We start from the raw sequence: 144,179 nt of genomic DNA on the forward strand, positions 1-144,179 counted from the left end.
ACCGCATTGGTATGTAAGCAGCTTTCTTCCCATTGTTCGTCCGTCAACGGAACATCTAGATCTATGTCCCAGTCCTTGCGCGCTCTAAGTATCGGGGAGGGTGAAGCGGACTGCACGTGTTTGTATAACATGGACACTACATGTGTCGGGGGCTCAGATTGGTAAAGGATGTGTAAAGGAGCCACGACATCCGGTTCAGCTGGAAAATTGGGTGTGACCGCCTTGACGTTCTGACGTAGTCGGGTATAAAGGAAAGTATCCATCACTGAAGGTGTGGAATTCCCACAGAATTGGGCCAATGTGCGAAATCGCCCTTGGAGATATAAATCTCCCCAAGTGCTGACTCCATATTTCGCAAGCAGTTTGCGGCCTATCTCCTCGCAGGGGACACTTAATCTGGGATCGTGCGGCAAGGGCATACGTGGCGAGTATAAGAATTCGACCTCCATCTGCTCAGCCATGCGTTTCCAGGCTAGCACCGTGCAGTCCACCGTGGTAGGGTCACGTTCCCCTATGCGGGTAGGGGCATATAAATATCCAGACGGGTGGGCGGGCCTCATGTACCCGTCCTCCACCGCCAAGTGAGCCATGAAGGGGGGGGGATGTAGCCAGTACACAGCGAAGTGACCCTGAGCGCAGTCAAAGTATCTCCGAAAATTCGGGACCTCAAACCCTCCTTGATGATAAGGCAACATGAGCGTCCGGAGGCCAAGCCTAGCCTGCTTGCCACCCCAGATAAGCCTAGACAGCTGGGAGTCCAGGGCTCGGAAGAAGTGGGAGCCTGGAGTGTACGGTATATTAGTAAATAAGTATAGGAGCTTGGGGAGGATCACCATCTTAATCAGGGAGTTGCGACCCGCCATCGAGAGTGGGAGGTGGATCCATCTAGTGATGGTGTCGGTCAGCTTATCCAGGACTGTGCCATAATTAGCTCGGATAAGAGCTTCCCGGTTTCTGGTCACTATAATGCCAAGGTACTTTATTTCATCGGCCTCCCACATCAAAGGATAATCCAGAGGGAAGGAGGCAGTCCTGTCCGTCAAGGGGAACAAAGCCGATTTTGACCAATTGATTTGTATCCCGGATATGGCTCCGAATTTGGTTATCTCGCGCAGCAGAGGATTCAGGTTCTCCTGCGGGTTGTCCACATACAGGGTCATGTCATCCGCGTATAAGGAAATGAGCAGTTGCCGTTCCGGGTAGATTAACGAGCGGTGATTATGGTGCTGCCTAAGTTTGGCCGCCAGGGGTTCAATGGCGATCGCAAAGAGGACCGGGGAGAGCGGGCAGCCCTGGCGGGTACCTCTGTGGATCTCAAATGGGGTTGACCGGGATCCATTTAACAAAACGGAGGCTTGCGGTTTACAATATAATAGTCGGATCCAATCTAGAAAATTGAAAGGGATCCCCATCCTTTCCAGAAGGGCCAAGAGGTAATCCCACTCGAGGGAGTCAAACGCCTTTGTTGCGTCTAGGAACACGGCAGCTGCCTCGCAGCGAGGGTTAATGTCCTGCAGGACTGCCTGTAGGGTACGCAAATTGTGCGATGTCGCCCTGTTGGGGACGAACCCAGCTTGGTCAGGCAAGACCAGACGTTCCATCAGTAAATTAAGGCGCGTCGCGAGCACTTTTGCCAAGATTTTCACATCAGTGTTGAGCAATGACAAGGGCCTATAGGAATCGCAGTGTTCTGGAGGTTTGCCAGGTTTCAGCAAAGAAGCGATAAGGGCTTCCCGCATAGTGGTTGGCAAGGTTCCTTCCTCGAGGGCAGAATAGTAAACTTGCTTCAGTATAGGAGCCAGTAGATGAATATAGGCCTTGTAAAAGTCAATTGGCAGCCCGTCTGACCCTGGTGATTTACCAGACTTCATAGACATGATGGCGTCTTATTTCATCTAATTCGAGTTCATGATGCAGAAATTTCTGCTGAGATGGGCCTAACCAAGCGACAGCAGTGTCGTCCAGGTAGGTCTGCAGGTCAATGGTCGCCAGCCTGTGGGAGGCATACAGTGCAGAGTAGTGGTCGGTAAAGATGCGAAGTTGTTCCTGGAGGTCCCTCTGCGGGACCTGGTGCTCGTCCAGAAGTGTTGCAACATAGTTATGACATTTTGGGGGTCTGACAGCAAAGGCTAGTGATCTACCGGGCCTATCACCCTCGCCATACAAGCGTGCCGTGTATGGTTTTCCCAGAAACCTGCATTCTTTTTCCGCCGCTTCTGCATATTCGTTAAGCTTCTCCCTGAGGAGTGCAGTAGATGCAGGCCCACGTGCAGTGCTCGTCATATTCCGCTCAAGGTCCCGGAGCTCAGTTTCTAATTTATGCAGCTCACCACGGAGCGACTTGAGGACACCTCCTCCCTTCGCGATGCACCACCCACGGACAGTAACCTTAAAGGCCTCCCATATCGTCGTGAAAGTGGGAACCGATCCAGCATTATGGTAAAAAAAGTCCTGAATGTCCTGTTCCAGTTCTACCCTAATGGCCGAGTCAGTGAGGTGTGCTGGGTTGAGGCGCCAACTCAAATACGGGGAGATATCTAAGGGTATCCGCAATGTGAGGAGGACAGGCGAGTGATCCGAGAACGTTCTAGCAAGGTGGAGAGCTCCTGTCAGCCAGGGAAGAAGGCCGGCCGAGAGGAACACGTAGTCAAGCCTCGCCCACGTGGAATGAAGAGCAGAGCAATGAGTACCCTGCCTGAGGGAGGGGTGTAGGTGCCTCCATGAGTCAATGTAATGGTAGTCCTCAACCAGGGAAGACAACGTGCGTTGGGTGTGCGTGTAATGTAGCGCCTGGGGGTGAGACCTGTCCCGGGCAGGTTCTAATGCCGTGTTGAAGTCACCTCCCAAGATAACATGATTTATACCCAGTGTTTGAATCTTACCCCACATCGTAAGCAGCGCAGCAGTGTCATCAGTATTGGGGCCATAATAGCAGGCAAATAGGATTGTTTACGAGTGTAGTCTCCCCCATACCATGCAATACCTTCCCTCTGAGTCAGTCTCAGTCCCAGCCGGTATGAACCTCACCCCCCTTCTAACAACTATCGCTACCCCTCTAGCATAATTCGAATAGGAGGAGAACACCTTGCAGGAGGCCCATCGAGAAGCGAACAAGGGGGACCCATCGGGCTTTATGTGTGTTTCCTGAAGCATTGCGATTGTTACTCCCTGCCTGTCAAGATAACCCAAGATTTGCCTCTTTTTCCTCGGATCATTCAACCCACGTATATTCCACGACACCAGTCGGAACTGATGTGACATTTGTGAGTTTGTTAAGTCACCCATTCAACCTGGTGAAAAGATGTGCAGCCTAGTAGTAACTCAGCATGAATCATAACAGAATCAAAATCACTGAAATAAAAAAACCCTCCCATCAGCCTCCCAGCATACCAACAACATTCCCGCATCGACATTTCTACGTACAAGCCTTCTAAAAGTCGGAGTAACAACCCACCCACATCGGCAACCCCAACTAGCCGTGCATAAATTCCCCTCCCCCCCACCCAATACCAACACAGAACTAGAACTAAAGCAGGAAAATATACTGCATAAGCCCCAACCCGCAGAGGAGGAGGGGAGTTCAGGGGTACACCCATCGGGGATCCATACTAGGGGCACCAGACCTACCAACCACCTCCCTACTTACACCCACACTCAACCAGGAGTACCCTGGTCAGTTCAGTGGGACGGAGGTGGGCGGTCGAGCACACAGCAAACTTTTAGACCAGCAAGTTCAAAGTTAGAGCAGACACCTCACCGGTATGTCCAGACAGCAGGTCCCACCATAGTGCGATCAGGGGACACCTGGCTCCAAGGGTCCACCCAGCAGTGAACCAGGTTAGTCTTGCTGCGACAATGGTGAATGTGATCTGGAGCGACGGCGGGTGGATTCTTCCCTCGGCTGTTCCTTCCGACACTGTTTGAGGTAATCTTCCACCTGATGCGGATTTAGAAAGAAATGATGTTTGCCATGGTGGGAGATTTTTAGTTTTGCCGGATACAGCATGGCGTATGGGATCTCCTGTGCTTGTAGTTTCTTCTTCACCACTGCGAACTTGCGTCTGGCGTCCTGGACCGAGGGGGTGAAGTCAGGGAAAAAGGATAGCGTTGCATTTTCATAGCGCACGTTTCCTAACTCTCTCGCACGTCTCAGCACCGCATCTCGGTCTCTGTAGTTCAAGAAACGCGCTATGATGGTCCGTGGTGGGGTTTCAGGAGGAGGGGGAGCAGCCAGGGATCTGTGAGCCCTCTCAACAATGAGGTGAGGGGAAAATGATTCCTTACCAAACAGCTCCACGACTAGGGTTTCAACAAACATCTCCATCCTCCCAGTGTTGGTGGACTCCGCAAGGCCCAAAATTCGAACGTTATTTCGGCGAGACCGCGCCTCCAAATCCTCATTCTTGTCTGCTATAATTTTTAGTAGCTTGTCCATTTGAGTGAGTTGTTTATGGGAAGAGGCGGCCCCGTCTTCTAAGCCCGAAATCCTTTCTTCAGCATCCTTTATTCGGGTGTCATGTTGTTCCAGCTTGGCCACCACGCTGTCCATGCGAGTGTTGATGGTATCAATTTTGGAGTCAATTGATGACAGGCTTTGTTTCATGCCCAGTAGGAGTGTTTTCCAGTCTTCCTCCTGAGGGGCCGAGGCTGTGGGGCTACCCCCCCCTCCAACGTCGTCTGGGAGGCTTTCTTGGATTCAAATGGAATCTTCGACTGCCTGGCATCAGTGCGGCCCATGTTTCGCCTTGGTGTCCGTGCCGCTGCAGTGGAGGAGGCAGCCAGTGCACAGTAGGATGTAGTCGGAGGGGGAGGGTGGGGGGCTGAAGGTAGGTCCACGCGATATGCCGAGGTGGCGGAGCTGATCGGGTACTGAGACCAGACTGGGGGGCAAAAGCGTCTCCCCAACACCCAATGGGCAGAAGTCTGCGTGCCACGGGGGGGGGGTAAGGGGTGTAGTACCTCAGGGGGATCCGGTGCTTGAGCGCTGCGCAAGATCGCGAGCGCTGGCCCACCTGCAGCCTCAGAAATGGCGGCGTGTCCCAGCAGTAGGTAAGTCCAGAGTGCAGTGAATGAAATGATTACCACGCTTACACCGCGTGGTGGGGAGAGCAGGCAGGCGAAAATGGAGGAGGCGCGGTGCCCCCGCCTAATCTACAGTCCAGGCGCCAAGCAGCAAGTCGAGTCCCCCGTCTAGATGGCCGTGATAACGGCCGACACTATGGCCGACACTGAGGCAGGGCGTATCACCACGCCTGACCGGGCAAGGAGCAGAGATGAGGTGCGGCGATTTCCAGAGTCGCGCCGGTGCAGGCGGGTCACACCGACCAGCGCGTCAGTCAGAGCCTGCACAGCGCCCGCTGCGAGTTCAATGCCGCTTGACGGGCTCAAACGAGTGGAGCGCCCGACACGGCTGACAGCTGGCCGAGGAAGGCAGGCAGGTGAACTAGTCAGGCCGGGGGAGGGGGAAGGCGATTCTCACTGACAGGTCAGTCCGCCCTGAGGAGCAGTGCAGCAGCGAAGGTGGTCACTCGGCAGCGCCGTCTGGGGGGAGGGGCCCACACATCTAGGCCCAGAAGCCGCGCTCTATCCCAGCCGGATCAGCCCAGGAGTATGGAACGGCTGCAAAGCAGGAGGTGCCGCCCGCGGAATGCTGGGCAGGTATCTTCTTCCACAAGAGCGCCAGGCGAGAGCCGGTAACACCGGAGCATGTCTCTCCAGCTGGCGAAGCCGATCGCGCTACTTGCAGGGCAGTTTGGCTGGTCAGGATACGCCGAAGGATGGTCTTTGGACTCGACCAGGCGAGAGCCCCACTACAGTGCGGCCATCTTGGTCTGGCGCCACCTAGCGCCCCCCGGCCCAAGAAAGCTCTGACCTGAGTCTGGGTAGTTGGAGGAGTCCAGTCCTTTCTGGTCTGAATCTTACTCTCCAGTGGTTGAACTTGGCCTCCACCCACAAGGTGGCCCAAGTACACAACCTTACTCTGCCCTATCTGGCACTTGGTTGCCTTGATAGTGAGGCCTGCCTTTTGCAGAGCCTCTAGCACTTCCTTCAGGTGGACCAGGTGATCCTCCCAGGTGGAGCTAAAGACAGCAATATCATCCAGATATGCTGCACAAAAGTCATCCAACCCAGTAAGGACTTGATTCACCAACCTTTGGAAGGTGGCAGGTGCATTTTTCAAACCAAAGGGCATCACCACAAACTGGTAATGCCCACTGGGGGTAGAAAATGCTGTCTTGGCCTTAGACTCCTCAGCTAACCTGATTTGCCAGTAGCCAGCTGTCAAGTCAAATGTGCTCAAATACTTGGCAGAAGCCAATTTGTCTATGAGCTCATCTGCTCTTGGAATTGGGTGTGCATCTGTCCTGGTGACAGCATTGAGTCCTCTGTAGTCCACACAGAACCTCATCTCTCTCTTCCCATCTTTGGTGTGAGGTTTGGGGACCAGAACCACTGGGCTAGCCCAGGGGCTCTCTGAAGGCTCAATGACACCTAACTCCAGCATCTTTTGTACCTCAGCCTTGATACAGTCTCTGACATGGTCAGGCTGCCTGTAAATGTTGTTCTTTACAGGAAGACTATCACCAGTGTTTACCACATGGGTACACCAGTTAGTCTGACTGGGTGTCAGGGAGAACATATGTCGATATGACTGCAAAACCTGTCTGCAGTCATGTTGCTGATGTTCAGTGAGGCTGCCATCTAAGGCCACACCATCAACTGAGCCATCCTCAGGGTTCTGAGTCAGCAGGTCTGGGAGAGGGTCACTCGCTTCCTCCTGCCCCTCATCTGTAGCCATGAGCAAGCCCATGTCTGCCCTGTCAACATATGCTTTCAGCCTGTTAACATGGAGCACCCTGTGGGGGCTCCTGGGAGTTCCAAGGTCCACCAAGTAGGTAACCTCTCCCTTTTTTTCCATGATTGTATGGGGTCCAGACCATCTGTCTTGGAGCGCTGCTGGGGCCACTGGCTCCAACACCCATACCTTCTGTCCAGGCTGGTACTCAGTCAGGACAGCCTTTTGGTCATGCCAGGCTTTCTGTAAGGCCTGGCTAGCCTCAAGGTTTTTGGAGGCCTTCTCCATATACTCAGCCATCCTGGAGCGGAGACCAAGTACATAGTCCACTATGTCTTGCTTGGGCTTTTTGAGAGGTAACTCCCATCCTTCCCTCACCAGACATAGGGGTCCTCTTACAGGATGTCCAAACAACAATTCAAAGGGGCTGAAGCCAACTCCTTTTTGTGGGACCTCTCTGTAAGCAAACAGAAGGCAGGGCAGAAGGATATCCCATCTTCACCTGAGCTTCTCAGGTAATCCTTTGATCATGCCCTTTAGGGTCTTGTTGAATCTCTCAACAAGCCCATTGCATTGTGGATGATAGGGAGTGGTGAACTTATAGTTAACACCACACTCCTTCCACATAGCTGTCAAGTAACCTGACATGAAGTTTGCACCTCTATCAGATACTACCTCCTTAGGAAACCCCACTCTGGAGAAAACTCCAAGTAAGGCCCTGGCCACAACAGGAGCTGTTGTGGTCCTAAGTGGAATTGCCTCTGGGTACCTGGTGGCATGGTCCACCACCACCAGTATGAATCTGTGCCCAGATGCTGTAGGGGGATCCATTGGACCAACGATGTCAATCCCCACTCTTTCAAAGGGCACCCCCACCACAGGTAGTGGTATTAGGGGGGCCTTTGTGGTACCACCTGCTTTGCCACTTGCTTGGCAGGTCACACAGGAGCGACAAAACTCCTTTGTATCTTCTGACATGTGAGGCCAGTGAAAGTGACAGACAAGTCTGTCCCATGTTTTGTTCTGGCCTAGGTGTCCTGCTAAGGGAATATCGTGTGCCAAGGTAAGAAGGAAGCCCCTAAATTGCAAGGTATGACCAACCTCCTGGTTGTACCAGGCTTGGGGTCTCTACCCTCTGAATAAAGGAGCCCATCATCCCAATAAACCTTATGGGTACCTTGAGCATTCCCAGCAGCCTAAGCAGCAGCCTGCTGTCTGAGGGGTTCAAGAGAAGGACAGGATAACTGAGCCTGCCCCAAGTCTGCCCTAGAAGGTCCCCCTGTCCCCAGAAACTCAACCTGATCAGGTTCAAGTTCTATAGGGACAGTTCCTTCACGGGTCTCAGAATCATCTTCCTGTGAAGGCTGATCCTCACTTGGAGGCATTTGGGAAGGAACAGCCTTTGCCCTCCTGTTCCTTGTCTTGGAAGGTACTTGGTCCATTGTTCCAGGATCCAAGACCTGAGGTTCAGAGAGGCACTTTTTGGCCTGTGACCTGGTCACAGCAAGGACATGTGATGATATCCCTAACATCTCTGCATGAGTCCTGTACTCAACTTCTGACCATAGAGAGCTCTCCAGGTCAATGCCCAACAAACATTCTACTGGGAGATCAGCACTAACCACAACTCTTTTTAGGCCAGTTACCCCTCCCCAGGAAAAGTTAACAATTGCCACACTATGTGTAGTAGTGACATTGCTGGCATTGGTCACCAGGTAATTATCACCTGATATGTACTGTCCAGGGTCCACAAAGCTAGGCGTCACCATAGTGACACTGGCACATGTGTCCCTGTATGCTTGAGCCACTTTTTCATTAATTAAAGGTGTCTGTCTGTACTTGCCCAAATTATTGAGACTGACAGTAGGGGAGAAATCAATCTCCCCATCACAGATCAGAACAGCCTGTGTGGGGACTCTGACTAGGTCAGAATCTCCATCAGTTCCCAAGGTGATACCCACTACCCCCTTAGTCAGTGGTCCAACACTGCCAGCTGTACTAGTGGGTGCAGGTGCCTTAGGGGCTGCAGTGTTGGTGGCTCCACCCTTTTTACAATCACTTGTCCAGTGAGTGGTGTTTTTGCAAAAGCTACACCAGGGTTTTCTTTGACCTTCTTTCTTCTTCTTCTTGGAAGTTTGGGACCCACCCTCAGTATTAGTTTGGGGCCCTGTTGAAGACTTCTGGTCTTTAGCTTTCTGCTCCCCACCCTTCTGGTCTGTTTTCTTTTGGTCACCACCCTGGTTCTGGTTCTGGTTCTTTTGCTTAACTCTGGTTCTAACCCATTTGTCTGCCCTCTTTCCCAATTCTTGGGGAGAGGTTAGATCTGAGTCAACCAAATGTTGATGCAACTGCTGGTTCTGACAGTTATTTAAAATCTGTTCCCTCATAAGCAAATTGTACAATTCTTCATAGTCTGTAACCTTACTTCCCAGCAACCAGCCCTCCAGAGCCTTAGTGGCACATTCAACAAATTCAGACCAGTCCTGAGTCTGTGTCTTCTGGGTATCTCTGAACATTAACCTGTACTGTTCAGTGGTTAAGCCTAACCCATCAATCCGAGCACTCTTCAGGACCAGGTAGTTTCTAGACTCCCCATCACTAACTGTGAGGAGTCTGTCTCGGCCTCTACCTTCAAAGGAGAGCCACAAGATTGCTGCCCACTGCTCCTGAGGAACCTGCTGTACTTTGCAAGCTCTCTCAAGTGCAGTCATCCACTTGTGGATATCATCCCCAGCTTTGTAGGGGGGCACAATCTTACTCAGGTTTCTATTGTCATAGGACCTGTCTTTATCCTTAGGGATAGTGCTGCCACCAGTGGGTTCTAACCCACTCTCTCTAGGCTGCCTTGCTCTAGCAAGTTTCTCTTTGGCCAGGGCAACTTCTAACTCTTGTCTCTGGATCCTAAGTTCAGCCTCTCTCATTTTGGCCTCATGTTCCCTTCTCTGAGGGCTAGTCAATTCCCTTCTGGAGTTGCCATGAGAACCTCTAGAAACATGGGAAGTATTGGATTCACCTGAGTGATTCCTCCTCCTCCTATGCTCCTGGTTAAGTCCATTTGGGGGTCTGAATGGGTTGGACCCACCTTCAGTCCCAAATAAGCTTAAGTTAGCCTGGTTAAGCCTGCCGACTAACACCTGGCTATCTCCATCATCAGAATCACTTTCTTCCACCTCCTCCTCTTCTTCTTCCTCAGGCTGAGTATTCCCAGTGGTCTGGTTTTCCTCATCTATCTGGACGACAGGGGCAGGGGCATCAGGGTTATCATCTTCAGTGGGAGATCCTCCATCTCCAGTCCCTGAGGGGCCTGGTTTGGAGTCCCTTAGAGCTTCAGACTGGTCTAAAAGCTCTCTGAGGTGCCCTGCTGTAGGAGAAGGACCTGTTTTGATTCCTCTCATGGAACACAGTTGCCTCAGTTCCTTAAATGGAAAGGTAGCAAATTTGGATGGTGCCCTCGGAGGGTCACTCTCAACAGAGGTGGTTCCATTGGATCCCTCTGCTCCAGACATTGCTCTAGTGTGGTGGATGTGTTGCAATCTACCTACACTGGTGTTTTCCTACAAAACCTATCTAGTAGTTGTAGTCAGGGTGTGCTACTCCCTATCCTCTACAACAACTAAGTTCAGTAGAACTTAAGTATATCTAGTCTTGTTTTAGTGTACCTCTCAGGTACCTGTATGATCTTTCAAATGATATTTTCAAAGATTGTAATGGTAAAACAACAGCAAGCTCAAATCCCACCGCTGCCACCAATGTGAGAAGTTGGCCTGATATATGATGCTCACTAGTTCTAGTGATCACCTTGTATCATGCCAAGCAACCCTTATGGTGCAGGTTGTAAAGTCAACCTTATAGACAAGCTATCCTAGGGGTAGCATGGACTAAGCAGTCTTAGGCTAAACTCTGTAAAGGCATGTGAAGCAAGCTGTTTTACCATACACAATCCCTTGAATACCAAATGAAAGGACACCACACAGATATATATTGAAAATATATATAGATTTATTACTACAAATATCCCTGATACTCTTTATGAGCACAGAAGCAAATGCGTTAAAACAAAACACAGTTTAAATACACAAAAGTTGCACAATATGGATGAGCCCTAGGGGCCACCTAAACCATATACTAAAATAGTGGTATAAGAACCACTATGGGGAAAGTGAAGAGGCCTAGGGCCTGGGGAATCGCTGGAGCTGTTCGGGACTAGCAGTGAAGAAGTCGGGAAAGGCCCGCGGGACTCGGGAGCAGTGCGGAAAGTGCACGCTTTACCAATGCAATGTCAATGGTGCGTAAAAAGTACAAAGTTAGTTAGGAAGGAACCTTCCGAGTGACCTAGAAAGCTGAAACTTGAGACACAGACACTAGAGGTGTGTACCAGTGTGGGAACACCGTCGGAGCTGAGTTACCTCACCCACAGGAAGCCGGTGCATAGGGTCGAAGTAGTGTCGGGTTTCGTCACGCAGGTCGATGGTGCTTGGAGCTGAAGATGCTGCAGGCGGCTCGATGTGAAGAGTTCCGGTGGATCCAAGGGTGGATCTGAAGAGGTGAAGACCTGAAAGCAGAGGGGACAATGTTCAAAGTCACTAGCCAGTGACTACCGTGGAACCAGATTGGAACCAGGCGATGCCGGGTGCAAACAGGCGTCAAGGTGTAGCTTCTCTCTGCAGCCACGTGGAAACGAGGGGTCGAAGACGTCCAGGAGTTGGTCACGAGCTGTCCCACGCAGGCTTCTCGCTGTTGGCGGTGTCGGCAACTTGATTGAAGCAAACAGGCCTTGGCTAATGCAAGCCATGCAGGAATCGAAAAAGGCTTGTTACTCGGACCAGCAAGGTCAGAGCAGGGGCTCCTTTTTACAGGAGCAAGGGCAAGTCTGGAGCAACCAGACCCGCAGTGAAAGTTGTAGGTTTCGTCGCCAAGATGGCCACTAGCCGCGTGGCAACTGGACGGTTAGGCGCGTCGAGTGGCACGATGCAAAAGGGCCCCACGCAGATCGTGGAGATGCTGGGGGGCTGATCTTTGGTGCAGGGGCTGCTCGAGGTTGGGGCTTCTCAAACCCCAAAGCACAGCATCGAGGGTGCCTCTGATGCTGTGCAGTCAGCGTTTCGGGGGTCTTCCAAGAGGTCCGGTCCCACGTCTCTCGGTGCCTCCACGGGTGCCTTCTTTGCAGGGACTGTGGATCAGGCTGTGAGAAGTCTGGGAGTCTGGGTCTTGTCAGGCTCTGGGCTCGGGCTCCGGCGGCGGCAAAGCAGACGTCGAGTTGCTGGTTGGTGCCTGTGTTCACAGGGTGGTCACTCCTTGGCCACAAGGGAGATTCTCTTCCGTCTTCTGTGCAGCAGAATGTCGAAGTCCAGTCTTCTTCTGTATTTCAAGTTGATTCAGGATGATCTGAAGTCTCAGGACACAGCTCCCACTCTTATTCGAATCTGGGGGGCCGGATCACCTACTAGGTCCCTCCTCTGGGTGGGACCAGGAAGGGGGGTGGTTACACCCCCTTTCCTTTGTCCAGTTTCGCGCCAGGACTGGGGCTGGAAAGCCCCAGCACCGGTTTGAACTGGCCTATGCACAGGGACACCTTGTGTGCCCCAGGCATGTCTGATTCTTTTCAGCCCTGTCCTACCCAATACACAAAATCCTGTCTGGAGTGGTGCTAGCACCTCCCCAGGCAGGAAACCCTTTGTCCAAGCTGCCCTCGCTGGAAGGACTCCCAGCAGCAGGAGGTCAGACTTGTGTCTGTGGTGGCAGCATCCATTTTGGGATACTAAGGCTCTGTTTAACTTTAACCAGGGTTCAGGCTAGGTACATGTCGTGCCCCTCTAGAAGGGTGGAATGCTACCCCCGTCGCCAGAACTGGCGAGGGGGTAGTATTCCAATTCGTATGACACCTTACTCGACATGTTTTGATAAAGCCAAACCCAAGATAGCATTTAACCGCGAGGTTCATAATGCACTTAAGAGTATATGGTATGGCAATATCATGAAACAGCTAAAGGACATGGTTCCGAAAGCTGCAGACAGGCTCAGCTCATGCTAGAGCACCATCTCACATATTTCCAAGCACTCTGCCTCCAGGATTGATGAGGCCTTCCATAGGAGTGACTGATAGGAACATATGTGTCCATTTTAGGTTAGGTATAGGCATACTACACCTAAGTAAGGGGTGGTTACACCGACTTACCCCAGCTGAGTGATCAGCCAGTTGTGTCAAATATGGAGGCCAGGCCAGGGGTGGCACAATACATGCTGCAGCCCCTGGTAGGCCTTGGAAGCACCTATGCCCTGGGTACCTGGGTACACTGTTACAGGGGCCAATAAGGTGAACCAGTTCCAATTTCGTTATGCACCTAAAGTACATGGGTAACAATTTAGAGAGAGAACAGCAGGCTGTGGGTCTGATTAGCAGGCCCACAGCCACATTAAGTCATAAACCAGTGAAGCAAAAAGCAAAAATTTGGGGTGACCATAGGATAGCAGACCCTACTCTCCTACATGGACACCCCAGGACAGGACAGGAAAACCAGATTAGGATCAGGACAGGACCACCAAGGAAGGACCAGCACCCGCAGTTCGATAGCAACGCCTGCGCTACACCCTCTCTGCAGCTATCAGTCAGAACCCCGATTGGGTTATCGAATTCCCCAGCAAAGTGCTCCGCCAGCACTTAAGCTTAAAACCCCGTTTGGGTCTGTGGAAATTTCAGACAGAGTGCTCCGCAGCTCTCTGCATCAGTCAACTATTGAGTGCATTGGGTCAGTGACAGGTCAGCTATTCGGACAAGTCGGACAATTACTCTAGCTAAACCTAGGCTAGTTATACTGTTTTCGGGTCAGTGTACCACCCCCCAAATGTTGCAAGTGTTAGAATTCCCAATTTTGATTGGTCCTCAAGTAGGACAGGTCAACACACCAACCAGATTCCACTTTCACAAGTCCTAATTTACATCTTTTGGGGACCGCCTATTGAATTTTGGGGTTCCCATGGCTTGGGTTTCAATATTACAATAGCGCATCTATGAATTATGATACATTTAGTACATGTCAGCTTCTTCTGCTAGGCGAAGGTGCATCTTCCCAGGCACATCTTGGCTGGGACCACGGGTTGGCAAGCGTTCAATGCCATAGAGTTCATCCACTGGCGGAAAACTGTCATGCGCAGAAAGGCTGCTCAATATGGAGTATTCCCATCCCTCATGCCCACGGATTTCGATACATGAAAAGTAAGCGAAAACAAATTAAAACATAGAAAATAAATGAATACACTGTATACCAGGAATCCCTATATGACTCCCCTTACGTTATACTAACTTATAGCATAAATATTAGTGCAAACGAACGGAAGTGCAGAAAGCGATAGTGCAATCTTCGGCATGTGAGAACACATAACGGCCATTTTAAGTCGAGTGCGCAAGCGCAAAGATTCCCACCAGAACTGCGAGTACGTCACGTCACGTGATTGTGACCAACGCATGCGCAGAAGAAAACCCCGCCAAGCAGCGGCCATTTTAGAGGCAAATGTATTACGGTTAATAAACACATAGGCAAGCATCACTCGGATACCAAAAATGACAGAATAAATGGGAAATTAGTAAGACAAACATGTTGGTTATATTCTATTAGAGTTATGCGAGGTTCTTGAATACAAGCAAGACGCTTTATGTGCGAATTCTTGCTCCATCAATCCCCTCTCTGATGATATTTTATATCATCACAAACCATTAGAACCAGATGCCAACTTCTTTACTTTTTTCCCAATTCAATTTCTTCAAACATTCGGTTCAATCTCTCTTTTGTTTCTTTATTAGGGTGAGAATTTTTCACCCTTTTATAAATCTGATTGTTCATTTCTTCTAATTCAAGTTCATCCACATTTCTTTTTACCCCTCTCTGGTTCACAGTATACTTTTTCAGGTGCTTTCGACATTTACAACAGACAAATATGATGAACACTACTAGACCTATTCCTGCTATTGGCATTAGTACTTTAATCAGAAAACTTTTACCTAAATTAGCAAACCAATGACCTATGGCAGAAAGACCATCAGTAAGTCTCTTCCAGGCACTGTCAACCTCCAGTGGTTTGAGTTCCTTTGCCAAATTAGTAATGTTCCTTACATACCTTTTGAGTTCTACACTTTTATCTGGTATGTTGCGCTTTCAACATTCGGCAGACTCCGCCCTCTTTTGCTAATAGGGTGTCACAAGCAAGTCTTTTTTGTAAAACCATTGATCTAACCGCAACCATTTCGGTATTGATCATCAAGAAACCTCCAGCAGTGTCAGTAGATAACCGATCCACTACTGTTGACAATTTGCAAATTCTGTGAGTGTTCAGAACCACTCCCACTGCAGGTATCAATGCGCTAAAAATATCACCCATTATTTCTCCTACACTTTCTCTTTTAACACATACTAAATCATTAGTGTTTTCATTGCTTCCAGTAACTTCATTCACGTGGTATATTTTCGGGAAGACAATTCCAAAATAACAGCTTCCATACCAGTGATCTGGCAATTTAAAATAGGCCTTGTTCCCACATATATAATATATTCCAGGAAACACAGGCTCTGACCCATTTTTGAAACCCCAACCTCCAATTACCTTGTAATTGTGTTCACATTGACTGGAACCAATGAAAATTTTATTATAATAACCAGTCTTTTCTCGGTGAAGACAGAGTTTCCCTTTCTTTTCGAAATCAAGAAGCATTGCAGCATTAGCTCCACCATTTGAGTTGCTCCCTATGTTCTCAGCCCATTTAGGGGTCTTTTGTCTTTTATCATTCGCTTTTCTTTGGAAACTTTCTCTTCTCTTCTCTGCCATATTGAGAAACATTTTCTCTTGCTCATGTAACGAACAGGTTAAGTTATTTCTATGAGCTTCTCCTAAATCTATTGTACCTATAGTTAGAAAGTATTCTCCCATATAACGTGTTACATCACTCCAAGGGCCCGATGTAGGTAGGCAAATACCGGTTGTAAACGGCCGAAAATACCGATTTTCGGCCGTTTCCGACCGGTATGTGGATATTGAGATGTAGGGGCATGTAAAATTACCGAATCGGTAATTTTACCGATTCTGTAATTTTACCGATTCGATAAAATACGGAATTGGTCAAATTACCGGTTCTGTAATTTTAGATGTAGGTAGCACTGTTTTCAGTGCTACAAGGGTTTAAGAATTCGTTATTTACCACCAACTAGAAGTTGGTGGTAAATAATGAAAACCCTTCAAAAAGCATGTTTTTTGCTTTAAAAATTGTGCCATGTTGCAGACATACATGCCCTAAGGGCATGTATGTCAGCAACATGTGCACCCATGCACAATTGAGGGGTGCAACAGGGTGTCAAAGTGACACCCTGCCACCCTTCAATGTTTCCCCCAATTACCGAATCAGTATTTACCGATTCGGTAATTGACATTGATTCCTATGGGCCTATCAATGACAATTACAGACTCGGTAAATACGATTCATTAATTACCGAATCATACCGATTCGGTAATTAATTCGGTAAATATACCTACATCCCGATTGCCAGTTCTTAAATACCGAATCGGTATGATTCGGTATTTAAGAATCGGTAATCTGGGATTACCTACATCGGGCCCCAAGTATGTACAGGGTTCAGATTTCCACGTATAGGAAGTTCAGAAAAAATCACATCTGAGTTAGAGTAATAGTACTGTAATGGTCCTCTTTTATAGAATAAACTAGCTAAAATACTACAGGAAATTCCATATGTTAAGGGCAAGTGATGATAAGTCACGCCTTCAGCTACAGAGGTAGGTAGCTTCATGCAGACATAACAGTCCTCTATTTCCATTGTTTCTACATAATGTACTAACAGGTTTGCGAAAACATTAAGGTGAGTCTTGTTCTTTATTCTGTTATAGTGTAATCCTTCCTCATCTGGTGCTTCTATGTCTACTTGTCTCCGTTTCAGGCTAAGTGGTTTGTCCAATAAGTCTACTCTTCGTGGTGTCTTTCTAGTATGTGATTCTACAGTGTCGTCAGGTAAATCATTATTTGTGTACAAACTAGGATTTTTGCTCATCATAGAAGGAAGGGTTATTGTTAGTCCTATCCAAAGGATTAGTACTATTGCTACACTACATAAACATACTTTGCAGCAAGTTTTACAACAACTTCGTCTCGGTCTCCCATTCTCAGAAGAATCAGACATTTCGGCTCAAAAGAAGCTTCAACCCCTCTCTGTAACTCTGCACAATTTTGCTTACTCGAGTAACCTTTCAGGGTGGTTCTGCTTCGTCTTCGCTCTGTTCAGCAACCAATTCTTCGTCACTTTCAGTACTTGCGTCACTTATTTCCAGGTTCTCAAATTCTTCCAGTACATAGTAAGTCCATTCAGGGCTCGAATACTTGTTATTCAGCTTTTTAATGCGAGCACTTCTTCTCCTTTGCTTTGTCACCACTGGGTCAGTTTGACTTGAAACCTCATTTATTTGGTTAGGCTCTTCGTTTATTGTCTTCAAGCGCAATCTCAGCCTTTTTACAAATCAAGGAACTGAGTCACCTTTTCTGAGTCTTTTAACTGGCACTGTGTCTTGGCCTTTTCCAAACACTCTTTTGTTTTCGTTCAGTTGTGGCACATTGGGATCAAGTTCATCTCCTGTATTGCTCCCTAACTGACTAGGTCAAAGTCTTTCATCTGTTCCTTCTGCCTGGTCCCTAAACTGGCCTTGTTCAGGTGTTTGCTGAGCTTGGCTTTTATCTTTTTCGGTCTCTTCTTCCTGAACACAATTGTCTAGCCCTACCTGTTCCTGTTCAAGCTCTTCGAACTCTTGATTTTCTTCCACCTGAACTTCCGCCCTAATGTCTATCTGTCCCTCTTCTGGTGCAGGTGTTTTAGGAGGAGTGTCTATTTCCTGCTCTTTCCCTACCTGGTCCTCCTCAGAATCAGATTTTACATGTATTTCGATGATCTGAGTACCTTCTTCTTCCCTTGTCTCGTCCTCACTATCCCAATGTCTATCTAACTGAGCTTGACTCCTAGTTCGTATAGGATCGATGGTCAGATCGATAATTGGAATCCAATCTTCTTGACTGGAGCTCGGTTGTTCTTCAGCTACTTCAGGACCGACGTCTTGGGATCCTTCAGCTGCGCAACCTTCAGCTTCAGTTAGGTCTGGTTCAGTCACTTTCTTGGTATGGCTGGCATGGATCCAGCGAGGTACTCCTGCACATTTTACAGCTGTTGTGGTTACCAGGATCACCTGTCGTGGCTTTCCCCACCTGGATTCAAGGCAACTTTTCCGAGTGTGCTTCTTTATTGCGACCCAGTCACCTGGATTCAGGTTATGTGCTGGAGTCGTTGGCCTGGCGACGTCTTCTCCCCCAACCTGGCGAGAGATAGAACGCACTTGGTCAGCCAGCTCTTTACAGTATTCCAGTACCAAATCATCAGATATGCTTATTAATTTGTATCATGGCACCCATGCTTGCCGCATTGCTCTTCCCATCAGGTTTTCATGGGGACTCAAGCCCGTGTTCCGATCTGGAATACTTATGAGTCCCATCAACACAAGAGGCAGAGCATCTGGCCATTCCAGTTGAGTGTATTCACACATCTTTCCCAATCTCGATTTGATTGTGCCATTTATCTGTTCTACCACTCCAGAAGCCTCTGGACGATATGCACAGTGCAGATGTTGCGTGATTTTGAATGCTTCACAGATTTGTTTTATTATTTCATTCTGAAAATGACTTCCTCTGTCCGATTCAATTAAGACTGGGAAACCGTAACGAGGTATTAGTTCCCTAAGTAACAATTTTGCTACCGTGATGCTGTCATTTCTTCGTGTAGGGAAAGCTTCCACCCATTTTGAAAACAGGCAGACAATGACGAGTAGGTATTTCATTCCTCTGCAAGGGGTCAACTGAATGAAGTCAAGTTGTAATCTAATAAAAGGGCCCTCTGCCTTTCCAATTTTTCCTGGCAATACTATGGTTTTCTTTCCAGGGTTAAATTGCTGGCAGGTCAAACACCTCTGGCAGAGTGCTTCTGCTACGCTTCTGAATCTCGAGTTGAACCATGTTTGGCGGAACATGCAAATCATCGCATCTCTGCCCACATGGGTGTCTCCATGAATCAACCTAGCCATAGAAGCAAGCATACAGTCTGGTAATACAGGCATATCATCAAGGTAAACAATGACACCATCTTCCTGTAAGTCTCTCACTTTTTCCCATATATTCACTCCCTCTAGCATCAAAAGTTGGCAGCTGCTTCCACTTCCCCCAACCTTTATATTGATTGCCATTTTGTATTTTGCACAATGTTTGGCTAACTGGACTGCATAACAATTACCTGCTGTCACATCGTCATTGCCAGATTTGTGAGCAGCACACTTGACCACAGCCAATTCCTTTGGTAACTGGATTGCTTCCAGTAAATCCTGCATGAATTTTCCATTTCGGATAGGGGTGCCTGAAGAAGTCAGGAACTCCCTTTGTAGCCACAATTGCCCAAAATCATGCACAACCCCATAACCGTACTGGCTATCAGTATATACGGTTATTCTCAAATTTCTCCCAAATTTACAAGCTTTTGTCAATGCAATTAATTCGGCTATTTGTGCAGACTTTACTCCAGGTAAATAGGATGCTTCCACCGGTCGCTCTAGAGTGCATACTGAGTAGGTGGCGCTCAGGCCCCCATCCTCATGTCTCATGCATGAGCCGTCTACAAACAGCTCACAATCTTCACTATACAGAGGGCTCTCTTTGATATCGGGGCGTGGCTTTGTACTGAACTCAGTCAAATCAATACAATTATGTGCAAATTCCTCCCTCACCTCCTCTGCAAATGAGCTGGGTAGTAAAGTAGCTGGATTCAGAATGTTACATCGTTCGATGGTTACATTTCCTGCACCTACAAGGATCCTCTCATACCTAGTCAGCCGACTAGGTGTGAGGTACTGGGTTTTTGTCCTTGTCAGTAAAATTACAACAGAATGTGGAACATACACAGTTACTGGATGCCCCATAACAATGGACTCACTCTGTTCAAGACTCATGCAGGTTGCAGCTACAGCTTTCAGACATCCAGGTAATCCAGCTGCTACTGGGTCCATGTGGAAGAAAAGTATGCCACTGGACGTCGAGTCAAACCATGAATTTGGGTCAGGACTGAAAGTGCACAATTATCTCGTGTGTCACAGAACAGTGCAAAGTCTTTCGAGTAATCGGGCATTCCTAAGACAGGAGCAGTACAGAGACAGTCTCGTAATTTTGTAAAAGCTGTCATGCTTTCGTCATCCCACTCTACAGTGTCACTTGCTCCTTTCTTTGTCATTTTTATTAATGGTTTTGTTAGGACTGCAAATCCCACAATCCACTGCCTGCAGTACCCTACAACTCCAAGGAACATTCTGATTTCTTTCTAGGTATTTGGTAATTCCATGTTTCGAATTATCCTGATTCTTTCTGAGGTGACTTTCCTGATACCTCTTTCTATCTGGTGCCCCAGATATTTCACTGAAGTGGTACAGAATTGCAACTTTTCGGGTGATACTTTATGCCCCCCTTCACCTAAATGGTTTAGCAAGGCAATGGTGTCAATTACACAGTCTTTTCGGCTTCTAGACGCCACCAAGAGGTCGTCTATGTATTGCAGCAAAACTGATTTTCCGGGCAAAATTAGGGTCTCAAGGCACTTTTTCAGAATCTGATTAAAGATTGAGGGGCTTTCTGTATACCCCTGAGGGACGCGATTCCAGACGTACACGTGACTGTCGAATTCAAATGAGAAAAGAAATTTGCTGTCTGGATGCAATGGAATTGAAAAGAATGCATGACATAAGTCAATGACGGTAAACCATCCTGCATTCCATGGAATTTGGTATAGAATCACTGCAGGGTTTGGTACGACAGGACAACAAGGGACCACAATTTTGTTAACTTTGCGCAGGTCCTGTACTACCCTGTACTTCCCACTAGGTTTCTTGATTCCAATTATTGGCGAATTACAGGGGCTGCTCATTACCTCTTGTATGATGTTTGCTTCTAACAATCTTTTTATTTCAAGGGCAACTCCTGCTTTTACTTCTGCACTCATTTTGTACTGCTTAACATTTGGGTATGTTGCATTTTCCTTTATGGCTATTTTGATTGGGTCAACATTTTCCATTAATCCTACGTCTTTTCCAGTGAAATCCCACACTTCTGGTTTCACTGTTCCTTGGAGCTCTTCAGGCAAGTCTTGTATTGTCAGTCTTTTAATTTCAGAGTCGGGTCTTGCTAACATTAATTTGTAAATTCCATCTTCGTCAGGGGTTTGAATTTCGACGCCATTTGGTGTGCAAAAGATGGCGCCAAGACGCCTACGGGCATTTGCTCGCGCTTTTTACGTTGTAAAAATAAATAAATAAATAAATAAATGGTGCAATTCATTTTACACAGCAAATCTCGTCCGAACAGGTTTACAGGACTGGAGTCACAGACAACAAATCTATGCATCTCTTTAAAATATCCAATTTTAATCTCCATGGGTTTTGTAACTGGGGTACTAATTAGCTGGTTAGAAACACCCACTACTGTTCTCACAGTAGAACGGGTAGCACCAGTGTCCAACAGAAAGGTGACATCATTTCCTTCAACCTTTCCTTCAATGTATGGCCCTGACTGGTCCACCGGCAAGGAGGCACCAAGCACGCACTCCTCGTCCTCCCCCCTCAGGCACCGTCAATAGGTGTCATCACAGAGAAACGTGTCAATTAACAGAAATTGGGATGTTGCTGCATTCTTATTTTCCCTTACTTCCCACACTTCGGTGTCTTCACCCTGCTGTGCTTTGCTCCTAAAATTTTGTCTAGGTGCGCGAGGCGACTGATTCTGTTTTACCTGTTGCTGGGTCTTTCGTGGTTTCTCATTCTGCGTTTGTGGATTTAAATCAGTGATTTGGACATTACCATTCTGTACATGGGGACACTCGTCTCTCCACTCCAGTGCCCTATCTATCCGCACCCGTGACAGGGGAACTTCTTTTTGGCCTCTTCTCTGCTCATTTTTACTCTGGGCTTTCCCCCACCCCCGGGGCCTTGATTCTGATTGCTGGTCAATTTATTTAGCTGTTGTTCCTGCTGTTCTGCCAATTTTACCTGTGCCCACATGACCTTTTCTTTCAATGCCTTTCGTTTGTCTGCCATCTCATCCTCACAATACTTGGCATACTTCAGGACCTCATCAATTGGTTTAGACTGCCAACAGATTTTATTGTCTTTGATCCATTGTGAAATCTCAGGTCTTAACCCTAGCACAAATCTATAAATGAAGTGGGTCATGTCCTTCATCTCTATGTTATCCAGGACACTGTACGTTTTGAACACCTGTAACAGTCGTTCATAATAGGAATGCACAGTTTCATTTTTATTCTGGGTAGTTCTATCTATTCGGGTCCAATCAGTTTCCTTTGCAAGCACTTTTCCCTTCAGGTGCAACATTACCTGGTTGTACTTTTTCATTACCTCGGGTGAAGGAGCCCCTGTGTTAGGGTCCCTCGGGAATTCCTCACTAGGCCAATCAATAGCAATTTTGCATTCTGTCCACAAGTCTACGGGGACTACAATATCGAAGAAACCATCCAAATCTTTCCAAAGGCACTTTTGTACCTTCACAAACCTTTCTACCTGTCTGTACCAATCTACAGGCTTTTCTCGTAATTTCGGGAAGTCATTGGTAAAGGACACAATATCCTGTCGGGACCATAGAACATGCACATATTTTCCACCTGGCACTTCTCGCATAGGACATAATTTTTCTGCCTTGTATGCTTCTTTTAAGACATACTCCGAAGCCATCTGTTTTGATCTAATCTCCTCCTTTTTCTTAGCCCATCTGGCTTTCCACTTTTCTAATTCTCCCCATTTTTGCAACAGGTTCAACAATTCTCGGATCTGTACCTTTTTTCCTGACACATTCATGTTTTCTAAATCTTTGTCTGAGAACTCTGCTCTGTAGGGTTTTTGCAACACTTTAGATTTACCAGTATCTATTCCCATACTAGCCACAGTGTCCATTAATTTCTCATGGAACACTCTGGTATTACGGGTGATACTCTTGCAGATAAACAGCAATTCTTCCTCGGAAAAAGTATTTAGTCTGTCTAACCCCACATTTCCAGCCATCAGTTCATCCAATTCTATTCTTAATTTGTAAATATCTAATGGTTTCGACTGAGGATTTGGTTTCTCCACTCCATCTCTCGATTTCTTCGGGAGTCACTACCGTGGCACTTCTAGTACCAGAAGCTGACTCAATCTGCACTTCTCCTGAATTGAACGGAGTGTTCTTCTTCCTTGAACCCCTTTCCGGTTCCCTTATTGGTAAATCCATCAAGGAAATCACAGATTCGCATTCACTTGCCTGGTCATCTACAATTAGGGGTTCTTTTCTCGGCTGCACTACAGCTGGGGTAATAATCGGGGTCTTTGGACACCCCTGTTTATCCCCATACAACGGTACAACTGGTCCAATAGTCACTGGGATTGTAAAGGCTTCAGGACTTGTATTAAGTTGGGAGATTTTCTGAATCAATTCTGTTCTCTGTTTAGCTATAGCCTCTCGCTCTCTCTCCTGGAGTACTCTTTCCAGGCTTGTTTCATGCACTATTTGCGGAGTTAGGGTTGGGGCATAAGTCGGGGCAGTTGGATGCGTCATACTTGGTCCCTCACCATAATTAGGTTTCAGAAATGGATTCCCTGTGCTTAAAGGTCTCGGCTCCTCCTGATAAGGAGGTATTAGACAGCCGTCTCTTGCACTTACTGATCTTGATCCCTCCTGGTAAGGGGGTCTTAGGCAAGCATCCCCTCCACTTGAGGATCTGGGTCCTTCATTATAAGGAGGTGGATTCTTCATTAACAATTCTTCCAAATAATCATCATCTGAATCCCCACTGGTCATCAAATGTTTTGTTTTTTCTGTCCTTTTCTCTCCCATTGGGGCTTCTAGGGCAATTACAGGGTACAGTCCTTCTGTTATCATGTTCTGTCTCCACTGTTTCATTTTTTTCTCTTTGGCTTCTCCATGCATTTTCGGGTACCATTTACTTATTCCCTTGTCAATTCTAGGTCTATCTCGTTCAAAAGCCTCTATCTCCCATTCTTCTAAGGCCTCATATTGCTTTAGTCTGGGTCTGGGATGCAAATCATTCATTCGGGTTCTCAAATTAAACAGAATCCGGCTATTAAAGGTACCATCTAATGGAAACGCCAAAATTCCGTCATTTGTAGTATATTCCACCCAATTTTCCAACCATACACAGGTGTGATACCCTTTGTCAAATAACATGAATGATGCAGGTGTATTAGGTGGTGGAATAACTATTCCTTCTCTAGTTTTGATGGACTTATCCTTCTTGAAATAATTTTTAACTTTGTCTACTAAAGTCATTTTTCTCTTGCTTCCGTACATATTATAAGGGCTGCCTTTTAGCATCTGTTCTTTAGCGAACCCTAAGTATTTCGGATCAGGTAAAAATTCTGGATACCACATATAATTTTCCACAAGCGACTTTGTTTACAAAATCATTTTCAATCAAAAAGCGTCTTTTAGGGAGGAGGAGCTACGCTAGCAACCTAGATGGCCGCATAAGCTCCAGGCTCCGTCGACCTCCGTCGCTGGCGGACCTATCCTGAAATTCATCCTGACCTCCCGCCCGTCTCCCGTGTGTCTGAATCGTTGCTGAGCCCAGGGGGGCAATCTCAGAGTTTTTATTGCTCTTATTGACGAAGTTACACCGTCTTTCATTTTCGGGCCTACTCCAGTGTGTGAGCCGCGGCCTCGAGTACTGACCCAGCCGGGTTTCAGTTTAACAACATCGGCCGCGGGTTCCTGGCGGAGTCCGGTCTCCTCAGAGTGAAACTTATTCTCGATCCTGATGGTGGTCTTTGGTCCCGGCGAATACTAGACAGACGGCGACGAGACCTGATTGCTGCGGTGGGTGGGGGGGCCAGGTCCCGGGACCCTGTTGAGTCTCTCGGGGTCCGCGGGTGGGGCCCCTGCTCACGGCAGCGGTGTGAAGAGCGCCAAGCCTGCAAGTCGCCCGTTGCCACCGTCCATCCCGCTACTGTCTGTCTCCCCGGAGTAGCCGGCCTCCGGGGTTAAGGATCCGCTTTGTTATCGTGCAAGCGGAGATGGATCGGACGATGTGTGGACCAACACTGGGGACCGTGATGGCCACCATCGGGGCTCTTCACCTGCAAATGGAGGCTGCTCTCCACAAATTAACTGTAAGCATCGAGACTGTGTGTTTGAGACCGGACTCCAGCCCTGTGTCAGACCTGCAACATACGGTGACCCCCGCGAAGCTTGATCTACCTCGAGAGGAGAACCCCGAACATAATCAAAACCTGGTGCCATTTGTCTATGCACGACTACAGCGGTACGTTACTGGAGCCCCTGAACAGCTAGCAAGATCGGCAGAGTCATCGCCCGCGCAGGACTCATTTCTTCCTTCGCTTCTGGAGACTTCCATTACTACTTTTTGGACTGACTTCCGTGTATCTGGTAGACTTCGAGACTTAACCTTTTTGACCCTTTCAGAATATATTGATCTCCTTTTTCTACAACGTTTTGACTCTTTTGCTACTATGCCGGTCCTACTGGATGGGGTTTGCGCGATGGATCATAAGGGCCAGGGCTGAATTTGACTGTCTAAGTTCGGTACAGTGACTTTCTTTTGGCTCTGCTGGGTTGTATCCGTGAGCGTAGGGGCCGGATGGAAGCCTGATTGTCTGGGTTTGGTACAATGGCTATGTTCGAAAAGGGATTTGCTGCCTCTGTGGTGCCGGGGGTTGGGCGGGAAGGTCTTTTCTCTTTCTGTGACTCCCCTACCTGTTTGCTTATTAGTCTGCTTTAATTCGCTTAGTACGACGGTAGGGGATGTCTGCCTTTGGCGGGGGGAGGGGAGTCCGGGAGCCGTATTGTATTATATGACATTTCCTCCTCCATCTTTTCCCTTCCTTGGGGTTTAGTTTAGTGGGCGACAGGCACGCTGCTAGTGGGGTTAGGTCGTAGCCATCTGCAGGGGTGCAGGGTGGGGGGTTGAGTTTTTTTTTAATTTTTCCTTTATTCTGTTCTATGGCCTTTCTTTTTCCCTTTTCCCTTCTTCACAAGAGATGTGGCATATTCTCCTGAGCCTTTTGTTCCTCATATTTGGGTGTCGAGTGTCCGATCTTCATATCCTGTATTCTGGGTGGACGGGTTCCGATGATGTTTGCTTAAGGTTTTCTGTACCGTATTGTTTTGCCCCAGCTCTAAGCTGGTATTGATGACTCTCAGATGCCTATAATTGTTCTGTATTTTCTCAATTCATTTGCCCGTTCACCACTACAATATGTTCCACCAAATGATACCCGATATGCACATTTCGACTCTTGTGTTATAATCAATAAATATATATATATTAAAAAAAAGCGTCTTTTATTTTTCTGCAACCAATCAAATGCGCGATTTCAAAATAATTCAACCAACGGGTGCGCGGCGTTTCTCGTAAACGAGTTTCTCACGCTCCTGTGCTCACCCCTCCCTTACAATTCCGCCTCAGATACACACCCGCTGTCTTGACCAATACCAGCGCGGCACTGAGTGATGTCAGCGCAGCTCCGCCACTGACTCCCTACTTCACAAGGTAAGAAAATGCTTTGATTTCTATCGTTTAAAGTGCAAGTGCTCTGTTTAATATACAACGAAAACACATTCGCCAATGTACTCGAGTGTCTTGAAAGAAAAGATTTGTTTCACTGCAAGTAAACTTCCCTCGTTTACTTTTCAAATACTACGAGTAGATCTCTTCTGCCTACCCTTCACACAAGCATTAGTGAACCTGTTACTCCTTCGACTCATCCACTTTGGGATATATACTAAGCCAAAAGTTTCACTAGTGAACTCCTTTGCTACCAATCAAGCTTAGCGAACCTGCTACTCCTTCCGTGTGACCCTTACTAGGTTATATCACAATAGAAGTTTTGCCAGCGAACTCTTCGCTACCATTTATTCATACATTTATACAGAAAACCCTAATTAGTGCTTCCAGTTCTGCCTAACCTGCACCAATTTTCCTCAAGCCACTGACCTCACTACGCGATGGATTCTCCTCACCACCCGCTATTGTTTCCCCGGGGATTCCAAACAAACATATAACAATCACTAACGAGTGGATTAGTACATATATCAATATAGCAGCAAGAAAAACAGTTTAAAACATTTCATAATTTCTTAAAGCGATAAAACATCAGTTGTACATTCGATTGATCTTAACAGTAAAATATTATTTTCACAATTGGCAGTAATTAACCTACCTACCTATCCTAGCTAGTCCTACCTGACTTTAACTAGTCCCTAACCATACCTCTGCTACCAGAAAATTACTGATAGAGCGCGCAGGTCCCCCGACTCACAATTTTACCATATACGTATTGGGCCCATAAATTTTCAATACACCAGGGTAACCTTGCACTCTACTATCAGTAATCCTTGTTTTCCTTCCTATTGTATTTTCCAGTGTACCCGACTTACCAATCCACCGCTACGGGTACCTATGACCACAATGGATCAGGGAGCTAGATTAAAAGAAAGGCAGACACCAAAATACAAAATACTTTTCTATATTTGCACTCATATAATAACCACAAACTCGGAAAGTTTTGAAAACCTTTATCTAAAATTCGTCAGTTTCATTGAGCATAAGGTTTACAGCAATTAAACTATCAATAACTAAAATTATAAAGAGCATGTATCCATATAGGAAATAAATCAGACCAAACATTTAGAATTCTAAAGGAAGGAAAGATCAGGGAACATGCTAATAAGAATTCTCAGGAATTTAAGCTAGACGTGGAGTGACTAAAGGACGGGAAAGATAAAGAACATGCTAAAATGTACCCCTTCAAAAGTGGGCACAGTACAAGAATTTTAGTCAGTCTAAGGAGACTTGAAAAGTAACATGTGACTATATCAGAGCAAACATTTCTTTTAGCTAAGGGAATGTAAAGAAAAAGGAACAACTATATTTCATGAACTGAAAACAGAAATGTACTTAAAGGATGGGTAAAGAATGGAACATGCTAGAATAATAACTATAATGTATGACTTTTTCATTTGTCGATGCCAAGAAAGCATGGAAAATCAATATGCAAGAGTACGTCTTTATTAAAGCAAAGAAAGAATGAAAGATGCAGAATAGATTTCCCAGCACTATATTTACCTAGAACGGTGTGAAGACCAACCCCGGCCACGGGTCAGTTATGGACAGGAGAAACCCCAAGGAAGGACAGTCGCCAGTAGGCCAGCAGGTGCAGAATGGACACCCCAGGACAGGACAGGAAAACCAGACTAGGATCAGGACAGGACCACCAAGGAAGGGCCAGCACCCGCAGTTCGGTAGCAACGCCTGCGCTACACCCTCTCTGCAGCTATCAGTCAGAACCCCGATTGGGTTATTGAATTCCCCAGCAAAGTGCTCCGCCAGCACTTATGTTTAAAACCCCGCTTGGGTCTGTGGAAATTTCGGACAGAGTGCTCCGCAGCTCTATGTATCTGTCACCTATTGAGTGCGTTGGGTCAGTGACAGGTCAGCTATTCGGACAAGTCGGACAATTACTCTAGCTAAACCTAGGCTAGTTATACTGTTTTCGGGTCAGTGTACCACACCCCAAATGTTGCAAGTGTAAGAATTCCCAATTTTGATTGGTCCTCAAGTAGGACAGGTCAACACAAAAACCAGATTCCAATTTCACAAGTCCTAATTTACATCTTTTGGGACCGCCTATTGAATTTTGGGGTTCCCATGACTTGGGTTTCAATATTACAACATCGCATCTATGAATTATGATACATGTAGTACATGTCAGCTTCTTCTGCTAAGCGAAGGTGCATCTTCCCAGGCACCTCTTGGCTGGGACCACGGGTTGGCAAGCGTTCAATGCCATAGAGTTCATCCACTGGTGGAAAACTGTCATGCGCAGAAAGGCTGCTCAATATGGAGTATTCCCATCCCTCGTGCACACGGATTTCGATACAGGAAAAGTAAGCGAAAACAAATTAAAACATAGAAAATAAATGAATGTATACCAGGAATCCCTATATGACTCCCCTTACGGTATACTAACTTATAGCATAAATATTAGTGCAAACGAACGGAAGTGCAGAAAGCGATAGTGCAAGCTTCGGCATGTGAGAACACATAGCGCCCATTTTAAGTCGAGTGCGCAAGCGCAAAGATTCCCACCAGAACTGCGAGTACGTCACGTCACGTGATTGTGACCAACGCATGCGCAGAAGAAAACCCCGCCAAGCAGCGGCCATTTTAGGGGCAAATGTATTACGGTTAATAAACGCATAGGCAAGCATCACTCGAATACCAAAAATGACAGAATAAATGGGAAATTAGTAAGACAAACATGTTGATTATATATTCTATTAGGGTTATGGGAGGTTCTTGAATACAAGCAAGACGCTTTATGTGCGAATTCTTGCTCCATCAGGGGACCACAGCATTGTGCTGCAAGGCCATGTCATTGTAGTCCCAAAGAAACTGCAAGACTGAGTTGTTGGACTGGCACACGTCGGGCACCAAGAGATGGCGAAAACAAAAGCACACTTGCACTCCAAAATGTGGTTCCCTAGCATGGACGCCAATGGTGGAGGAGAAGATCCAGAACTGCCATTCATGCACAATAACAGGCGGTGACCCTGCCCCAGCCCCAGTCATCATAGAAGAACCCAGTAAAACACCCTGGATGATAGTCAGCATTGACTTTGGCAGCTTCCCCAACAGCCGCAGCACTCGAGTACTAATGGACTCCTGCTCGAAATTTCGCATTGTGGTAGTGGTCATGTCCACAGCGTTCGCCCCGGTCCAAGCTGTTCTCGATAACATTTTTGCATTGCTGGGCCTCCTCGAGGAGATCAGGTCCAACAATGGACCCATGTTCCAGAGACAAGAGTTCCAGGAATACCTGGAGAGGAAAGCCATTCAACGCCAGAAGATTACCCTGCAGTGTCATTAAGCAAATGGAGAAGTCGAGCGCTTCATGAGGACTGTGTATTGCAGTGGAAAGGGAAGAGGATGCAGAAACATCACTACACCAGTTCCTCAATGCATATTGACAGTCCCCCTCACAGCACCACCCAATGTGCACCATTTCATCTGCTCTTCGGACAAGCCCAACGGGACAGTATTCCAACTGATCCCGCATGGGGCCCCCCGGAAAGAGATAACACAGCTGAGCAGGCCCAGAGGGAGAAGACCAACCACAAGTTTAGCATCGCCAGAGGCGCAAATACACCATCATTGTGCATATGTAACTACGTGGTAGTCAAGGACAGACACCCCGGCTGGAAGTTCCGGACCCCATATGAGCCCGAGGTGTGGAGAGTCGTCTGCATCCAGGGGACCATGTTCTCAGTGCAGAGAGGCACGCGGATGGTCACTAGAAACGTGTCCTAGTTTAAGAAAGTGCACAGATCTCGCCAGTTTCAAGATGGGAGCATTCAGGTGGAGGAAGCTGAGAACCTCCCGAGTGGCAGTCTGCCACTCGCAGCAACTCCCAGCAGAGAGCCAGCAGAGACCAGGGCTGGCACAGCCGCGCAAGCTTAAAGCACATCCAGTCAGGATACCCTGATTTTGCTGACGACATGCAGTCCGGCATAAACAAAGACCAGTTCCAGCTCCCGGAGCCAGAGGTATGGTCTCTGGCCGAACCCTGCACCCAGCCAGCGGCTCAGAGACTTTGGAGCCCATTAGGACGTAGGGCGGATCGCCACTGCCCGCCTGGTGGTGGCGATCCGCCCTACATCCTCGCCCGCCTGCCACCCATTTCCCCCCACCATATTAGTATGGCGGGGGATACCGTGGCATACGGGAAGACAGTCCGCCGCTTTTCCGCCCGGTCTAAATGGTGGCGGTGTCTGGAAGACACCACCATCCGTATCAGGATGCTGGCGGGGGCATGCGGTTTTCAAGGTTGGGGGCCTGTTGCGGGCCCCCAGGATGTTGGGGTGTGGAGGGGCACATGGGGCGTAACTATGGTACCCCCCTGCATGTGCATGCACAACATGGCAGGCACAGCGCGGTGCCAGCCATGCACCCCCAGCCGCAATGTTAAAAATGCAGGATGCGCCCGCCAGTGTGGCGGGTGCATCCTAATCTCACCCACGGGACCCCCGCACATATGGCGAGTGGTCCCTACCGTCAGGTGGTAGTGGCTAAAGAAAAGGAGGGATGTAGAGAGCCATACAGGCTCTCCACTACATTATTGCCACCACATACACTCCTCTAGACGTGCGCGTCCCGAGGTGATAAATTTATGTGTTGTCTGTACAGTCTCTTGTGAATATATGGCTATACATGTGAATATGTATTTTTCTTGTGCTTTTTTCAACAGGAATAAGATAGAATGCACTTCTTCCTTGTGAACATTGGGGCTCCAAGTTCCTGGCAGATATAAGTATTCTTATATGATTTTGGCACTTAATTTCATTTAGAATTATGCACACTCACTTAATTAGGTTTCAGTAGCTCATCATCTAGGTCCTGACGAAAGCCGGAAAAAATTTCCAACTTGGCTGAAACATGTCGACCGTCCTGCACAGCGCCATAGTGTAGTTATATATTTAGACTACCAGGCGTGATTTTAACCTTGGCACTCAGACAAATCCTATTAAAATATTTGTCTTGTCTGAGTCGTTAATTTTAAGTTTTCACCACAGCACTGCACCACACACCTTGAGCACTACCCTTTGAGCAACAGTCTGGCTAGAGTTTCTATCCCACATCCATATCCGCACCATCATTTGATGGTTTGGGCGGTTGGTTGGATGGATTAAACAAATATCCCATATGATGAGACTCCGCCAAAAGGTTGGTCTGATGGGAATATCTCAGCCAGCTGTAACTCTTTTACTGTTTGCATGAGTCCTGTTTTCCCAGTCAATAGTATAGCAACACATACCAGACCGGTCAGGGAAGTCGACATACGATGGGACAAGTGAAATCAAATTTAAAAACAAATAAAACCTCTTACCTTGCTCTCGCCGCATTGACGGGAGATGCGGCGAGTGCAAGGTAAGTGGTTTTATTTTTTTTAAATGTATTTTACCTTATCCCTATCGTATGTTGACTTCCCCATCCTTAACCCGCCCCACTGCCACAATGCGTCACCTGTCTTACCTGTGCCAGCCGTCACCTTGTGAGAAAATGTACAGTTTCAGTTGTAACAAGCAGGCACAAGGAAATTTTTGCGCTTACAGGCATATAGTGAAACCTTCGGAGGAAGTAGAAGTAGGAAAAGTGTTAAACTCTGCAAACTATTGAGAGACAAATAATCTGGAATAACGCTAGAGGAAACTTGAATAAGAAAACTTCACAAATACCTCATTGTTATAACAACAAGTTCAGAGGTACAAAGTGCAACTTGCTGATAGGCAACACTGGATGAAATTAGAAAGGCGCACTGTGCATCATTTCCAACAAACCAATCACAGCATCTTCTGCATAATAACTATGTATAAGGGTCATCCCCTCAGGGGATTCTACCTTGCTGTGTCATGTCAGTTGAGGATGACCAAAGGGATAACCCTTATACATAGTTATTATGCAGAAGCTAGTAATTCTGCTGTGATTCTGAGAATCCTCATGCATAATTAATGAGGCTAGATTTTGGGAAAAACCACACAAAATGTATGCAGTGCTTAACTAAGCAAAATGTCAATACCAAAAACTGTTATGTAGTACAACGGTACGGTAAATATAGGTGAACGGTCAGGTGACTACTCAAGCCTGTATTGGGTTACCCTACGAAACATTAGGTATACAGTCGGTGGTCAGCAATAGGCAAAATGGCGCTCTAAGGTCTATCACAAGTAACAATCAGTTATGGCAGGTAATCTGGCATGGTGCATAAGGTAGGGAAAAAGCACCAAATCCCCACGTGTGTGGCCAACAGACAACCCTACTATATATACACAAATCCTCTGCACATGTTTAAAAGTAAATACATAAAGTTTCATCAAATATCATAATGATGTTTTTCTTTGTATTTTCAGATGTCTTTAATTCAAGATCTTAAGCCTTCTTAGCCAACACATGTTTCGTCGCTGTTACAGGGGATTACCCCGCGACTTCTTCAGAGCTAAAGGAATATATAAACAAGTACTTGTTCGTGTATGCAATAGTAGTAAGGAAACTTTATCTTTCAAATTATTGACAAAGTGACTACGGTGACATGCAATCAGTCCATTTGGTTTTATAATCCTGAGTTTATTCATTCATTCTATTTCATTATATTCGTGGCGAAGTAGTGCTCCCTCATGCTGTCAATCAATAGTAAATACATGCTGTCTATATTGTGTAGTTAAACATGTGTATGGGAATGTATTTTGTTGAAATACGATACCTGAGGCCAGTTTCAAGTAGTCTCTAAATAACAGAGAAAAGGGCACATAAGCTAAAGAATGGCAATCGGTACATTCTAATATGGTGTACTTGGTAACCATGAAGGATCCCCTTACCTTAGTTCGGGTGATAATTCCAACCTGGAAGGCGTTCCTATAAGTTCTGTGCCTGGAGAGGTAGCCTATTTAGGGGCCGATTCTGATGTCGGACGAACTAAGGTCAGGAGTCGTAACCGACCGACCTGCTGTGGTTAGTTACGGCCCTGCTAGAACGATGCGATTCGTATGGTTCACAATGCAAGCATGCATTCTGACCGGAAAGCTTGCTTGCAATGTGAAATGCAGGGGTGCAGTTCAACCCTGCACCCTGTGGCCGGCACCCCAAGGTGCCTACCACCGGGTATAGGGATCAACGGAGGGGCACCATTTAGCGGCCTCACACCCATGGCGGCCCTGCTAGGGGCCCCCAGAGACAGTTTCCGACTGCCTTTTCGTTCCGGACACATCGGCACGAAAAGGCAGTGAAAAACTGCCATCGTATTCTCTCGGTCGTAAAGAGGCAACCGGGGAGTACTGGAAGATTTCCGGATGGCAGACGGGCTATCCGAGCCCGTCGTAGGCCATCCGGAAGTCTGAGTTGGATTCCATTCCAACCGAGCCCATCGGAATGGCTCGGTCCAAAAGGAATCCGTCCGACACGTACCGATTCGGTTGGAAGGGTTCCGAACATGGTTCGGAGACCTTCCGACCCGAATCAGAATCGTCCCCTAAGTCTTGTGTCCGAATATCTTAATGTGCTTCCAACTGTAAGGGAGTTTCTTTTAGAAAAACCGCCCCATCCTAAAGTGAAATTAACAATCTATTAATATTATTATCCCTTATTTGTCTGTCTAAGATTTTGACCATAATAAGTCAGTTTTTTCACTCCTTTAGGGAGGGGGCACTACTTAGCCACGAATATAATGAAATTCAATTAATGAATAAATTCAGGATTATAAAACCAAATGGGTTGATTGCAGGCCCGTAGCTTGCCTACCACAGGATTACTTATTTAATGGAGTTGCGAATACCAACTGCACTTATATGTCTTATAACGATAGCATAAACGACGGTGGGCCTTTTTTTGTTCTCTCTTTCCCCCCATTGATACATTGATACACATAGGAGTTGTACAAAAAGCACATACAACACCAGTTTCACATGGATTTCCATACAGTAATATTCACTATTTTATCATTCACACAAGTCACTGAATGTAAATGTAAATGTGAATGTAAATGTAAATGTAAACACATAACAAGCTACGGCATCACAGGTTTCAGAGCAATGACTTTAAGGTTGTAACACTGTAACATTTCCGTAAAACTGTTCTGTTGATATGTGTGGACACTTATGCATTTCCTTATTATCCCTGCCTCAGGATATGGGCTGTCAACTGTGTCACTCCAATGAGAGCAATCCATCCATACGATTCCCAGAACACATTAGGTTTTCAAATGAAAGCCCAGAACTGTAAATATGATGCCCTGACAGCAAGAGATGGCAAGCCTAAGATGTGTGTTTATTTTTGCTCATTATCAATCATACTTTATTTCAGTCATAAACAACCATAAAAGTCCACTTCAAACATAATAAAATGAAAAAAAAAACATCATGTTACATTAAGTAAAACTTTGATACAGATGATTTTTTTAAACTAATCAAATGTTCCCTATGTATAATGTCACAATTCCCCAATCTTCTTCAAATTGCAAGATACAAAGCCAGTCAGCTATAAACTGTCTAATGCGTCTGGGTCTATGTGCAGCACATACAAAGAGGTCAGCATGAGCAAAATCCAAGCATTTATAACGGGACAAATGCAACTTGTGGGGCACTGATCCCAAGGCCAGAACACATTTAACTTACACATCAAGTTCATGATTCAAAGAGGGATATTTATTAAGATTTTACGCTGTGTTTGCATCACAAAAGTGACGCAAATCGTCACAAAATCTTTTTTTCAGACTTACTTTCCAGCGCTAAACTTGTTTAGTACTGGAAATAACGTGAAAGAAACACAAAGCAGCGCAAAGCCCAGACGTGGGTCCCATGCTCTCCATGCACCTGGAGTCAAGCTATCCTGGCTGATGAGGGTGAAACCCCGAAATTTGTCCCAGGATGCTTGTTTTCAGTTCAAGGAGGACCTGGCTTGGCAGTTCGGGCTGGACTGTTCCCATTGGGCACAGGGTCAAGACTGTTTTGCATATCACTATGTTCAAAATGGAATGGCATGGTGAGCAAAAAAACTATGGATTTAGGCCCATATCTTTGTACTGGGGTGAATGTATTACATTGTTCTGCATTTTGCCCATCAATTTTTCTTTGTGTATTTGCCACCCCGAGTGGGATGGGTATCCCCAGATGTGGGTGCCATGCTCTCCATGCCACTGGAGTCAAGCTATCCTGGCTGATGAGGGGTGAAATCCCGAAACCGGTCTTAGACTGCTTGTTTCCAATTCAAGGAGGACCTGGATTGGCAGTACGGGCGGGACTGTTCCAATTGGGTACAGGGTCAAGACTGATTTGCATATGACAGGGTTCAAACTGGAATGGCATGGTGAGCATAACAATGATGGATTTAGGTCCAGATCTCTTTTCCGGGGTGAATGCATGGCATTGTTCTGCATTCTGTCCATCAATTCATCTTTTTGGATTTGCCACCCCAAGTGGAAAGGGTATGCCCAGACGTGGGTCCCGTGCTCTCCATGCCACTGGAGTCAAGCTATCCTGGCTGATGAGGGGCGAAACCCCAAAAACGGTCCTAAGATGCTTGTTTCCAGTCAAGGAGGACCTGGCTTGGCAGTTTGGGCTGGACTGTTCCCATTGGGCACGGGGTCAAGACTGATTTGCATATGGCTGGGTTCAAACTGGAATGGCATGGTGAGCAAAACAATGATGGATTTAGGCACAGATCTCTATACTGGGGTGAATATATGACATTGTTCTGCATTTTGTCCATCAATTTTACTTGGGGCATTTGCCACCCTGAGTGGGATGGGTATGCCCACAAGTGGGTCCCATGCTCTCCATGCCACTGGAGTCAAGCTATCCTGGCTGATGAGGGGTGAAACCCTGAAACCGGTCCTAGGATGCTTGTTTCCAGTTCAAGGAGGACCTGGCTTGGCATTTCGGGCTGGACTGTTCCCATTGGGCACAGGGTCAAGACTGATTTGCATATGGCTGGGTTCAAACTGGAATGGCATGGTGAACAGACATACAATGGATTTAGGCCCAGATCTTAGAAGCAGGAGTGAATGTATGGCATTGTTTTGCATTCTGTCCATCAATTCTTCTTCTTTTTGCTTTGCATTACTTAGCGCCAAGGAGGCGTACCATGGAGGGGAGCATGGGCACCCCATGCAACAATCCAAGGTTTCTGACAATAAACACAATTTACTAAACAAAGTAGACAGGGTTTAGCATCAGAAAACGGAGCCTTGCACGTGTGCTGCACTTTACAGCACACATTCAAAGTCGGAACAGTTTGGAAGTCAGTCTACGCATGGTATTTTGTACTGGAAAGGGTACTCTTCCAGTACAAAACCTGTGCTAGACTCAAGGAGACACCCTTGCACCATGCTGCAAAGGTTTCTCCTTGGCGCAAGGCAGCTGATTTCAGTGCTGGCGCTAGGGAGAGGGAAGGAGAGATCCTTATTTCAGTAAATTTAGTGCTCTCCTCCTTTCTCCTTTTCACGCAGCTCATCGCAGCATTTATGGCTGCTGTACTGTGCTGTGTGAGAACCTAGTAAATCTGGCCCAAAATAACAAAGCACAGCAATTCAAAATAGCAGCAATCAAACAAATGTCACAGTTCAAAATTCATTTGTGCTTCCGAGTGTATATATAACATACTTAGGGGAAAATACCATTCATAAAAATCCTAATACTTGACATTGTTCGTGTGGGGGTTCCAGATCCTGATTTAGCAAACGGCTTACATATATGGATAGTCAAATCATTATGAAACTACGTGTCAAAATCATGAGTACATGCTAGGATCTCTACATATAGGTAACCACAATTTATTAATGCAATGATCTATTGCGAGAAGCCATCTCTGTACTGTGCCTATATGAGCTAATTCTTAAAAACCAAGCCCACTTACAAAATCTTGACAGAGCAAAGACAATTGGTTCTGAGGTCAAGGCTGGACTGGCCGTAGCGGGCATCAGGCGTTTTACCGGCAGGCTGGAAGGATAGGGGCCAGTTTTGCAGCTATGGTGGCCGTTTTTTTGTTATTGGGGGTGGTTTTGCAATGACTCTGCAATATATACCTCCAGTAACAAAAGCAGCAGTGCTTCACACTTGCAACCGCCCCCCTCGCTGCCCCTCTTCCTTAGCGCGAGGCTGTTCCTACAAAATGGCAAGGGTTGGTCTGAGTTACCTGTCCGAGCCTGTCTGAGCTATCAGAATTTAATAAATGTAAGGCCTCCATATGCTGTCTCCCACCTAGATCACGGCATCACAGAAAAATCCACTATGACCTCGGGTATGCAATTTCTATACAGCAACAGAATAAAAAATGTGCTTCAGTTTCCAAAGTAATATGACGGAAGGGATATTCCGTCTTAACCCACTTAGCTTGGAAGGCATTAAGTGGCAATGTGCCAAGTCTAAAATGAATCAACAAGGTCGTAGCCTCAGAAGGGGTGAGTCTTGTAAAAAATAATTCGAATTGTGGGCTACATTTGTCAGTAAAAAACTTGTCAATAATACCATCAAATTTTTGACTCTTGCCATACTTCCTGAAGAATGTGGTCCCAATAGACTCTCTTAGTCCAATTAAATGAGGTTGTTGCCATTTTACTGGGCTCTTCTATTTTTAGCAAGCTACACAAGGCTTTCATGGCTTTCAGCCATGGTGTAATACAGTACGTGTCTAAAGTGATTAGCTCTTCAAGAGTAGGTCTATATGATGCCAGGGCAGGCATTATCCCAGTGTTAACCCAGTAAATCAAGTTTTTAAGTCCTGAAATATAATCAATCCTTTTTAAGTTCAAGTCCCACCTTAAGGGTATAAGAAGTGTGCTACCTGGAACTTTCAGGAGGGATCTCATAATTGTTTTTCTCCAAGTGATTCAGTTCAGTGTAACCTCCCCGATACCCACATTTCTGCTCCATACAGAGCTCCTCCGAGTTCTACAGCTCTGGATACCTCACGGGCTGGTGATACTGCCCTACTAAAAGTTGACACATTTTTCCACAATAGCTGCTGATCTATGAAGGAGAGTAGAGTTGCTTTTTGACAGCTGGACATCCCAAGCAAGCTGTAGCATTCTTGTTATCTACCATAAGTCAATGATTTCGCATGGATTCATGATGTCACCAGCCCTGTTGTTAGAATGTGTGTATGTCACCAGCCCTGTGGTTGGAATGTATGTATTTGAAAAGTCCAGGCTGTTATCTGGACTAGGCTGAGGCTTTGGATGTGTCTCTCTTTCATGGAATAAACCTGCTTACATTTTTGATCTTTAACTGAGTCCTGCCTGTTCCTTCAAGCAAGCGTGGATCTTACATTGGCGTAGTCGGCAGCTGAAAGAAAGAGGGACTCAACAATCTCAACTAGTGCTGCCTTCTTTCTCTTCTAACCTCCTTCAAGGTACTGTTATACATCTTTACTTCATAGTGTTTAGATTGCACCAGCGGCTGTGATTTTGGACATATTTTTGTCTTTACCTTTGCCCTGATTGCACCAGCGGCTGTGTTTTGTTTTAAAGGGCAAGAGATATTACAGTCTATTTTATTTTTAACAATGAGAGTTCCTTGAGCGGTGAGAGGATACACCTTGTCACTGGTGAACCTGATTGGAGTGCTGTGCCCTGATTGCACCAGCGGCTGTGTTTGTGAGTGCCTGTGCTGTGATTGCACCAGCGGCTGGAAATTGTAGTTTGGTGTGCTTCAGAGTCTCTAAACGGCACTTCCTATACTTAATCATGCCTTTGGTATGACTCGTCGGGTTTGTTATCCTGTTCAAAAACGTATTCAAGGTGTCTAACTCTGAACAGCTCTTTTCTGCAGCAGGAATCATCTGGTTTCGCTGACCCCGCGGTGAAGTTGCGCATTTGTTTCACGTTTGTTTGGCTGTCAATGTGTTGAAGCTGTTGTCTGCATTGATCTGCCTTACATTACATACTACATTGGATCTTTTGTTTCAGTCATATTCATTTATTGGGAGTGCATATCAACAGTGCCTACCGTTATCAACGTTTCTTTCTTGACTTTGGCTCGAGCGCTGTATTATTTTTGGCGTAATGTCCTACTTTATCACACCTAAAACATTTTGGAACAAAAGGTTTCTTTTTAGCCTTACTAGGGGTTGAACTTTTCAAAGGATCTTTTACATTTTCCTTAACCACTTGAACAGAAGCCAGTTTTGTCCTTTTTTAAGGTATCAACACACTTTCAATGAATGTTCAACCCTCTTTGCCATTTGAACAACCTCATCCAACGCTGGTTCATGCTTCAATCAAAGTTCTTCACAAACCTTTTCGATGTTGCATCCGACCATGAATTGATCTCTGATTCTTTCTTCAAGAGAATCAGCAAACGTACATAACAACGCTAATTTACGTAGCTGAGTAATGTACCCTTCAACAGTTTCCTCCTCATTTTGAAGTCTTTTTGCAAACTGATACCTTTCTTAGATGGTACTTACTTTCGGCAAGTAATGTTTATCCAGCTTTTTCATGCAGATTTCAAATTCATTGAGATCTCTCTCTTCTTCAGCACTAGGGGGTCGATTACGATGGCGGACGGAAGGACAACCGCCGGCCTGGAGTAGGCGGAAAATGCCTTTTTACAGTCCGCCAGCCGCGGTCAGTCCGTCCGCCATATTAGGATGGGAAGCACTGTCCAATGTCCGTACGCCGCGGAAGAACATGCACCGCCGTGTAAATACACCCGACCCCGCGGCGGACGTAACCAATCCAGAGACACCGCCGTACGGAATGACGTGTACGAACGTCCTCTAAATCACGATGGCGGAAAAGACACAGCAAATCGCAGCGGAAAAACCACCAGCCTGAACACGGCGAATTCACCACAGCGGAGAGGCAAAACATTGCAGAGATACCCACCACAGGCAGATCGCCATCATGGACCCAGCTCTACACGCATTTCCGCTTCTCTTCGTGCTCCACCACCAGCAAGTCATGGACTGTCGCTGACGACGACGCAGGTACGCAAACACACCAATTGCAGTCGGAAGGGGAGTACCTGCCGGGGCCGTGACATGGGATGGGGAGGGGCATGTTGGGTAAACAGCATTTACGATAGCACCAATATATCAACAATGCAAGGAGACAACCAGGAATGACACAGAGAAACCACTACACACAAATAACTTGCTTTATTACACATAATAGGGGTTGAATCCTAGAGTAGCCAGGAGCATGGGCACTGGATAGAACAGAACAGGTACATCAGAGGCAGCACATGAGAGGGGCAACGAACATCAACAGTTCATGGCACAGAACAGGTACATCTGAGGCAGCACATGAGAGAGGCAACAAGCATCAACAGTCCATGGCAAAGAACAGGTACATCTGAGGCAGCACATGAGAGGGGCTAAGTGCATCAACAGTCCATGGCACAGAGCAGGTACATCAGAGGCAGCATATGAGAGGGGCTAAGTGCATCAACAGTCCATGGCACAGAGCAGGTACATCTGAGGCAGCATATGAGAGGGGCTAAGTGCATCAGCAGTCCATGGCACAGAGCAGATACATCTGAGGCAGCACATGAGAGGGCACAATGCAGTATCATAACAGCAACAGGGAAGTGTTCATAACAGAACAGGTACATCTGAGGCAGCACATGAGAGGGGCTAAGTGCATCAGCAGTCCATGGCAAAGAACAGGTACATCTGCGGCAGCACATGAGAGGGGCAACGAGCATCAACAGACCATGGCAAAGAACAGGTACATCTGAGGCAGCACATGAGAGGGGCTAAGTGCATCAATAGTCCATGGCACAGAGCAGGTACATCAGAGGCAGCCCATGAGCGGGGCTAAGTGCATCAACAGTCCATGGCACAGAGCAGGTACATCTGAGGCAGAACATGAGAGGGGCAACAAGCATCCACAGTCCATGGCAAAGAACAGGTACATCTGAGGCAGCACATGAGAGTGGCAACGAGCATCAACAGTCCATGGCAAAGAACAGGTACATCTGAGGCAGCACAACAACCCAACCACCTCGCACCTCCCCATTCCTACGATACACTCAAATCCCAGTAGACCCTCTTCACTAAACAACAGAATCTCCGTCCCGAATAACCTTAGAAAAGTCCCCATCTCTCTAATACCCTCTACCTCCCTTGACACACCCCGTCTCAAATGCACTCTCCTAAACTGCAGATCGGCTTCAAGACACTCCTCCGCCATCGCCGATCTAATCCTAACATTGGACCTGGACCTAATCATCTTGACTGAAACCTGGCTAACCGAATCTTCTACACCTATAATGGACATTCTGGTTCCCCCCAACTACCACATCATTAGGCTTGACAGGTCCGGCAAGATAGGTGGAGGAATCGCATGCATACACAGGAACAACCTTTCTGTGCTGAAAGTCTCTGCATCGTCCCTACCCTCCCCAACTTCTTACGAATACATCTGCCTTGACATTATCAGTGAGGGCAAACCGATATGCTCCCTTCACGGCATTTACCACCCACCCAGAGACAACCTCCCCTTCGTCCAACAAATCATGGACATGATTTCAACCAACGCTGGACGACAGCTCACCCAAATATACCTTGGTGACTTCAACCTCCACTGGAACGATCACAATGATGCGGTGGTAAATAGTCTTAAAAACTTCCTCGACGCCCTAGACCTCACCCAAATATGCAACAGCCCGACCCACGAGAAAGGCTCTACCCTCGACCTGATCATCGCCAAAGAGGACGCCATCCAACTTGAGTCTATCCAACCATGTGACTGGTCAGACCATCATATTGTCACATTCATCATCAATGAAAAAGTCAAACTCAACACTGGGCAATCCTCCAGACCTAAAGTCTGGAAAAGAGACCTGAAAAAACTCAACCCATACTCCCTACCCCCGAACAGCCGCGATCTCCTGCTCCCTCCTACGGGCGCCACAGATGTCCAATCCTTGACTGACCACTATCTCAACGCCATGACCTCAATAATTAATGAGGCTGCTCCCCTGCAACTAAAAAGAGTCTCCGCTAAAATCTCCAATCCATGGTACGACGGGAGTCTCAATGAAGATAGACGAGCCATGCGAATGGCAGAGCGCACCTGGAGAACTGCTCCCTCTGCACTGCATCTGAAAACGCTGAAGAAAAAGAGAAACGCCTACTTCAGGAAAATAAAGCGCTCAAAAGCAAACTTCTTCAGCCTCCAGCTCGACCAAGCAAAAAACCGCCCAAGAAAACTGTGTGAGCTAATCAGAACACAAGCCAAGGAACAACCCCAACCTCTTAGCAATGCGCGCGAAGCACCCTCCTGTGAAGACTTCGCCGCTTTCTTTACCCAAAAAACTGACAACATTAAGAGTGATCCCCACACTGACGCAAGCCTCTTCGCCACGCCCAACTGCATAACACACACCGAACCAAAAAACAACGCTACATGGTCTTCCTTTGACACCTACACCGAAGAAGAAATAGGCAAACTGCTCAGTACCTTGAAACCCTCCAATCACCTCACGGATCCCCTCCCCGCTAATGCTGTCAAAGATTTCACTACATTGCTACTTCCACTCTGGACCAAAATTATCAACAGCTCGCTCCAACAAGGAACCATCCCTGACTCCCTCAAAGTTGGACAAGTCACTCCTTTACTAAAGAAACCTATGGTCGACCCAACAGACCTAAACAACTATCGCCCCATTACCAATATTCCCACTCTCGCCAAACTATTGGAAAAATGCGCGCAACTACAACTGACTAAACACATTAATCAGTTTGATCTCCTCAACCCTCATCAATCAGGCTTCCGAGCAGGACACAGTACTGAAACTGCTATGACTCACATAATTGACGATGCCCTTCAAATCCTAGATCAAAATGATACCTGCCTCCTCATCCTTCTTGATCTCTCTTCAGCATTCGACACTGTTAAACATGAGAATTTACTCGAACTTTTGAACACAAGGATGGATATATCTGGGACTGTTCTCAAGTGGTTCACCTCCTTTTTACACAACAGATCGCAGAAATTCAAGAGTAACAACCTGATGTCCTCGCCAATACCTGTTTCGTTAGGCGTCCCTCAAGGATCCTCCCTATCACCAACTTTGTTCAACCTAGTTATGGAACCTCTCACTACCTTGCTACAAGCATCCAATGTACTTTTTCACATGTACGCAGATGACACCCAACTATATCTCAAACTACAATCCCCCAAAGACATTCTACTCCTGAACTCAACGATCAGAAGCACCCAATCCTGGCTTGCCGATAATCATCTCAAACTCAATGCTCTGAAAACAGAGTTCCTTCTGATCTCACCTCCCGCGAAGATCTCTACTACTCAATCCTGGCTGAAAAAGCTAACTGCACTCAATGTCCAACCCACCATAGTAGACTCAGCAAAATCTCTAGGCATAACTCTCGACTCCAATCTCAACATGCAGCATCATATCAGCAAGGCTACTAAGGGAGCAAACTTCCAAATCAATATCCTGAGGAAACTTAAACCCTTCCTGCCAGCCAAAGACTTCCAAACTGCAGTACAAGCACTAGTAATCCCGCGAATTGACTACGGCAGCATCGCCCTCTGCGGTCTTCCGTTAACCACTACTGCACCCCTAAGAGCTTCTCTAAACGCTGCAGCGAGACTCATCACGGGGTCAAAAAAACACTTGCATATCTCCCCTGACTTGAAATCCTTGAACTGGCTGCCTTTGGAAGCCAGAATTCACCTGAAAATCGCCTGCATGACACACAAGGCTGTACATCTGAGCTCTCCCGGATACCTCGCTCAGAAGCTGTCAATCTCTGGCGGCTCTAGAAACATCAGAGGCACTAACAATCTTCTGCTAAAACCTCGAAGATTCCGTAAGGAAAAAACTTATAAACGCTCCTTCTCAGGAATGGCACCCAGGATCTGGAACTCACTCCCTCCTGAAACCAGGCTCATCTCTTCCATCACACTTTTTAAGAAAGACGTAAAAGCTATTCTCATGGCCAAATACACTTGACACTTGACCTATTAACGTTATCCGTATAGACTCTGCACCATTCTGTATTATTCTGCCTGATCACTACGACGATGTGTTTTACCTGTATTATTGACTTACCTGACTATATATGCACACATCTATCTGTAATATCTGCATATTGATGTACCTGTTTTACTTTACTCCCTAATGATTTGAGTTTCACTCTCTTGTTGGTATGCCCTGCTTTGTAAAGCGCTCTGATATCTGCAAAGATCTTGTTCGCGCTATATAAAACTTTCAAAATAAATAAAAATAAATAAATGAGAGGGCCTAAGTGCCTCAATAGTCCATGGCACACAGCAGGTACATCAGAGGCAGCCCATGAGAGGGGCTAAGTGCACCAACAGTCCATGGCACAGAGCAGGTACATCTGAGGCAGAACATGAGAGGGGCAACGAGCATCCACAGTCCATGGCAAAGTACAGGTACATCTGAGGCAGCACATGAGAGGGGCAACAAGCATCAACAGTCCATGGCAAAGAACAGGTACATCAGAGGCAGCACATGAGAGGGGCAACGAGCATCCACAGTCCATGGCAAAGAACAGGTACATCTGAGGCAGCACATGAGAGGGGCTAAGTGCATCAGCAGTCCTTGGCACAGAGCAGATACATCTGAGGCAGCACATGAGAGGGCACAATGCAGTATCATAACAGCAACAGGGAAGTGTTCATAACAGAGCAAGTACATCTGAGGCAGCACGTGAGAGGGCAAAATGCAGTATCATAACAGCAACAGGAAAGTGTTCATAACAACACAGGTACATCTGAGGCAGCACATGAGAGGGGCTAAGTGCATCAACAGTCCATGGCAAAGAACAGAGCAGGTACATCAGACACAGCACATGAGAGGGGCTAAGTGCATCAACAGTCCATGGCAAAGAACAGAGCAGGTACATCTGAGGCAGCACATGAGAGGGGCTAAGTGCATCAACAGTCCATGGCAAAGAACAGAGCAGGTACATCTGAGGCAGTACATGAGAGGGCACAATGCAGTATCATAACAGCAACAGGGAAGTGTTCCTAACAGAACAGGTACATCTGAGGCAGCACCTGAGAGGGGCTAAGTGCATCAGCAGTCCATGGCAAAGAACAGGTACATCTGGGGCAGCACATGAGAGGGGCAACGAGCATCAACAGTCCAGGGCAAAGGACAGGTACATCTGAGGCAGCACATGAGAGGGGCTAAGTGGATCAGCAGTCCATGGCACAGAGCAGGTACATCTGAGGCAGCACATGAGAGGGCACAATGCAGTATCATAACAGCAACAGGGAAGTGTTCATAACAGAGCAGGTACATCTGAGGCAGCACGTGAGAGGGCACAATGCAGTATCTTAACAGCAACAGGGAAGTGTTCATACCAGAACAGGTACATCTGAGGCAGCACATGAGAGGGGCTAAGTGCATCAACAGTCCATGGCAAATAACAGGTACATCTGAGGCAGCACATGAGAGGGGCTAAATGCATCAGCAATCCATGGCACAGAGCAGGTACATCTGAGGCAGCACATGACAGGGCACAATGCAGTATCATAACAGCAACAGGGAAGTGTTCATAACAGAGCAGGTACATCTGAGGCAGCACGTGAGAGGGCACAATGCAGTATCATAACAGCAACAGCGAAGTGTTCATAACAGAACAGGTACATCTGAGGCAGCACATGAGAGGGGCTAAGTGCATCAACAGTCCATGGCAAAGAACAGAGCAGGTACATTAGAGGCAGCACATGAGAGGGGCTAAGTGCATCAACAGTCCATGGCAAAGAACAGAGCAGGTACATCTGAGGCAGCACATGAGAGGGGCTAAGTGCATCAACAGTCCATGGCAAAGAACAGAGCAGGTACATCTGTGGCAGCACATGAGAGGGCACAATGCAGTATCATAACAGCAACAGGGAAGTGTTCATAACAGAACAGGTACATCTGAGGCAGCACATGAGAGGGGCTAAGTGCATCAGCAGTCCATGGCAAAGAACAGGTACATCTGAGGCAGCACATGAGAGGGGCAACAAGTCTCTACAGTCCATGGCAAAGAACAGGTACATCTGAGGCAGCACATGAGAGGGGCTAAGTGCATCAACAGTCCATGGCACAGAGCAGGTACATCTGAGGCAGCACATGAGAGGCGCTAAGTGCATCAGCAGTCCGTGGCACAGAGCAGGTACATCTGAGGCAGCACATGAGAGGGGCAACGAGCATCAACAGTCCATGGCAAAGAACAGAGCAGGTACATCTGAGGCAGCACAAGGACGTGTGTCATGCGCCCCGTCCCATGGACATTTATAATGCAAGGGTGGTTACAATGGACAATCCAGACACCAAGTACAATGACATGTGAGTGATGGGAACTGCACCTCACAGCACAGAATCAGCTGGACTGATTGACCCAGTAGCTTCGGACACAGTGGCAGGATCTGATACAGGATTGGGAGATACAGCCACAGTACCAGTGACTGACACATGAGCCATAGACCCAGACACACTGCCAGCAACAGAAACAGGAGTGTGAGACACAGCCACAGATCTAGTGACTGACACATGAGCCATAGACCCAGACACACTGCCAGCACCAGAAACAGGAGTGTGAGACACAGCCACAGATCTAGTGACTGACACATGAGCCATAGACCCAGACACACTGCCAGCACCAGAAACAGGAGTGTGAGACACAGCCACCGCTCTAGTGACTGACACATGAGCCATAGACCCAGACACACTGCCAGCACCAGAAACAGGAGTGTGAGACACAGCCACAGCTCTAGTGAATGACACATGAGCCATAGACCCAGACACACTGCCAGCACCAGAAACAGGAGTGTGAGACACAGCCATAGATGTAGTGACTGACACATGAGCCATAGACCCAGACACACTGCCAGCACCAGATACAGGAGTGTGAGACACAGCCACAGATCTAGTGACTGACACATGAGCCATAGACCCAGACACACTGCCAGGACATGTCCCTGTACAGTGACCAACAAATACCATGCCAGCATCTGAGACATGAGAGTGGCGGACACACACAGTGGCAGGACCTGAAACAGGAGAGGGCACAACTGACACAGTGCTACTACATGAGGCATGACAGCGAACAACATACACAGTGCCACTATCTGACACATGAGAGTGAACTGCAGCTGACCCACTAGGACCACTGAAATGATGAGCCACAGGGCTGTATGGGCCAGGAGGCAGGGTGCCTCTGGGAGCTGGGGACAGCTGTACTGGAGCGACATTGGGGTGGTCAGGTGTCACTGGTGTGTGTCTCCGTTTCTTTGGGATATGTAAGGGATCCCTGGACATGACTGGACTGGTAAGTGGTGCGGGCTTATCGGAAACATCACCCATCAAAGGTGGATCATGTGCTGGTGGTGGTCTGCTCTCTGGGGACGTGCTGGACCCTGCTTGACGCTTGCTCTGGCCCTGCCTTCTGCCCTCTGCATCATGTGTAATGGGGGATGCAACAACAGTGTACTCCTTCCTCTGCTTCACCGGGGTGTGGATGGGAGTAGAGGTATGGGGGAACTCCACCTCTAACACATGTGGTGTACGTTCATTCACCAACACTAGCTTCAGGGGATGCAGGGGTGATGTATGCCTGTCCTTGGTGGATGTCCTGTGAATGGGAGAACCCTTGGCCCTGGGAGGTTCCTTGGCCGTGGGAGACGCCTTGGCCCTAGGAGGTGTCCTGTATTTGGAATGTGCCTCATCTGTGGGCGGTGCTCTGTCCCTGGGAGTTGCCCTCTCCTTTGTAGTGTCCTTGTCCTTGGGAGTGTCCCTGGCCATGGGAGGTGCCCTGTCCTTGGGAGTGTCCCTGTCCTTGGGAGGTGCCCTGTCCTTTGTAGTGTCCTTGTCCTTGGGAGTGTCCCTGACCTCAGGAGGTGCCCTGTCCTTGGCAGTGTCCCTGTCCTTGGGAGGTGCCCTGTCCTTTGTAGTGTCCTTGTCCTTGGGAGTGTCCCTGGCCTTGGGAGGCGCCCTGTCCTTGGGAGTGTCCCTGTCCTTGGGAGGTGCCCTGTCCTTTGTAGTGTCCTTGTCCTTGGGAGTGTCCCTGGCCTTGGGAGGTGCCCTGTCCTTGGGAGTGTCTCTGTCCTTGGGAGGTGCCCTGTCCTTTGTAGTGTCCTTGTCCTTGGGAGTGTCCCTGGCCTTGGGAGGTGCCCTGTCCTTGGGAGTGTCCCTGTCCTTGGGAGGTGCCCTGTCATCTGTAGTGTCCTTGTCCTTGGGAGTGTCCCTGGCCTTGGGAGGTGCCCGGTCCTTGGGAGTGTCCCTGTCCTTGGGAGGTGCCCTGTCCTTTGTAGTGTCCCTGTCCTTGGGAGGTGCCCTTGCCTTGGGAGTACCTTTTGAGGGGGATGCCTGTGTTACATGTGAATCCCTGTCCCCCAACACCCCTTGAGGATCCTGTGTGTCAACTCCAGGGTAGCTGATGTCGTGTTCTGTGAAAGATTTCCCTGTCCTAGGGGATGGTGTCTGTTGTCTCCGTGCCCTGCCTTGCTGCCTGTGCCTGCTTCTAGTGCAATACCCAGAAAATGAGGCCTGGTCAGAAATGTCACTCTCCCCTGGGACATCAAGTGGTGTGGATGGGGGAACTGAAGTAGAACCTTGTCCATGCGACTGTTGAATGGCTGCAGACACTGTGTTGGATAATGACTGAACTGTTCTGTGGAGACCAGCAACATCGCCATGCATCCCCTCCATGAATGCTACCACCTGCCCCAACTTCCTATCGTGGTGTAGGTATACATTGATCATGTTGGTCTGCCCTACACACAGCTGTCGCAGCAGATCAACCGCCTCAGCAAAAAGGGCACTTTGCGTCACAGGGGCAGGGGCAGCGGTGCCTGCACCGAAGGCCACTCTGCTCCCCCTACTCCGGTGAGCACGAGCAGTACTTGTTGCAGTTGGTGGCAGTGTGGGCCCTGTGTGCTGTGTACCGACTGAAGGTGTAGATTGCCCACTCCCTGTGTCTACCAACAGTGCTCAGTCACCACCACTGTCTGAAGATGAGGACGATGGTGTCTCCACATGTGAGTCCCCCTCTCCGGGGCTGCTCTCTTCAGTCTCAGTCTGCGTGTGTGTGATCTCTGATCCGGATGCATTGCCACCACTGAGCTCTGTCGTTTGTGGGTCAGTGCCCTCTGCCAAAGCTGAAAGAGAGAGAAAAGAGGTATACGTAAGTGCCACACTCACGTAATGCAAATTACAAAATCAAAACTTCCTTGACTGCTGACCAACATGTATCAGCCATCCTGCACACGAACCACCCCTACTAGACATCCTCATGGCAAAGAACCGGGGGTGCCTGTGAAACATGTTCATCAAACAAACAGGGCAAGTGCATGCAGACCACCACACATGTGATGCCATCGGACCCCAGACCTCAACGGCATGTCCTGGGACCCTGCACAACAATGCAACTGGTATGCCCACCTGGCTGACATGGATGCTAACGCTCACTCCGCTAATGGCACCAACATGCAATTGCAGCACAACATACACACCACGGATGTCACTACTGTGTCTGAGCAGAAATACATGCATGCACTCACAAGTCACAAACACATTCAGTCGGCTTACCGCTAGTTTGCTGCTGCTCCCCTCTCAACCGGGCGGACAGGTCTGGATGCGTCACAGCTATGATACGGAGCATTAGAGGGGTCATGGTACGTCATGCAAGCCGGGATGATCTTGGAATCAGCCCCAGTGTCATCTACGCCACATTCTTGCTGAGCCTGGAGATGTCGTCCCATCGCTTATGGCAGTGTGTGTGTCGCCTATTGCACACCCCCACTGCCCATACATCACGTGCTATGGTCCTCCACATGGCCTTGCGAAGGTGCAGCTTGACCTACCATGATGGGAGACAAGAGGGGGCAAGACAGTGACAGTTGGCCATTCACACAGATAGGAGCAACACGTATCTTTCAGCAGCCTTGCACAGTACAACACTTGTGAAGGTCCCACAGCACACCACCAAGATTGCAGAAGCCAGGAGTCAGTGACCACCTCATGCACACCAACATGTCCCCCACTGCACTTACCACCTGTCCGGGGGCACCGTAGAGCCGTTCATAGTGGTGGAGCACACCGTCCACAAGGACCTCCAGCTCCGCTGCGGGACGAGACCGGATCTCTCGAACTCTCGGCATGGCAAGGTCCAGGACTGTGGCACAACAGCAGCAGTTGTTGGAGTGCTCAGCAGCAGCAGGTAGAGGTGATGGGTGCAGGCAGCAGTTGTTGGAGTGCTCAGCAGCAGCAGGTAGAGGTGATGGCTGCAGGCAGCAGTTGTTGGAGTGCTCAGCAGCAGCAGGTAGAGGTGATGGGTGCCGGCAGCAGTTGGTGGATTTCTCAGCAGCAGCAGGTAGAGGTGATGGGTGCAGGCAGCAGTGGCTGGAAGCAGTGGATGTGTGCTGCTGAAATTCACACATTTATAGGGCCCTGAGCTGATATCAGTGGCACACGTCTGCAGCAATTGGTTTTCCCGGGCTGCCTCATTCAAAATGAGCCAATGACTGGCCCTGCTGTGGCGGTCCATGGCTTCCGCTGTTTTTGAAATCGCTTACGTGCCCCGCGTTACCTATTTCCATTGGCTACATGTGCAAGGACCATCACGGTCACACCCCGCCAACCGCATGTGCGCGCTACCGCGATGCTACATCTTTTGAAACTCATCACCCACCGGCATTGAATGTGCAAGTGGAAATGGCAGTTGGTATCCCCCCTTTCAGGCACATAGCAGCACCCACCCGCAGACGCCGGGTGCGAGTGGTGGTTGACCGCCCTGTGTATTGATGTTACCCTGGCATGGATGGCCATGGCCGGTCACCCACCGCCGGCCATGGCCGGTCACCCACCGCCTGCCATGGCCGGTCACCCATCGCCGGCCATGGCCGGTCACCCACCGCTGGGTGCAGGCGGTCACCCACCGCCGGGTGCGGGGCAACGAGCATCAACAGTCCAGGGCAAAGGACAGGTACATCTGAGGCAGCACATGAGAGGGGCTAAGTGGATCAGCAGTCCATGGCACAGAGCAGGTACATCTGAGGCAGCACATGAGAGGGCACAATGCAGTATCATAACAGCAACAGGGAAGTGTTCATAACAGAGCAGGTACATCTGAGGCAGCACGTGAGAGGGCACAATGCAGTATCTTAACAGCAACAGGGAAGTGTTCATACCAGAACAGGTACATCTGAGGCAGCACATGAGAGGGGCTAAGTGCATCAACAGTCCATGGCAAATAACAGGTACATCTGAGGCAGCACATGAGAGGGGCTAAATGCATCAGCAATCCATGGCACAGAGCAGGTACATCTGAGGCAGCACATGACAGGGCACAATGCAGTATCATAACAGCAACAGGGAAGTGTTCATAACAGAGCAGGTACATCTGAGGCAGCACGTGAGAGGGCACAATGCAGTATCATAACAGCAACAGCGAAGTGTTCATAACAGAACAGGTACATCTGAGGCAGCACATGAGAGGGGCTAAGTGCATCAACAGTCCATGGCAAAGAACAGAGCAGGTACATTAGAGGCAGCACATGAGAGGGGCTAAGTGCATCAACAGTCCATGGCAAAGAACAGAGCAGGTACATCTGAGGCAACACATGAGAGGGGCTAAGTGCATCAACAGTCCATGGCAAAGAACAGAGCAGGTACATCTGTGGCAGCACATGAGAGGGCACAATGCAGTATCATAACAGCAACAGGGAAGTGTTCATAACAGAACAGGTACATCTGAGGCAGCACATGAGAGGGGCTAAGTGCATCAGCAGTCCATGGCAAAGAACAGGTACATCTGAGGCAGCACATGAGAGGGGCAACAAGTCTCTACAGTCCATGGCAAAGAACAGGTACATCTGAGGCAGCACATGAGAGGGGCTAAGTGCATCAACAGTCCATGGCACAGAGCAGGTACATCTGAGGCAGCACATGAGAGGCGCTAAGTGCATCAGCAGTCCGTGGCACAGAGCAGGTACATCTGAGGCAGCACATGAGAGGGGCAACGAGCATCAACAGTCCATGGCAAAGAACAGAGCAGGTACATCTGAGGCAGCACAAGGACGTGTGTCATGCGCCCCGTCCCATGGACATTTATAATGCAAGGGTGGTTACAATGGACAATCCAGACACCAAGTACAATGACATGTGAGTGATGGGAACTGCACCTCACAGCACAGAATCAGCTGGACTGATTGACCCAGTAGCTTCGGACACAGTGGCAGGATCTGATACAGGATTGGGAGATACAGCCACAGTACCAGTGACTGACACATGAGCCATAGACCCAGACACACTGCCAGCAACAGAAACAGGAGTGTGAGACACAGCCACAGATCTAGTGACTGACACATGAGCCATAGACCCAGACACACTGCCAGCACCAGAAACAGGAGTGTGAGACACAGCCACAGATCTAGTGACTGACACATGAGCCATAGACCCAGACACACTGCCAGCACCAGAAACAGGAGTGTGAGACACAGCCACCGCTCTAGTGACTGACACATGAGCCATAGACCCAGACACACTGCCAGCACCAGAAACAGGAGTGTGAGACACAGCCACAGCTCTAGTGAATGACACATGAGCCATAGACCCAGACACACTGCCAGCACCAGAAACAGGAGTGTGAGACACAGCCATAGATGTAGTGACTGACACATGAGCCATAGACCCAGACACACTGCCAGCACCAGATACAGGAGTGTGAGACACAGCCACAGATCTAGTGACTGACACATGAGCCATAGACCCAGACACACTGCCAGGACATGTCCCTGTACAGTGACCAACAAATACCATGCCAGCATCTGAGACATGAGAGTGGCGGACAAACACAGTGGCAGGACCTGAAACAGGAGAGGGCACAACTGACACAGTGCTACTACATGAGGCATGACAGCGAACAACATACACAGTGCCACTATCTGACACATGAGAGTGAACTGCAGCTGACCCACTAGGACCACTGAAATGATGAGCCACAGGGCTGTATGGGCCAGGAGGCAGGGTGCCTCTGGGAGCTGGGGACAGCTGTACTGGAGCGACATTGGGGTGGTCAGGTGTCACTGGTGTGTGTCTCCGTTTCTTTGGGATATGTAAGGGATCCCTGGACATGACTGGACTGGTAAGTGGTGCGGGCTTATCGGAAACATCACCCATCAAAGGTGGATCATGTGCTGGTGGTGGTCTGCTCTCTGGGGACGTGCTGGACCCTGCTTGACGCTTGCTCTGGCCCTGCCTTCTGCCCTCTGCATCATGTGTAATGGGGGATGCAACAACAGTGTACTCCTTCCTCTGCTTCACCGGGGTGTGGATGGGAGTAGAGGTATGGGGGAACTCCACCTCTAACACATGTGGTGTACGTTCATTCACCAACACTAGCTTCAGGGGATGCAGGGGTGATGTATGCCTGTCCTTGGTGGATGTCCTGTGAATGGGAGAACCCTTGGCCCTGGGAGGTTCCTTGGCCGTGGGAGACGCCTTGGCCCTAGGAGGTGTCCTGTATTTGGAATGTGCCTCATCTGTGGGCGGTGCTCTGTCCCTGGGAGTTGCCCTCTCCTTTGTAGTGTCCTTGTCCTTGGGAGTGTCCCTGGCCATGGGAGGTGCCCTGTCCTTGGGAGTGTCCCTGTCCTTGGGAGGTGCCCTGTCCTTTGTAGTGTCCTTGTCCTTGGGAGTGTCCCTGACCTCGGGAGGTGCCCTGTCCTTGGGAGTGTCCCTGTCCTTGGGAGGTGCCCTGTCCTTTGTAGTGTCCTTGTCCTTGGGAGTGTCCCTGGCCTTGGGAGGCGCCCTGTCCTTGGGAGTGTCCCTGTCCTTGGGAGGTGCCCTGTCCTTTGTAGTGTCCTTGTCCTTGGGAGTGTCCCTGGCCTTGGGAGGTGCCCTGTCCTTGGGAGTGTCTCTGTCCTTGGGAGGTGCCCTGTCCTTTGTAGTGTCCTTGTCCTTGGGAGTGTCCCTGGCCTTGGGAGGTGCCCTGTCCTTGGGAGTGTCCCTGTCCTTGGGAGGTGCCCTGTCATCTGTAGTGTCCTTGTCCTTGGGAGTGTCCCTGGCCTTGGGAGGTGCCCGGTCCTTGGGAGTGTCCCTGTCCTTGGGAGGTGCCCTGTCCTTTGTAGTGTCCCTGTCCTTGGGAGGTGCCCTTGCCTTGGGAGTACCTTTTGAGGGGGATGCCTGTGTTACATGTGAATCCCTGTCCCCCAACACCCCTTGAGGATCCTGTGTGTCAACTCCAGGGTAGCTGATGTTGTGTTCTGTGAAAGATTTCCCTGTCCTAGGGGATGGTGTCTGTTGTCTCCGTGCCCTGCCTTGCTGCCTGTGCCTGCTTCTAGTGCAATACCCAGAAAATGAGGCCTGGTCAGAAATGTCACTCTCCCCTGGGACATCAAGTGGTGTGGATGGGGGAACTGAAGTAGAACCTTGTCCATGCGACTGTTGAATGGCTGCAGACACTGTGTTGGATAATGACTGAACTGTTCTGTGGAGACCAGCAACATCGCCATGCATCCCCTCCATGAATGCTACCACCTGCCCCAACTTCCTATCGTGGTGTAGGTATACATTGATCATGTTGGTCTTCCCTACACACAGCTGTCGCAGCAGATCAACCGCCTCAGCAAAAAGGGCACTTTGCGTCACAGGGGCAGGGGCAGCGGTGCCTGCACCGAAGGCCACTCTGCTCCCCCTACTCCGGTGAGCACGAGCAGTACTTGTTGCAGTTGGTGGCAGTGTGGGCCCTGTGTGCTGTGTACCGACTGAAGGTGTAGATTGCCCACTCCCTGTGTCTACCAACAGTGCTCAGTCACCACCACTGTCTGAAGATGAGGACGATGGTGTCTCCACATGTGAGTCCCCCTCTCCGGGGCTGCTCTCTTCAGTCTCAGTCTGCGTGTGTGTGATCTCTGATCCGGATGCATTGCCACCACTGAGCTCTGTCGTTTGTGGGTCAGTGCCCTCGGCCAAAGCTGAAAGAGAGAGAAAAGAGGTATACGTAAGTGCCACACTCACGTAATGCAAATTACAAAATCAAAACTTCCTTGACTGCTGACCAACATGTATCAGCCATCCTGCACACGAACCACCCCTACTAGACATCCTCATGGCAAAGAACCGGGGGTGCCTGTGAAACATGTTCATCAAACAAACAGGGCAAGTGCATGCAGACCACCACACATGTAATGCCATCGGACCCCAGACCTCAACGGCATGTCCTGGGACCCTGCACAACAATGCAACTGGTATGCCCACCTGGCTGACATGGATGCTAACGCTCACTCCGCTAATGGCACCAACATGCAATTGCAGCACAACATACACACCACGGATGTCACTACTGTGTCTGAGCAGAAATACATGCATGCACTCACAAGTCACAAACACTGGGGCAGCTGTTGTGCCTAATAAATGTTATTAACATAACATAACATAACATTCAGTCGGCTTACCGCTAGTTTGCTGCTGCTCCCCTCTCAACCGGGCGGACAGGTCTGGATGCGTCACAGCTATGATACGGAGCATTAGAGGGGTCATGGTACGTCATGCAAGCCGGGATGATCTTGGAATCAGCCCCAGTGTCATCTACGCCACATTCTTGCTGAGCCTGGAGATGTCGTCCCATCGCTTATGGCAGTGTGTGTGTCGCCTATTGCACACCCCCACTGCCCATACATCACGTGCTATGGTCCTCCACATGGCCTTGCGAAGGTGCAGCTTGACCTACCATGATGGGAGACAAGAGGGGGCAAGACAGTGACAGTTGGCCATTCACACAGATAGGAGCAACACGTATCTTTCAGCAGCCTTGCACAGTACAACACTTGTGAAGGTCCCACAGCACACCACCAAGATTGCAGAAGCCAGGAGTCAGTGACCACCTCATGCACACCAACATGTCCCCCACTGCACTTACCACCTGTCCGGGGGCACCGTAGAGCCGTTCATAGTGGTGGAGCACACCGTCCACAAGGACCTCCAGCTCCGCTGCGGGACGAGACCGGATCTCTCGAACTCTCGGCATGGCAAGGTCCAGGACTGTGGCACAACAGCAGCAGTTGTTGGAGTGCTCAGCAGCAGCAGGTAGAGGTGATGGGTGCAGGCAGCAGTTGTTGGAGTGCTCAGCAGCAGCAGGTAGAGGTGATGGCTGCAGGCAGCAGTTGTTGGAGTGCTCAGCAGCAGCAGGTAGAGGTGATGGGTGCCGGCAGCAGTTGGTGGATTTCTCAGCAGCAGCAGGTAGAGGTGATGGGTGCAGGCAGCAGTGGCTGGAAGCAGTGGATGTGTGCTGCTGAAATTCACACATTTATAGGGCCCTGAGCTGATATCAGTGGCACACGTCTGCAGCAATTGGTTTTCCCGGGCTGCCTCATTCAAAATGAGCCAATGACTGGCCCTGCTGTGGCGGTCCATGGCTTCCGCTGTTTTTGAAATCGCTTACGTGCCCCGCGTTACCTATTTCCATTGGCTACATGTGCAAGGACCATCACGGTCACACCCCGCCAACCGCATGTGCGCGCTACCGCGATGCTACATCTTTTGAAACTCATCACCCACCGGCATTGAATGTGCAAGTGGAAATGGCAGTTGGTATCCCCCCTTTCAGGCACATAGCAGCACCCACCCGCAGACGCCGGGTGCGAGTGGTGGTTGACCGCCCTGTGTATTGATGTTACCCTGGCATGGATGGCCATGGCCGGTCACCCACCGCCGGCCATGGCCGGTCACCCACCGCCTGCCATGGCCGGTCACCCATCGCCGGCCATGGCCGGTCACCCACCGCTGGGTGCAGGCGGTCACCCACCGCCGGGTGCGGGCGGTGGGTGACCGCCCTGTGTATTGATGTTAGCCTGGCATGGATGGCCATGGCGGGTCACCCACTGCCGGCCATGGCGGGTCACCCACCGCCGGGTGCAGGTGGTGGCTGACCGCCATGTGTATTGATGTTACCCTGGCATGGATGGCCATGGCCGGTCACCCACTGCCGGATTCGGGCGGTCACCCATTGCCAGGTGCAGGTGGTGGGTGACCGCCCTGTGTATTGATGTTACCCTGGCATGGATGGCCATGGCTGGGCACCCACTGCCGGCCATGGGCAGTCACCCACTGCTGGGTGCAGGCGGTGGGTGAACTCCCTGTGTATTGATGCTACCCTGGCATGGATGGCCATGGCCGGTCACCCACTGCCGGCCTTCGCCGGTCACCCACCGCCGGGTGTGGGCAGTGGGTGACCGCCCTGTGTATTGATGTTACCCTGGCATGGATGGCCATGGCTGGGCACCCACTGCCGTCACCCACTGCCGAGTGCAGGCGGTGGGTGAACTACCTGTGTATTGATGCTACCCTGGCATGGATGGCCATGGCCGGTCACCCACCGCCGGCCTTCGCCGGTCACCCACCGCCGGGTGTGGGCAGTGGGTGACCGCCCTGTGTATTGATGTTACCCTGGCATGGATGGCCATGGCCGGTCACCCGCTGCCGGCCATTGCCAGTCACCCACCGCCAGCCATGGCCGGTCACCCACCACTGGCCATGGCCGGTCAACCACCGCCGGGTGGTCACCCACCGCCGGGTGCGGGTGGTCACCCACCGCCGGGTGCGGGTGGTCACCCACCGCCGGGTGCAGGTGGTGGGTGACCGCCCTGTGTATTGATGTTACCCTGACATGGATGGCCATGGCCGGTCACCCACCGCCAGATGCGGGCAGTGGGTGACCGCCCTGTGTAATGATATTACCCTGGCATGGATGGCCATGGCCGGGCACCCACCGCTGGCCATGGGCGGTCACCCACCGCCAGGTGCAGGTGGTGGGTGACCGCCCTGTGTATTGATGTTACCCTGGCATGGATGGCCATGGGCGGTCACCCACTGCTGGGTGCGGGCGGTGGGTGAACTCCCTGTGTATTGATGCTACCCTGGCATGGATGGCCGTGGCCGGTCATCCACCACCGGGTGCGGGCGGTGGGTGACTGCCCTGTGTATTGATGTTACCCTGGCATGGATGGCCATGGCCGGTTACCCACCGCCGGCCATGGCCAGTCACCCACCGCCGGGTGCGGGCATTCACCCACTGCTGGGTGCGGGCAGTGGGTGACCGCCCTGTGTATTGATGTTACCCTGGCATGGATGTCCATGGCCGGTAACCCACCGCCGGCCATGGCCGGTCACCCACCGCCGGGTGGTGGTGGGTGACCGGCCATGGCCGGTGGTAGGTGACCGGCCATGGACATCCATGCCAGGGTAACATCAATACACAGGGTGGTCACCCACTGCCCGCACCCGGCGGTCTGCGGTGGGTGCTGCTATGTGACTGAAAGGAGGGATACTAACTGCCATTTCCACTTGCACATTCAAATGTATGTGTTAGCCTGCCCTGCCCCCGCGGAATGCGTGCTCCGCCATTGCGATGCCAGTGAGTGATGATTTTCAAAAGATGCACCATCGCGGTAGTGTGCACATGCGGTTGGCGGGGTGTGACCGTGATGGTCCATGACCATGCAGCAAATGTTACGCACAATTACAGTATCAAGGATCATCTTCTGTGTTAGCGGAAGGCGTACCCGGATGCCTTGTGTACACACACTGCATGTCTTCGCACGCATGTAATGTTTATAGGTGTACATGTGTGTCAGGCCATGTCCGGAATGCGTCAAGAATCATTATGTCATGTCAATGGCCCGTGTCCAGGTGTCTCATTTTTGTCCATTAGTTGCATGTGTGGTCATACTATTGACCTTGCCAGTGGTTAACAAAGGCCAGTGATGTGAGCCCAAGTTGCGTCAGATGTGCATGGTTATGTGGTGACGTCTTGGTTTTGAGGTCACACGTTTCTAATTGTACACATCTACACAGTACATCAAGGCTGTGTACCCACATTTTGAAGCTGTCGTGAGTGTGTGGTTTGTGTGTGCAAGTACCAATGATGGGGGTATACATGCATTCTGTGTATGCGTCTGTGTGTCGCCTGTTGTATGCCCATGCCTGTCATGTGAGGATGCACAGCATTGTAGGTGGGCTCATGGGTGCATGAAGACAAGGAGGGTGTATTCCATGTTTGTGTTGTGTGTGCACGTCCATGTGTGTCTGTGGGGACGCTTGTCCACACATGGGCCCTCAGCCATGTGATGTTGGCTGTTCTTTCAACATGTGTGCATGTACCATTGGACATGTTTGCACACAGGATGTTGTTTGTGGGTGAACATTGTGTGTGTAGTTAGCTGTAGTGCCTTATATTTCGGTCACGTCACACATACAGTGTCTGCAACATGTATTATTTGTATTGTGTTGGTCAAGATGTGATAGTGTGGCACAGCTGTGTGGTGTTGGTCAATTGACATCTGCTCCCATCTACTCCCACACAGAATGGCTCCAAATCTGCATTGACTATACACTGTGCTGGAGGACATGGTTGAAGAGGAGGTAATCCGCAAATTCCTGCTTGACCGACCGACATTGCAGGACCTTGTAGCCCAATTGGCACCTCATCTGCAGCCACGCAGGCAATATCCAGGAGCAATTACACCCACAGCAAAGGTGATGGCGGCACTTCACATCTTCCCGACAGGCACTTTCCAGTACACAGTTGGTCATGCTGGGGGGATGTCCCAATCCATGTTCAGCATGGTACTGCGTCATGTTCTGGAAGCCATGATGCGTTACAAGGATGATTACATCCATTTCCCACGTCCGGCAGAGCTGGCTGCAGCGAAAGGTGACTTCTATGCCCTGGCCCAGATTCCACACGTAGTGGGTTCCATTGATGGCACACATATTGTTCTGATTCCACCCCAGGCATGTGAACCCATCTATCGCAATCGGAAACACTACCATTCTATCAATGTGCAGGTGGTGTGCCTGGCTGACAACATCATCTCCCATGTGTGTGCCAGATTTCCCGGGTCCGCACATGACTCCCACATCCTGCGGAGCAGCTTTGTCCCCCAACTGATGGCTAATCTGCGTCAAGAACGTGCATGGCTTGTAGGTGAGTGTGCTGTGATGACTACTGTGTTGTATGTGTGCCATGCTGTTCCCACGAATCCTGGTAATGATGTATGTGTCTGTCACCCCCCACCTAGGCGACTCTGCATACCCAAACCGCCTGTGACTGCTAAGCCCCCTACGGACTCCTACTACCCCAGGTGAAATGCGATATAACGAGGCCCATGGGAAGACACGTCGGGTGGTGGAACGTACATTTGGACTGCTGAAGTCTAGGTTTCGCTGCATGGATAAAACCGGAGGGGCCCTGCCATACCCACCCGGCAAAGTATGCAAAATAGTGATTGCCTGCTGCATGCTCCACAACCTGGCCTTACGCGAGAATTCTGAACTGATCATGGACCCTGCTGACCAACAGGTTGCTCCACCTCCCACACCGCCTATGTCCAGTGATGAGGATAGTGGGGAGGAAGAAGGTGTGGACCAGAGGCGTCAGCTCATTACTCGCTACTTTCCTTGAATGTGAGTAACTATCTCTTGTGCTGCTGTTCAATGCGTGATGTATGTTTGCTGGTGATGTGTGGATGTGGTGTGTGAATGCTGCCTGTTCTGGTATGTTCTATTCGCAAATGGGTGTGTGAGATGGTGTACATGCAATGCTCCCTGATGTGTGTCCTGTGATCCGCTTAATTAGTGATGAGTGTGGTTTGTGGGATGTTGCAGTACGGTGTGGTGTGATGGGTGTGATTCAGTTTCCTGACCTGTGCTTGTTGTTCTCTCATTATCCCTAGGTCACTCCCACAGAGCCATGATTCTGAAGACCATTGATCCCTGCACCTGGTAATGACAACTACTAAGACAAACCTGTGTTTAAAACATGGAGGTCACACAGCCGTGAGTGTTTCCGTGGTGTTTATTTACAGGGTGTGGATTACTGTTAGTGCATATTTACAAATAGGTGTTGGGGGAAGTGTGAGTTGAAGGTCATGTCAGATGACAACACCGTGGGGACCCCACATTGTGTGATGTACACCTAGTCCAACAGACGTGTGCCAATGCTTGGCATTGTGGGGCAAGATAGTTCGCAGAGTGAATGCCAGGCTCAAGGAAGGGTGAAGTCAGTGGCGGCCCCTCTTCGAGCGGGTGGATGGTGCATTGCCACTGCTCTCTGCTGGATCCAGCCTCGGACAGCCCCTCCGTCTTGGAGCCGGAGCGGAGCCAGCTGTGGGGGCAGGTTGTTCAGGGACCACCTCCCTGTCAGTGGCCTCAGGTGATGGTGGCGGTGGTGTTGGTGCCCTGTCCCGCTGGCCACTTAGGGGAGGGGGAGGTGGTGTGGCGCGGAATAACCACTCCCTCCAAAGAGCTGTTTGCTGCCCCATGAGGTCAACAATTTGTCCTGTGCGGGTGTCCATGGACCGCAACAGTTGGCAGGTCTGTAGCGAGTCTTGGTGTGCCCGATCCGCCTGTGCCTGCGACCGCTCCTTGGAGGCTTGCACTCTGGCAATGGCATCCAGGGTCTCGGTCCCAGGATGGGCTGGGTCTTGTTCCCGACCTCGCCTTGCACCTGCACTCCTGTTTGTGTGCTGTAGCCTCACCTGTGTCCTCCCCCGTCCACTCTCCCTGCTAGCCTGAGATGTTGATGGCCCATCATCGGACAATGGGTCAGGCAGGGTGACACTGGCAGGAGTGGCGGTGGTGTCGGTGGTGGTGGTGGTGTTGGTGGTAGCTGCACAGCTCACAATGGCAGGTGTTGGTGTTGTTAAACTGGCCAAGGTGGTGGAGGCAGGGATGTCCTGGGAGCCTGATGGCCCTGGGAGTCTGCTTGGGCCAGCATCGTCCTCTGCACCCGAGGTGTCCATGGAATCTTCACCGGAGAGTCCTGGCTGTGAGGGGGGCGACTGGTGCTGGCGGTTCCTGGTTTCGCCTGTCAAGTTGCGATCACCTGAGGGAGAAGAATTTAAGAATCAATGCTGTGGACATGACAGGTTTGTTGTTGTACAAAAACTTTACACAGACGATGGGTCAGGGTTACTGGAAGCTAACTTGTAAACTGTACAATAATTGGGATACAATCTAGGAATCCATGGTTTTCGTAGTGAAAAAAGTGTATTCCCATCAGATACCCATCCTGTTCCGCCCTACATCATTTGGGATCCTTCACCCGAAGGAAGTGGAAACTAGTCCACTATAGATTGGGTAGATTGTAGCCCAATCCTTGTAGAGGATACTGAAATATGATGGTTGGAAAATGGTAACAGGTGGTAAATGACTAGCAGTGCAAAGAAAAAGTGACGAGTTCAAAGGAACTATGTGATGTAAGTTAATATTGGGTTGTGGGAATGGAAAAAAACTTTTAATAAGATCCTACCCACACCCAAAGAGATAAAAACAGTTCAAGTAGTGTAACAAATAACTACTTAGATGTTAAGAGGTCGACATGTTTCTGCAGTGTAATGGGGTCAAATGATCCCTGTCTGCTTCTTCAGGACCTTATTAATGCTACTGCTTATGCGTGAAAAAATGATTTGTAAGTAAAATTCATATCACCTGAGATCGCCCATGAAGATGATCCAGTCGGTCATGTGAACATGTGAAACAAAGGCACACAGATACACATATACAGTTAATATCGATAGCTTCAAAGATAATACACATTTGTGTGAAAAAATTATGTCAAGAAATATTGATCAATGGTTGCAGAAAGGTCAACTTAATTGCTGCAGAGCAAACATGGATACAAAGGCAGGGTAACACCGTACCCACTCACCCATTATTTGGGGAATGAACTCTCTTTTTTTTTTATTGTAATGATTCACAATCTAATATACACGTGATAAAAGATCATGGTCATTATTATATGTCCATGCTGTTAAATGAATTTGTTGCCATTATTAATGCAAAGTTGCATTTTATCTCTTTGGGTGTGGGTAGGATCTTATTAAAAGTTTTTTTCCATTCCCACAACCCAATATTAACTTACATCACATAGTTCCTTTGAACTCGTCACTTTTTCTTTGCACTGCTAGTCATTTACCACCTGTTACCATTTTCCAACCATCATATTTCAGTATCCTCTACAAGGATTGGGCTACAATCTACCCAATCTATAGTGGACTAGTTTCCACTTCCTTCGGGTGAAGGATCCCAAATGATGTAGGGCGGAACAGGATGGGTATCTGATGGGAATACACTTTTTTCACTACGAAAACCATGGATTCCTAGATTGTATCCCAATTATTGTACAGTTTACAAGTTAGCTTCCAGTAACCCTGACCCATCGTCTGTGTAAAGTTTTTGTATTACATGTAGGGACCACAGCTATGCGAGGTCATTAAATATTTCCCTAATATCACCCTTTTGTGTATAAGGTTTGTTGTTGTTACATTACAAATTTCTAGGGAATCAGGACATGGTTGTTGGTGTCATCATGTTGGTGTGGTAGACAGTACTGGGCATTATGGTGGTGTGGAGGTGGGGAGACAACACTTGTATATGTGTGGTCCGGTCCTGCTATTGGATGGTACCCCTGTGAAGTTGGCTACCTACCTGTAGGTTTGAAGGAGGAGATGCACTGGTCAGCAAATGGTGGGCGGACTCCATCTTGCTCTGGGATGGGACATGGGGGCCTGTTGGGAGTTGTAGTGCTGGACTCTCACCCACCCACCCCCACCCTCCCTGTAGACATGGGGGCCTGTTGGGAGTTGTAATGCTGGACCCACCCCCCATACCCACCCTCCCTGTAGACATGGGGGCCTGTTGGGAGTTGTAGTGCTGGACTCTCACCCACCCACCCCCACACCCACCCTCCCTATAGACATGGGGGCCTGTTGGGAGTTGTAGTGCTGGACTCTCACCCACCCACCCCCACCCTCCCTGTAGACATGGGGGCCTGTTGGGAGTTGTAGTGCTGGACCCACCCCCCTACCCACCCCCACCCTCCCTGTAGACATGGGGGCCTGTTGGGAGTTGTAGTGCTGGACCCACCCCCACCCTCCCTGTAGACATGGGGCCTGTTGGGAGTTGTAGTGCTGGAGACCCACCACCCCCCACCCACCCCCACCCTCCCTGTAGACATGGGGGCCTGTTGGGAGTTGTAGTGCTGGACCCACCCTCCCTGTAGACAATGGGGCCTGTTGGGAGTTGTAGTGCTGGACCCACCCCCACACCCCACCCTCCCTGTAGACATGGGGGCCTGTTGGGAGTTGTAGTGCTGGTCTCACACCTACCCACCCCACCCTCCCTGTAGACATGGGGGCCTGTTGGGAGTTGTAGTGCTGGACTCCCACCCACCCACCCCCACCCTCCCTGTAGAGATGGGGGCCTGTTGGGAGTTGTGGTGTTGGCAGCTTTGACAACATGCAAGCCTGGGAACGTAGGTGGCAACATTTGTGGTTGGTCATGGTGGGTGCATTTGAGCCCAGGACTTCACATTTGGGTGACTGTGTGGTCCACATGCATGGATTGGAGCCTGGAAGATGTGTCTTGGCAGTTGTGCAAGACAGACCATGACAGTGACCATTGAGTACTTACCAGCCTCAAGTCCCTCTTCGATTCCTTCCAGGCTCTCAGGGTGCAGTATGCCCAGCACCTTCTCCTCCCATTCGGCAAAAGGTGTGGGCTCCGGGGGAGTGCCGCCGCCATGTGTGTTGTGCCCGCAGGTGAGTCTTGACCCTGATGCCTTTCACCCTTGCCTTGAGGTCGTGCCACCACCTCTGGATCTCGTGTTTGGTGCGTGGCACGGTCCCTGAAGCATTCACTCTGGTCACTATCCTGTCTCACATGGTGGTTTAAGTTGCCAAGGTGGTCTGCTGGACTAGGGTACTGAACAGATGTGGTTCGACACGGATCATTTCATCCACCATGACCTTCAACTCACTCTCTGTGAACTTGGCGTTTTTCTTGGGTGCCATGGTGTGTGATGTGCACGGTGTGGGTGGGGTGGGGTGGGGTGGGGTGTGCAGGTGTGTGGTATGGTGTTGTGGGGGTTTGTGTGGTGGGTGTGTTGGTGTGCAGGTTGTATGTGTGTTTGTGTGTGTCTGCTATTTGTGCTATTCTGCCTCTTTATTCCAGCTGTGCTGTGATGCAAAGAATTGTTGTAATGGGAGGGATTCATTTTATACTCTGTGTGGTGGTTGTGTCCCAATGGTTGTTGCCAGTCAGGTGTTCTCTGGGTGTGGTGACTTGGGTGCTCTTGTTTGTGCTGGGGGGGGTGTCATTGGGGCGTGTAGTTGTTGGGGGGTGTTTCAGGTGGGTGTGTGTCCTGTTTTTGGTGTTTTCTATTTACTTCTGTCCGCCATTTTTGAATCGGTTTGACGGCAGGGGTGTTGTTCGTTTGGTCCTTCCGCAGTCATGCTCCGTTTGTCGATGCTTTTTTTCCGCGGCGGTCGAGGAAGGTGGTGAGTTCCGTTGGGATGGCGGGGTTATCCTAATTGTGCGGCCGGACCCTCCGCAGGTCTGGCGGCGGTTGGGCCTGTTTCCGTGGTCAATGCGTCCGCGGCGGAGGGTGTTTCTGTGGTACCATCAGCTTGCGGCGGTCTTTGATGTGATCCGTCCGCCGCGGTCGGTGTTTGATGACAGAAATATCCTAATCGCAACCGCGAATTATCTGCGGTTCGGTCGGGAGTATTTTTGCTGCGACCATGGCCGACGGAACCCGTTTCCGTCCGCCATCCTAACAGGCCTCTAGGTTCCGCCAGATGATCAAATACGTCTTGACCCTCAGACCCAAGACAGTGGAGAAGAAGAGATGTCTTGCGTTCAGCTTAAACTAACACCACAGACTTTGTCCTAACGCTCGAAAACTCTTTTCCACTTTTGCTATTTAATGGGCGGATCACCAAGAGACAAGAGAAAAAATGGAGCTGCTGTTACATTTTGCATGATCTTAGGAAAACTTAAAAAGGTACCTGAAAATAAAGGTAAGTTAAAACATACAGGATGACATAAATCGCAATATATAATATATTAGAGAAGTAGAATTACCAACTCAGAAATGCTAATTATAAATACCAGAACAATGTGAAAAAGCAAGACACTGTAGTGTGAAGGGCAATGACGCAGTAATAACAATTAATGCCCCAAAAATTTCTGAAATAACACGAAATGCTTTCCCAAAAGTAAAATTTTCAGGTTGGTGGATGTATCAAGTGAAGATTTAAAAGAATTTGACAATAATGAAGATAACTTTCAGGTTTGCCCAGTTTCTGTAGAAGTTATAGATGAGGCACAATGGCGCCTTAAACTATACTCGGATTCTGTTCTGTTGGAAGTCATGTCTCTTTTACACAAAGGGTGGCATTCAAAGAGGCAGGCCACGGTTGAGTGTGCCAAATTCTGGGGTATCAAAGAGGAGATGGCAATTTGCAATGATCTTTTAGTTCGTGGTACTTGATTAGCGCCTCCTTCTGAATTACGTAAAACCATAATTGATTTGGCTCATTAATCACATTCTAGGATGTCTAAGACAAAATAAAGAATTCGCTCTTCATACTGGTGGCCTGGCATGTATTTGCATATTGAGAGAGTGATCAGGGAGTGTGTAATCTGTAGCATGAGTGATAAATCCAAAGTGGTGAGAGTACAACCCATGGTTATTAGAGAACTTCCAAGTGGACCATGGAAGGAAGTTTCGTTTGATATTTTGGGTCCCATTCATTCTAATGGTCAACAAGTTTTCATTTTTGTTTTGTTAGATTTATTTTCTAGATGGCCTGAAATACACTTCACGTCTAGTATTGAAACCAATAATGTTGTCAAGTTTTTTTGAGGTAAAAAGGAAAGAGAGGGGCTCTTAGTAACCCAAAGGGAAATAGAGCACCAATATACTTGAAAAGTAAAACAAAAGATTTCCCGATGGGAGATATTATTTCCTGCTCATAAGTCAGGGCACAACTCTCAAACACCATTCATACCATTCATTTTTGTGGAACGGGAAAACACTCGCCAGAAAGGAAAACCACCCAGTCTAATGATACTGTAAAAAATATACACTTTATTCTAAAATATACAACACTAATCAATAAATAAAAGTTAAAAAACATAAAAAACACAATGGAATGCACAGTTAAAAGCCACCTAATGTGGACGTGGAGAAAATTAATCTAAAGAGACATTTATATCTGTCTTTAGTCTGTCATTTCGGACCACCATTTGTCAACACTACGAGGAAAAATATTCCTTTAGTTCAGTTAGAATGTTGGCAATGCCGAATATGACTTTGAAGTTGGCGTCGACGCGTTTCGGAAGCTTAAGAAATGATAATGGCTTCCTTCCTCAGGACAGTTTGTATACGTATTCTCCACAAGCTGATAGAAAACCGTAATGATTGTAATTTTCGTAAGAAGGCCACAACATATATAATGATCCTCAGCTTCGCTTCCGTGACAGTCACCTGGCTTTTCTTTCCTCTCCTACCTTAATGTTTGGAAAGATGTTTTAATCACGACCCTCGTCTGTTTCAATAAAAAGTATTTTTCATCGGTAGGAGGTTTTAAGCGGTCCCGAGATACATAGGTCTCGTACCCTGAATAGGCTTGTTGTCCGGCTACCGGGTAAAATAGTGCACGAGGCCGAGATACGTCGATCTCGTTCCTTAATTGGGGTTCTTGTCCAGCAACCGGGTAAAATAATGCACGTGGCTAGTGTGTGCACACGGCTGGCGTTCCCGGTGCTAACTCTCGTGGCGTCTTTTCGATCACCGCTTTAGTGAGGAAAAGTTTTTTTGAGGTACTGTTTGCGAGAGAAGGTTATGCCCAATCCATTCTTACTGATAATGGGGTTCAACTTGTCTCTAGAGACATGGAGGCTTTCTTAAAAGAACATGGTATCAAGCACAAGAAATGCTCTCTTTATCACCCGGAAACCAATGGCACGGTCGAAAGGTTTAATAAAGTACTTAAAGAGACTATTTCTTGGGCAAAAGGGGCAGGTCTTAATTGGAAAGAACAAGTACTTAAAAAGGTTGAGAACTATAGACTTACTCCGCACTGCTCTACGGACAAGTCTCCATTTGTTCTTTTTAAAGGAAGATCACCTTGTACTCTGTTGGAACCAACTTGGGTGAGAGATTTTGAAGAGGGTATTGTAAATCCTACTCCAGATGGTAATGTGAATCTCAGAGAAAGAATATGGAGTGGCGTGTGAAAGAGGAAAATAATTGCTTGAATAGAGTAACGTGTGTGAAAGTTGGAAATTTGGTTGTCATCAAGTTTCGCGGGACAAAGGTAAACTTTTCAAAACCAATTAAAGTAATTAACGTTTTCAAAAATGCTGTGAGAACCCTAGAACACAGAATCTAGAATCTTAACAGGGTTTGTGTTTTCTCTGGTTCAAATCCATCTCTGGAATCTGAGTCTAATGCAAACTATAAAAATCAGACGTTGTCTCCTCGTTCTTCTTCGAGAGTTGTCAAGAAGCCCTCTTATTTGAATGAGGCCCATTAGGATGTCGGGGCCCATTAGGATGTCGGGCGGATTGCCTCCGCCAGGGTGGCAGTGGCCACCGCCACACTGGCGGAGGCAATCCACCCGACATCCATGCCTGCATTCCCCCTGCCAGATTAGGATGGCGGTGGGGACAGCGGCGGACGGAAAGACCGTCCGCCCCTTTACCGCCGCGGTTGCAAGGCGACCGCGGCGGTAATAGAATAATATGGTGGCGTGTCCTATGGACACCGCCAGCCATATTACAATGTCCACATGAAGGGGCCTTTCCGTGGCTGCAATGCCGCCACAGAAAGGCAGGTGGTGTTTGCTGCGGGGGCCCCCTGCAGGCCCCCAGGTGAAGCCAGCTTAGGGGGAGGACAGGGGGGGTACCCCCCAACATTTGCATATGCAAAGCGGCAGGCACCGCGCAGTGCCTTCCGCTTTGCATATGCAAATGCGTTCTCTTATGTTTTGCATTGTGGCGGGCGGTGCAGAGAGCACCGCCCGTGACAATGCACAACATGTAGGATGTGCCCGCCACTGTGGCAGGCCCATCCTAATTCCCCCTACGGGACCCCCGCCCTTATGGCGAGCGGTCCCGTTCTCCGTTAAGGTGGCGGGCGGGCAAAGTCCGCCCGCCATCCTAATGAGCCCCTATGTGTCTTGAATGATTTGTATTTTTATGTTGCAATTTGTTTCACTTGACTTTGTATACTCGTTCTTTATATTATATTTAATTCATTTTTTTGTGCTATGGGAGGAAGGTGTGTAGCATTCTTGTTATCTAGCATAAGTCAATGATGTGGCATGGATTCATGATGTCACCAGCCCTGTTGTTAGAATGTGTGTATGTCACCAGCCCTGTGGTTGGAGTGTATGTATTTGAAAAGTTCAGGCTGTTATCTGGACTAGGCTGAGGCTTTGGATGTGTCTTTCTTTCATGGAATAAACCTGCTTACATTTTTGATCTTTAACTGAGTCCTGCCTGATCCTTCAAGCAAGCGTGGATCTTTCACAAGCATATCAAAAAGCCTAACACCTAGGTAGTCAAAGTTCCTGACCTGCTCAATGGTAGCTTCATTCACAATCATTTTATTCCTGAATGCACGATGGGGGCTTAAGGCTATGAACCGCTGGCATTAATTGTCAATACCCTGGACTTCCTAAACAGCACAAAGTAGTTCAACAACTCCTGCAAACCATTGGTGAGAGTGCAGAATGTGGCTGCCCACCTTCTTTTAGATCTTCACATATGGGCTCCTGTGAGGGATGCACTTTCAAACAGCACTGTAGGAGACGTCCATTATAACGCAGGCATTACATCGTAATGCTTTTATGACGCAACTTTCACAACGCGATTACCATTACATCGCATGCTATTACAACGCATGTGCCTTTACTATGCATGCCAATACAATGCATGCCATTATAACGCATTGTAAGGTAAGTAAGGTAAGTATTTGAGTTAAGTTATTTGTTATTTTTTATCTTTTAATTTTTTATTAATAACAATTTTAAAGTATTTGTAATGGAATATTAATACTCAGGTAATGTTTAAAAAACAGTTAGTTATGGATTTAAGTGGGGATGTTTATTAATACTCATGTAACATTTTTATTAATAGAGTATTATATGACAAGATTAAAAAAATAATAAAAAAGGTTATTAAATAAAAAATGTATAATACACTTTTACATTTAAAATAAATATTAGCGGGTGAGTTATAGTCTTTAAAGACTCATCATTTAATAAATTAATACTCAGGTCATAAAATATACAGGTTAAGCATTTTTTAGAGTAATAAATGATGTAAGAAGAAATTGTATTTATTTAAAAAATAAATTGCAAAATCCAGTGTGTAGGGATTCTAGGAAAATAGGGGTTTTTGGGTAGGCTAGTAAATTAATACCCAGGTAATAATTTAAAAACTAGAATGTTTTAAAATATATATATAATTCTAATACTACTTTTAACATCTCAATATATATTTTTTAAATACAGTAAAGAAATAAACAACACACAGATTAATGATGTAGTTTTATAAAATATAATGTTATTACCTTTTAAAAAATATATAACATAAATAATTATGCAAAAAATATTTTAAAAATAGATCAATAATCATATTTTTTTTAATAATGTTAGAATTTTGAATAAACAGTAACATATATTTTTTAATTTCTTTGTAGGTTTTCACATGGTTTACCATTGCAGTCAATGGGGAAAATTGCCCTTTTTTTTGTTTTTACAGAAAGACATGACGTTGCCGCGTATACGTAACTTTCGTCATTACGAGGATCGTCGCGCTACGGATCAGATACAAGGGAGCGCTCCGTCAAGGTAAGGCGGATTTTAATTATTAAAAATACTAAAATAGTGGTAATGTTTATTGTTAGGAGAGAGGAGGGAGGTAGTTAGAAATAGTAAATGTGTTTTGTGTTCTTTTTTTGTGTATTAACTTAAAAATTCATTCCAAAACAGGTTGAATTAGTAGGCCCATGTCGGGTTTCAGTCTTTTGTAACACTTTTTGCTTAATAAAATGTATTTAATTATAAAGATTGTACATTGTATCAAAATAAAAGTAATTTTTTTTTAAGCAATGCGTTTTTTGGGAAAAAAAGGTAATACGTTGTCGCGGTTATAGGGATAGTTCATAGAAACTTTGCAAAAGACTTCAGGTCCTATTAGGATGCGGTCGGAAAACCACCCCAACCGCCATGGTACTGGAAAATCAACCATCCGCCGGAACCGCGGCAATAACCGGCGGTCCGATTAGGATCAACCACCCCAAAAAATCAGACCGCGGCGGAACGAGGCCACGAAAAACCGCCCATAGCGGGCGGAGCTGGTGAAAATCCGTCCGCGGCGGTCGGATTTGGGGCGGAAACACACTAAACCGCCAACAGGCCAGCGGAGAGACCGAACGGGCCAGGCTTAGGAAGGTTCAAGTGAGCACCGCCTGCTGCTGATGTCCATTGACACCCACATGGGCCAAATCATAGACCTCTTGGGCCAGCTAGTGGCGGCTCTGAGGGACAGGCCTGCAGCACAAACATCACCTTCACCTCCCTCTGGTGGGCTGCAGGATGACAGTGACACATCCTCCCCTGTGGCCACTGAGAGGGGGTACTCCTCAGACCCCACTGGCCCCGCAGCAGAGGCCCCACCTACAAAATGACCAAAGGGGCGTCCAAAGAATTCCCAGGGAGGATCCTGTGGCAAAGCACCTGCCATACGCCAGTCAAGGAGTCAGTCATGATGGCAACCCTCTTCACCTTGTCATTGACTTTGTTGAATGTTCTTCCCCATACGGCCTTGTTAATGGCATCCGTCTGTTGGACTGGGTCACCACATCAATGTGGTGACTACTCAATTGTCTCATCTACCATCACCGACAACTCATTGCTTCACTATTCACCTGTTTGTAAATATTCATTCCCTTGTCACATGTACCCATTGTAAATAAACACTCCTTACACACCTATGTCGTCATGTCTGCTCTGTGTGTATTACAGGATGTGCACTCTTCACCATGATTACAATGTACCAGGATTACGGATTGTTTGTATGCAAGGAGAGGCTAAAGGGACCTAGGAAAACACAACAGAACAATATTCGCTAGTCAGGCGGTGGCATAACAGCCATCACACAACGCTTGTCATCAGGGTAATCCAATCTGCACGCATTACAATGAGCAACAGTACCGACATAAACATCCTGTATCTGTGCCAAACTAGCCAGTCCAAGAAACATTGCCAGCCAGCACTGAGTCAACAACAGGCTGCAGTCACAAAGCTCACACACACCTTTCCACCAACATCGACATCAACAGACAATGGCTCCGTTGTACATTGTCACTGACCTTCAAGTGAAGTAGCGGTTGATGAGCTGTTGACGCAGGTCGACACTTTCCCCCTCTCTACTATCCTCATCACTGGACATGGGTTAGTTTGCAGGCGGGGGCCTTGGCTTCTCATCAGCATCCAGGAGCAGGGGGATCTCCTTGCGCAAGGCCAGGTTGTGGAGCATGCAGAATGCAACTACAATCTGAGACACCTTTTTGGGCGAGTACATTAGTACACCTCCGGTCTTGTCCAGGCAGCGGAAACGTGACTTCAGGAGATCGAAAGCACGCTCCACCACACAACGTGTCCTCCCATGGGCATCATTGTAGCAGACTTCAGCCGGGGTCCTGGGATTCTGCAGTGAGCTCAGCAACCAAGGACAGTTGGGATATGCAGAATCAACTGGGTGAGGGATACACAGACCAACTTTGTAATATGACTGTGGCAGAGGACAGCATGTCACACACAGAGCACGCTACCTGACTCTTCATACTCACCCACAATCCATGCATGCTCTGGTAGCAGATTATCCATCAGCTGTGGCACAATGCTGTTACGCATGATGTACGAGTCACGGGCTGAGCCAGGGAATTTGGCACAGATGTATGAGATGATCATATCTGTTTGGCACACCACTTGCACATTGATGGGATGGAAATGCTTCCTGTTCCTGTAGATGTAGATGTGCTCACGTGCCTGTGGTGGAACCAGGCCAACATGTGTGCAGTCAATAGCACCAACAACATTGGGGATGTGGCCAAGTGCATAGAAATCTCCCTTCATAGCCGCCAATTCATGCCATCTGGGGAAATGGATATGTCTGTCCTTGTTGATCATCATAGCGGACAGGACATCACGTAGCACCATGCTGAACATAGATTGCGACATCCCACCTGCGCTGGACACCGTGTACTGGAATAATCCAGAAGCAATGGTAATGTACTATGTGAGATGCTGTATTGTCTTTGCTAGACATATCTGTGAAGTTGTGCTGAGTTAGTATCATGCTCCTGTACTGAGAGATAGTGGTAAATAGCAATGTGTAACTGATTTTTCCTCCTCTTCTCTCCCATGCCTGCAGCTCAAAGTCCACCAGCGTAAGGCCGAGTGGAGGGCCATTACATGCAATGTGCGGGCTCTGGGTGTCTCCAACCAACGGCGCACACACTGTCACAAGAGGTGGGATGACATCTGCTGCCTGAGCAAAGACGTGGCAGCGATGATGCTAGGGCTGCTCCATTGGACTGGTAGGTTGGCGCGCAGGAGCATAACACCAATAATGGCCCGCTTCTAAGCTGTGACACAGCCTGAGCTGGATGCACGTTGAAGGATCATCAGCAGCAAGCTAGGGGTGAGTGTTCTGGGAAGGGTGACTTTGGTTGTGAAGGGCTGCATGTGTTCTAATCCTGGGCCAGCGCTGGGATCTGTGATGTTGCTAGTGTGATGCACTGGCTTGTAAGTGGCCTCTGTGTTGGGTGTCATGCATTTTCCCTACCTGTACTTTCTCATGTCATTGGAGTAATGGCCATTGACATTGTATTCAGAGTTATGGCCTTCTGGTATCTGCTGCAGTGGGGTAGTCAGGGGCATCCCATGGAAGGTAACGGCAGTGTGCATCATCTGAGTGTGGTTTTATCAATGTGTGCAATGCCTGATGTCAGAGTTGTGAGGACTACACATCTGACACCAATGTGCAACTGTAATCGTGCCCAAAGTACGACGTGGTGTATGGCATGAGCTCATGGCAATTGTAAACGGATATGTTGGAATCTGTATCTGTGTTGTCCACTTCTGCTGCCTCCAGATGTGACAGTGGCAACATATTGGGAGGTACAACTTTTCCCCCCCTCAGGGCCCTAGGTGTGCTCAGAAGGATCTGTGTGTCTGGTTACACGTAGCCACCGGCAGGCTATTTGGCTGTGTGGTCATCACATGGGACACTTATGCCAAGTTTACATGATAACGCGCAAATATCGAGTTTAGAATTGAGGTTGCACAATGTTACTGCACAGGGTGGGGTGCAACATGGGGATATCATCATCTTGTTTCATGCTTTGCTTGCATATGAGGTTTGTGTTAATGCCACTGAACTGACCCTACATCTCTGTCTCATGCAGCATCTACCATGGGCACAGAAGGACAGGGTACGGACAACAGTGGTGAGGCATCAAGCATGACTGCTGCACACGAGCACAGTGATACTGATTTGACCAGCGCCTTTGAGGGAGACAGGAGACTGCTTGAGGAATCACAGCCAGACACACCAACCTCAACGTCATCTGCCGCCAGCGGTGACACATCTATGTTGGCGGGCACAGGGAGCGGGAACTCTGCCTCCTCTTCCACCACACAGAGTCCAGTGCCCACCCTCCCACCTACTTCCACTAGTGATACCTGTGTTCGCACCAGTAAGAAGGGAAGAGTGTCCTTCAACCCAGGCACCGCTGCCCCTACCCCTGTCTCCACTGCTGCCATCAGTGTTGAGTCTGTGGACCTTTTGCGCCAGCTGTGTGTGGGCCAGACAACTCTCATCAACACCTTCCTAGACCACGACAATAAGTTGGCACAGGCCGTTGCTTCATGGAGGGTGTTCATTCAGACGTGGGTGGGCTACACTGGACTGTCCAGTCTTTGTCCTCCGCAGTGACATCAGCCATTCAACTGGCACAATCTCAGAGTCCAGCTCCAGTCCCTTTGGCCACCCCCATGCCAATGGCTACATCTGACGATATCGACCACACGAAACACAATGGGGAGAGCAAGGTTTTTAGTTCACTTGGGTGAACGGGGGAATACTCCTATACCCCTGGGTGTATCATTAGAAAACAAACAAGGAGTACCACCCACATGGAATCGCCAATTCCTAGGGGGTGCGTGGTTAAACAAAAAGAGAGAAAGTTCTCCTTTTGTTAAGAAACCCCTCACTCACCACCTAGTGGTGACATGCTTCATCATCGGGGTCCACCCTAAGAATCTGGGGGTGAAGATCGATAACAGGCTTTCCTTAAAATCCCAGATCCTGGGGGTGTCGGGCATTTGCTTTGGCATCCTCAGGATGTTGCGGAGGTTTCTTCCTCTGTTATCCGTGGAACATAGGACGCTGACTGTCCAGGCTCTGATCGGGTCCAGGTTGGATTATTCCAACGTTCTTTACCTGGGCCTCCCAGAGTACTTGTTGCAGCGGCTGCAAGTGGCACAGAATGCCGCTGCCAGGGCAGTCTTTGGCCTTAGCAGGCGCTCCAGGGCCTCGGGTTTGTTGGCAACGTTACACTGGCTTCCTATCCGCAAGAGGATTGCCTTTAAGGCGCTGACCTTGGCCTACAAAGCCCTTCACAAGGAGGGAGCCAAGTACCTCCAAAAGAGACTGGTCTTTTATCATCCGACCAGGTCTCTAAGGTCGGAAGCCTTGCACCTTGCGGTTGTCCCCCGGGTAAAGAAAGCGCGCCTTGGAGGCCGCTCTTTCGGACTGCTGGCATCTCAGCTGTGGAACTCTTTACCACAGGCCCTACGGGGAGCGACCAGCCTACTGGCTTTCAGGAAGGGCCTCAAAACGTGGCTGTTCACTCAGTAGCCGGTCTCCCGCGAATCTCCGGCCCATTCTTCTGTTAGTTTTTATCTTGGTGTTATGTTTCTTATGTTGCAGTATTGTCTCTTTCTCCATTAAAGCGCCGGGACACTCTTTTTGAGTAGCCGTGCGCTATAGAAATAAATAAATAACATAACATAACATAACCCTAATGACCTAGCGTCATCAGGGTGTGCTGCAGCATCTGATTACAGTGGAGCTGGTTGAGAGTGAGGGTGCGATATCGACCACACACCACAGACCTCAGGCTCAACATACACACGCAGCACACAACAGCAGCAGCCCAAGCGGGCAGAGCGCAGACACCATCCCCCCAAAAAACCAAAGCCACCTCAGAGTGCAAAGGCAAAAAGCCCTTCAGGTGACATTCAGGGGCATAAAGCCAAGAAGCAGGCCTCAGGCTCACATGCTTCAGAGGCATCCCCAGCCAAGTACTCTCCTGTCCCAAAAGCGTCTCGCAAAGACAAGCAGACATTTGCCGGGCCTGCTGAGGAGATTGTGCTTGCTAAGAGTCCACACAAAAAGAGCTCCAAGGCAGATTCACCCACAACCTCAACTCCCATCCACACCCTTGTGAAGCAGGAAAAGGAGGGCACTGTAGGAGGTACACCTGGTCAAAAGGGGATGGAGGGGCAAAGGCAAGGCCAGACCAAGCGTACGGCCGGATCCAGCATGTCCCCAGAGGGAGGGTCACCGGCTGCACCTGATGCAGCTTTGGTGGAGAGTGTGCCTGTTGTGTCCGCTCCACCTCCCACTCCTACCAAGACAGTAAAGCCATTTAGACTCCCCAAGAAGTAGAAAGGCACCCCTCCAGATTCTCCAACCCACACTGTATCTCATGGCATCATGACTCCACCTCCACCTGCCACCACACCACCTGGTCCAAGCAGCCCTCTGGCTTCCAAAGCCACTGATACCTCTACCTCATCTGAGCCTCTCTCTCCCTGGTCCAGTCCTCTAACTGGCCCGTTCACTCAGCCACCTCCCAGTCTGACTGACTGGCAAGTCTGAGTCAAAGTCCCTCTCACATACCTGCCTCTCCCACAGCAGTGCCTGGACTGCCCCTTGTTATCCCCTAACTGTGTTGCTGACCACGGCAGGGTACAGTTTCACCCATTCCATGTGCAGGATCTAATGCACACATGTGCCTTCTCTGCACTTTGGACTGGCCACTGGCCTTGCTGTGTTTGCCCATTCCCTGTGCAGCGTCTCATGTACCTACTCTGCACTTTGGACTGGCCACTGGCCTTGATATGCCTTGCTGTGTTTGCCCATTACCTGTGCAGCCTCTCATGTACCTACTCTGCACTTTGGACTGGCCACTGGCCTTGCTCTTGTCTTCGTTTGATGACTATCTGTGTAATATGTGAAAGACAGTCACTCCTGTTGTCTGCTTTGTCAGTCTCCATAAAGGGTTTTATCTGTGGGTATGCTTTAATGTGACACATGCTCTGTATGCCACTTTCACATTGGCAATGTCTGTGTTAGCTTTACCTGGATTTTGCAGAGGTGACAGATACTTCAGTTTATATTGACTCTGAGGCTTGGGGGGCATTGATGGTTGTTTGTGATGAGCTACTGTTATCCTGATCAATCTATGGTGATGTGAGCTCAATTGTACGCATGTCATGTTTGGATGCAGTGCAAGCACAGAGTGGGATTCTGTCCACAGTATTGAAGGCAGGCTGGCCAGGGTCCATGACATCTGTGTGATCTTTCCTGATGTGTGAACAGCAGTGTTGATGTTTGGCCATCTTGTGATGGCCTGTCTTCCTAGTCACATGGATACATTTGTATGTGTGCACTTGAGTGGTCATGAAGTGTGAAGGGGTGACTTGGTCAGTAGTATTGATGTTTGTGTACCCCTGCAATGTCAACTGCACACATGTATAACCCAGAAGCTGAGTCCCTGTTTGTTTGAATTGTCAGCCATGTGCTTCAGATTGTGTGCAGATGTAGGAGTTGTAGGTTGTGCACTGTGCAGTGTGTTGGTGTGTCCTTGCACTCCTGGGGGACACCTACTTGGTGCTGCCAGATGTGAGTATGCTGAGTGTGTGACTGGCAAGTCAGCGTTGTGTTTTGTTGATCAGCCATGTGTCTTGTTACTGTTTGTGCTCATTGTGCAGACCTGCTCAGCCGCACTGACATTGTGGGTGTGTTTTCTCATAAATTGTCACTTGAGGTAAGTGTTGGCTCCAGTAATGCATGTGGGGTGTGGAGTTATACCATTCCCTATCTGTGCTTCTGATGCCTACACATTGTGAGTGAGCACTCCATCTATTTGTGTATTGTGTACTCCGGACATGTCCACTTCTAACGTACACACAACTTCATTCTCATGTCAGCTGTCCCCTTGGGTTGCCAGTGTGTGTGCCTCTCCACCACTTTATTTGTTACACTATGCTTTGTGGTGCTGACCTTTGCACAGATCCAATGTGCCACTTAAGACAGTTTCCCAATTGGAATTTCTTTGATTTTCCTGTACTGTTTTGCAGTCATGGATGCTCATATGCAGTTCAACTGTTTGTGCTGCACAGTCCTCTGGTCATGTTGTTTTCACTTTGGTGTCCCAGACTTGTGCATCTGTGGGTGATGGGTGAGCTGTATCTGTGTTTGATATGGTACTTCTTCCCTTCCTGAGTGTGATGTTGTCTGTGTGCTATTGTGATTTGTGTTGTGTATGTTCATGGTGTGACACTCATATTGTGTTGAACTGGTATGTTTGTTAGGCACACACTGCTTGTCATGCATGCAGTGCTGTGAGTGTATGTTGCCTTGTACGTGCCTGGTGTGCATCCCCTGATGTCCAGCTGTGTTTGCAATGTAATGGATTGGGATGTGCATTTGTTTTGTATTTGCTGTGGATGTGTGCAGTGTTTGGCCTGTGTTGTCTCGTTCAGCTGACCAGTGCTCTGTGTGTGATGTTCTATTTGCATGTCATTGTGTGTGAGTTGTTTGTGCATTGTGATATATTGAAATGTGTGTTGCAAGTGTAGTGTGCATTACTTGTGTGCACTTCTTGTCTGTATTGGGGTATGTTGCCTGTGCATTGTTCCTGAGTGATGATGTTGTGTACCATGTTCTGTCTGGGCTCCCATTGCCTTTCCACTGTTTTACTGCACAGGTCTGGGCTTGCTGTATTTCTTATTTATTGAGTTTTATATAGCGCTGGCTAGGCCCGGAGGTATCAGAGCGCTTTACATGAGGAAGAAACGGTATGTTACCTTTATAACGCAACTTTTACAACGCACTACCATTACAACGAAATTTTTACAACGCAAAAACCATTACAACGCATGTATTTACAACGCATGTTTTTACAACGCAGGTACCTTTACAACGCATACCATTACAACGTAAGTATTGGTAAGTATATAATTATATTTAAAATGTTATATTTTTAGTTTTTTTAGGGGTATTTTTAGGGTTCAGGGTCAGTTTTTGGGTAAAAGGGTATTTTTAAGGGTTCAGGGTCAGTTTTCAGTTTTTGGGTGAAGGGGTATTTTTAAGGGTTCAGGGTCAGTTTTCAGTTTTTGGGTAAAGGGGTATTTTTAGGGTTCAGGGTCAGTTTTCAGTTTTTGGGTAAAGGGGTATTTTTAGGGTTCAGGGTCAGTTTTCAGTTTTTGGGTAAAGGGGTATTTTTAGGGTTCAGGGTCAGTTTTCAGTTTTTGGGTAAAGGGGTATTTTTAGGGGTCAGGGTCAGTTTTCAGTTTTTGGGTAAAGGGGTATTTTTAGGGTTCAGGGTCAGTTTTCAGTTTTTGGGTAAAGGGGTATTTTTAGGGTTCAGGGTCAGTTTTCAGTTTTTGGGTAATGGGGTATTTTTAAGGGTTCAGGGTCAGTTTTCAGTTTTTGCGTAAAGGGGTATTTTTAGGGTTCAGGGTCAGTTTTCAGTTTTTGGGTAAAGGGGTATTTTTAAGGGTTCAGGGTCAGTTTTCAGTTTTTGGGTAAAGGGGTATTTTTAGGGTTCAGGGTCAGTTTTCAGTTTTTGGGTAAAGGGGTATTTTTAGGGTTCAGGGTCAGTTTTGGGTTTTTGGGTAAAGGGGTATTTTTAGGGTTCAGGGTCAGTTTTGGGTTTTTGGGGTACAGGGGTATTTTTAGGGTTCAGGGTCAGTTTTGGGTTTTTGGGTAAAAGGGTATTTTTAGGGTTCAGGGTCAGTTTTGGGTTTTTGGGTAAAGGGGTATTTTAAGGGTTCAGGGTCAGTTTTGGGTTTTTGGGGTACAGGGGTATTTTTAGAGTTTAGGGTCAGTTTAGGGTTTTTGGGGTACAGGGGTACAGGGTAAAAATAAAATAAAATTAAATTTAAATTAAATTAATTAAATGAAAATAAATTTCATTAAATTACATTAAATTAAATTAAATTAAATTATATTCATTTCATTTAATTTAAATTAAAAAAATTAATATATACTTACCAATACTTACGTTGTAATGGTATGCGTTGTAAAGGTACCTGCGTTGTAAAAACATGCGTTGTAAATACATGCGTTGTAATAGTTTTTGCGTTGTAAAAATTTCGTTGTAATGGTATGCGTTGTAAAAGTATGAGTTGTAACGTCATACATCCGGAAGAAACATTTACTGGAGTGTAGTTACAGGAATTACATGAGTACAAAAGCATAGCATAAACATGAGGAAAAAAATAGGCAAGGGGAGAGAAGATTAGAGGAAAGAGGGAAGGAATAGGGGAGGTAGACAGAGAATAGTGGAGGGAAGAGGAGGGGGAGGGTGTAGGAAGCACAGCAGGGAGACGAGGAAAAACAGTGACGTCCGGCTGGGTAGGTGACGGCCGAGAAGTGAACCAGAGCCAAACTCCTCTATAGCTGCTTGGGACATCTCCACCAGTCATCGGCCAAAGGTTGGTCGGGCACCGCAGTACATACAGAAAGGTTATAGTTTCTGCCTGGGGGGGCATAGTCCAAAAGTTCCACCGAGCGCGCCGGTCACGGTGTACCGTGCTGTGCTCCCAGCCGTAATGGGATAAAAACCCAGGCCTCTGCTGTGTAAAACACCCTTGTCACAGTGGACTCTTTCAGAGGGGTCTCTGCTACTCCAGGGCATAAATGCTGGATCCCTCCCCAAGAAGGTGAGAAGTAGTGCTTTGCTTCTGTGTATGTTGTTAGTGAGTTTTGTGTTTGGCTGTTGTTTTTGTTCCAGCATTGGTTCAGGCATCTCTAAGTGTGTGCAATGTTTGTGGATGCCTCCCAGGGAGAGTGGTTGTTTGTCAGTGTATTCACGGACATAATTGGCACCATTCTGTGTGTTTGAAACTGGTGTTGGGTGTTGCAGGTGTGAGGGGGTGGGGGAGGGGTATATGTGAAGGGTCCAAGTTATGTTTGACAGTCATGGAGTGTGACAATGGGCCCTGTGTGTTGTGCTGATGACATACACCTGTCAAGTTGTTGGATACAGATGTGTGGCTCATCACTGTTTGACTTCAGATACTTCCTATCATCCCTGTGCCTATGCATGGGTTGTCTTGCTGTCTCCCTGAGCTGTTGCACAGAGGTCACTGTGGTTTAATTTCACTGACTGCGCCAGCCATGTGTGATTTGATGGGCTAAGGGTGTTGTTATATGTACATTCTCTTGCATGTGATGTACACAGGCTTTGTGGCTAGCTCCTTGACTTTCCATTTGTGTCCACCTCACTTTAGCTTTGCCCATGTCTTGTCCTCCATTACTGCTGACATCTGGTCTGTGTATGTGGTTGTGTGTCAGTGTGGGGTGTGTCTAGTTGAGTGATTGTTCATTTCCATTGTGAGTGTTCACTTTGTGATTGGACTCAGTTTGCTCGACATGAGTGGATGGTAGGGTTGGGGAGGAGGGTTGCCCTGCCCCTGAGCTTCTGTGCAGTGTGTTCCTCTTCACCCCCACCTTCTGAGACAGGCTCCCTGGTTGTTTGGTGTGTGTAGTGCAGGGTCTGGGTACACCTAGCTGGAGGGGGGCACAGGAGGGGCACACAGTATGTCCCCTAATGGGTATGTTGGGCCTAGTGTGTGGGGGTGAAGGTGTGGCCCTATTGTCTTTGTGGACTGCCCATGCCTGGTGCTGGCCCTGCCTTCTACATTGTGCGCATGTTTTCCTGCATCTTCACCGCTGCGGTGACGTGACCAGGACATTGCATTGATATTGCGGGTGACCTCTACGCGGAGGGGTGATTTGGTGACAGGTAAGACATGGGTGGGTACACTTGGGGATGTGTTCCTGTCCCCACCAGGGTGCCTGGTGTGGACTGGAACCCTATATCAGGCCAGGAGTTATGTGTTGTGGTTGTGTGCGGAGTTGTGTGATTGTGTACCTGCGGCGTCGTCCGCAACGGTGCATTACTTGCTGGTAGTGGATCAGGTACAGCACCGGGAAGACGTGTAAAGCAGGATCCATTGTGGTCGGGACCGGGTGGAGGATACCGGGAGTTTGGTTTGGAGCTCCGCAATCGTGCTTCCGCCGTCTCTCGTTGGGCGGTTTCTCCACTGCGGTGTGACGAGCTGTTTGGGGCTTCCTGATTTGTGCGGCGGTCGGGACGTCATTCCACACAGCAGTGAGTCTCTATTGGCTCCCATCACCGCGGTGACGCGCACATTTTTATGGCGGTTCACGTCGCAGAGTGGTGGACGGGAAATGGCCGATGTTTGACCATTGTAATATGGCGGGCGTGAGGACTGCTGCTGGCATGCGGAAAATTTCATTTTCCTCCACTGCCAGCACCGCGGTGCTGCCTCCGCCCGCCATCCTAATGGGCCCCTTCGTGTTTTGGAAAAAAACATTTAGGCCTATTTTTAAACCATTGCATATTGTATTTTTGGAGATTGTATGGTTTTTTTTCGAGATAGAATTGTAGCAATGGATTTTTGGAGTGCATCTATTTCAGATTTGGATTTCGATCGAGATTGGATTGCATCGCTGGATTTGTTTCGCATTTTTTGCCCCACTATTTGTCTTTTTTGGGCTTTTTTTGGGTGCGATTTTTGTAGGTGTGCACAGTTTATTTAATAACTATGATGATTTTTTTTTAGAACTGTGCTCTATTTTTAAAGTTTTATTCGGGTCATGGATTTCAACAAGGATTAGGGAATATTTGCAGTGGTTAAAATGACTACAAAGGACTCTTGGTGAAAAACTGATTTGAACGTAAGTCCAAGAGTTGAAAAAAGAAGCCATCAGAAGGTAAGAAAAGCTTGACTTTTTAAAATTAGGGGTTATTTTGGGTCAAAACAGGCAAGTAATGAGTTATAAGGGATAGTGTAGGTTAGAAATGGAGAATGTGGGCAATATTATCTAGGTAGTCTGAAGCCACCATCGACGAACATTGTTGAATTGCAGCTGGATATTTCTTTAGTTCTTTTTAAAATTCGTGGGTTCAGACTACCAGTTAATGATTGCGACGTTCTCATTTCTTCGAAACTTTGCTCCTTCCTCAAAATTTCCAAGAAATGATAGGAGGTTTCCCAATTGATTTATTTAAAGAGTTAGCCATCCCGTTATGGCATTGTTTGTTTTTGCTCCTCCCTCTTAGCAGGTCAAATAGTAGTTTCACCACTTCAAATGGAAATGTGGTTTTATACTGCGACTTGACCTGCTTAGATGGCCAATCCATGTGTCTTCAAAGTAATTTAGTAGGGGTGCCAATTTCTCTTTGTTTGCAGATCGATCCGCCAGGCAATCGTAATGATAGCCTGTGGTGGATACTTGGCAGGTGATCTTTGCACCCACCACTGTCATGGTCTGATTCCCCCTGCCATCCTAATGTGGTGGGGGGAATTGCTTTCCAATGGCGGAAGGCCCGCCACCGTTCTGCTGGCGGTGGTGGGCCTTCCGCCATCGTAATGACCCCCAAAATGCAGTTAGTTTTTTAAATTCAAATTGTAGTTTGCTGTCTGATATATATTCCTCAACTAAGGATGTTTTCTGATTTTTTTGCCAATATGCCTGTGAAAAGTGAAAATAAATCCTTGAATTTGGGTATCCATGTACATGTTGGTAATTGTGTTAATCATTGGTAATTCAAAGACAATTAACACTTTTCTAAGTCTTTTGTTCATTGTTTTAGCTGTTATCACTGACAAAAATTCAGTGTATGCTGAGGATTGTTTATCAGGGAGTAAACTGTACACTTAGGACACAACTGTATGGTTGATATAGGCATGAATAGTGTATATTTGGGTGAATGGATGGGGTGTGGATTTAAACGTCCTATACATCATCCAAATATCACTATTCTCCAATTTAACAAGATTATTGGGTGTGCTAAAGATTACTATTCTTTTATGAGGGTTTTGATCTTCATGTAAAAGAAAGAAATGGTTCATTAATAACTGCTATTGAAAGTTCAGGAGGAATGTTAATGTCAGAAAAGGTTTGGGGTGTTACTCTTAGAGGGTTACTTGCCTATTTTTTATGCTGAATGATTCGGCGTAAGTTGGGTATTGTGGGCATACTACTTCCAACATGAGACGGAATGTGTTGGGATTCCTCCCTCTAAACTGCGTCACAGGGTTCATTGGAGGTGGATGCAATTGCTTTAATTTCATTTATGTTTTCACGAACTTCAATCTCCAGTGTAGAGGCAGATTGGGTATGCTCTGATTCTTAAAATAGAGTAACTAAGAGTAACCACTCTGCCTGTGCAATGGAACGAGTAATATTGCACACACCTCCAATGACACCTGGGCTCAATTAGTCTCTCCTTATAATAAACCTACCCACTATGAATTAACAGATGGTTTCCTCTGCTGGATTTTATGTATTTCGCCTCATTATTGGAAGCCATTATCTTTAAAAATTAGAAAAAGAAAAAAATATTGTGTATTTATTTGCAAGTGTTGGTGATTTCCTATTTTTTTCTAAAAAAAGTTTAGTGAACATTTTATGCACAATTATTTGCAGATTAAATATTAGGCAGTATGAACTTTGATTTAAGTATTTTCCATTGTGGATTTTTCTTTTGAAGGTTTATGATCTTAATTATTTACCTAGAAATGAACAATAGTTAGTTTGTTATACAGAACAGTTATCGGTATAGCTCACCTTTGTTATTGTTCTTTTTTGATGCTTCTGGATTTTTCTGTGTTCTGTGGTGGTTGGTCTCTGTTTTGTTATTTTTTTCAAAGTTGTCGGTTTGTTGGTCTGGAAAAAAAATATTGTTTTAGCATTTTTATTCTGTGTTTTTTATATTTTCCATTACCCTGCGATGTAAAAGATTAGTGTTTTGAAATGGTTGTACAGTATAAATGTTGGCTTGCTTTTTTTGGGATAGTTTGGTTCGATTTGTCTTATTTTTTTAGTTGAGTGATTAAAACTTTATTTATAAAAACCTATGACTAAATATTTACCTTGTAAAGTTGGTTTTCTTCTGCTTTGATGCTTGAATTTTCAATATTCTGTTTTATGAAAAGTCTGTAAAAAAATAATTAAAGATAATTTTATAGGGCCTGACAGGTTCTGATTTGCACATATAGCTATTTTGCACTGAATAATTGTATTGCTGCTGAATTTGCTAAATCTATTTTTAAAAATATCCTAAAACATATCCTGGCACATGCATCAACCAAAATTGCCCCCGGCAAAATTGCGTATCGGTAAAACAGGCCGCTACCGAACTCAAAACATAATTTCCCAATGCATCAACCACAATACCGAAAAACTAAAGAATTGCAAATTAACCCACGTAGTAAATTACCGAATTGCAAAATAGCGATTTGAAAATACCGAAACATTCAATTGCTCCCGGAAATAATGAATCACAAATAAAAAATTGCAATGGAATGCATCAAACTTCGCAAATACCGAAAACTCCCAAATTCGCTATTTAGCATGAGCAGAATAAGGGGAATCTCAAACAGGAGGTAAAGTTGATGAAAGGTAAAAAAATAATAATAATAATTTGAAACAGGTGGATACAATCAGAAACCCTTCAAAAATGGCACTGGAGACCCTGTATGTTAACCAAAATGACTGCCCTCTACGTGCTTGCAAGGAGGATGAGAATTAATGCAGCGGCACAGCGCAGGAGGAGGATCCAGGAGAGGGTATTCAGGGTGCGCATCACATTACTGGGCCAAAAGTACAGACTAAATCATGCCATGATCATGCGCCTAATTGCTGACCTGGAACCACTACTGCAGCACCAGACCCATAGGACCAATGCCATCTCTGCGCACGTCCAGGTCCTATGAAGCTTGCACCTGCTGGCGTCTGGAAGTGTCCAGGGGGTCGTAGCGGTTGCCGGAGGCATGTCACAAAGTGCACGTTCACGCTTCTTCATCAAATTCATTGAGGCCATGCTGACAATGATACATACCCATATCACCTTCCCCACAACCCCACAGCAGTTGAACAGGACCAAACAGGACTTCTACCAGGTGGTACAATTTCCCCATGTCATAGGATGCATTGGCAGCACCCATGTCCCCATCTGTCCCCCCTCAGCCAACGAGTACATATTCCGCAACCGGAAGTCATGTGCAATGCCAAGCACATCATTACGGACATTGTAACGCAATTTCCCGGGAGCACACATGACTCCTACATATTCAGACTCAGTGGCATCCACAGGCATCTGCTCAATGGTGAATTTGGAGAGGGACACCTACTTGGTATATACATATACCTATTTGTTACGCCATCATCACATATGTAATTGTATTTATGCCGCTAACCCTTTCCTCCCCCCCTGTAGGTGACAGCGTATATGCCTTGCGTGAATATCTCTTCACTCCCTACCTCAACCCAGCAACACCTCTGGAGCAGCGCTACAACGCAGCACATATCAGTACCAGGAATGTGGTAGAGCGAACATTTGGGATCATTAAAAGTCGCTTCAGGATCCTACATAAGACAGGAGGTGCATTGCAGTATAACCCTGTAACCTGCTGCAGGATAATAGCAGTGTGTGCCATGCTGCACAACATTGCGACAAGAAGGGGGATACCAATAAAGGTGAACGGAGATGACAACTTTTGTGATGAACAACCCCCTGCACAACACGGACAGGCACACATGCCAAACACAGCAGAAGGTCAAAGCAGGCGGACATACATCACACAACATCACTTCAGAGGCAGGTAAAAATTAGCCATTACAATATATTCTGGTGTGCAAATGTTTAATTCACATGAGCACTTGTCTAAGTAAATATAAATGATAAGTAAACATGACGGTGACTCAACACATTGTGTAAAGAGACATATCTGTTGGCATCTCGGGAGTACGATCACGATATGTAAGTGGCCCATGGTTACATCACCATGGCCAAATAGGCAGTAGTGCATGTCTATTTGCGCTTTCCACGTACCCCCAGCCTCCTGTCACGTGGATCCTCTACATCTCCACGATGTGTGTCGGTCGCTGTAGAGCTGCGCGAACTGTGCCTCCCGTTACTGGTCTCTGGCTCAGAGACGCTGCTCATGCTCGATGCCGCCTCACTGCCCTCCTCCCCTCCAAGTTGCTGGCACTAAATGTACCAGACTGCAGATGTTCAACTGCAGTGGTCACCTGGTCTAAGGCCTTCGCTACATCACCACAGTAATGACCTAGGTCTATCTGCAGTGACACAGAGCTTGGTGATGGCCCTAGTCGATGCAGTAGAAAGGAGCAAGTTCTGACGATGCCTCCTGCGCTCGCTGTGTTGTCCTGCTAGGACAGCACGGGTGAGCTCCTATAGGCTCTGGTTGATCTGGATTCCCCTCTGCTACAACTGTGGTAAGTTGACACACAGCATCTGTCATCGTGCACATGTGTTTTGCCAATTTGGAGATGTTCAGGTTCATTGTTCCCATATGTCTCCCCAGCAGGTGCTAAACACGCAGCATCTGGGACTGTACCCCACCATAGACGTGTGTAAGCTGCTTGGATCTCTCAGCAATCCTGCCCAGGGGCCTGCGCCGCTGTCTGACTTGGCCATGGGCTGGTGTTGGAACTGGCAGAGTGACGCGTGACTGGCGGGGAACACTTGTGGATGCTAGGCTCTGCCCCGTCTCCATTACCTGCAGGGAGGGGACATGTGCCCTGCGACTTGGTGGTGTTGTCGGGGGTGGCGGTGGTGATGGTGTGGATTGACGTCCCAGCGGAGTCTCTCAATCGGTCTCTGCCCGTGTTGTGGAAATGATGAGGCGTTCACTGTCATCAGAGTCCACCAGAGATGCATCTGTGTGTGAAACAGTGCATTGTTGTATTATTTCTTTACTTTATCTGTTTATCATTTTGCATACTTTGAACATAATAAATGACATATTTAGGCAGACTGTTAGACCTGTGCTGCTGGTCTAATTTCTTGCACATTGGTGATCATACATGCACACTTGGCTGACATGACTACAACTCCCATGATGCAACACTTCTGTGAGGGTATATGTGTTATGCACTGCTTCCTGTAAACTGTGATTAGCCTGGGGGGATGGGCATGGGTATACAATATGCAGCGTATCAGCACAGGCATGCATCTTACCTTGTTCTATGGACGCTGTGCCGGAAGTGTCCATTTGGGTGACTCCCACGACTGCCTCTGGCTCAATAGTCCCCTCAACAAGGTCCTCCAGGGCTGTGTTGGCAGGTACTCTGGATGGCCCCCCTCCAGTGCCAGCTGCTTCCTTCACCTTTCCGCAATGCGCTCCTTTGCCCTTTTCTTGAGGTCATACCACCTCTTTTTAAGATCGTCAATGCTGCGGTGCGTGATTCCTACCGCATTTACCCTCTTCTTGATGCGCGGCCGGATCTTGCGCTTCTCGGCTTCGGGCACCTTGAGTGACAGCTGTCCAAAAAGCTTGTCATGCTTGCTGCTCACCCCCCCTATCAAATGTTCCAGTTCCCTATCAGAGAACTTTCTCTTCCTCTTTCTGGGTGTGTCTGATGGTTTGGATCAATCAATCAATCAAGAATTTGTAGAGCGCACTACTTACCGTGAGGGTCTCAAGACGCTGGGGGAAAAAGGAGGGGGGGGCGCTACTGGTCGAACAGCCAGGTCTCGAGTAGCCTCCTGAAGGTCAGCAGGTCTTAGGTAGGATGCATTCTTTTCCGTCCTGGTTAGCTGTGGCGCTGCTGGGTTGTGAGTGTGAAGTCTCTCAGCTCAGCTCCTATGCTCTTCCTCTGAGCTCCTCAGAGCACTGAATGAAGCATGGGCTGGATGACTTCCTGATGTGATGTCATCAGCCTGCTTCCAATGTGACCCATTTTTTGCGAATTCGCTAATACCGAAATCGGTAATAGCTAATTCGGAAATTGCTGTTCTTTATTTTGAGGACTCGTTATCGTGTATTCAGTGTGTCTTAGCAATTTTTACAGAATCGCTAAAAAATACCGAATCGGTTGATGCATCCCGGAAAACAAATCCTTATTTTCGATTCCGTATTTATTTATCTCTAATCAGGACTCATTTTTCCGAATTTTGATGCATGTGCACCATCGTTTTTAATTTGCTTTATGTCTAGAGTGTGTTAAACTCAGTTGACAGCACTCGATCGAGGCCGAACTTCCGTGGCAGCTATCTTTTTGCCGCGTGTTTTTTAAATTGAGAGCACTAGTGGTTGCACTCCGACCTGCCTCATTTACTATTTAAATGGGCAGCGAGCGGACACACAGCGCCTGACAGGTTCTAATTTACTATTGCACAGACTGCTATTTTGCACTGCCTAATTGTATTGCTCCCGAATTCGCTAAATCTGTTTTTAAAAATATTCTAAATCATATCGTTTTTAATTTGCTTTATGTTCTGAGTGAGTTAAACTCAGTTGACGGCACTCGATCGAGGCCGAACTTCCGCGGCTGCCATCTTTTTGCTACACGTTTTTGAAATTGAGCGCACTAGTGGTTGCACGCCGCCCTGCCTCATTTACTATTTAAATGGGCAGCGAGCGGACACGCGCAGCGGGTGTGCAGCGGGCACGCCAAAGGCAAGCAAATCTGCCCCCGTCTATGCCCAGATGGGACCAGGGACCACGAACCGTGGCCAAATTTGAGAAAATCCAGAAAACTCAATATGTTATACATCTGAACAGTTCTTAAGGTATCGGAGTATTCATCACTCGGAATGCAACCTGTTTCACCCTTTGGACGATGGTATAAGCTACTCTCATTGTAACTTTACTTTCTGTATAACACCCCCTAGTGAGCTTAGGAATTCAATCGCTGATACTGCCAACCAATTGTTTTCCTCAGTGCAGCCACTCACCTAACAAGGTTTTTACTTTTTGGAATAATAATAGTCGTTCCCTCCCCAAACTCAAGGCGGACATTTTTGTTCTTCTAAGGGGCTGATTCCGATCTCGGTCGGAAGGGCACCGAATCAGGTTCGGCATTACTGGATCCAATTTAGTAGCTGATTTTCCGGCCGGTCATACACGGGTCCGGATGTTGAAGTACGATGCGAACAAGGGCGAAATCTCCGTCCGAATCATTTCCGGGTCCGAACCGCTCCGTACAACTCGGTCACATGCAAACCGTGGCGCGCAATAGAGACGTTTCACGACCGAGCTAGTACGATGCTCGATTTGGACAGCCGGATCGAGTAGGAGAGTCCGGCTCACAACAGCTCACGGAGTTGGACTTCGTGGGTCTGCGTCGGACCCCCCGTCACCGACAGCCTTATGACTCAGACACAGGGGGAGACCCTTGGGTCTCCCCAACACAGGCATGTACGGTGCGGATGGCACCGACGCGTACCCACTGTAGGGAGTGCACTTGTCCGCGACGTAGCCATTCAGTCAATGGGAGCCCATGTACGCGTCTGACGACTGGCTCCAATTGACTTCTATGGGAGTCTGACCAAACCGAGTCCAACAGCATACAGCCGCATCGTACTCGTTGGTCGGACTGCAGGAGTCCGGATCGGTTGGAAAACACCCCAGATCCGGCTCGGTCGGAATGCTTTCCGACCCAAATCGGAATCGGCCCCAAAGTAGTGAACAGCCAGATTCTATCTGCCTGACTGAAACATGGCCAATGAATTCGGGCCAGATGTGGCCTTCGCTTTACCATCTAATTATGCCATCACGAGGAAGGATAGAGATATTAGGAAAGGGGGAGGCATTGCTATAATTTTTAATAAATCTTACTCATGTAAATTGGAAGTGCTGCCTTTTCCGGGTTGTGAGGTGGCATTATTCAAACTTGCCTTGACCCCTCAATTTACTTTTTCGGGCATACTTACCTACCATCCTCCTGGGTCATCAGGCCCCTGGGCCTCATCATTTGCGGACTTAATCACTCCTTACCTTCTTAAAGCTGCCAATTTTACCATTCTGGGGGACCTTAATCTTCTTCTTGATAAACCTGAATGCACAATCAGCAGTACGCTGATTTCAGATCTTGCAGCAATGAATTTGTTGCTTGTAACACCAGTTCTACTCAACCGGTGGCCATTTACTGGATCCTATTTTCTACAGCTTATCTAATATTTAATGTCAGCCTGCTCTTCCCGTTTGCTGGTCAGACCATTTTGCAGTCAAGTTCTGTTGCACAATACCGATGAATCTGCCCACAGTTGTATTTGGAACTCAGGAAAAATGTAGGAATTGGGAGAAATTGAATATGGAACTTTTTAATAAACTCCTGTCAACTAGTGTCCCTGCCATTCATCAAATGTCGACCACTTCACAGGGCATTATCCATAATTGGATTCATTAAAGCAATTAATGACTACCTTCCATCCTCAGTTAAAAAGTCTTACAATCACCTCCCCCCTGCCCCTTGGTTTACAGAGAAATTAAAAAATGAAAAAACTAAAGGGCATATTATCAAGGCGGGTGAAATGAAATTAATTTCATCGCCCTATTAGCAAGCTGTCGCTAACATCAGTTAGCGACAGCTTTTAGGTGATAGCGAGCGGTTTGGGGCCCGCTTTGCATGTCCGAGATATTTATCGCTAATGACATGCAAAGTGGGCGTACCCAACCTGTTAGCGACTAAAAACAGTCGCTAACATCGCTATCGCCTATTATCAACGCAGGTGTAGCGATGGTAATATTCGCGCTAAGCGCCGATATCTCCAAAAGCTAACGCCTGCTGAGACCAGTTCTTAGCCATTATATCCAATGGGAGGTGGAATCCGACTCGGATTTCCGAATGGCCTACGACGAGAGCCCGCCTGCCATCCGGAAATCCTCCAGTACTCCCCTGGTCGCCTCTTTACGACCGAGGGAGTACGATGGCAGTTTTTCACTGCCTTTTCGTGCCGGCCTGTCCGGCACGAAAAGGCAGTCAGAAACTGTCTTTGGGGGCCCCCAGCAGGGCCTCCATGGGTACAAGGCTGCCCAATGGCAGTCTGGGGGCACCTATGGTGCCCCTCTGTGGATCCCTGCATCCGGTGGCAGGCACCTTGGAGTGCCGGCCACAGGGTGCAGGGATGAACTGCACCCCTACCGGTCGGAATGCATGCTTGCATTGTTAACCATACGAATGCGACCGAACAGGGTTCGGTCCCATCCTACTAGCAGGGCCGTAACCGACCACAGCAGATTGGTCGGTTTTGGCTCCTGACCGTGTCCGACCGACATCGGAATTGGCCCCTTAGTAAGAGCTAAACAGAGCTCTGTGTATTCTTATTAAGTTTTACTTCACCATATATTTTAGGGATCACTGACAAAATATCTATGTGAAGAATATCGACCTACCAAAATATTGAGGTAAAAATATCAAGGGTCAGAATATCGACTTCCTATCTACAAACAGGTAAGTGCAAAAATATAGGGGTCTATTATGATGTCGGACGGATCGCCACCGCCCGCATGGTGGTGGTGACCTGCCCGACATCATCCCCTGCCCCCCTCCCATTTCTCCGCCATATTATGAAGGCGGGGGGTACCGTGGCGGACGGAAAAACCGTCTGCCACTTTTCCGCCCGGTCTACTCGTTGACCGGGCGGAAAAGGGTTGAATATGGTGGTGGTGTCTACTAGACACTGCTAACCATATAAGAGTGTCAGCGGGAAGCAGCCTTTCCATGGCGGCATTGCCGCCATGAATAGGCATGTGGATTCCTCAGTTGGGGCCCCGTTGCGGGCCCCCAGGATGTTGGGGGAAGTGAGGGCACTGTAGGGTACCTATGGTACCCCCCTGCATTTGCCTGGACGACGTGGCAGGTACCGCGCGGGTGAGAAGTTAGCCTGGCATATGATGTCCACTATTCTAGTGGGCACCTTGCAGCAGTCTAAGCGACCCTTATTGATGGTGGTTGTAAAGTCAACCTTATAGACAAGCTATTCTAGTGGTAGCATGAACCAGCAGTCTTAGGCTAAAATCTCAGAGAGCATGTGAAGTAAGCTGTTTTACCAATTATAATCCCTTGAGTACCAAATGAAAGGACACCACACAAGGTATATATCAAATATATATGTATTTATTTCTAACACAACCCCTCTGAACTCTTTAGGAGGTCAGAGATCGAAGTACATCACAAGTTACTCATTAAGCATACTATAAGTTGCACCAATACAGTTCTGCCCTAGGGGCCTCACAAACCATATACTAGGTAAGTGGTATAAGAACCACTTCAGGAATAGGGAATAGGCCTAGGGCCTAGGGAATCGCTGGGGTTACACTAGACAACCAAGGGTTAGGAAGTAGGAGACCCACGGGAGACGCGTGCAGTGTCTAAACCCAGTTGCGAGTTACCATTGATTTATAATGGAGAACGAAGAAGTTACAAAGTTACTGATTAAGGACACTTCTGGATGGACTACGGTAAAACCCCTTTAAACTAGCACACTTCGAGAGTCAACACCCATTTGAGAACCAGAGTACTCGAGTTACCTCACCCAGGGAAGCCGGGTGCATAGGTGTCTTTTCGTGTTGGGTTTCGTCGATGTTTTCTATGGAGGTCTGCAAAGAAGTGCTGCAGGCGACCAGAGGAAAAGTGTCCGGGTGGATCCAAGGGTGGATCGGAGATGAGAAGAACCTGAAAGCAGAGGGGACAGAGTCTGGGTCACTGGCCAGTGATCAGGAAGGAACCAGGAAGGAACCAGGTGATGTTGAGTTGATTTCAGGTGAAGAGGTGAAGCTTGTCTCTGCAGCCTCGAGGACCAGATGACAGCAATGCAAAAAATGCAGAATGCGCCCGCCAGTGTGGCAGGTGCATCCTAATTGCACATGCAGGACCGCCGCACACATAGCGGGCGGTCCCATTTGAAAGCGTGATGCCACCATCCAAATAGACCCCATAGTTTGCAAAACTATCAAATGGTTTAAATGTCTTAAAAGTAATATAAAATTAATTAAGTAATAAATATAATTAAGTGAAACATACTTAAAATTAATTTAAAATAATAAAATAAAATAATAAATGAAATGAAAAAAGAAATTAACGTACATTTATTTTTATTTTTATATATATTAACTTAATAATATCAAAAAATAATGAATATTTGTAATCATAAAATGTTAAATACATAACTTAAAATATAATTACATATATATATATATAGAAACATATAATATATAATTTAAAAATAAATTATATATTATAAGTTAAAACATTAAAATAAATAATATTTAAAAAATTATATTTTGATCTTGTCAAGTGTGGCTTTTTCGTTCAGTTCCTGTGTTGTTCTCAGGTTTTTTCCAAAATGGATCCCTAGATACTTTACAGATTCTGGTTGCCAGGCTAGCCCTGAGTTCCCTATTATTTCTTTGGTTGTGTGCACGTTGAGGGACATGCATTGTTATGTTATGTTATGTTAGATTTTATTTCTATAGCGCACGGCTACTCCAAAAGAGTGTCCCGGCGCTTTGTTTGGGCAGCTCAGTATAAAAAACATAACAACATAAAACAGACACCAGACAGGGGAGAAAAGAGACATCCTAAAGGTTAAAAAGCCAGGTCTTAAGGCTCTTCCTAAACAGGAGCAGGTTAGATGAGCGCCACAAGGCCAGAGGCAAGGTGTTCCACAACTGAGGAGCCCTCAAGCTGAAGGAGCGCCCCCCAGTACGTGCCTTCCTCACTCGAGGAACCACAGCCAAAAACAAAGATTCTGACCGCAGCGATCTAGCCGGGCGATAAAAGGCTAGCCTGCGCTGTAAGTACTTAGCTCCGGCGCCGAATAGCGCTTTATGCGCCAAGGTCAGTGGTTTGAACATGATCCGCATCCGGATGGGCAGCCAGTGAAGCGACTGCACCAAACCGGAGGCTCTCACTCGCCTATGAAGGCCAAAAACGGCGCGGGACGCAGAATTCTGCACAACCTGCAGATGCTGAACAAGATAGTCCGGGAGACCTACATAAAGGACGTTCGCATAGTCCAATCTGGAGCCAATTAAGGCTTGCACAGTGATCTTTCTATGCTCTTCTGTGAGCAAAGGCAGGAACTTCCGGAGCATCTTGAGAATGCCAAAGCAGGTGCCCATCACACCAAGAATATGTGATCTCAGCATCAGATTATGATCAATCTTCACTCCCAGATTTTTAGCCACCAGCGATACCTGGGCAGGGGGACACATATCTGTAGGCCACCAGGCCCGCCACTCGGGGTCGGAGGAACAGCCAAAGAACAACACCTCCGATTTGTTGGAGTTGGCTTTGAGGCTGTTCAGCTGAAACCAGCTAAAGACCATCTCCAAGCAGCCCCGGATATTCTCTCCATCAAACGCCTGATCTTTCCCACACGTGAAGAGCAATTGAGTGTCATCCGCATAGGACACGATCTGGGCCCCATAGAACTCCACCAGTGCCGCCAGAGGGGTCATAAAGATGTTAAAAAGAGTCGGGCTCAACACAGATCCCTGAGGGAACTCCGACTCCCAATGGCGGCATCTCAGCGGAGCTTGGGGAGGCCCAGACCGTTTGTCGGCGGCCCTCCAAAAAAGATGTAAACCAGTTGAACACCGTCCCCCTCAGACCGATGTCATGAAGTCTGGTGAGAAGCGCCTCATGGGGGACGGTGTCAAAGGCCGCCGACAGATCAAGCATGACAAGCATGACCCTGCCACCAGAATCCAGTGTCTCCCTAATAATCTCTGACACCTCCAGGAGTGCCGTCTACGTACTTAAATTAGGGCGAATACGGACTGCGAGGGGTTTAGCAGATCATTGGATTCTAGAAAGCTAGAGAGAACGCCATGCACATGTTTCTCCGTGATTTTAGCCAGCGCCGGGAGGAGGGAAATCGGCCTATAGTTGGCCATAACCTCTGAGTCTAACCCAGGCTTCTTGAGGAGGGGGATCACCATTGCCCTTTTCCAGGACTGCGGGACCCTCCCCTCACTCAGAGACAAATTCACGAGTGGGTTGACCACAGCCGCCATCTTAGCCAAAAATTTGGCCGGGCAGGGGTCTAATGGAGAACCCGATTTAAGGTTGGCCAGAAGTGCTAAGGAAGTATTGGTGGAGACATTCCGCCTTGTCTCTATTGAGTTTGTATCCTGAGTGTCTGGCGTATATTTCGATTGTGTGCATTAGTGCTGGAATGGACTGGGCTGGGTTTTCCGTTACTATGAGCAAGTCATCTGCGTATGCTGCAAGCTTAGCTGTAGTATTGTTGATCGTTACTCCCTCTATGTTTCTGTTGGCTAGAATATCTTTGATCAGGGGTTCGAGTGCTATCTGTGCTCTTGGGTTTTTGTACAGTGCCATTACCATCTTCGTGTAGCTGTCTCCTAGGTTGTACGCTTACATACTCTCTAGGAATCGCCAGGATACTGCCTTTTCTGCATCTAGTGTGATTGTTACCGCTGGTTTGTGTGATCAAAAGTCTACTAGAAACCTGGTCACCCAAGTTCATTACCTGGTGGGACAGGGTAGATACAGTCAAAATGATGATCACGCCCATTGCAAACTATATGGCAGGAATGCTACCCATGGCATTCACCGACAAATTCCACAGAAAAATGTTACCAAGTACTAAACAAATTCATATGGAGAGACAAGAAATCCAGATTAGCCCTTAAAAAACTTATACTAGAGAAGAAGCTAGGAGGGCTCAATGTGGCTGATCTAAGAACCTTCCAAACGGCCTTTTTAGCTAGACAAGGAATGCACTGGGTCCTCCCTAGCCAACCATATAAGCCAACATGGCTCTATTGAGAGAGCCATCCTAAACAACATAGAGCCCCTAACTCTCCTTACCACTAACAAACAAGCACAACTGGCCAACCCGATCTTTAAGATCACAAGACAAGCACTGCTCAAAGTAGACCAAAAACTCGTACACAGCATCAGAAACTCAAACTGGGAAGAACTCTGGGAAAACTCCAACATCAAATACAAAGGGAAACCCCTAGACATAAAATCATGGTAAGAGCTAGGCTTCTCGTACCCAGCGCAACTAGAGTTGGAAGGATCCCCACACACCTTCAACAACCTGAAAGCCCAGTACACACTTCCAGAAAGTGAACTATATAACTTTCTAGCCATCAAAACAGCCATAACAAAATCTAAGTTAGCCAAACACAGTCCTTCAATCTTTCCACTACAAGGACACAATAAATGCAAGCGGCCATCAGGTGTCACACCTGTATAAACTTCTTCACCCCACCTCCACCAAACTCAACGCTAAAAACACTAAATATTGGGAAGAGCAACTTGGTACCAAACTCGCAGAAAGAGAACTAGAAACCTTTTGGGCAGCCCCATCAAAAAACATAGTATCTATCACCGGTGCTAGCACAAACAAAATTCTGGATACTCCACCAAGCATACTTGACACCAGTGCGCCTAGCATCGATAGGGCTCAAAGAGAATGATAGATGCTGGAACAGCGAGACAGAAAAAGGCGACTTCGCACACCTCATATATCACTGCAGTATAATCAACAAATTTTGGGGGAGGGTAACCAAATTCATTAACCAAACGATAGGCTGCACTCTTGACTGAAATTTTGCCACAACCAGTACTGCCCACATCACAACAGACGTCCCCACTCAACATGACAGACTCCTCCTAGACTTCCTCTTGACTACAGCAGTGAAAGCGATCTTAGCCAAATGGAAGGACACCTCCAAAGTTACATTCTAAGGATGGCTGAATTGAGTAACATTCCTCAGGGGAGCAGACAACACCGCACTCAGACACACACCATGGAGAAACACAAACAGGAAAATGTGGGAGAAACTAGACATATACCTAAATACATACAAGCCGCCATGAAGACCAAAGAACCAGATCCAATCCAGCAAAAAATAGACCCAAACTTGACCGGTCGACCTGACAACAAACATCCAACCATCAAGTTTATGTTCTATGTTGTATGTTATGTTTAATGTTTCAACGATGAAGCAACCAACTGCACCAACCTGTGCTCAAAAATGTCGGCCGTGCGTAAAAAAACAGGGGCAGATATGAGCAAACCTGTAGTACCCGATGTCAATGCCTACAAACATGTAATTGTAGTATGTCAGTATTTTTTTTCTATATTCTGTAACATGTAAATACCAATAAAAAAATATATATATATATTTTACACTACATTAAATATAATAATACTGAAAACATTGCATAGCGTAGAACATAAAATTACTATTCTCCCTCCAGGGAGTGGAACAGTAGGGAAAGTGTTGGATAGTGGGTATATAAAAATACCTATTCCCACTGCAGTTAGTGCAACAGTAGGGAAAGTGTTGGATAGCAGGTGGATAACAATTACTATTCCCACTCCACCAGTGCAACAGTAGGGAAAGTGTTGGATAGAGGGTATATAAAAATTACTGTTCCCACTCCAGTAAGTGCAACAGTAGGGAAAGTGTTGGAAAGCAGGAGTGTAAAAATTACTATTCCCACTCCAGTAAGTGGAACAGTAGGGAAAGTGTTTGGATAGCAGGTATATAAAAAATTACTATTCCCCCTCCAGTGAGTGCAACAGTAGGGAAAGTGTTGGATAGCGGGAGTGTAAGGATTACTAATCCCACTTTAGTGAGTGCAACACTAGGGAAAGTGTTGGATAGCGTAGGGGAAAACATTCTATTCCCACTCCAGAGAGTGCAACAGTAAGGAAAGTGTTGGATAGTGTAGGGGTAAAAATGTCTATTCCCACTACAAAGAAGGCAACAGTAGGGAAAGCGTTGGATAGCGTAGGGGTTAAAAATGACCTACTTATAAAATAAATAATCTTTGTAATTAAATAATTAATTATTACAACGATAAATTATATAAAAATACCAATAAATAAAAATGTATAATTACTTTAATAACATTAAATACTTCCCACCCTATTCCCCAATAAACACACAACCCACTCCACATAACATTTCACATAATTAATATATTTATCTATTAATCAATTAATTTAAATTAATGACCAAATAATAATTAACAATAAATGTATTATTAATACCAATAAATAATAAATATTGAACACTAATTAGCAAATAATAATTAACAATAAATTAATTATCAATACCTAAAAATAAAAAAATATATAATTATTTCATTAGAATTAAATTACTTCCCACCCTATTCCCTTATAAACTCACAACGCACTCCAATAATAATTAATAAAATTAATATAATTATCAATTAATACAAATTAATTACCAAATAATAAACAGTAAAATATTTATCAATACCAATAAATAAAATGTAATAATTACTTAATTACAATTAAATTACTTCCCACCATATTCCCCTATAAACCCACAACCCACCACTTAATATCAAATTAATAACTAATTAATATTTTATTACACAATAAACATGATTACCAAGGAATTATTAATTGTTATTAATACATGTATAATTAATTTATAATAAACTAATTAATTTAATTAACAATACAAATATTAACTACTCATTTATTAAGGAATAAAATAATTTCAATTTCAATTAAATTACTTCCCACCCTATTCCCCTATAAACCCACAACCCACTACAGAATTAAATTATGCAAAAGGTAATTAACATATAGTTAATTAATTCTAAATAATTATTAATTAATATATTATATTTAAATTACTTCCCAGCATATTCCCCTATAAACCCACAACCCACTACAGAACTAACATAAAATTCATTAATTAAAAAAAATTCCAACATACATTACAAAATAATTTATACATTTAACACATATATTAACACTAAAAACAGTAAAAAAAATCAATATTCTTAACAACGATTTTATGACTATAGATATTACTGACTTTGATATTATTAAAAACAATATTTCTTACCTGCATGTTGATATTCTGCTCCACTATATTTTTGATAGTCAATATTATGTCCACTCGATATTAAAATCCCGATATTTTGGTATATCTATATAAAAAAGTTGATATTTTGACTGTTCACCATATTTTATTAAAACGTTAAATTATATTTAGGTATTTTCAATTAATTCTTTGTTTTACTTACAGAGTTTGTGGATTTATTAGCTGTCTTTTAATTGGATAATACATATTGCTGTTAGTCAAAAACATCAAATGCTGTAAAACATATAAAATATTAAATGTACTTTTTTAGGTTTATGTGCTAATTTTGTACTTCAGACTGTGGATGACACTGTTTGCGTTCTCCAAAGTTCAACTGTTACTTGCCTGGAAAAATGTTGGTGGTCACCGTGGAAGTTAGTTTACCACGGTTTTGAAAATGGTTGTCTGCTGCTTGTACAGGTTTTTTTGATGTTGAACGATATTTTAAAAGAAAATATGTTTTGTGCAGTTTTTTTGCGTGATGTAGATGCTGACAAAAACTATTATTATTTTGATAGTTTTATAAATGTTCCTTATATCTTTTTTTGTGGTAATGTCCGCCATTTTAGTGAGTTGCGGGTTAAGGTGCATTCATAGAAATAGTTGCAGGACTATTGTTTTTGCATTGTTGGAAATGGTGGCTTAATAATTTTGCGTTCATTTAATTGTTTTTGTTAAAAAATATATTATTGTTTTTTAAAGGATTCATTTTAAATTTTAACATTAATCTGTGGATATTAATTATTTTTGTGACATATTAAAATATATGGATATTAATTGTAATACATGAGTATTTATTTTTACCGGTGTATTAATATATTTCCCAAACCAAAACTTCCATTTCCCTTGCATCCTCCTACAGGGGTTAGTTTACATTTTTCTAAAAATTTTAAGTAATTAAACAGAATATTTAGGGAAATGTACATGAGTATTAATTTTAATACCCAATTATTAATTTTTAATACCAGTGTCTTAATACACTTCCCCACCCAAAAGCCCTATTTCCCTTACATCCCATCCCAGGGGTTAGTTATACTTTTAAATAAAATATTATTTTAAAAAATATATTATATTTAAAAAAACATAGTAATGGTATGCGTAGTAATGGTATGCATTGTAATGTTTTGCGTTGTAATGCATGTTTTGGTGTATTCAAATGATTTTGCTTTCTAATGGTATGCGTTGTAAAAACATGCGATGTAATGGTAGCTGCATTGTCAAGTCTGGGTTGTAAAAGCATGCGCTGTAATGGTTCACGTTGTAACGTCATATATTCAGCACTGTTTGCCTTGGAAACAAAGGGGCCCATTAGGATCTTGGGTGGATCGCCTCTGCCCGCATGGCGGTGGCAATCCGCCCGAGATCTGTCCCCGCCCGCCACCCATTTCCCCTCCGCCATATTACTATGGCGGGGGGACCGTAGTGGATGGAAAGACGGTTTAATATGTCAGACACCGCCAGCCATATTATCATGGGGGTGGAAACATGGCCACGGAAAGTCATGCGTTGAATGCTTGCGGGGGGCCGTTGCGAGTCCCTAGGGGATGGGGGGTGAACATGGGGGTACCTAAGGTACCCCCCTGCAGTTCCATGCACAACATGGCAGGACCGCATCCTAATGGCCCCCATGAGACCCCCGCCCTTATGGCGGGTGGTCCGTTTCCCGATAGGATGGCAGGCGGACAAAGTCCGCCCACCATCCTAATGACCCCCAAAGAGTCTCCTACAAAGCCCTGTGCATCTGCTACGGGGCTTTTGTAAACAAGGGTCCTCACAATCTACATTCCCTCATCAAACCTTTCCTTACTGCCAGAAATCTAGATCTTCTGGGGCTCTGCTGGCCGGGTTCCCCATAGCAAAGAGAGCGCGTATTGGGGGCTCCTCATGTAGCTACTGAGCGCCAAACTGTGGAACTCCCTGCCCCTCCAGATTCGGCTGGCCTGTCGAAATCTCTTTTCCAATTTATTTTTGTAATCTGTCTTTTAGATCTGGATGATGTCACGATACATCAGCTGTGCTCTGGACCCTTGGGAGTTGGACTTCAACACTGGGACACTCCGTCTGTAATAGCCATGCACTTTATAAGTTGCAATATTATTATTATTATTATGTGTGTTACAATAACAAAATATCATTGGCTAACAGCAATACTGGGGTGCTGGTACCCACTAGCTGCGGTGCATCAAGGTGGCGTATTTATTTTACTTTTGTGGTTTGAGAAAGCATGACATATATCCTGCCCAGTGCTTGACTGGAACCACATAGATACACTAAGGGGGTCATTAGAATGGTGGGCGGACTTTGCCCGCCCGCCATCCTCACGGGGATTGGGACCGCCCGCCATAAGGGCGGGGGTCCCGTGGGGGGTATTAGTATGTGCCCGCCACAGTGGCGGGCACATCCTGCATTTTTAGCATTGTGGTGGGCGGTGCTGAGAGCACCGCCCGCCACAATGCTAAAATTGCATTAATGCATTTGCATAGACAAAGCGGCAGGCACCACGTGGTGCCTGCCGCTTTGCTATGCAAATGCAGGGGGGTACCACAGGTATACTAGAACAACAAACATCCAAACAGTAGAACCAGAGATATTCAGTTTAAAAAGTTTCAGTGAAAATCTTGCCTAGAAACACAGAGCACTACCAGCGGTCATCTGGTCATGCTAGACCTGGAAAAAGTTTCAAGTTCAGGCTGACCACAATGGACTACGAGTCAGATACAGGGCCCTGGTTAATCAGCTGAAGAGGTACCTACAAAATCTGGCGTGATTGAGGAGGCCGTGAGGAGCAGGTACAGTGTCCCAGATGGTTGTTGAGTAGCACAAAGAGCAGGCCAAATATCATGGGATGTCGTCCCTGTAACTCGAAGAACCGTTCGGGCATCATGGATGGTCTTTGCTGTAGTTTTGCATTGGCAATCACTGCAGGCTTTTGATGCTGTAGCGTGAAGTGTGGCTCACACATTTCTAGCCATTGCTGGCCGTTGCTGGCAGTCGCTGTAGCTGAAAGAGCCCAAACTTAAGGATACTCACCTTATCTTGCAACGGTGTACACTCTGATGCCAGCCAATGGCCCAGGACCTAGGAAAGCGAAGCCCCTCTTAAGGATCAGAGACTCATTTCAACAGAGGCCAGCAGTGCTAGGCAGGTCCAGTTGCAGCAGATGAGTTGGGCATCAGCCGGGAGGCCTCTGAAGCTTGTAGCTCAAACAGGGAGTCATCCTAAACTGACCTTGGAGTCACTTTGGGTGAGCCTGGGAAGAAAGTAAGCAGGTTCAGTCTTCCTTCTGAGACAGCTAGCAACAAGCAACAGGTCAGTCCTCTGGCAGCTGGCAGTCCTTCTTCTGTAAATTGTAGTGCCCAGAAGTGTTATGAAAAGTGGCTATTGAGGTTTAATATTTATACCTGGTGTCAGCCTTTTTGTGGGGGGATTCCCTGTCTTACCCTATCTCTCATTATGAAAAGGTCTTCCCCCTTGTCCTGTCAAGTCTCCAAGCTGTCTGGTGTGACATAAAACAGGACAGGACAGGTGTTAGAATCCATTTTTGTGGGCTGTAGTCAAAGCCTTTTCAAAATGTAAGCGGGTGTGCATTCAGCCCCTCCTAGTCATCCTGCAATGCACAAACTCCAACAGCAGACCCAGGACACTGGCAGAAGGCACAAATAGAATAAGAAAATGGCAACTTTCTAAAAGTGCCAGCTTCACAATTGCGACTTAAACTCAAACTCTCACTTTAAAGAGGATTTAAAATTACAATTAATAAACAGCATAGCTCTATCTAGATAGAGCTCCCTCTATTTGGATTGGGAGCTCTATCTGCTCCCAATCCAAAGTTATCACTTATTAAATGTAATAAGGTAACCCAGTGTTAGTAAATGGGAGAGATAGGTCTTAAAACAGTGAAAAACGACTTTGTTTTTTTTTCACTGCCATGACATGCAAAACTTAGGTACACATGCCCCACGTTTTAAAAACAATGCACCCTGGCCTATGGGCCTTTAGGGCCTACATTTGGGTGGCTTCGCAAAAGGTTTATTTAACTAGGTCGAAATGTCTGTTTAAAATTGCATTACAGTCTGCAGTAGCAGGCCTGAGGCATGTTTTAATCTGCTACTTTATTGGGTGGCACAATGTCTGCTGCAGGCCCACTAGTAGCATTAATATACAGGCCATGGGTACACGTAGTACTGTTTACTAGGGACTTGCATGTAAATTACATTTGCCAATTGGGTGTAGCCCAGTTTTACTATTTTTGAAGTAGAGAGCACAAGCACGTTAGCACTGGTGAGCAGTGGTAAAGTGCCCAGTGTCCTAAAGCCAGCAAAAACCAAGTCAGCAAAACAGGAGGAGGGTAGGCAACATGTTTGGGGGAATATCACACCAAGGATGTTAGATCTAACCGAAGTCATCTTGCAATGCAGGACAACAGTCTCCCTAGAAGTGTTTCTAAGGTACTGAGAGAAATATCCTCCCTTAATGTAAATTGATACACCACCCTTCAAAATGAATGTGAGCCTGCAAGCCCATGTAATTATTATGAGTGGTTAAAGTTTATATACGGTCTCTGCACCCAAAGGATTTACAGTGCTCTTTGAAATAGATATAAGACCTAGGAACATTCTATGATATTCTAAGATATCTAGTTGACCAATATCTTGGAAGACCGACTCAGAGCGCGCTGCGTACACTATTGTTGTCCTGCCAGCTTCTCATGTTTTTTCTCATGCCTTTTTAAATATCTCCCGTTTTTGTATCTAATTTACTTTTGTTTTAGCCTTCTCCCCTGATTTTAAACTGATGCCCACTTGCCTGCACTGTAATCTGTAAAAGCACCGCGTTTTGCGGGTCCTTGTTCCGGTTGCTTGCACTTTGGCGGCCATATTGGGTGAGAGTAGGACGCCTGGCGGCGCCATCTCGTTTTGACGGTCTAGACGTCATAAGGACGCTAGACCTCTATATAGGGAGGTCAGGCAGACGCGCCGCAGATACGCACAGCGGGGACGCCAGATTTCCGCCGGAGTTACGCCTGAGTTCAGCCCGTCTGCGCCCGTCCGTGCCTGGACGGGCCCAGGGGCAACGACTCCTATAGCAGGCTCGGCAGCCTGCTGCGGGTCTTCCGGGATCCATACGTATACCGGTGAGGTTTTAAAATTCTTACGGCCTCCCATACACGCTGTTTGCACTTCCTATATCCTACCGACTCATAATTTTAAATGCCCAGGCTGTAATTTCTCTGCTGGCGAAATGTCCAGATGCAAAGCAATGATTCATACTCGAATACGAGGTAGACGGAGGGACGTAAAAAGTCCTCTTATCTGCCCTCCACTTCAGTTTTGGAGCATTAACTGCAGGTCCCTCCCGAAACATAAACAAAATATTTACGACTTCATCGTCGATGAGCAGCCTGATGCCATATTTCTCACTGAAACTTGGCTCCATGAAAGCTCTGGTCCTGACATTGCCATTGCAGTTCCTAACAACTATGTTATAGTGAGGCAGGACAGAGACTCCGGAAAAGGGGGGGGGCATCGCTATAATTTTCAAATCTAGCTACATCTGTAGGCTTGAAGCCTTTCCCCTGCCCGGATGCGAAGCTGCCTCTTTTAAATTAGCAATTAATCCCCAACTCACTCTGTCGGGCCTTCTGGTTTATCGCCCTCCCGGCAATGCTAATATCCGGACGTCTTCATTCACTGAGACTATAGCTCCCCTACTTCTCAGGGCGGCAAATTTCACCATTCTAGGTGATCTTAATTTGCACCTTGAAGATCCTTTATGCACTACCAGCAGGCACTTCTTATCTGATCTTGAAGTTCTCAATCTTTCGTTGCGTAATTTTGGGTCCACTCATTCTGCTTGACATCAATTGGATCCTATTCTATCCAACCTTCATTTTGACTGTTCACAGAGTGCCCGCCCGCTAGAGTGGTCTGACCATTTCGCAGTCCACTTTTCCTTATCTCATGCCAAGAGCCTGGTGAAGGGTGACTGCGGTAAGGGCGAATTAATCCACCGGTGGGGTAAACTTGACATCACGAAGTTAAACCAGCATCTTTCGAATACTCGCCCTGACATTGATGTTCCTGATCTGGAGCTGAACACAGCAGTATCACACTGGCTCACTAGTGCGGTAACTACTCTTCTCCCTTTAACGCTGAAACACTCTAGGTCTCATCGTCCCCCTGCACCTTGGTTCTCTGATGATTTGAAGATCTTACGAGCCAATTGCAAGGCCCTTGAAAGGAAATGGAGGCATTCCTACTCTGTTTCTCGGAAAGCTGCTTATAAAGAAGCTTCGAAGGGGTATCACTCACAATGCAAAATTGCGAGAGCTGCGTACACTGTGAGTACAGTGACGCAAGCACAGAATTGTCCGCGCACTCTTTTTTCTGTTGTCAAGAAGATAACAGGTGCGGATACTGTCCCTATTCCTCCTGTTTTGGAGGAAGCCCAATGCAATTCTATTGCTGAGTTCTTTATTGCCAAGGTCGAACGCATATACGATTCTATGAGCATCCCTTGACAGTAATTGAACCCCGATTAGGACAGACTGCTGTGACTGAACGACCGTCTCCAATGGCGAAAGTCACAAATTGGCCACTGTTTGATGATACCTCGTTCCTTTCCTGTTTGAACAGTGTTAGATCTGGATCACCCCGTGATCCAGTACCTGCGAAAGTCCTAAAGTTACTGGACCTTGAACCCCGGCGGGTTCTTATGAGTCTTCTTAATGCATCTTTAATTGAGTCCCATGTGTTACAGGAATGGAAGCATGCGATGGTTGTCCCTCTTCTAAAGAAGGCTGGTGCGGATGTGTCCAATCTTGCTAACTTTAGACCCATATCCTTGTTGCCTGTTTTCTCAAAAGTGTTGGAAAGGCATGTTAACACTCAGTTAAATCATCTTGTGGAAAGCTCGGGATTCTTACATCCTTCCCAGTCCGGCTTTCGAGCGCACCACTCCACCGAGACCGCGCTCCTTGGGGTGACGGAGAGGTTGCAGCACGGTATCGACCGCGGGGAGACATCGGCACTCATCCTTCTGGATTTGAGTGCTGCGTTCGATACCGTGTCCCATTCCATTCTCTTGAACTCTCTCCGGTCCCTGGGAGTAGATGGTCCTGCGCTAGCCGGGATTGCTTCCTTTTTAAGTGAGCGCACTTTCAAGGTTTTTTCGAAGAAAGCTGTATCTGTCACCTGTTCATCGGCGTTTGGCGTTCCCCAGGGGTCTATACTCAGCCCCCTACTATTTAACATCTATGTTAGACCCCTGGCTACCATTGTGGAGGATGCTGGGCTGACAATATTTTCATACGCCGATGACACTCAGATTGTTTTCTCCCTTTCCAGCAGTGAGTGCAACAGTATATCGGTCCTGAAGACCGGACTGTCGCGTGTCGCTGAGTGGATGCAGAGGCATCTCCTCAAGTTAAACGGTGACAAGACCGAGATCGTCATCTTGGGGAAGAATAAAGATCCTTGGGGCCCTCAGCACTGGCCTAGTGACATGGGGCCCCTCCCCCAGCCGGTCTCTGTAGTTCGCAACCTCGGATTTCTTATAGATGACAAACTCTCTATGAGGCAGCAGGCCACTAAGGTGGCCTCCGTTTGCTTTGCCACCCTGAGATGGCTTCAGAAAATCTTATGGATGCTGCCCCGTGCCACCCAGAGAACCGTTGTCCAGGCGTTAGTAATCTCCCGCCTGGACTATGGAAATGTCCTTTATCTTGGTGTCGACACTTCAACCATCAACAAACTTCAGGTGGTGCAAAACTCATCGGCCCGACTTCTTTGTAATTTACCGAGGAGATCTTCGGCCTCACAGGCTCTTCGTGATCTACATTGGCTTAGGGTCCCGAGCCGTATCAAATTCAAAGCCCTGTGTTATCTTTTTAAAATTAAACAGGGCTCGGCCCCAAAATATCTACAGAGTCTTGTCCAAACTTACAAACCCAGTCGCACATTGAGATCTTCTGCAAATGGTGATTTTGCTGTTCCAAGATTTAAACTTGTAAAGATGGGGGGTCGGTCCTTCTCCCATCTAGGCCCCAAATCTTAGAACGCACTACCTATCGCCCTGAAATTTGAGACTGATCTATTTCGCTTTCGGAAAAGACTTAAGACTCTGCTCTTTCAGTAGATCTGTCCTTTCGCATTAGCTGGCTCATTGTACTGTATTTTGTTTTCTTTTTCTTCCTGTGTCTATCCCTGGCGCCGGATAACCCACTGCGGGTAGCTGTTGCGCATTACAAGTTCAAATAAAAAATATATCATTTATTCTCTTGTACAGTAATCTTCTCAGCTTGGCTACTTGTGTCACTGGAACTTTGAGCTTGAGTTTGAGTTTTGAAAAGTGTCCAAATACTTGAGCGTGTCTTGGTGCTAGTTAAACGGCGGTGGGAAACATCATAAAACATTTACATTTGAAATAAATAAGTTTTCAGTGCTCTGTGAAAGTGCAAGTGATTCATTTCTGCGTGAATAGCTAATGGTAGGGAATTCGAAGGCCTGAGCACAACGACAGAGAAGGCTCAACCACCAGTGCGCATTCCAAGAAACCAAGGTCTAGAAACAAAAAATGCACAGCTGGAATGCAGCTGTCTTGTGGGATGATAACAGGTAAAGAGGGTTCTCATGTGGCAGGTAGCCTTTGTTAGTGTGTATGATTTTAGTGGTACATAATGGGTACTGTGTCCCAGTACTTACATTTCTGAGCTTCCTACTTCAAATCCAAAGTTACCTTGTAAACAAATACAGCCTAAATTAAATGAGAGGTGGAAAAGCAGATGTGCAATCTTAATTTTGACCTAAAAAAACCTTCAAGAGGCCACTCCAGTAAATCAACATGTCTTCGACTGAACGCCCTGTACAACTGAACCAATCATACTCACTCATGTGGAAATCTAACAGATACCATCAAGCATGTTACCCTACTCCACTATCATTGGTCAATTGTCTTGTGATCCATTCTTGATCTTCATTCCTTTTAGAATACACACATTCTAGCTCTATCCCTAAATCTCCACATGCAAAAGTGAAACCCCAACTGACTAAGGGCCTGTTTTAACTTTTGGTGGACGGCCAGTCCTGTGCCAGGACAATGGAGTAATTTTGGAGTAATTTATTCTGCCGCCCTGGTGGAGGGGCCGACGGCTACATTAAATAATGTCCACCAGCCCAGCGTACATTTCTAGCATTGGCCGAAAACACCACCACAGCAGTTCCTGTCAGCTCATTAAAATGTTGCCATACAGCTCTGTAATGTTGGCAGAGGTGCATGGCAAACTTGCAAAGTATATTTTTCAAAAAGAAAACCCCAAAGTGAGATTCTCTTTTTTGAGATAAAAAAAAACTTGCCTTAGGAGTTTGTTCCCATGGCGAGGGGGGTATAAGCACTTTTCAATGCCCCTCACAACTAGGTTTTTCAAGCTTGGCGGTGATGGTCATTGAAAAATATATGTCTGTCCATTTATATTAGTTGGGCAGGCATACAGCCAAAGCTCAGATGGCTATTACTCCTTACTCTGTTGGAGGATTTTGACCATGTCAGAGACGGAGTAGTTTCCACCGTCGTCAAACTATGGGCTTCACCCTTTTAAATTGGGTGGGCGGACCATAGGCCTGGTGGGGAGGATCCTTCATTGCAATTGCGACAAAGTTCCCTCTCCAACAAGAATCAAATCAGGACTTACATTTTTCCCTCAAATGAATTCATATTGATCTAGAACCAATCTTGGTGCTAATACTTTGCCCTCTTCTCTGTACTCATCTTTTACTATTATTTAGACCTGGCATCCTTGTTGTGGTTTCCCCCCCATACTTTTTGCCTTCACACCCCAATTTTTACTGAATACATTTTTGCTGGCATTAGGGCTATGTGCACCTTACACTGTTAATCAAGGGTAAAGTGTTCGTGCTCTCTCTCTATTAAACTCAGTAAATGTAGCATAATCCTAATTGGAACCTTTAATATACTTATAATTCACTACTATATAGTTTTAACTGTACCAAGGACCTATTAATTAACTGCTACCAGTGGGTTCATTGTGTCACCCACTTAAGAGGCAGTGCAAAATATGTCTCAGGCCTACTACTGCAGCCTGAAGTGCAGTTGTAAACTGCCAGTTCGGGGATATTCACAAAGACCTAACTCTGATTTTTCTCCACCTTAACGCATCAAAAGTGGAGATAGATTTTACAAAACACACAAAAAAAACACAACCCCACTTTCACAACGAACTGCCAGATCCACGATGCAAGTCAAAACCACGTGATAAGCCCCGGTAGCAGCAGGTATTTAACAACTGCCTCCTGCAGGTGTAAAGCCGGACGACTACCGGCAGTAGGCAACAGAGCCCTGCACACAGCCACACCCGAAGAACAATCGACGCCATGGAGCTACTCATCATGCAGCTCTGAGCAAGGCCTGGGCGGTAAATTCCATTCCGCTCGCGGAATTTGGGTAATTTCATGTTCCGCGGAGAACGCAAAATTGGCAAAAATTCCACGATCCGCCGCTTCACAGAATTTTTTGCTTGTTCGGGCTTTCAAAATGCATGTTCGCAAGATATTTTTCCCCGAGCACACAAACAGCGTTCGCGAACAGGAAAAAAGCATTGCTAACGGACGGAACAAGCAATTTCCGCGGAACGTTTGCATGCACGCGGGGATTTTTTACAGTTCCGCAGAGTTTGTGTAGCGCTTCTACGCAAATCCCGTCCACCCCTACTCACAGCCCCAACAGGGCCACAACACCCACCACAACCACCCCCAGGACTCGAACCCCCCCCCCCCCCGGACCACCACAGAGGCAGCGCAGAGTAAGACAGTGGACCTACCGAAAACACACCAGTCTCACAGACCTAACGTCTGAGAAAATCATTGCCCACTACAGGCTCAAGAGGACAACCATGACCCACATCGCCCACAGGTTGACGGTATCTAGCGCCATGACACTCTTGGGTATTCGCGCGCTTAATAAATTGTATAAAATAAAAAATAAATAAAATAACACAGCGAAGAACCAACATCCTCTCACAGCCAGCCCAATCCAAGTTCATCACACCTGTCTTGGATGCCCCCCTCAGCTTCATATCCCAGTACCTTCACTTCCCACACACTGCGCAAGGACAGCAGGAGACCAAGCAAGGCTTCTACGTCATAGCTGGATTGCCGCCATGTTGGGGGCAATAGACTGCACACCACTACCACAACAGAAAGCACATGCATTCCATCAATGTGCAGGCAATAGTGGACCACAGGGACTCTTCACCAATGTCGTCGCAAACTACCCCGGCAGTGTGCACGATTCCTACATCTTCTGACAGTCCATCATCAACCAGCGCATCCAGGATGGCACATATGGAAATGGGCTGCTCGTTGGTAGGTGCTAAATCAACACGCCACACACCTCAAAGCCACCATCAAACAACGCACAACTATGGGAATGCACACGTGACCAAACCATATAGGACATGTCAATCAACTTGCCCACCTACCAGACACAACAACACTACTCCATGGTGATCCTGGGCTACCCCTGCACACAATACAGCTATATCATGGCACCACAGCCACACAACAGCTGAACGTGTGTAGAAGCGGAATGCAGCCATGTGCGAAAGATACAAGTGACCTGTGAATGGGAATGTACACAACGACAAGGGAGGCGTGGATGTGCAGGATAGACATGGGTATGTAAACCACAGATATGTCCATGCTGACCACAACTGCTGATAACTGGAGAGTAGTGAACAGTGGACGCAACTATGTCACACCAGGCCGTGGCTCAGAAAGCAGAAATGTCGCCTGCTGTGTCCCCCCTGTGTGCGTGAGTGTAGTGGATGGGCCCTGAGTATGCCAGGGCTACACAGGGGTGTGGACAAATACCGTGTGGCGCAGAGCGTGGTCCTCTCCCAGAAAGGCCAACGTCACTGACAGGGAGATGCCTCGCAGTCTGCCATGAGGCAGATGCCATGAGCAGCAGTGCCTGTAACCCTGTGCACCCCAGGACCCTGATACCCAGACCGTCGGGTATCAAAGAGGGCCCACCACGCACCGGGGCAAGCTCCACGCCCCAGTCCTGCAACCTCTGCAGCCTCCGCAGACCATCGGTGGCCCCCACAACGCAGGCCCACATTACTCCTTCCTCATTGACATACTCCACTGGCATACCCTTCGTCCCCGTAGGTCCCACATGTGGAACTGTGTCCTGAGTCCTGAATGGCAGTGACCCACAAGTCCGTGGCAGCAGCCACAGCACCATACTCCATTCGATCAGTAAGGCATAATTCCATATCGCAGGCCTGCGACACATGGGGCCACTAACCCGGTCCAACGCAAGCCTGCGACAAGTGGTGCCACTAACCCTGTTCAACGCAAGCCTACGACACGTGGTGCCACTAACCGTGTGTGCCCTGAGTGACCGTCAGAAAAACCACCACTGGGTCTGGGCTCCCAACGGCACAGCTTGAGCCCAAAATAGAGAAAAGTCACAGAAATTGGAACAAATACACTTTTTCTGAGAAAAACAATTGTTTATGGCTTTGTTGTGAATATTTTTATTCCAGCATTTATTTAAATTGTATATTTTTTGTTGTGTGTAATGGTATGAGAGAGGGATGATTGACAAGTTTGAATGAGAAATTTCGAAATGTATTATTGTTATTGTAAATAGGAATGTTGTTGTCCTTTTGGTTGTGTACATAAGGGGGTCGATTCCGATCCGGTAAAAAGCGCTCCGAATCGTCGTACGGAGCGTTTTTTCCCCGTACGAATCGTACCTGTAAACATCCCGTACGTACGACCAAGTACGATTCGTACCAGGAGCCGTACTCCGTAGGAGTCGTACAAGACACGGTACGACTCTAATCTCCGTACGATTCTCCCTCAAGACCCGCTATATGCGACATCTGTACGGTTCGTGGCTGTTTTTTACAACCCAGCAAGTACGATACGTGTCGGGTACGCACCGTACAACCCTTTTTCTACGGGAGCTGAACACAGCCGTAGAAGCAGAGTTCACGCCGAAACAGGTACGGAACGCCCCCCCCGGTACGGTGCGTACCCCCCATGATCGCAGGGGTATGCACCGTACGGCTCGAACACCGATCGTACATGGGGTACGGCTCGTACACCGATCGTACATGGGGTATGCTCGTACACCGATTGTACAATGGGGGTTCGGCTCGTACACCGATTGTACAATGGGGGTACGGCTCGTACACCGATCGTACATGGGGTACGGCTCGTACACCGATCGTACATGGGGTACGGCTCGTACACCGATCGTACAATGGGGGTACGGCTCGTACACTGATCGTACAATGGGGTTACGGCTCGTACACCGATCCTACATGGGGTACGGCTCGTACACCGATCATACAATGGGGGTATGGCTCGTACACCCCATGATCGCAGGGGTACGGTGCATACCCCTGCGATTATGGGGGTACGGACCGTACGGTGTGCATGTGTTTGTGTGCTCGTTGGGTCGTACGGCATGTGTAAGAGTCGTACGGTATGTGTACGAGTCGTACGGTTCACGGTTTCAGCCTTGCAATACCTACAGATCACGACGATTCGGACGGATTCACGGAATACGGATCGTAGTTCGCGACTCGGACCGACGGGTACGATTCATACGGAGAGGGCTCCGGATACAAATCGTATGGACTTTTTTTTCCCCAATCAGAATCGACCCCTAAGTCTTAAAAAATTCAAAATGGAAAAATTGAATTATCAAATAGATGACTATAAAATAAAAACATTGAAGCAAATAAAATAATTTAAATTAAAAACACAAAACATAGCGTTTCACTCGGATGTTTTGAAAAGAGATTCTAAGTTAATTGAGTAGCGGCATGTGCACCCTGTTTTTGTTTATTATCTGAGTGACCGTCGGCCTCCAGTGGAACATCGTTGTTGTCTGAGCCTGTGGCCTGGGGGTTGTCATCAGCAACAGGCAGGTATGGACTTGGTCTCTGGCATAAGTCTGTGGCATTCATATCCTTCATGTTGCCGGACACAGCTGGCATGTGCCCTCTGCATCATGCCCCGGGGCAGACCTCCCATTCTCCCCCAAGACACTCCGCGGAAGGCACCTATGGCACATACGAGACCCTGCTCTGCTCTCATGACCCTACCCCAGTCTCTCGCAGGTCATCCTCCCGTGGTGGTGGGCAGGTGTCGGCCGATGTGCATCCGGGGCCACTAACCCTGTGCGATTCAAGTTATCCCCCCTTGTTGTTCTGACATTGCATTTCTGAAAGCCTGATGACTGTTGAAGTTGTTGCCAGCACCAGCTACTCCCTGAGGGCTGGCTTACACTCACCCCACATACAGCCAGCACAGGCTTCACTGGATTAGTGGGCCTGCCACCACATCCTGCCGAACCAAGTATTGAAGCTTTTTTTTCTCTGCACTGTCACAGGTGATCAAGGATATGCACTCTGCCCTTGGATGATGACACCCCTCCGAGAAGCGAACACACCCGCCCAGAGGCAGTACAATGCAGCCCACATACGCACCAGGGGCATCATTGAACGCACATTTGGCGTGTTGAAGTCACAGGTGGAAAGCTCCTGTACAGCCCGGACAAGCTGATCGTTGAATGTTGTATGTTGCACATAATCTGTGTACGCACCAATGCCCCACAGATCCCAGTTCAAGAAGTACCGGACGATGATGGGGACGATGGGGCAGGTGGCCCACATCCCACTGCAGCTGCGGCAGGAATGGCCCATAGGAACACCATCATTGACAATTACTTCTCATGTGACATTGTGGCTGTCCTTGGCAATCATGGGACTGTACAAAATGCCCAAAAACACAGAATGTGTGAATAAAACATATTTGCAGGTTACAAGTTGTACTTGTACATTGTCATTCCACAGTTTAATGCTGTGCCAGATGTGATTTGCCATGTCGTGCAAATTTGTGGCACCAGTTGTGTCCTGTGTTCTGTTGTGGAGGTGTTGCTGTTTGTACCGGGATGTTGTCAATGTCGAGGTGCACTTATACTTATGTGCATATTCTGCACAGTGGTTGATTCACTCCTGCGGCTCTGATTTGTCTGCCACTGGTCCCTTTCAGGCGGTGTGCCTGTCAGTTCTGACCTTCCCCAGTGCTGAGATGTTGTAGACTTGGGTAGCTTTTGCTCTTTGTCGAGTTGTGACTCTTGGACATGGTTTGTCCACAGATGTGTCGTTGATGTCAGGGGTTATTTGTGCAGGTGGTTGTGTCAGAGTGTGACCTGCTCCTTTCCGGTTGTCGTCCGCACTCAGTCACCTCTGTGTCGTGCCATGTACATTGTCATGGTGATTGTACTGCAGCCACGCTACTTGTCATGTGGTGTCTCTTGCATTGTCAGTATGGCTGACGTATATGCATGTTTGCTGTGTTTCGCACGTGTGCAGCATGTGTTGGTTGTGTGCTTGTTGATGTGTTGTGTGGGTGCCCCTTTGGGCACATGGTGTATGTGGGACTACTTGGTCTTTGTGTGTGTGCTGAAGTGTTCCCATGGGATCAAGGACATGTTTGTGAGTCATTGTGGGTTTGCAGTGTGCTCTGCTTACTTGTGCGTGTGTGCCATTGTGCCCATCTCCCCCCATCCACCCACTCCTGGTTGGTGTGCACCCTGTTGATGTGGTGTCAGGTCATGTTGGACAGTGTCTGGATCCCCGACTCCTGTCACCGTCTCCCGACTGGTGACTGTGGCCACCATCTTCTCCAAGTCATTCAGCTCTGGCGCTGTGCTGGCCCCACTCCTCCGGGGAGTGTTGCTGCTTTCGTGTTGGCAGCGAGTTTCGGCTTGGTTTTGCCATTCACATTAGTACAGGGCCTCTTATGCTCTTCCATTGTCCTCCTCTGCCATACAACAGCATTCACATGGTCCGAGGTGGTGTGCCATCTTTGCGTCTTTGGTGCCAATGACACGTTGGAGGTGACGTACAGTTGGTGGTGGTGTTCTGGCTCATCCGTGGCGATAATAGGGTTTTCCTGGCGACTGTACTACGTCTTCCTCTTCCTCTTCTCATTTGCCTTCCATTGGCCCTGTATTCCTGGGTCTTCCTCCGTGGGAATTGTGGGGTTCATGTTGTCCTCTGCAGTGGGTCAGGGTGCATCCGTTGTACTCCGCAGTGGATGTAGTTTTTAGTGGTATTTTCCGTCTGCTGTTCTTGTGCTTTTTCCCGCATTACACGTGGGTATTGCTGGCCTCTCGCTGGTTTTCACTGTTTTCTAATGGCGTTTGGGCACATCACGTCTTTTTATGCGTTGGGGTTTCTGTTTTTATCTCCGTTGCAGTGGTTGTTTCACGGACATTGCCCGCGTTTTCAGTGGACTATCGCATGGTACCGCCATGTTGTGAATTCCACATTAACACAGGGTTATTTTCCCGCGATAGGCTGCGATGTTTTAAGGTGCGTTAGCATTTTTTGGTGATGTTTAGCACACGTTCCTGTGAAAAATCCCTTAAAACTTTTGCCAGGCCTAAGCCTTCCTTTTTAATACTTATAAATCACTTCTTAGGCAGGCCCTAAAGTCTCATAGGGCAGAGTACATGGTATTGAAAAAGTAGCACATGTATAGTTTAGTTTTACATTTCCTGACAGTGAAAACCTCTTATAGTCATGTTTACTGTAGTAAGGCTATCTCTCCCATAGACTAACACTGGATTAACTTACTACACTTAATAAGTGATAATTTCAGTTCAGTAGAAAGAGAAATGTTTCTTAAACTCACTTGAATTGTAATTTTAAATCCTTTTTAATGGTAAAGTACAATTTTAAATTACTATTCTAAAAATGCCACTTTTAGAAATGTTATTTACGCTAGGCCAAAGGTTTTAGCCCCCAAGTGCATTACACATTATGTTGTAAGTAATCAAGTATAACAGGAGAACACATGTACAGTGAAACTTTTAAACCAAAATAATACTAGGAAAATGTTATACAGAAAACACCACAAACAATAATGTTAGTTGCTCCAAAAAAATCCTTTTTTTATTTCGAAATCTTAAATGCGTATCCCTTGGAGAACTTCAATTAATGATGTGAAATGACAGTTGCAAGCTTCTTGTAAATATAAAGGAGTCCCAATGCATTTCGGGCATGTTTATTTAATTGTAAATACCCTGAAGAAGGGCACATTATCATGCCCGAAATGTATTGGGACTAGAAGCTTGCAACTGTCATTTCACGTCATTGATTGAAGTTCTCCAAGGGCGTTCGCATTTAAGATTGCTCAATAAAAGAAGAATTTTTCTGAGCAACTAACATTATTGTTTGTGGTATTTTCTGTATACAATTCTCCTAGTATTATTTTGGTTTAAAAGTTTCACTGTACATGTGTTCTCCTGTTATACTTGATTACTTATAGCATTATGTGACACACTCGTGCAGAGTGTCTAGTGTAGTGCACTTGGAGGGTATGACCTTTGGCCTAGCGTAAACATACTTTTGAGTAGGGGGTGGGCTGTACCTCCTCTTGAGGTGCACACCAAATCTGTAAAACATAGAGATTATTTTTGGAATTTGCATTCATTTGTTGTTAAATCGAGTGCATACCAACTGTTTTTGTTCACTTTTAGAAAGTTGACATTTTTCCACCGAAACCAAATGTCCATTTCTGCCAGTGGCCTGGGTCACATGCCTGTTAATAGCTCTGCTTTGGTGTGTGGGGTATTTCTTCCATACATGGGGAAAAATGGGCCTTGGGAGTGGGACAGGGTGTTCCTCTCCTGAGCAGGATGTTCTAAGGGTTGTACTCATCGTTCCCAAATGTCAAAGGGTTTCCAGAGGGTTATTTCCACCCCTTTCATGATTTCTGAGGCTGCCTGCCTTGCCACTGACAAATGCAGCTCAAACCTAAACCTGCTTGCTCTTTATTATGCTGGGCCGTTTTAAACCAAACCCAAGAAAAAGGGAATGTTTGATAAAGGGGGAATCACCCACCTACAGGCTGGCATTCAGTATAAGAATAGCAGAATAGCACTTTTAGAACATGTCACCAGAACACTCCTGGACCTAATGCAGAATATAGAATACCCTGCTGTCTGAAGATGGAAGATTAAACCTGCTTCCCTTGAACCAAGCATTCCCAGACATCACTCCAAGGGTCAGTTTCAGACCTCATATTTGAGCTACAGCGACATAACAAGCTTCCACAGGCCTCCCTGGAGCTGCCCTGCTCACTAGCACAACCTGAACCTGCTTACGTCTGTTGACAGACACTGCAGAAGTGAATCCTGATCTCCCAGAGGTGCCCCCAAGGTCCTGGACACTTGGCTGGTATAAGGGTGTATTCCTCCTGCCTCAAAACAGAACTCCAGGGTAAAATGAAGATGTTGTGGGCCATTGTGACTTCAAGTGGACAGTTGTGCCAAGAAAGGACCATCCGTGACCCCAGCAGATGCAAAGCTCCATTAGCTCTTCACGTCAGATACGATCGCCCGCGTCAGCAATGACATCTGCATCTCCTGTTAATGCAACACTCCAGTGACTTGCTCTTCGCACCAAACAGGAACCACCTGCTTCCACTGTCAACACGAGACTCCAGAGACATAATGCTCCTCGCGCTGACAACGGATTCATCATGGCCCCCGCCAATGCAAATCGCCAGCTGAGGCTTTCCATGAGACGTGGATTGAGAGAAGGTAAACTCTTTACTGGGATAAACCTGGTCCTAGTATCTGACCTGCACTCCATTGTGGTTGGCCTAAACTTGTGACTTAGAACAGGTCCAGCGCAACCAGATACCAGTAAGTGGTGCTTTGTGCATTTTACAGCTTTGTTCACATACAACTTTAAAAATTCATAACTCTGGTAGTACCTACTGCATTTTTGTATATATATATTTTTTTTTTTAAAACCTTTATTGTGCATAGAAAGAACAAATACGGGCCCACAACCGTCAGGTCGGGCACGATACATTAACGCACAAATGCAAGCAAATCAGACCCCCAGCGGCATCTGATAAATTAGCAACAATCAATAGACATTGCAGCGAAAAGACGCACGGCGCCGGGGAGAAGGAGCAATGAAGGTTACCTTTTTAATGTTTTCTGAACGAGATAAATGCAATAAAGAATAAGAACAAAGAAATAATGAGCGCGTACAATCGCTGCACCACATGAGCAGGCGGCATCGATACTAAAAACAACAATTGAGGAGAACACATCGGACAAAATGGCGGTACAAAGAAAACCACAAGAGCAGCAACCAGGATTCACGTACCCCCAACCGTGCCGCCCCCCCACTAACCCCTATCGCGGACCCAGAAAAGAAACAGGTAGAGAAAGCGCAGAGAAATAGAAAATAAGGCCCATAGAAACTAAATGACAAAAACTAAAACCCTCCCCCCACCCTACAGCAATGCGGAGGCTACGGCCTACCCCCCCCCCCGGCAGAGTGTCTGTCGCCCACTAAGGAACCCGAAATATAGACGAGAAAGGAAGAGAGAAAAAAGGAAAAATGAAAAGAAAAAGGAAGAAAAAGCCCTAACAGCAGAGACAAAGGGAACGAGAAAAGAATAAACTAATCCACTACTCCCCGAAAAAGGAAAGGTGAGGAGGAGCCCACCCAATATCAGGATCTCCCGGACATCCCGGCCAAATACACCATCTACGCCACATGCAACAGTAAATTCGGAAGACATGAAACAAAAAGAGAATCAGAATCTGTTACACCCAGAACCTTGGGCCAAAACACAACCCCCCGCCAATACATCAGGAAGAAGAAGGACCGGACATTTCAAATAAATCGTAGGCAGGGAAAGTAAAGCAATCAACGTGCGCAACCACAATCGCCCATCCCCGAACCCCAAGACCAATACAGAACCAACACCCCACTACCCGGCATGTGGATTATAGTCCCAGCACTAAGAACTTCAGCAGGCGAAGAAGAAAAAAACAGCCTCAACCCAGCCCCTTACGGTCCAATGTGCCAACAGAGTCCAATTGCGCGATATTCATCACTGGTGGGGCAAGCAGACGAGACGACCTCAGCAGAGTAGGAAGCTGGCCGCCATGAACTGTCCAACACAAAGCCCAGCACGGCACGAGCACAGCAGGAGGAAGACCACGCAGCAGTAGATCACAAAGAAAAGTCAACCCAAGCAGTAGAATCAGTTCCGGGGGAAGATGACAAGTTCCAACAGTAGTCCCCAATGAGGCTGCCAGACATGGCTCTTGGAGAGAGTTCCCACTCCGCCGCATAAGGCCATGAGCAGCAGATGTCTTCCAGGCTAGTACATGTAGCAACACGGTGGGAGCAGGATCTTGCGCCGGCAGCGCAACCGTGGACAGCGGAGTAGACAATCCACAGTAGTAGGGCATAGGATGTGGCGCAGCGCCCTGCACTCGCAGGCAAGCTTGGTCGGTCAGTGTCACACTGGATGAAATAGCGTCCAGGCGGTCCCCCAGTTCTCGAGCAACAGTACGGTGGGCAACACGTAGCTCACCCAGGGCTTCCAAAACGTCGACAATCCGCAGGGGCGTCTCAGGGAATAAAGGTGCAACAATTCCCTGTGCGTCGGGCATACCAGCAGAAATCGGTGCTCGAGAATGAGCGCCGTCGTCCCAAGGGACCAGGCGATCTCCGAGTTGCCACTGCACACACCGCTCACAGGCGTATACCGAGTCCTGATGTCGGACGCCATCTCCTTGTACCGTTAGCCAGGTTCCCCGCCGGCGACCACCACAACACAGCCAAACTGGGGGTACAGGGGCAATCCAATCCATTCCTGCACCTCGCACGATGTCAGGGCAAAGCAACATCAAACGGGCTCCAGCAGCACCCTGGGGCAGTCTCTCCCCGATAGCGAGTGTGAGCTATCTAAAATGGCGGTCACCGCGCTGGGGGAAACAAATGTAGCGAGAGTAGCCGTCCGAGGCCGGGGCGAAGATAGAATGTAGCGGTCTCAGCCTGGAAGCAGCGTGAGGGGCAACAGAGCAGGATGAGCTGCCGAGAGGAATCAAAGGCAGCAGTCGTTCTCAACAGTCAGCGCCGCCCAGCTCGAAATGGCCGCTGTCGTTGTTCACAGGGTCGGCCACACAAGCAGAACAAAGACCCGGGCTCAGCCGCGAGGCATCAGGGAAGGGCGAGGGCGCTCCGTCACTGTTACAGCCCAGAACGCGAAGTTAAGCACATCCCTAGAACCGGGTTCTTCTCCCGACTCCGGTAGCGCCGGTCAGATTCAGGATCACGAGCAGGATAGGGCAGGAGACGGGAGGAAAGCGAGAAGGTCGGCGGAGCCGAGGAATCAGGCGGCCATCGCGGCTGCTGCTAGGCTCCTCCCATTTTTGTATTTTTGATGCCATTTTATTAATTCAATTCTACACTATTTTTCTAAATTGTTTGGGTTTTTTCTTGTGCTGTGTTTGACTTTATTATTTTTTGATTTCTGCATAATTACTTTATGCATTGCTTTTAAGTTAAGCTTGACTGCTTTTGTGCCAAGGTACCCGAGGGTTAAGCATAGGTTTATTTAGTGAATTTTGAGGTTGACCCTGACTTGGACTCAGTTTATAATTTGAGTGGGGCTTCCACCCCTCTCAACTAATAACCCAATTTCTTACACTCTCTTGATGTGATTCCTCTCTGTCCTTCATCTGCATTGACAGATTGCTCCAGCTATTATGTCCCTCAAACGGAAAAGCATTCTTACCTCTTCTAGTGAAACATTCCCACAACTTGAACTCCTGACAACTACGGGGAGGGGCTAGACGCTCACATTTCTATGTAACAGTGTTTCTTACTGTTCTTATATTTGTGCCATGCACAGAGCTTTGTGGCACTGTGGGACTTGGCTAGACTCAAGAAAATCAACAATTCAAAAAACGATAAACCATTTCTTGACTTTTTTAAAGATCCCTTGGGCAGAAAAAACACTCTTTTATCAGTGGTTTTGCCATTTCAAGATGGCCACCACCATAAACATGAGAGGAGCTGTGTTTGCCATGTCCTTTAACAGTTTCCATATGCACGCTTAGAAGAGTGATGCCCATACTTGTTTCTGTGTCGAAAATTGATTCAAAGAGCAGGAAACGATTACACTCCGTTTTCTGAGCATCTCTGTGCAGCTATCCCTGTTGTGTTTGAAGGCTGAGATTTGCACTAAAGCGATATCTGAATATTGAAAAGAAAATATTATCAAATGCACTTTTGATTCAGAGCTCACCACACACTGTCCCTTGGTACTTAACAAATATGGGACATAATGCGCAGTACTCCTGTAGTACAGTACTCTTTTGCATAGTTTTACATGCAATTATGAATTGGCCTCAAATCTTCTAAAATTGAAATAAAATGGCATTATTCAGGGAATAGTCTTTTACAATTAGCATAACAAGATAGTGCCCTCTTTGAAATTTTACTACTAGGCTGTTGAACATTTTGAGGCCCACTCAGAAAAGCATGTACGAGTAAAAGAGTACTCCTATAGTAATATTTCCCATACTAATAAATGTGAGCAGGCCAACATGTGTTAATAATAGCACATTCAAGAGAGCCCATCTAATCAACCTTAGCCTTGTAGATTGAAAGGCTGACTCAGTCCCGTTCAAATTCAAATCTGTGAGCTGCAGGTTCTATAGATATATATATATATATTTCCATTGTGTCTTAACCCACTGAGACACCAAATAGGGAAGGTTCACAGATCATTTTAATTCTGGAAAATGATCATATGCAACTATTATTCTGTAATATTTTTAATCGCTTCTATTTCAGGAAAGAGCTATCTTCAGCCAGGAGTTCCACAGATTTGGCACCAACAAGCGGGACATCAATATTCAGCCAATATCCAATTACTGAATACGTTGGCATGTCCTGCTTAGGTCCTGCATGGATTACATCTTGCACAGCTCTTTCGGGATAATTTTATTGAAAGTCCACTGCCTAATTATTGCCCTGTTATCAGTTTTCTTTCGCTTTTATGATTAATCTAATTGTATCTCGCTAGTTAATAATGCTTGAGAAATGCTCATGTATTGAATTAAAATTTGGATTTCTATCAAACCAACTTCATATTCAATTTAATAGGCACTTTAGCCTTAATCAATTTTGGCAAAGCATCCGCTCTATGAACATCTCAATGTGGTCGGCACACCTCCATTGCTTTGCCGTATTTCTTGGTAATGTCTTTGTGTTATTTCTTAAGAACTTTGCCTTATGTTGCAGCAGGGCCGGCTTTAGCACTGGTGGCGCCTTGTGTGACAATGTTTGTTGGCGCCCCCCCAATGGCCACCTCCGCCATGGACTCCCTCACTACCACCATTTGACAGTGCCCCTCAAGTCTCCATAACCACTGTCGCTTAGTTTAATTTAGTTTTATAGCGCCACTCATACCAGTTTAAGATGTCAGAACACTTTACATCAGACATACATTACACAGAGACAATCAATCATCGGTGTGTAAATCAGTGTATAGGAAATGTTACATAAGACAGAGACCTACAAGGAGTAGAAGTCACATTTCATCCATGCTGGTAGGAGGTACAGTTTGAATCCTTGGACTGGAAAAGCACAAATTGAGAATTTAAAATGTAACATCCTTGCTAGGGGTTCTATTTAATAATAAGAATTGATTTCTACCCAAATGAACCCCTTTTGCAATATTAGGACAAGGAAAGACTGGGTAAAAAATGTATAGCTCTAATATTTACCTTGCAGTTTGCATGCAGCTCTCTGATGGCAGTTAATAGCTCATTTCTCTATATTAGGATTGTTACTTATAAACTGCAAGTAACTAAAGGATCTCTCATTAAAGAGGTAACCCATTGACCTATTTATAATATATCGGCCTCATTTATGAGAAATGACGCATCGCTGCATGAAAGCATGTCGCAAGGAGTTACAGATACGTCAGTATTTCTTACGTATCTGTAAGCGCAAAAGTGACGCATTGCTGGAGTGTGCTACAAAAGTGAAGCAACTCCAGCAATGTGTCCTTTCACATGGGGAAAGCCCCATGTGAAAGGGCCTGCGTCAGTCTTATGCCTGCTGTGAGGCAGACTCAAGATTTTGACGCAACGGCGTCCTAAAGTGAAGTGAAATCTCATAGATTTCACTGCGTCGGTTCTAGGAGGCTTTTTGCCGGGGAGCCCCCCCTGCATACATTATACATGACGCAGGTATAATATAGCGCAGGGGTTTACAAAGTTACGCATCTGTTTGGATGCGTCACTTTGTAAATAGTGCGCAACAGGAGGGATGTTTTACGGCACCGATGCGTCACAAAAAGTGACGCATCAGAAGTGCAAAATTGATGCAAGGCCTCATAAATGAGGCCCTATGCACTTTGTGATGCGAATGGGACACGTTTTCAGCAGCAGGCATATTACCCTGTGCGCTATGATGACTCAGAACTTTAACAAGACAAAGCTCCTGTCTCTCTCCAGGAAGAACATTAATCACCGGAGTTGTCATTTTTGTTGATGCCTGAAAATTGCTGGGACAATGTACGTGGCAGCAGGTGCTTTTAAAACATGACCATGGTGCCCTCACCCAAAGTCAGCGCCCGGTGCAGTGGAACCGATTGCACCGCCCTAGAGCCGGCCCTGTGTTCTAGATATACATTTTGCTTTGGCTTCCACCTGTGAAAGTTTTTTAGCTACTTCCTCTGTGGTGGTTGTTCTTCAAAGAGAGTCTCACCTCACATTACCTGGAAAAAATAAGGCTGGGCAGGGCATTTGCGGATGAGCACATCTGTTATTCGGGAAAGTAGACTTCGCATCACTGATGGATTATAAACATATTTAGTCCTGTCTCCATCTCTAGGGTCTGATTGTTCTGAACGAACAACATATTGCGGACCGAGCGACAGAAACTGTCACATCCTTGTTAAAGTTGTGTATATTTATTAGTGAAATGTAAATTGAAGATGATTGTGTAAATGTTTTAGTGACTGTGATGAACTTTCAATACATAACATTTTTAAAAAGTTGTGATTTTAACCTTGTGTTATTGATAGATTCTTGATCATTTGATCTGATAAATAAATAAACAATGATGTAGTATGTTGTTTCATCATCTTTTATACAGAGGGGTTACCAAGAGTCACCTCGCCGGCTACACGTCGATATATTATCGTTTTAGTTATCCGGATAACTTGGGTAAATGAAATAAGTCACACGCGCTCATTGGGCAGTGCGTTCTCTGGTGCAAATAATGCTGGCTTAACCCTCAACCACACTAAATCTTGTTAGGACTGGCTTGACAGCACAAGTATCTGCAACTTTTTGTTACAAATTGTTTAAAATGTACGTAGAATGAGCCTTGGCTCCTTCCAGATAATTACTGGCTGTTTAGCGTATCAATCCATCTCTTGCAAAATTATTGGATTGCAGTTCATGCAGGACTGTTTTACATCACAAAAGTACTCTGAATTATTACACATTTTTTATTTCAGAAATCCATTGTATACACAAAACAATTGTTTATTGTATTTGAATACACTTTAAAAAAAAACATCTTTTAGTCAGATCTCAAAATGCAAGCCAGACCTATTGGCACTGCCAAAGCTTGTTTTAGTAAAGTTGTGCGTTGGCCTACTTCATAACTTCGTACACTTCTATCTATAATCCCCCTCTATCTGTCACAAGCTTGAAAGGCCACTCTGTATGTATGAATTTAAAACATCGCGCTCATTAAGCTGTGCGACTGGTCTTGGGGCGTGAATGTCGCCCCTTTTCATTTTGATTTACTATCCGTGTGCCACGAGGGCAAGGCACCATTCCAGTAAGCACGCACTCTTGGAGGATTCTAGGATTAACTTTAACCATTATTGAAAAGACGGTGTGCATTCCATCACTCATTTGAACATTCGTCATGATTTATTGCCCTATTCATGGTTTGCACCCAAACACCGAAAGTTGTTTAAAACTGATTAAAAGTTTCATGATTGCGATCCACACTGATGGCGAAAAACATCAGGTTCTTTTGAATTTGTATGGGGACAAGCGGAACGTTTATTTTACATGAATATGCTGATGCTGAAGTCGAAAATTGCACTAATTTAGTCACGTTTATTAACTAAGGATGGCACTATGTTAAATAAACTCCTTTTGTGTACATTCATGTTTGAACAAGAATCAGAATAGCACAGAATGATGCACTGTGGGAGCTGTAGTGGTTTTATCGGGTTTTGTTGGGAGTTGTGAAGCGGTAGTAGTTTAGATCAGGTGACCAATGAGAATACGAATGCATGAGGGAGGGACTTTGACTAACAAGCGTGGTTTAAAAACCGAGCATTGCAAGGGGGGGAGGTAATATTTTTGTCCTATGAGATGCGGATATTGAGCCGTTAAACTATCCTGGCAGGTACGTGTGGTAATGGGCGCTATGCGGTGAATGTTGTAATCGGTAATTGGCAAAATAGTGGAGAGGAAAAAGTGAAGGCAAAAATGCGTAGTTCAGTGGGTGCGCAATGGGTTCAAGGCCACTTTGATGAATGGATAGTTTTATCGAAGGGTAAACAATAGAAGGTTAATTAACTGCGCGCTAGAGGCAAAGGGGTTGTTTACATCAGTTAAGCACGATCGGCATGCAATATGGAAGATTTTTAGAAGTGTTTGGGGTATGGTTAACCAGACACGAGTAAGGTGGCAGTTCATTCAGAAGATGAGTTACGTAGCTTCACAGGGCACAGGGGGGATGTTATCGGGTTGTGATAGACAATGAGTTTTAAATGAATTACTGTTCACTCGAGTACGTCAGTGCTCACATCACATTATTTCACTGTTCTTTTAAATAGTTTGACAAACAACCAAAATGCATTATGATATCTGTATAAGCAAATATTAATGGTGAAATGTTTTACTTGTAGTTACCCCTGAGGAAGGACTCGTGCAGTCCGAAATGCATTGGGTGTAAATAAAGAACATGCCATGGATGAATTATGCGTTGGTCGTGTTTTTGATAGAGGTCCGGATGGTCACATTATCAACACATGAAACTTGGAAAATAGCATGATATTTCACGTGTGGATCAAGTGAAGCTGAGCTTAAAAAGAGGAATATGAATATGAACATTTATAAATTCATGAAAAATGGATGAACTTAAAACATTGTGCTCGTTAAGCTGTGCGACTGGTCTTGGGGCGTGAATGTCGCCCCTTTTCATTTTGATTTACTATCCGTGTGCCACGAGGACAAGGCACCATTCCAGTAAGCACGCACTCTTGGAGGATTCTAGGATTAACTTTAACCATTATTGAAAAGACGGTGTGCATTCCATCACTCATTTGAACATTCACTCTGTATGTATACCTACTTTAAAAACACCTTTAAGGGCAGATGGAGAGTATCTGTTCCAACATCCTTAATATGGCACAGCATTCAAGCCCATACTCAGGGTTGTTCTGACCTTAAGTGACTTAAACCGCAAACCCTTGAGCAAATTACACAATTAAAGTGAAGGGTGTCTGAGGCCCCCCTCCCCGACCCTCCTTGGGCCCCGGGACCCCAAACCTCTGGGGTCAAAGGTGAGTGGGCCAGTGCCCACCCAGGCACCACAGACCTCAAGTTTGGCTCTGTGGGGGAGTCCTTGGCCCCTGAATCCCCAGCCGGCTCCCTACATAGTATTAGAGAGAGCATTGCTTTATTTGCATGCTCCCTCCAGGCGAGAGCAATGTCTGTTTCCTTACCTGCAGGATTGCAGCCGGGGAAACAGAAGTTTGCTCCCACCCGGCGGCACCATGTTTTAAATCTTGCGCCATACAGCTAACTCCAGAGAGGTTTACCGGCACTTGGGGGTGTCGGGAACATTAAGCAAGGTATTGCCTATTGTGACATAGTGGTGGGCTAACGTGCCGCTGGAGCCGGGGATCGAAGTGTGAACGGTGGTGTTCAAAGTCAGGTATTATAGCTGGTGCGTCACAGTTTTTCTACACTTAGATTTTAATTAGTGCTAATTAAGTTTTAAACATTGTTAAATTATAACTTAATCAGACTACTGTTACAGTTAGTTTTTCACTACAGAAAGTATGCACGTCTTTTTAAAATTTACTGAAGAACAATATAGGTTTCAGGGACATTGTAGTTAGAAATTAGCATTTATAAAACCATTGAAATTCACTGAAAAAACCATAGGTTTCAGGCACTTTATAATTCGAAATTAGCATTTTAAAAACCTTATAAATTTACTGAAAAAACCAAAGGGGCGTTATAGTTAGCTGGACATTTCACTCTTACAAAACCATAGAAATTCCACCGTTATTGTTAGTTCGGCTAACTATAACTCGCGCGCCCGCAATACACTGCTAATGATGTCACATTACATCATTCATGGCATGGTCAGTGACATCACTGATGACATCTCAAATGACATCACTGATGACATCATCCAAATGAAAATCTGATGCACCTCTTCATACTATAATATAACATTTAATACATCCACAGAAAAATACAGAACTATTTGCCAAATTGTTAACAGAGCAATACCAGTTTCTACATACGCACTCACTGATTGCTAGGTCGTCTATACACACATCTACTGATTGATCCATACAATCACTCATACATGCAGTCACTCATAAATACAATACTATCATATGCACTCATACACCTACACAGACAATCACATACCGCTACTCATCCATGCAGTTACTCACACACCCACTTAGTCACTCAAAGAATCTATCACAGTCCCATTTACTCACCTGTACAATTATATACATACCACTTATTCATACAGATAGTAACACATACTTACTCTCTATATAATCAGTGATACAAGTACACACTCATCCATACAGCCAATGTCAGAATCAGTCACTCTCACATAAAGTTGTTTATATACACCTTCTCTCACATATACTGCCTCTACCATATGTAGTTACTTGGACATGTACCACTGAGACATGTATTCACTCACCAACAGACCCATACACGCACTCACCCACTCATAGAGCTGTTTTCACATGCACGCTTGAACCCATACACCCAGTGAATCAAACATTCACACATCAATGCACAGAGTCACACACCTCCCACCCACCCACACACACTCAGCCTGCCATACAAATACTCAGGCAAACAAACAATAACCCATATAGACACGTATGTACCTACTAACCAACCCATGTAGCTGTTTACACAACAACAGACAGATTGATAGAGACATTCACACAGTTTAGTCGCTAACCGATGCATTCAGTAACACACCTTCTAAATCAATACAGCTTGGCATATTGATAAAACATATTTAAACTTTACAGAAACAGACAGTCACTGAATGATGTCATCAGTGACATCATCAGTGATGTAATTTGATATGTCATCAGTGATGTCACTGACCGTACCATGAATGATGTAATATGTGACTTCATGAGCAGTGCATTGCGGGGGTGCGAGTTATAGTTAGCTGAACTAACTATAACAGTGGAATTTCTATGGTTTTGTAAGAGTGAAATGTCCAGCTAACTATAACGCCCCTGAAACCTATGTTTTTTTCAGTGAATATATATATATATATATATATATATATATATATGTAGGTCCTCAGGACCCAATACAAAGAAATTTGTGACAACATAACTCGCGCGCCCGCAATACACTGCTAATGATGTCACATTACATCATTCATGGCATGGTCAGTGACATCACTGATGACATCTCAAATGACATCACTGATGACATCATCCAAATGAAAATCTGATGCACCTCTTCATACTATAATATAACATTTAATACATCCACAGAAAAATACAGAACTATTTGCCAAATTGTTAACAGAGCAATACCAGTTTCTACATACGCACTCACTGATTGCTAGGTCGTCTATACACACATCTACTGATTGATCCATACAATCACTCATACATGCAGTCACTCATAAATACAATACTATCATATGCACTCATACACCTACACAGACAATCACATACCGCTACTCATCCATGCAGTTACTCACACACCCACTTAGTCACTCAAAGAATCTATCACAGTCCCATTTACTCACCTGTACAATTATATACATACCACTTATTCATACAGATAGTAACACATACTTACTCTCTATATAATCAGTGATACAAGTACACACTCATCCATACAGCCAATGTCAGAATCAGTCACTCTCACATAAAGTTGTTTATATACACCTTCTCTCACATATACTGCCTCTACCATATGTAGTTACTTGGACATGTACCACTGAGACATGTATTCACTCACCAACAGACCCATACACGCACTCACCCACTCATAGAGCTGTTTTCACATGCACGCTTGAACCCATACACCCAGTGAATCAAACATTCACACATCAATGCACAGAGTCACACACCTCCCACCCACCCACACACACTCAGCCTGCCATACAAATACTCAGGCAAACAAACAATAACCCATATAGACACGTATGTACCTACTAACCAACCCATGTAGCTGTTTACACAACAACAGACAGATTGATAGAGACATTCACACAGTTTAGTCGCTAACCGATGCATTCAGTAACACACCTTCTAAATCAATACAGCTTGGCATATTGATAAAACATATTTAAACTTTACAGAAACAGACAGTCACTGAATGATGTCATCAGTGACATCATCAGTGATGTAATTTGATATGTCATCAGTGATGTCACTGACCGTACCATGAATGATGTAATATGTGACTTCATGAGCAGTGCATTGCGGGGGTGCGAGTTATAGTTAGCTGAACTAACTATAACAGTGGAATTTCTATGGTTTTGTAAGAGTGAAATGTCCAGCTAACTATAACGCCCCTGAAACCTATGTTTTTTTCAGTGAATATATATATATATATATATATATATATAGGTCCTCAGGACCCAATACAAAGAAATTTGTGACAACAGGATCATGCACTGGTTGCGTTTTATTGATGATGTTTTTATTCTTTGGAAGGGAGATGTAGAGAGTGCATAGGATGTTATTAAGAGTATTAATGCTAATTGTTTTAACTTACATTTTACCTCACATCTTAGCCCAACTGCAATAGAATTTTTAAATGTTTGCGTTTATATCAAGAATAACGAACTGGCTACAACTGCGTTTAGAAAAACTACTGCAGGAAACGCAACACTTTACGCAATTAGTGCACATCCTAAACACTTAATTGCCAGCATCCCTTATGGTGAGATTTTGAGGTTGAAGCGCATCTGCAGCACACAGAGGATTTTAATAAATGTCAAAGTGAAGCCCTGGATAGAATGAAAAAAAGAAGTTACACAGATAAAATGCTAGCAGTCGCAGTTCTTAAAGCAAATACAAGATCAAGAACATCACTATTGGCACAAGAGGTAAAGGCGGCAGAAGATACTAATGTATTGGAAGATTCACCAAGATTAATTACAACATTCAATCGCCAAGAGCATAAGATCAGAGCTATAATAAATAGAAATTGGCCTATTGTCTTAACAGACAATGTTTTAAATGACAGATTGCCAGAGAAACCCTTGATTACATTTAGGAAATCCCATTCAATGGGTACTCAGTTATCTAAGAACATTACTGAGGCAGAACCTACTAAAACATGGTTAACACCTAGAAAGGTTTTTTTTAAATGCATAACGTGCCGTGCGTGCAAGTTTGGAGTGAACACAACTAGATACACCACTCCATTCAGGGAAAATGAAGTTGACATTAAGGGCAACTATAATTGCCACACAGAGTTTGCGGTATATGTCCTCACGTGCACCTGTGTGCTTAGATATGTAGGAAGCACTAAGCTCCAGATGCACGTGAGAATATTACAGCTCATCAGAGCCATCATGAACTGCGATCCGACCTACCCAGTCGCAAGATTTCTTTAAAAATGAGAACTTTCAGTATGTATTTCGTTTTAAGAACTCACAATGCACTATGGGAACTGAAGTTTGTAAATTCCAGTCATGTGACCCAAATCCTTTTAAAGCACGCATGAATGCACTTTGTGGAACTACTTCACCCTGTGATCAAGGCCACCTGCGCCGAAACGTTAGGGAAAGGAAGCATGCTGTGCTGTTGGACCCTGAATAAAGCCACGTCCCCAACAATGGGCCTCAAGTTGCTTTTTTTGTTGTCTTGATGGGCTGTTCCGTGCTCATTTGATGAGGCCGCCCTGTAGGGTCGGGGGCTCCGGAACGGAAAAATTGTGCTTTGAACTTTAAGAGGAGCATGACCCACTTGCGCACTCAGCCTACAGAGGAATGCCACTGGTGTGAATATGAAAAGGGGGGGCCCTTGGCCCCCCCGCCCGCATGGCGGTGCGGCGACCGCCTCCCCCTTAGTGCCTCTCGATGGTGGGGCGGGCCCTCATGGGCGCGACCCGCCACCGATTGGCCGGCGACCTCCCTGACCCGGATACCAGGGTAGGATGTCCGGGTCAGGGGGGGGCGTGCTGCTGGAGAGGCTGGGCGGGGGGCGTTGCCATCCCCACCCGGCCCCTTGTGAATAAAGAGGCGGGGAGCGCCCGGGAGACCCTCTTGTTCCCTGGACGCTCCCCCACAGCGTGTTGTGCCCCGCGCTCGGGGCTTCTTTGTTTTCTTCCTTTTGTTCCCCTTCTGCAGGTACTACAGCTTCGGGACGGCCTCTTCGGAGCTGGGTAACTGGAGGAGCGTCGCAGGATGGGGCCACGAGTGGAAGTGGCAGGAGAACGGGCACCGCAGCAGGAACAGGGCTTGCGGCGCAGGAAGGAAGAGCTGTGCTGAGCAGCGTCGGTGTCACACAGAGCCACTGGGTGTGAGCATGGCGATGGGGCTAAAAGGTGAGCTCATGGGCCGCGGGTGCCGTGATTCTCGCTGCTAGACTATTATTGCAACGTACATTTTCGGCATCTCTCTTAATTCAGACATCCGAGTCCCAGGAACAATCGCGGGGTTACACAAGCATGTTGTATCATTTACAGTTTGTTTGTTCCTGTCGTTTTGGTTTATAAAGTCCATTTGCCAAAATAATGAGGGGTTCGCTGTGCTGCTGCTCATGAGGGACCCATTCATAAATCGCAGCAGTTCCTCCATGCTTTCTTTCTGGAGGGTGAGTGCGTGTGTCTTTGCATACACAGATGTCCATTAATTTCAGTCTTCTCCAAAATGCTGCGTTGAATTGTAGAAACCGGATCTGTCCCTTATTCCCCCATCTCTCCTTCGAGTTCTCATGACGATGGGTGACAAAAAGAAGGTGAGCTCATGGTCCAGTGGTGCCGTGTTTATCACTGCACGAGTGTGTAGCAACTGATGGCTGGCTAGGTATAGCTCGGTTGGGTAAGGCCTCAGCAGTGCCTAGGTGGGATGTTACAGGTCGTAGGTTACAGCACCTTACATGGCCTTGGTTCCTCGTTGGTTTGGATACGCCATGGTGGGCGGGCATGTTTGAGGCAAATAATTGGGATTGTAATTGGGATGTTCTGTCCACGTGCTCGTGCTTCTGGGGCACAACTGATACGGCGGTAGCCAATGCTGTGCTGGGAGGGTGGTGCCCTGGGCCTGGTGAGGATGTAGCCTAAAGGCTAGGGTAGTCGACCTCAAATCCGGGGAACTGAGTTCGAATTTTGGCAAATTAACATTCTATGATTCTGGGCAAATCACTTAATCTCCCCTTGCCTAACAAAAATGCATGTGTTCATCTGCTGCTCATACAAGCGCTCTGATACCTGATTTCGGGTCAAATTCGCGCTCCTACATCAATCTTTCTGCATTACAAAAGCTGTTTGGCACTATAAAAGAAGATAGCATGCAAGTCAAAATTACAGATGCAAGTAGCTAGCATCACCGGTAACTACTAGAAAGAAATAAGTTGTTTAAAAATAAAACTGTTATGTCCTCTGCAAGTAGGGGAAGCAATGGAGCTTTGAAAGAGTGTAGCCCGAGTTTATGCATCTGGGATAAATGATGTGTTGCAGTAAAAATAACGCGCGTTCGTTAGTGAGCTACTCGCGCACATAGGGCGGTACATTATTCTGTAGCCCGAGTTTATGCATCTGGGTAAATGATGTTGTTACAGTAAACAACATGCGTTGTAGGCTGACAAGCGCAGAACGGTTTCCTCTTACATTAATGTGCTTAATCACCATGGCCGTAACTTTAAAGAAGTAAACAGCATTGGACTCTGGGAGTCTTTGTCGATAACCTAACATGCTAAGTTTGTTAGTTGGGCAACTGACCGACAGCTCGGGGTGTTGTGCAGTTGGGAAATGTGTGTTTTTCATGGATAAGCTGTGAGGTTAGTCAGTGGCCCAAGTCCATGCATCCACGGGAATTGTGCAATGACGCACCACCCACACTTTGGTGCGCTCTTATATAACATGCGCAGAACAGTGTTCGCTAAATCAATTAGCTCACTGACCATAGCGTGGCACTTTAGTTAAAAATATAAAGCAAATCACATGTCGTCCATAACTAGCAGCCCACATGTTTGGTCTGGCGAGATTGCTCTGTAGCAAGAAAATCTATGTAAGCGCTACCGCGTGCGGTGAAAGGAAGCAATTGTTGGCCAGTATCTGACGTGGCACATGTGAGAACGGAGGGATCTTACATCTTGCATGTATACACACACTTTTCCATTACCTGCCACGTCCGCTTTGAAAACGTGAAGTCCCATTTATTGAAGGCACATGTGAGAACGGAGGGATCTTACATCTTGCATGTATACACACACTTTTCCATTACCTGCCACGTCCGCTTTGAAAACGTGAAGTCCCATTTATTATTAACAAACTCGAGGATTGCATTCTTAGCCGACACTGCGAATTACAAGGCGCACATTGTCAACTCTTGCTTACCGGTGCATCTGCTGTCAGGCCCCCTTTTTTCAGATGAGCATATTACAATGTCTTGGTTGGATTAGTGTGATAATGTAGCTCAGGCAGACTGCCCGCTAGCCAACAGAATAGGAAGTTGAGGCATTGCAGTGGGAGCAGTTCCATTTAAGTAAATTTCGCCGTAGGTAACGCTACTGTTTAAATATTAAAAATTATGGTGGCATACTTTGCCACACACAGAGCTGACGTGAGGCCTATGCTACCATCTAGTGGTCTAGTAACTACACGCCGGGCCCCCAAGAGAGTGCATGGCCAATGAGGTAGGGACCGTAAGCATGGGATCCCGGGTGCAAGCCTCGCTCTGGCCAAATGTCTCGATTACCCCAGCACTTCGACTAGGAATATGCCCGTGCTACTAATCATCTGAACAATTTTCCCGGGGAATACAAAATAGTATACACAATGTAATTGAGCGGGGAGGAAGTTTATTTGTTTATTTTATTTATTAATGCGTGTTATAGGGCACGGACGGTACCCGAAAGCGTCAGGGCGCTTCACAATAGGGACTGAACTGAGGCATGAGGGGAACTTTACATGTGAACGGATTACAAAAGCAGACGTGGCGGGACATGAGGTATAAGTGACAATTGTGAGCAGGCGTAATACATGAGGTAGCAAAAGTTTACAGGAAGGAAACGTGACAAGTGTGCAGGTTACAAGAGAATACAAAGTGCAATTAGAGGTATACTACTGCAATATAGGCTAGGCACTCAGGCACAAACACAAATCTTACGTAGGCAATGATGGCATTTGGGCAAGTATCAAGGGCAAACAGAATGCGAGAGGAACAAGCTTTGGCAAAGCCGACTGTTCTGACTTTAAGGGAGTGACATTGTCATCCCACCTAAAGCTCTGTCCGTGGGAGCGCGGATGGTAATATGATGTGATACCCAGGTTGATAATACTACATACAAGGTGCGTCACCATGGCGCGGTGTATGAGCCACCTATATACTGTTGTAGTCACAGTCCACATAACAGTCGGGCGTGATGCAGCCGAATGCAGGATTACTTGATACGCACATGCAGACTAATTGCTCCTGGTGTACCTGCCAGATGTTAACCTGCAGTTCACACAAAGTATTTTTGTTGATGTTAGTTATTGATGCGTTTAGTATAGGGCGCAAACTTTTTCCCACGTATGTCGGAGCACTGCACAATAGGAACAGATCTAATACATGAGGAGAACATTATACGTGAACGGGGTACGAAACAGATGTCATGTTACATTGAGGTAAAGGGCCGGTTGTGGCCAAACTAAGTCAGGAAGTAGCAGAAAGTGCACAGAAGGAAAACGTGACCAGTATACAGGTTACTAGAGGAAACACGGTACTATTAGAGGTATGATACTGCAGTAGATGCCAGACACACGGAACAAAAGTCACGTAGGCAATGGTGGCACTTGTTCAAGTATCAAAGGCACACATGTGAGGGGTACAAGCCTTTGGCGAAGCCAACAGTTTGGACTTTACAGGGGTGACCCTGGCAGGAGCACACATGCATGAGGATGATAACACGTAATGGCATGTTAAAGCTAGATCGTTGGTCTTGCTAATAGGGCTGCAGTTTTGACATCCGTAGGGTGGTGGTCGGTCCTGTGTTTCCCCGTTACGGCACATGGCACGTGAGACCCCTTCAGCCAGTCCTGTTTCAGCTAGCAATACTGCGGTTCTAGCGCCATTAGTTTCCAAGTAACAGGAAACTAACTCCGGCAACAGAGCATCGACCAAAACAAATACTAGTCTACTGGGGGCTGCATACTGAGGTTCTGTCAATTCTGGCGCACAGTGCTGCAGTGTTCCAACACAGTGTTGATTGAAATAATTGGCACAGTTCTTTGGCCGGAAGCCTATTACTAACTGGGGGACTGGTCTCTGTAGCCATTTGCATCATGTGCGGGTACCCTAGCCTGGGATAGGACTTAGCGTAAGAGGGCAATGTAATGCAGGCATGTGTATTGCAGCTATCATCAGGAATCCGAGACGCTAATGGTTGTTTGTCTCCCCATTTATGTACGGCCGAGTTCATGGCGGATGTCCTGGAGGTGCTCCACACCGCAACGACTGCTACGACTCCAACGGGCAGACAGCCGATGGGACGTGTACATCGGATTGGACCCATTGGAGATACCTGGGCAAGGCTACACGCCACGTCAACGGCAGGGGATGGACAGCCAAGGGGTTGCAGTTTCTCAAACCTGTCAACGCAGGGGAGGAACTCGCCGCGGGGCATCATCAGGCTTCAACAGCTCAACGAAAGCAGCAAGACGTGCGACGGACAATGGTGACTTGGTTGTGGGCCACTCATGTGTGAGGCGTGCCAAACATGTTTCTTTTCCTTGCAAGTGAATGTAGGAGGAGGGCAGAACAGAAGGGCTTTCCGTCCCCTTAGGGGAAGAGGGGGGGGGCATACACCCCAGGCAGTTAGTAATTATTTTGGTCTGAGCTACTCTCCTAACAACTTACTCCCCGTCAGTGGCGATACTTCACCTGGGGGGGAACGATTTGGCCAAACTGGGCGGGCACATCCTTATTGAGGAAATCATCTCTGCTGCGTGGTGGGCGGCCAAGACATGTCCGGGTCAATGTTTTTCTTTCTGGTAACTGTAGGAAAAGGGCTTATGCCCAGCCAGTTAGGAAAGTCTTCCAGGGACTCTTAGCTCAGCAGCCCGCCCCCCCTTCCCCTCCCCCCCGTGGTGATACTTCGCCTGGGGGAAAATCATTTGGCCAAACTGGGGAGGCGCACCCTTATTGGGGTGATTATCTATACTGCGGGGTGGGTGGCCAGGACTTGCCCGGGTTGCACAGTAGTATGGTTGCAACTTATCCCTGGTGACAGTGGCAAGAGGGGTACTCGGTCAGGGCGTTGAATCACTCGGTAAAGAGGATCAACACACTGTTTGGCAAACTATTTAAAGACCTCCGTTTGGAGACGATTCCACATGGGGTATCTGGGGCGCTTAGTTCTACCTGGGGGACAGGGTACACTTGACTGCGGCAGGGAACGTACGGTGGGCTAATAATCTATGGACCTGGTTGGAGTTTTTTTTTTGCAAAAGTAAGTATGCTCCTGTTTAGGTAGGGGGAGGCCAGATCGTCGGTTAACAATGCTGGCCTGTGGCGGTAAGGTCATGACCGGTGAGCAGCTATTTTAAGGTCTGAGGGGGCGGGCATCATCCAATGGAGGTTCCCGCCCAGGGGGAGGAGGCCATTGGCCCCTCCTAGAACTTCAGGGGCAAGGTAATTGGTGCTTCAAAGGGGCGCGGGTTGGAGGAGTCACGCTTTCCTTAGGCTGGTAGCCACCCCGCGCGCGCATACTTATGACGTCACCGGATGACGCAGAGTAAGGGCCCCACTTAAGTGAGTAAATGGAGTTCACGGCGTGGACCGGGTAATTACCGGGCCCGGCTGTGCATGCGCACATCTCTAGGTGAGGCGCAGCTAGTAGGACCTGACACCGGTTAGCGACCTTGCCATATGGCCAGAAATGTAGGATACAAAAATCAAGATGAGGATGTTAGATTCGGTTAGGAAACAACCTGTATTAGAGTTTTGTTAAGGTTAGCCTCTCAAACTTGTTGACGATATTGTATCTAATGTCCTGCTGATTTTTGTATAAATTGTTGACCATGCAATTAAAAACCTTTTTAATTTCATATCTTAATAAATACGGCCGGGGGACTAGCCCCCGCCTTCCAAAGATAACCAGGCCTCATGTTCATGTTTCTGGGGTTGGTGTGGTCGGATGGGGGGGGGGGCGGCAGCCAGTCGCTGACCATGTTGTGTGTGCGCAAGGAAGGGATTCGAACAGGAAAACATTCTGCTACGATCGTGCTGGGGAACAAAGCTTTGTCAGGCCACGCATGGAATAACATCACTTTTGTGTATTTGCAACGCACCTGACTGGCTCCAACAGAAAAATCCGATGGAATAGTGCATGTGCCAAGTAAGAATTGAACACATGTTTCTTTAAAAATGAGAACTTTCAGTATGTATTTCGTTTTAAGAACTCACAATGCACTATGGGAACTGAAGTTTGTAAATTCCAGTCATGTAACCCAAATCCTTTTAAAGCACGCATGAATGCACTTTGTGGAACTACTTCACCCTGTGATCAAGGCCACCTGCGCCGAAACGTTAGGGAAAGGAAGCATGCTGTGCTGTTGGACCCTGAATAAAGCCACGTCCCCAACAATGGGCCTCAAGTTGCTTTTTAAAAAAAAAAAATATATATATATATATATATATATATATATACATATAGTCGCAAGCAGGTAGTTAAAGTTAGCTCTTGTTTTGCATGGAAAGTTTTGGGGTGATCCGTCAAGTGGGGGCCAAGAAAACGGGGCGATGAAAAAAGCGTGTTTCCCATGTTAATTCCTGTAAGAGCTTAGAACACGTTTACAGCCTGAATCGATGGACGGAATGACACCGATTGTAGCAGAAAGGTAGATTTGGTTACAGAGATAATTCTTTCACTTATTTAGTATACATTTGTCCAGTAATTGACGAGAAATGTAAAGAATCTTGGGACTCAGTTTCAGCCGAGTCCCACAAAAAATGCAAAAAGGAAAGGAAATGTTTATGGCCAAGCTCTGGGGGATGGTGACGGGGTGGGGCGATGCTCTACTTCTGTAAAGGACAAATAATACTAAGTCCTGGGCTTTGTAAAGGTAAAGGTAAAGAAAGTGTGTTTTCTCACCAATTCCATATTGAAAAATGATCCAAAATCTTACCTGGAGGTGACTGCATCATTGATCTATGGGAGAGCAATATGTATTTGACTGTGTTCAGTGGGATCTTTGTTGTCTTGTCCTGGTGATAGCAGATTCCATGGTACTCCCTTTAATTTGCTAGGAGTATGCAAATGTGGAAATCACTTGAATGCCTCCCTGTTTGGCCACGTCCACCTTCAAGCTATCTGAAGGTCTTTCTGCCTTTTTCCAGGATGATGGAGATCTTAACAAGAGCCTCTGCAGCGCGTTATCTGCCGATTTTGGTGAGGAGTTCTGGAGGCTGAGGAATATGAGGACATCTCTACCAAACAAATAACCATTTACTTCATATAGTGGAAGTATGGTGGAGATTTACGTCTTTGTAGTTTCGTTGTCTTCTCAAAAGGAGGTTTCATGTTATCATATATTTCTGGATAAAGAGGCACCAGGAACAATCATATTGCCAAAAAGCACAAAAGGTCACTGGTGATATTTCCTTGTGCTCCAATAACAAGCTGTAGTGTAGAATACATACATAACATTTACCCAAGGAGGCAGAAAGAACTCCACTTGGGTAGATATTTTGTGCAAAACTGTGGACTCTTGTTGGATAAAAGGGCAGGTGTGGTTCCTTCATGGCAGAGTCACTCACACAGCTACTGAAACACCCACACAGAAACTCACACATCCACTGACAGACGCACTTAGACCCTCATGCACCCACTCACAGACCAATTTAGACTTATGTACTCATATGCAGGCCCAGTTAGACACTCATGCATCTACTCACAGACCCACTCAGACATTCACACACCCACTCACAGTTCCACTCAGGCTCCCACACCCACTCACTGACCCACTCACGCTCATGCATCCACTCCCAGACTCACATAGACTCTCACAGACCCACTCAGATACTCACACACCAGCTTATAAACATACTCAGACACTCACACACCTACTGACCGACCATCTCAGACACTTTCACACCCACTCACAGACCTGCTGAGACACTCATACTCTCACTCACACGCTCACTGTCAAAGATTAGTGGTTACAGTGGTTACAGCTAGGAAATAAAATTTAAAAAACCTTCAAAATGCACTTAAAAAATCAAAGCCTACAGGAATGTTATAGTTAGGCAGCAACATTAAAAAAACTTAGAAATTCATTGTAAAAATCAAAACTTACAGTGACTTCATAGTTAGGAAATCAAATAAAAAAAACTTAGAAGTTTACAGGGGTGTTATAGTTAGGCTCACATTTCTGAAATTTGGCAGTTATAGCTACCTGAGCTAACTATCATTGAACTGGGGCGGCGGAGTGAGCTAAATAATGATGATGGATTAAACCCAGATTAGTTGACTGGGGGTGAGTGCTTGCAATGTTCAACACTCTGTCCATCATCCCCTTTGGTTTTGCTTTGTTTGCCCTAAGTTGGCAGGGTATGCCCAGAAGTGGGTCCCTTGCTCACTTTGCCACTGGATTCAAGCTAGCCTGGCTGATGATGGCTGAATAGCCAGAAACCGGTCCCAGGATGCTTGTTTCCGGTCCAGGGAAGACATGGCTTGGCAGTTCGGGCTGGACTGTTCCCATGAGGCACAGGGTCAGACTGATTTGCATATGCCAATGTCTGAACTGGGGTGGTGGAGTGAGCTAAAGAATGATGATGGTTTAAACCCAGATCATTTGACTGGGGTGGAGTGCTTGCAATGTTCAACACTCTGTCCATCATCCCCTTAGGTATTGCTCCATTCTTGTACAATTGCCTTATCTGCCTGACGCATTTCAACGTATAAGCATACAGCTCCTTCACTGACCTATTTGGCACTACTACTATGGGAGAAACCCATGACGTTGGACCAGTAGAACGCTCGATGATATAATTCTTAATAAATTATTCAATTTCTTTTTCAACAGCGTCTTGTAGATGAAAAGCAATTCATCTATTTCTTTGAACGACAGGACGGACTTCCTCATTAATATGCAGCTTTACTTTGATAGTATTGAGCTTTCCTAAACCATGAAATGTTAAAGGGAACTGACTTACAATTTCCTGGTGAGCATTCATGTTGTAGCTTATGGAAATCAGTCCCATAGGAGCAGCTGTGGTGAAACAGTAGAAAGGCACTTGACGCTGTACCTTGAAGCACATGGATGGGTGCCTGCACCTTTATTTTATTGTGTTTCTTCGCTGCTACAGAGAAACCTTGACTTTTTAGGGGCGTTGATGCAGCCCATGTATACATTTTGGTTTTCGATGGCAGAAGTTGTGGGAATGGAGACAATTAATTAAATTCCTCCTCAGGCATTATGTTTATCGAAGCACCACTGTCGATGGTGAAAGGTATCAAAAAACCATTTACTTTGTGTAGTCTTCAGACAATGTTTAAATGACTTTGGTGCTTTAGCATGTCAACTTTTCTTTGACTGACATTTTTCTTCACATGCAACCAGTCCCACATGCACACGCTTTTCTGAGCTAAATATCATCATGGCACAACCATCTTTGCTTTCACTTGATACTGGTACAGTAGAACTGTTTGACGATGATTAAGATGACAATTGACTTAGTTCAGTGTCAATTTGTCTTAACTGATGTCCCTGCTTGGCCTTGTGGGTGCACGTTGAATATTGCTTCTGGACTGTTCTGGTGGCCATTTTTCTTAGTGCTGTGATGCACTTACTTTTTCCTTCACTTTGCAAACCGTCACCAAATGATTCTCCCTCCCACAGCCTTTACATAGCTGTCCAGTGGTTTGCCTTTGTGTGGGAATGAAAATCCATTTCTAAGACACAATTTCTTTTTACGTGTAGACATCACTTTGTATCCTTCAGTCTTCTGCTTTGGCTTACTTTTCATACTCATGACTGATTCATTCTGGACACCTCCAGCCTTCATGTCAGCAGCTTGTCTATCAGCACGCTCTTCAGCTCTGGAAGTCACTAACACTCGCTGCAGACTAAAGGCTTAATTATGAGTTTGGTGGACCTCCTGTGGATTTTCGGTGATGGATGGCTCGGTAAGATCAAATTGGGCATGTCTCCTTGAGCCACTTCACCGAATACAGTGTTACAATTACTCTTTTTAACAGGTTCGGTACAACATTATTTCTTCTTCTCTAAACATCAATTTGCACTTCCTGACACCTGGTTTATCTCTGCCTTGCAGTGCTTTTGCTCGCAGCATTATTTTGCAATTTATGAATATCAATAGCTGTTCTTTGCAAACCTGGTTGTATCCGCCTTCAGCTTTAACATTCTGTAGAACATATATGACTTTATGTTGTGTGGCAGCACTTTCCCTTTGTGTATTGCCTGACCAGCAGGTTCTTGGCCAACAATGTGTATATTCTCTTTAATGCTTTCATTGTCTTCAACTGCTGCACAGCGACTGGAGCTGAACTTTGACTCCACATGCATTAGGCATTGATTCCGTACTTCGACACCTCAACATTATAAACCAGACTTCATTGCATTGCACTCTAATACTTACGGCACAGCTCTATCGGGTCCATCAGGAGCCAAAAGGACTCTGTCATTGCTAACTCGCATGGCACTACACCTGGGGCCTAACAAGGCCTTGAAAGGAAGGCCTTTTTTTATTGGTTTTTGCCCTTGGTGATGGGGTACCCGTGGCCTAATAAGGCTCAGGAGTGGGGCACACTTTCCCCTCCCCTTAGAATTAGGCGTCCAGAGGTGGAGTTCCCGGGGTCTCTTATGGCTTGTGGAGGGGACCACATAGCCCCCCACCCTTAATTTGACCCCAGAGGATAGGTTCAGAGGGCCTAATAAGGCTTGAGGAGGGTAGGGCAGCTTGGTTCTCATCCCCTTTTGTGACAGTAGGCTTTGGGTATTGAGTCCACAGGCCACAATAGGGCTCAAGGAGGGATCCCCTCCCCTAATTATGGTAATTGGCCTCCAGGGGATGAGGTCCACTAGCCCAAGAAGTCTAGAGGAGGGGAGGAGTAACTAATATTAATGGTTGGCCCAGGGGTATGGGGTACCTGGGGTCTCTTAGTGCTTGGGGAGTGGGGCTGTCCCTTCCCCCATATTGATAGTGGTTTGCTCTGGGGGTTGGGATCCCCAGGACATTTGGGTTCTAGGAGGGGGATACACAGTTCTACAGTGCCAAGAACAAATTCCAGTTCTTACCACAGTGCAGCAAAAATGACACGAGAAAAACTATTTGCACTGTCTCACAGATTGAATATTGCAATTACTTTCCCAGGAAAACAATACTTAGGGGGTTATTAGGATGGCAGGAGCCACCCTAGCAGTAACAGGACCGCCCGCCTGCCATGCTGCGACCGCCACCGCGGCGGTTGCATCAGGCATTTTAACATTGCGGCGGGTGCTGCTGGCTGCAGCACCCGCC

This window comes from Lissotriton helveticus, chromosome 5_1, assembly GCF_964261635.1.
Source record: "Lissotriton helveticus chromosome 5_1, aLisHel1.1, whole genome shotgun sequence".
In the NCBI taxonomy this organism is placed as follows: Eukaryota; Metazoa; Chordata; class Amphibia; order Caudata; family Salamandridae; genus Lissotriton; species Lissotriton helveticus.